The sequence below is a fragment of the Canis lupus genome, chromosome 34 (genome assembly GCF_003254725.2).
Source record: "Canis lupus dingo isolate Sandy chromosome 34, ASM325472v2, whole genome shotgun sequence".
Lineage (NCBI taxonomy): Eukaryota > Metazoa > Chordata > Mammalia > Carnivora > Canidae > Canis > Canis lupus.
The window spans coordinates 12,762,261-12,906,439 of NC_064276.1; the positions used below are offsets into that span (position 1 = coordinate 12,762,261).

General features: G+C 38.3%; 3 protein-coding genes across 10 annotated transcripts; 2 read left to right on the forward strand and 1 right to left on the reverse strand.

Moving 5' to 3' along the window:
* The first annotated feature begins 2,137 nt into the window (after window positions 1-2,137).
* On the forward strand, window positions 2,138-11,415 carry ZNF639 (zinc finger protein 639). Of its 6 annotated transcripts, XM_025451290.3 has the most exons (7): window positions 2,202-2,219; window positions 2,784-2,834; window positions 5,529-5,600; window positions 6,234-6,302; window positions 7,527-7,637; window positions 9,932-10,066; window positions 10,201-11,415. In XM_025451290.3, the coding sequence occupies exons 4-7, from the start codon at window positions 6,245-6,247 to the stop codon at window positions 11,352-11,354; spliced, it is 1,458 nt and encodes a 485-aa protein (XP_025307075.1). In that variant the 5' UTR covers window positions 2,202-2,219; window positions 2,784-2,834; window positions 5,529-5,600; window positions 6,234-6,244; the 3' UTR covers window positions 11,355-11,415. The 6 variants fall into 6 exon arrangements, with proteins under 6 accessions (XP_025307076.1, XP_025307075.1, XP_035566113.1 ...); XM_025451291.3 differs by lacking the exon at window positions 2,784-2,834 and having other exon boundaries at window positions 2,138-2,219; XM_035710220.2 differs by lacking the exon at window positions 2,202-2,219 and having other exon boundaries at window positions 2,567-5,060.
* Window positions 11,416-21,356: 9,941 nt separating this feature from the next.
* Window positions 21,357-53,391, forward strand: MFN1 (mitofusin 1). 3 transcript variants are annotated; one of them, XM_049105765.1, is made up of 19 exons: window positions 21,397-21,512; window positions 22,215-22,476; window positions 22,973-23,089; window positions 24,066-24,201; window positions 25,567-25,729; window positions 28,122-28,246; window positions 29,608-29,716; window positions 31,210-31,317; window positions 33,565-33,718; window positions 33,825-33,892; window positions 40,873-40,994; window positions 42,344-42,470; window positions 42,733-42,837; window positions 43,319-43,421; window positions 43,556-43,785; window positions 45,759-45,911; window positions 46,767-46,963; window positions 49,215-49,349; window positions 51,354-53,391. In XM_049105765.1, exons 3-19 carry the CDS (start codon window positions 22,978-22,980, stop codon window positions 51,433-51,435), a joined length of 2,229 nt encoding a protein of 742 aa, XP_048961722.1. In that variant the 5' UTR covers window positions 21,397-21,512; window positions 22,215-22,476; window positions 22,973-22,977; the 3' UTR covers window positions 51,436-53,391. The 3 variants fall into 3 exon arrangements, with proteins under 3 accessions (XP_035566114.1, XP_048961722.1, XP_025307254.1); XM_035710221.2 differs by lacking the exon at window positions 22,215-22,476 and having other exon boundaries at window positions 21,357-21,512; XM_025451469.3 differs by lacking the exons at window positions 21,397-21,512; window positions 22,215-22,476 and adding an exon at window positions 21,811-21,829.
* Window positions 53,392-53,630: 239 nt separating this feature from the next.
* GNB4 (G protein subunit beta 4) lies at window positions 53,631-114,179 on the reverse strand. The gene is made up of 10 exons (XM_025451470.3): window positions 114,030-114,179; window positions 86,182-86,279; window positions 78,709-78,747; window positions 77,952-78,058; window positions 76,735-76,798; window positions 74,836-74,998; window positions 73,620-73,686; window positions 73,315-73,516; window positions 60,054-60,270; window positions 53,631-57,860 (listed from the first exon to the last, which is right to left on the reverse strand). Exons 2-10 carry the CDS (start codon window positions 86,236-86,238, stop codon window positions 57,754-57,756), a joined length of 1,023 nt encoding a protein of 340 aa, XP_025307255.1. The 5' UTR covers window positions 86,239-86,279; window positions 114,030-114,179; the 3' UTR covers window positions 53,631-57,753.
* Between the last annotated feature and the right edge of the window lie 30,000 nt (window positions 114,180-144,179).

Consider the following 144,179-nt stretch of genomic DNA (forward strand, 5'->3'; position numbering starts at 1 on the left):
TGAATAAATAAATAAAATCTTTTTAAAAATTAAGCTACACTATAAGTGTGGCTTTAAAAAAAAAAGTTGGAGAAAATGATGATTCAAGGGGCACCTGGGTGGCTCAGTTGTTTGAGCGTCCGCCTTTGGCTCAGGTCATGATCCCAGCATCCTGGATTCTGCCCCAGGTGGGGACTCGCTGCTCCTCGGGGAGTCTGCTTCTCCTTCCTCCTGCTCTTGCACTCTTTCTCTCCCTCTCAAATAAATAAATACAATCTTTCTTTAAAAAATGATTCAATACCCCTTTGGCCAAAATTATATTAGAAGATAGCAAACTCTACAACTCCGTACTCTCTTTTGAGATTTTAGGGTTTCATCCGTGCAGCCACCACCGTCCCTTAAAAGGAAGGAAAGGAAGAGACGGATGCAAAAATGAAACTGGGAAATGTACTCCAGCTAATCAAAATAGCCTCTGACCTGTGATTATGCTAAAGGACAAGTAAGCATTGTGATGCTCTTCTCATTTATTTCTCTGGGAAGGGAAGATAGGGTGGGTTGGTTTGTTAATTCAAGTAATGTGCTGGGCTGGGGGAGGGGGCGTGTTTGCTCTTACAGCAGAATGTTTTTAAATAAAACTTCAGCCTAGAATGTAAAGATTTTGGCAGGAGGCTACGGATGAGCAACACAGTAACTCAAAATGATCCCATACCACCCCCTTGTGGCTTCCACTGTGTCACATCGGGGAACAGCCCAACCAGCTAAGCATGCATAGCGTTCTTCATAAATTCAACAAACACGTGTCCATTCCCTACTCGGTGGCAGGTACTAACTATACTAGGATTTTAAAATGCCACTAAATCTCTTGTACTTCATCCAGGCCATGCCAACATTCGTGAATATTCACTTCTTCGGGCTGAGTACACACGCAGAAGTTGAGGTCATAAAGACTGAGCATCGCAAATTGGTGTCTCTTTAAAATGTGGCTTTACCTTCTGGGCTAGAGGTGAAGGTATGGGAGTAAGGTCTGTGATTATTGCTCTCCAGGGTGTGGTTGGTTGGGTAGCATGCGGTGATCAGAAAAGCCACCGCGGATGTGGATGAAAAGACATCGATTGCAGCCCCTACTCTCAAAGTGACCTTGAGCACGTGATAACCCGCATGGGCCTCCTTCATCTACTTAACAATTATTTGAACCCGGGCGCTGAGGGTACAAAGATGAATAAGACCTAGTCGGTTTAGCGCCGCCTTCAGCCCAGGGCGTGATCCTGGAGTCCCAGGATCGAGTCCCACGTCGGGCTCCCCGCATGGAGCCTGCTTCTTCCTCTGCCTGTGTCTCTGCCTCTCTCTTTCTCTGTGTCTCTTGTGGATAAATAAATAAAATCTTAAAAAAAAAAAAAAGATCTAGTCTTTAGACCCTCGCTTTTCTAATGTGTTAACTGGGACTGACAACTTCAATTCACTATCAGAGATCAAACATATGACCACACTTCGACAGGCATCTTCATTTCTGAAACCGTGTTCACAGGTTCCCGTATGCTTGTTCAATTTAATCCTCTCCACCTCTGCTCATAGGAGCTCAAAAATCCGAAAAGGAACGAAATCATCTAACCGAATCCCCTATAAGTTCACATTCATTCCACCGGGATTCGTGGAACCAAGGAAGCCCTAATAATGACTCGCGATCCTCAAGCTTTCCAGCCTCCTGCCCTTGGGCACGGCGCTCGCAGCCCAGCGTCGTTCTTTGGTGGGGCCTCGGGGAAAACCCTGAACCCGCCGTCGCCTTTCCGTGCCCGGCAGGCGGCTGCCACTCTGCGGGCGGAGCTGCCCTCGGCCGGGCCTCCCCGTGCAAGGCCACTGTCGCGCGCCCCCTGGAGGAGCAGCCGGGTGGGAAAGGGGCCGCGAGCTGCAGCGCTATCCCGCTCCTCGGGCGGCGGGGCGGGGGCGGGGGCGGGGGCGGGGGCGAGTTCCGTCCGCGGCCTCGCCCGGAGCGGTTCTAGGAAGTGGAGTCACCCGCCGGGCTCCGGAGGGACGGGACCCCGCCCGGAAGAAGCCCGCGGCGGCGCACAGGTGCCGGCAGGGGGCGCAGGCCGCCGAGCCACCCCCGGGGCTCCCGCCGGTGGTCCCTCCCAGGTCCGCTGTGCAGCGTGGCCGCGCCGCCGCGCCCCGGCCCCCCGCCCCCGGCCCCTCCCCGCGCAGTCGGCGGGCCCCTGAGGTGCGCGGCGCAGGCGCGGAGCGAGGCGGTGAGTGCGGCCGGCGAGCCTGGGCCTGGGGCCTGGCGGGCAGGGCGAGAGGCGCGCGGAGGGACGGGGGCCGCCCGGGAGCGCCCGGGAGCGCGAGGGCCGGCGGCCCCTCCGCCCACGCCCGGGCGCCGCCGCGGCTGGGCGGGCCGGGCGGGCCCCGCGGTCGCAGGGAGCGTGCGGCGCAGCCTCCCGCGGGAGAGGCCGGCGCAGGCCCGACGGCGTCCTTTAAAATGAGACCCTGCCTCGGCTTTCGGGCGGGATGGCGGCGCCCCGCGGGCCGAGGCAGCCGCGACCCGCTCCCCGCACGCGCGCGCACGCGGAGGACGCCTCGGGCCTCCGCCCGCCGCCCTCCTGCTGGCTGCTTTGGGGTCGCCTAGGCGGCCCGTGGGCCCGGCGCGTGGCCGGCGGCTCCTGCACGGACGCCCCTCGGCGGCCCGCGGCGCCTGGGCTCGGGACCGCGGGTGCCCGGCTGGCCCGGCCGGAGCCCTGGGCCCTCCTCGCGGTGCTCAGACGCCCCTTCTGGTTTCTTTCCTTTTTTTTTTTTTTTTTTTTTTTTTTTTTCAGTACAACCTAGGGACGCGAGTAGTTTGAAGCAGTTCATCTCATTGCAGAGAGGTAAAAAACGTGTCCTTTGGCAATGCTGACACTGGAGTCGGACGTACCGTGGGCTCTGGTTCAAGACCTCTCCTGAAACGTTTTTGCGTTTGTTATTTTTTTAAAGATTTTATTTATTTATGCATGAGAATACACAGATTGGAGAGAGAGGAGAGAGGCAGGCTCCATGCGGGGAGCCCGGCGTGGGACTCAACCCGGGGTCTCCAGGGTCACGCCCTGGGCCGAAGGCGGCGCTAAACCGCTGAGCCACCCGGGCTGCCCATGTTTCTGTTATTTTAAACTCTGGAGAGCATATACTTATCTTGAAATGAGGGTGAAAAAGAACTTGCTTTGAAAACCTTATTGGAAAGATGAAGCTTTTGATTGTAAATACTTGGTTTATTTTTGTACCACTTAGAGAATATTTGTATTACGTGAAAGGCTGTTGATCTCTTTGGTGAAGATACTGACTGCCTGTTTTGTGGCATTTTGCACGTTGTTGGGGGGAAAAAAATGACAGGTGGAGAGATGCCAATATGTATTTTGTAAGTTGCTTTTTGAAAAAAAGTAGTACTGCATGTGGCATGGTGTCATTTTTGTAAATGTGAAATATATATGGATACCTTGGCATAGGAAACTGTCTAAATGTCTATCAAAATGTTAGCAGTGGTTTTTCTGCGTGAATAGATTCGAGGTGATTGAATTACTTTCTAACCTCTCTCCTCATTTTCCTGCAGTGACATGTATTCTATGTGTAATTTATTATATGTGCTGCCAAAGCGAGGACTTCTATGTGTAATTCATTAAGTGGGGAAAAGGAAGTGAATGATTAGGTCCATGAGATTCAGAATCTTCCCCATGAGAGGAAGACCAGTGAGCAAAATGTTCATATGACATCTTTTAGTAAAAAGCCAAACTTCTTCATCAGGGCAGTTATGTATACAAAAAGCACGTAAGAATATGTGCTGAAATGAAGGATAGTATTTCTGGTCTTGAGTAGGCATATTAGCATTCATGCTAAAAGGAAGTCTGATAAATATTTGGATATTGTTCGGCCTCACGTCGTAGTCAGAGCTTCCCTGATCAAGGTGATCCTGTCCTGTTCCTCTCATCCGACAGTCTGAATCCAGGCCAGCTTGCAATGTTAATTCTAATGCTATACTTGCTTTCCTTTCCTTACTTTTTCATTCTTCAAGTTGGAAAGAATTTAAAGTGTATTCTGAAATAGCAAGAGGTTACTTTAATGTTTGGCTGACAGTTTTCATTGTTCTCCCTGATAGTTTTAGAACATTTAAAACATGAAGTGTAGCGCTCTGGGCTGTATAAATTCTAGAGGTGTGCAGAAGAGGTATTAGGAATAAGTCTTGAAGTTTTAGTTTATTATATAATAAGAAAATTTTTATTTTCTTAATGCACTTGATTGGGAAGGGTTTAAGGAATGCTATTTGTGTTCAGGTGAGCCTTTATATAGAGAGAGACTATTTCTATAAATCCACTGTTGTTGGTTTCTTTGGGTGATTCCCTTCCCTTTCTCCCAATTGGTGGTGGAATAAGAACTGGAAGATGTAACTTGCTGGTAATAGTGATTAGCAATGAAAATTACACAGAGTTGTTCGAAACTCGAGTCAGAAGACAGGCTTTTTCAGTTCTGTTCTGCCGCTTAGTTGACTGGACTTTCACTGAATCTGCTTCCTCATCTGTGAAATTGGAGTGAGTTTGATAGTAGCCCCTCAATGTACCTCACAGGATTGTTGTGAAGATCAAATAAAATAAGAGGAAAATGCCCAATAAACTAAAAAGCACTATCTTATTACTGCATGATCACATCACCTATAGTGCTAATTAATATAGCCAGAACTTAGTGAAGTAGCAAAAACAGTGTGTGCACCTGAAGTTCCTTACCATTAAAAACAAGATGAGCTCAGTAATGATACCAAGTTATACCTGCCATGTATATTACTTTGACAGTAAGAAAAGCAGCATATAATGCTAGTGGAGAAAACATGTTTCTTTTTCTGACATCCCTTACTTGCCCACTTCTGTGAAAGAACACTAGCCTGAAATGGAAGAGGAGATGTTGATTCTGACACTAAGTTGTTACTTGAATTGGAGTAATCTCTTTATCTCCCTATTTGTTTCCAAAGTATATGCTTTAAAAATAGATCTTTATTCAGTTCTAACCCTACCACTTATTAAGAATTGCCTTGACTTAATTTTACTATGCCTCAGTTTTCTCATCTGTAAAAGGTAAATAATTTTGAGAGGATATTGTATATTTTTCATGTTATAGGATTAAATAAGATAAAGTATGTGCACAGCCTGGCACATGATAGGTGTTAAATAAATGGTCATTGTTCTTATATTGTTAAATAACCTATAAGGACTGAGTATAAAGTCTGATTTGGTTCACTTTCATTGTATTTGCTTTCATTATGGCTGAATAAATGAATCAGATTTATATTCCTATTTTGCTGTTAAATTATAGCTTAAGCTTTACAAAGTAAATTCATTTCAAAGAACAATGACACATGTATACACTCACATAGTTATCAGTTTTTAGTGCTTAATACGGTATATTCAAAAGATTATTTATACTTGAGTTAATTCCGTGTAACTTTCCAGTTAATTAAAGACCTGGTGCCATTGTATTTTTGAGTCTCAGAAGTGAGCTACATTTTTGCTTGTATGACTTCTGTTGTGTTTTTTTTTCTACAGGCATTTTTTACCATCTGTGAAAACTTCCTTGTAATTCATTTCTCCTCCCTACAGTATTAAGAATTATACCATGTAAGTGGAATGTGGAAAACCAATTAGTCAATTTTATAAGAGTCCATGGGAATCTAATCATTTAAAAATTAAACAAAAGTTGTTACCTGCTTTGTCCTAAATAGAATGTTGAATATGACCTTACAAGTAAGAAAAGTATTTTTTTTCTTGGAAATTATATTCTGAGCTTCTACGTGATGAATATATTTTCTGGAAGCCTGGGGATAGATACAGATTTGTGACAATATTTTTTAAGGAAATATATACACTTTTAGCTTGAAAACTGCATCAAAATACTCCCATTTATAAGAAATATACTTGTTTTATTCTTAAAAAGATGCCATAGCAGCAATTTTTTAAAATAAAAAATAAGAGTATAGCTTAGTGTAATTATCCAGTTCTCACAATTACATCAACATCTGAAGTGGACTTCTCAACGTCACCAAGAAAAAAAACAGATTTTGGTGTCCTGCCTTTAAACTTGATCAGAAAAAATAAACCTAAAATATAAATGGAGGCATTTCTCTTACAAAGTAGATTTTCAAGTGGCACACACATTTCTTATTACCAATAAATTCTTTGTTTAGGATGAATTTCTATAAAATATTAACAATATTCATTTGTGGTATTTTTGTTAAATTTTTCCATTTTTAGATTGAAAAGATATGAATGAATATCCTAAAAAAAGAAAAAGGAAGACATTACACCCTTCTCGTTACTCAGGTCAGTGATTATTTTAAAGCTGGACCCTGGATTAATTCCCATGCAATTGCATTTTTATCAATTTTCTCATAAATGATCAGATAACAGTTAAATATCTGGGTCAATTTTTAGGTAAGAGAAAACTTCAAGTTCTCTGAATGTATATTCATCTGTCTACCATGTGCTAGGTACACATCAGAACTTTACAGACATTATTTAATACTTAAAACTTAATGGTTGAAAGATACTTAAAAACAGATATCCAAAGTTCCACACTTACACAGCATAATTGGGATTTGTGTAATTCCAAGCTTGTTCTTAATGTACAGCATTAACCTTGATGGAAGATATTTGGATTATTGGGGAAATTTTTTTTTTTATCCTGTACATTATTTTCAGAAATATGAACTTTATTTTTATTGTGTTCCTTTGGGTCCTCTGGTTGAGGTTGGCCCTGCTATCTTGGCAGTAAGAAAGGTCTTTGACTTCACTCATATGTGGAATTTAAGAAACAAAACAGGAGTATAGGGGAAGAGAGGGAAAAATAAGACGAAATCAGAGATTTAAGAGACTCAATCACAGGAAACAAACAGGGTTGTTGGAGGGGAGGAGGGGCGGGGATGGGGTAACTTGGGTGATATACATTAAGGAGGGCACATGATGTAATGAATACTGGGTGTTATATAAGACTGATGAATCACTGAATTCTTCCTCTGAAACTAATAATATACTATATGTTAATTGATTTTAAATAAATTTTTTAAAAAGAAAATAAAGTATATGTTAGTGAAAAAAAAAGAGGTCTTAGTGGCCACCTATAACTAATCTCACATATATATATATTTAAGACAGTCTCTGGCATACCTGTTAGCCTACCCAAGCTACACATTCTTCGTATCTGAGGAAATCAAGCCTGGTTTACTGTCTGAGAGGGTCTGTATGCCTTTTGCTTTCTCTTCAGTACATGGCAGATCTTCTTGGTAGTCAATTCAATGTTTATAACTTATAGAATTCTGACAGGCAAATCTATCTTTGTGTGCTTCAAGTGCTATTTTGTAAATCGTGTAGTTTGTGGTTTTTTTCAAAGCTCAATGTCAATATCAAATCTGAAATATAGAAGCTTTCAGAAATGAGGGAAATATTAATACTTTATTACAAATTTGAAAGTGTATATGTTAAGGGATGGCTGTTATTAAATGTATATATATTTACTTGAAAGTTTTAAAATTTTGCTCTTATTTTCAGATTCCTCTGGAATAAGCAGGATTGCAGATGGATTCAATGGAATTTTTTCTGATCATTGTTATAGTGTTTGTTCTATGAGACAACCAGACTTAAAATATTTTGACAACAAAGGTATATATAATATTTTCCAAAATATCCTTTAAGTTGTATTTTTATATTCTTGAGAATGTGGGTAAAAGTTATGACTTCTAAATGGGCAAGTATTCAAATTTGTCTAAATGTAGGGAAATGAGGTTTTTATAAGAAAGCAAATATGAATGTTTAATTTTTAACATTATTTTAGACCTATAAATAAAAAAGCACAGTCTCCTAAGTCTATTTTAGGTGGCCAGGAATAAGTAGAAAATCAAGACTGACCTGGAGTTGGGAGCATATTTATGATGAAAGGTTAGGAACAGTGCTATACACAGTTCTTCCACTAAGGTATAGTCCAGAGGGCTAAATGGAAGGAACAAAGGATGAAGGGTTTGATGTTTTTCAGTCTTGCATCTTGTATTGACTCTTTTCAAGAGCATTGAATAAATGATAACAACTTGCATTTATTCTTTCTTTGTGACCATCAAAACTGCCAATTTCCTTGAGCTCCTATCATAGGCACAGAAACACAATTAAAAAAAAAAAACAAGGAGTTGGAGACATTTGCATAAACTCATGTTTGGCTTAATAGAGACACAGATGGTTCCATATAGAGACATTTATAGATGTCTGTGCATACATAGCAATGTATACGCATTTTTACTCTGTTAGCTGAGAAAGCCTAAAAGAAATGACACCCCAGTAGAAGTGAGCCCAGATTTTGATTTCTAAAACCATTCTCCAGTAAAAAGAACTATTACTTAGAGAAGTGGCTGATTCTAATTCTGAGGCAGGAAATATATATAAGATACAGGTATACCAAAGGAACACAGGAGCCAACTAAGAGAGATCCCAGTAGCCAAAGCTGAAACGATTTGAGGGGGATAAAAAAGAATTATCACCCAAAGCATAAAATATATATTCTTGAGTCCATACTGATGTGATTGAATGAATGAATAAACAAGAAAATCTACAGAAGAATTCCAAATTATTTATGTGGGTACTCATCCCTCAAGGAGGTAGAACATAACTCTCCACTCCTTAAATGAGGATTGCATACTGGGACTTCCTTCCCCGTATGCAGGGAATATGGAAAGTAAAAGAGTGACTTTACATCAGAGAAACCTGACTGTTGTGATAAAAATGGCAGTTTGCCTCTCTGGTCTACCTCTATTAATCCATAATCCCAGTCTAATCATGAAAAAAACATTTCATTAATGGGACACCCTGCAAAATACCTGACCTATACTCCTCAAAACTATCATGGTCATCAAAAACAAGGAAAGTCAGAGAAACTGCCACAGCTAACAGTATCCTAGAGGGAGATGATAGCTAAATGTAATGTGGAATTTTAGGATCTTGAAACAGGAAAAGAACATTAGGTAAAAACTAAGGAAATCAGCTTAAGTGTGGACTTGAGTTGATATCACCTTACCAGTATTGGATATTGATTGGAACACATGTACCCTATTGTTATAAGAGAATGGAGAAACTGGGCAGCCTGGGTGGCCTAGCAGTTTAGCGCCACCTTCAGACCAGGGGAGACCCGAGATTGAGTCCCACATTGGGTTCCCAGCGTGGAGCCTGTTTCTCCCTCTGCCTGTGTCTCTGCCTCTCCCTCTCTCTCTGTGTCTCTCATGAATAAATAAATAAAATCTTAAAAGAAAAAAAAAAAAAAGAATGGAGAAACGGAATGCAGGATATATGAGAATTCTCTGTACTATCCAAATTTTTTCTGGGAACTTCTAAAAAATCTTTTTTTTTTTTTTTTTTTTTTAAGATTTTATTTTTTACACAGAGAGGCAGAGACACAGGCAGAGGAAAAAGCAGGCTCCATGCAGGGAACCTGATGTGGGACTCGATACCGGGACTCCAGGATCACGCCCTAGGCTGAAGGCAGGCGCTAAACCACTGAGCCACCCAGGGATTCCCCTAAAAAATGAATCTATTAAAAACAGCAGTGACATGATTTGCAGCCCAGTTTTTTATGACCTGTACTTCAGTTTCCCCATGCTAAATTTAACGTTGGGACTGGGCTGAGGGAATACACTCTTATTCAGACTTAGTAATTTAAACTTAAAATTCCTAAGTAATTTTAAAAAGTATATTCTAGTCCAAATGGGGCATGGAAGCAAAAGCAGTTGATTATTTGGACAGATTTCTTTGTGTGTGACTGTGGAACAAGGATAACATCCATTTTCTGACTAAGTCCTTTAGTTCCTATTGGAGTTCAAAATTATATTTAAAACATTTAGTGCTTTGTTTAATAATAATTAATAGTTAATGCTTTGATATATATAATAAGTATTTTTCCAAATTTCTTTTTACAGATGATGATTCTGATGCAGAAACATCAAATGACTTGCCAAAATTTACAGATGGGATCAAGGCCAGAAGTAGAAATCAGAACTACCTGGTTCCCAGCCCTGTACTTAGAATTCTAGACCACACTGCCTTTTCTACAGGTTAGGGAAACCAGTTAATAGCATTTGCTTATTTTATGTAGATTCATGAAAAAATAATGTATAAAATAAATGTTTTGCCAGTTATTCAATAGGTCTTATTTAGTAATAATAATAGACTTGTTAACATTTTTCAGAAAAATCTGCTGATATTGAAATTTGTGATGATGAGTGTGACTCACCTGAGTCAGTCAACCAACAAGCTCAAGAGGAGAGTCCTATAGAAGTTCACACTGCTGAAGATGTTCCAATTGCTGCAGAAGTGCATGCAATTTCTGAAGATTATGATCTAGAGACCGAAAACAATTCCTCGGAGAGTCTCCAAGACCAAACTGATGAAGAGCCACCAGCTAAACTTTGCAAAATTCTAGATAAGAGCCAGGCTTTGAATGTGACTGCCCAACAGAAATGGCCTTTACTGAGAGCTAATAGCAGTGGCCTCTATAAGTGTGAACTTTGTGAGTTCAACAGCAAATATTTTTCTGATTTAAAGCAGCATATGATCCTGAAGCATAAGCGTACTGATTCAAATGTGTGTCGAGTATGCAAGGAGAGTTTTTCTACTAACATGCTTTTGATCGAACATGCCAAACTGCATGAAGAGGATCCCTACATTTGTAAATACTGTGATTATAAAACAGTAATTTTTGAGAACCTCAGCCAGCACATTGCAGACACCCATTTTAGTGACCACCTCTACTGGTGTGAGCAGTGTGATGTACAGTTCTCATCAAGCAGTGAACTCTACCTACATTTCCAGGAGCACAGCTGTGACGAACAGTACTTGTGTCAGTTTTGTGAACATGAAACGAATGATCCGGAAGACTTGCATAGCCATGTGGTAAATGAACATGCATGTAAATTAATTGAGTTAAGTGATAAGTATAACAATGGAGCACATGGACAGTACAGCCTGTTAAGCAAAATTACCTTTGACAAATGTAAAAACTTCTTTGTGTGTCAAGTATGTGGTTTTCGGAGTAGACTTCATACAAATGTTAACAGGCATGTTGCTATTGAACATACTAAAATTTTTCCTCATGTTTGTGATGACTGTGGGAAAGGCTTTTCAAGTATGCTAGAATATTGCAAACATTTAAATTCACATTTATCTGAAGGGATTTATTTATGTCAATACTGTGAATATTCAACAGGACAAATTGAAGATCTTAAAATTCATCTGGATTTCAAGCATTCAGCTGACTTACCTCATAAATGTAGTGACTGCTTGATGAGGTTTGGAAATGAGAGGGAATTAATAAGTCACCTTCCAGTCCATGAGACAACTTGATTATTTTCTTTAACTGCCACAATGTTAATGTAAAATAATAAAATTTTTTGGATATGTTAAATGGATGATTTTGAACACAACTTATGAGAATTGCTTTTAACAAGATTTTTTTAATTGTCCAATTTTCTTGGCATTGCTACATTTTTTCAGTATACAAGGGTATGTGAATGTGGTATTTTCAGTGTATGGTAGTTTTAACCAGTCTTGGTGTCTGTTGTCTTGTTTCTTACATAAGCTTTGATTTCATGAATTGATGGAAAACATGTACTAAAGAAACTAGACTATATTTTTCCTTCCATAACCATGGGTGCTATTAACTTTTTTAAACTCCAGACAAACTCAGTTTTTCACGTATGAAATCATTACTGCGTGATCAAAACTTAAATGCAACATACCATACAATTAAGTCCTCTGATATTCCTATTAATAAGAACCCAGACGCTCCTCTTGATTCCCCATCAGGAATTACCCCTAAGACTATCGGTGGACTCTCCACCTGCGTAATTCTTTTAATAATACTAGGAGGCAAGTGTTATAGTAGTAGGAAGGGAAGATCCAGTTTTGTTGGCAGTCTTTTTTTTTTTTTTATGTTTTTAATTCTCATTCTATTTTAGCCCCTATCTACAAATTAAATGATTTAAGATGGGAATGAGGAGGAACATGTAAGGGGTTAGACAATAAAAAGTAAAATTTCATAACAACCTTTTCACAATTCATTTTCAGTTATGCAAAGTGAGCCCAAACTGCTGATGTCAAATCATTTATTGACTGAGAAAACCTACTATTAATATAGCATTAGGAAGATATGGGCGATAAAAGGTTCTAGCCTTTCTTTGTCTAGTTGATGGCTGTCTTCATTCACATTGACTCTGTATGCAAGTCTAACTCCCCTTTTTATAAGGTCACCACTCATACTGGATTAGGGCTAATCCAATGACCATATTTTAACCTAGTAAAGACCCTGTCCCCAAATATGGTCATATTTGGAGGTACTGAGGCTCAGGACTTCAACATATATGGATTGGGGGATAGGAGAAACAGACATAATCACAATTCAATAGTAGCTTCTTAAAAAGTATCACAAAGATAAGATTTTGTCTATCGTACTCTAATAAACACTGCTGCTAACAGTATTGTTCAGGAATACTGATTTAGTTGAAGACATCCATTTACAACCTATGGTTTCCCCACTACCAGAACCATGGAAATTTAGTCTATTTTGAGAATGGTGACAGCAACAAGTTTTTTCCGATCATTTTTAGCTCTACTATTGTCATATGTGCATAATTTTATTCCTAGAAACTCATCTGATTGGAACATTCCAGATAGAGCTACCTGATAGAAATGTTTCTGTGGAGACTTAGAGTGGTTTAATCTGGAAGAGAACCTTAGAAATCAACTGGTCTAAACCTTCTAGTCCGCTAAAGTTTCTTGTAGAAATAGGCCAAGGTCACAAAACCAGTTGTAGCAGACAGGAGTGGAATCTAAGTTATTTGGCTTCCAGTCTAATAATGTTTCCATTACATCATGTTACATTAAAATCTAAGCTTTATCCTTAGGGTGTTTTTCATGACTACTTAACCTAGCTGTTCTGCTACCTTCTTGGTAATTCTGTTTTTATGTCTTTTTTATATACATCCACTTTTAAGAATTTTATTTTTAGGAAACTGAATAATGCCTTCGTGGGTTTGTTTTTCAATTCTATATTGCTTTACATTTGATCACATTAGTAATCAAAATGACTAATGAAACCTCAAGATATTAATCCAAGTTTTACAACCATATAATTTTGTACTTTTTGGTAAATCTGCTTCTTGAGGCCATATTCCACAGACAGTTTGTCCAATAAAATCCTTTTTGCTTTGGCTCAACTTTCAAATAAGTCAATGACACCCATAAATTGCTTGGGTAGATAGTTTATATTTTTAGCTTAGAGAACTTTGAAAAAACAACCCTACCTAAAAAGATTTTTCTAACTGCTTCTGGGTTTTTTCCCCTTCAAAAACAAACATTTCCACTGAACTCTTGTGACTTGAACTACAGTTCAAGTCTGAGAATACATAACTGATAGTGATGTTTATTAGCACTACAATAGAATTCTTGGCAGTAGTGTTAGGACTTTCCTTTTTTTATCTTCACCTCACAATAAATTATTACTTACAAAATTCCACATTTCCCCTGTACTCCAAAATTTGAAAGTGGTTGTGCACTACTCAAAAGCCTCTCTTCCTGCTTGTAAATTTTCTAGTTATGCCGTTTAAGTCCTCTAAGATTTCCTGAATGTGTGTCCTCACATATTAACCAGTTTCTCCATTTCACATGGCCCATGGCCTATTATTGTTAGGTGATTGCTGAGTTGTTGGCAGGTGTAGTATATGTAATGTGGTGGGCTTTTTTTTTTCAGTACTAACACTATTCCTAATTTTAGAATCTGATTTGCAAAGCATTGTATTAATTCCGGGCACTTTACCATTAACCTTACCTTGCTTGTTTTGTCAGTATTACTACCTTTTGCAAGAAGTTTAATATATGTTTCCCAAATTACTATGATTCATTTTTAATGGAATTTTAATACCTAAAAAGCACTATGGCTTATACAAATTTGAAAAAGCTAATAAAAATCAAATGACCACAATCCTCTTGGGAAGCAGATTGCTTTACCAAAAAATCAATACTCGTTAAGAATTTAAGTCAAAACAAATAGTTAAGACCAAACATTAATCCCAATGGAGAAACAAATTTGGTTGGTCAGGTTTATCCTATAATTAACACAGTCTCATTCCCTCAAATTGAGATGAAATTTGAGGATACATATTCCTTTGCCTACAACTTTCAGTGTTGATGACTGAAGATAGAGTATCTACAAGAGTTTTTGTTCATGACATTTAGATTATTGATCTACATATAACTCCTTGTATTGGTTTAGCTTTCCATAAATTAATCTTTTAAGAGAACATTCAAATCTAAGAGAAAGAAATGTGTACATTTGGGTTGTAAAATATAAATTCATAAAGCTAAAAGTTGTCATGTAATTTACATTAATTTATATGACAAGCTTCAATTTGTCAAGCTTCAATTTTTAAAAACTAAAAATTTTAAGACAGTTGTTTGAAGCTACTTCATACCAGCAATCAAAAAAATAATTTTCTGGATAAAAACTTCCCGTATTAAAGCATTAATCACCACAACTTCCTTAAGTTCATTCTCCTTAGTAATCTTGGTGTTAAATTGGTAACTACCCAAACCCAAAATAAATCACATTTATGACAAGCTATTTCTTCATCCTAAAAGGGAAATTTTGTGGGGGCTCCTTGCTGTCAATTAGAGCATGAGACTCTTGATCTCAGGGTTGTGAGTTCAAGCCCCATGTTGGATATAAAGATTACTTAAAAATAAGATCCTTTAAAAAATGAAACAATTTTTTCACAATGCTACATAGGAATATTATCTACTAGTAGTATTCCCACAGTTTAAGAAGGGTGATTATTTACAGTGTTTTTTTAAACTTTTTAAGTTTTTTTTTTTTTTAAGATTTTATTTATTCATGAGAGACACAGATTGAGAGGCAGAGACAGAGGCAGAGGAAGAAGCAGGCTCCCTGTGGAGAGTCCAATGTGGGACTGATCCTAGGACCCCGGGATCACCACCTAGAGCAAATGCTCAAACACTGAGCTGCCTAGGTGCCCTATTTAGTTTTTTTCTTTAAAGGAATTTGTTACTTATAAATGTTATTTTTGGTCTTAAAAAGGCAAATAAAACTTGGATAGTCTTTTGTCTTGCTCTAAGTATTGAGCTGAATGACTTAGACTCTGAGAAATGTAATGAAAAGTATGTTTTGAATGAAAACTCAAAGTTCTAGTTTTTTAATCTTACCCAGATAGTGTCCACTATCAAAAAACATAGTTGAAATAACTGATAACTTTGTTTGCCCTTCTTTTCAGAATAACCTGAGAGCAGGAATTGGAATCATATCCATCAAATATAATTTCTGGTGGGTATTTTTTTCCTTATTTAATCCTCTGTTGAAAGGCCATTCACCATTCTGCTCTGAATTTGAATTGACTAAAGTTTGAAAATATTAAATTCTCTTTTCCTGTCTACCCTGTTCATTTTATTTAGGGTTACCTCTTCTTTTTATGGCATTATTCATGTTTCTAAAACATATTCCTCAAACAAAATCTATGGTTGATTACCTTCATCTTTGGAACTCTTCTGCACCTCATTTGAGTCTCCAGAAAGTCTCATAAGATTCAAGTTTTTGCAATTAACAGAGTGAGGGTAAATGTTTTCTTTACTTCTATCCTCCAAACTGTTACGTTACTTCCTTCACACCATATACCACATCACTCGTTCTATGCCCTATAAATATTTTACATGTTCCTGTCTGACAGCAGTTTGGCTGTACTGAATTTATATATTTCAGCGTATCTATCTTGAATTTTAGGAAGCAGAATATCATGGCATAGATCTTAATAAATACTTCTTTATGGTCACAAGATTATAGTGAAGTTCCTTATGTCATTGATTCATTGTCCTTTACTGAATAATTAAAATACTGAGGCAGAGGAATTAACCTAGAATGACAGAATGTTAGTCTGTCTGGGAGGGATCTCAGAGGTCATCTAATCCAGACTCATAAACTGCACAACATATAAAAATAATTGTATGTGGCACAAGTTTTATTTTCATGGTTCATGTTTATAAACTATGTTAATTGTCACATCAAATCTGATTCATGAATATCTTTTCTTAGGCAAAACATTTTTTTAAGAAAATAGCAAATTGATTTGAAGAAAAATATGAAACAAATAATGATACATGCACATGGAAAAAGTTGGGTAGGTGATACATGAAAGACTAAAATTTGAGGATACAGGGATCCCTGGATGGCTCAGTGGTTTCGTGCCTGCCTTTGGTCCAGGGCGTGGTCCTGGAGACCTGGGATGGAGTCCCACATCGGGCTCCCTGCATGGGGCTTGCTTCTTCCTCTGCCTGTGTCTCTGTCTCTCTCTGTGTGTCTCTCATGAATAAATAAATAAAATCTTTTTAAAAAAATGAGGATACAAAATTCTTATCTAAGCTTCAAAATTTTTTCTTTAGAAAAAGTTAAAATGTACTCTATTTTTTTTCCCCACAAAATGTTACACTAGATATCTGAGGAGAGAAAATGACAGGTTGGAGAGTACTGGACCAAATCATGAGTGATTTTTAATCCCTGTTTGCCAGCTAAATTGTGTGACTATAACCATGGACAGTAGATGTAATGTTGCTAAATTTTTCTCAAACAGTCCATGGACTCTGCAACTCCTTAACAATTTCTATTTCACTACTCTTCAATTTAACAAATAGCTATGGAATATCTACTATTAAGCCATGTGCTTAGGAATATGAGGATAAATAAACTATGGTTCTTGTCCTCAAAGACTTTTACCATATAAGGCAGGAAACTGTCACATTTCTGAAGTCAATTCGGTTAAATATCAGAGTGAGTGATTTCTGCATTTCTAAGTATTTGTTTTATGTACAAGGCTACCAGAACATTATTGTACGTGTTGAGGTGTTTTGGGTTTGTTTTGGGTTTCTTTGCGGGTGTTTGGGTGAGTTGAGTTATATATACACATAATACACTTGTGATTAAATACTTCCAAAATATTATACAAAATTGCTAAAGTTTATATTTCCATCAGTAGATCATATTTCCCTACAACAAAAATTAATATCATGGGCAGCCCAGGTGACTCAGTGGTTTAGCGGCGCCTTCAGCCCAGGGCCAGATCCTGGAGACCTGGGATCAAGTCCCGCATGGAACTCCCTGCATGGAGCCTGCTTCTCCCTTTGCCTGTGTCTCTGCCTCTCTCTCTCTCTCTCTCTCTCTCTCTCTGTCTCTCATGAATAAATAAAATCTTAAAAAAAAAAAAAAAAAGCATGTAACTTTGGGATCCCTGGGTGGCTCAGTGGTTTAGAGCCTGCCTTTGGCCCAGGGCCTGATCCTGGAGTCCCAGGATCAAGTCCCACGTCGGGCTCCCTGCATGGAGCCTGTTTCTCCCTCTGCCTGTGTCTCTGCCTCTCTCTGTGTCTCTTGTGAATAAATAAATAAAATCTTAAAAAAAAATTAGTATCATACCACTTTTTAATTTTCTGCAAATCTGAGGGGCATAAAGTAGTACATTATTATTGTTTGAATTTGCATTATCAGATCACTAAAAGGATTTAAAATATCTTAATATGCTTATGAGACATTTTGATTTCTTATTTTGTGAACTGCCTCTCCTGGTTGACTTCCAAAAGTTCTTAGTAAATTTTAAATATCAGTCCTTTCTTTGTTTTCTATATACATTGAAAAAAAATCCCAGATTGTTAGCTCTTACTAATGTCTTTTGTTGAACAGAAATCTTTAATGTAGATAGATCTGTTATATTTTCCCTTTACTAGTTGTGCTTTCTGCATCTTGTCTACAGAACCCTCTCTAACCCCAATATCATAAAATTATTTTCCTATGTTTTCTCCTAATAATTTTCTGGTTATACCTTGCCTGTCCAGATCTGAGTTTCTCTATGTGTTGGTAAGATTCAAGTTGTTGTTGTATCATTCAAATGAACCAATTTCCCTAATACTATTTATTAAGTAATTCATCTTCCCTCAGTATGCATACCAATTTTATCATATATCAAATGCCATGGGCATAATTGGCATATGAGTCTGTGTCTATACTCATTATATTTCTCTGTTCTAGCAACAGTAGCCCAGGATTTAACAGTTACAGTGTGCTTAAAATATTAGGGCTTTGCAACGTATCTTAGTATCAGGTGGTATAAATTTATTCCCTCTATTCTTCTTTGGGAGAATTGTGCTAGTCCTAGGCAGACTTTTTCTTCCTCTGTGTAAATTTAGGATTAGCTCCAGATCATTTTTTTTAAGATTATTTATTTATTTAGTCATAGAGACACAGAGAGAGAGAGGCAGAGAGAGAGAAGCAGGCACCATGCAGAGAGCCTGACATGGGACTCAATCCAGGGTCTCCAGGATCACACCCTTGGCTGCAGGCGGTGCTAAACCGCTACGCCACCGGGGCTGCCCAGATTAGTTCCAGTTCTATCTAAAGTCTGTAATTGCATTTAAATTATAAATCATTTTAGAGAGAATTAACATCTTTACAACATTAAAACCTTTCCTTTTGTTTGTTTTTTTTTAAGATTTTATTTATTTATGATAGTCACACAGAGAGAGAGAGAGAGGCAGAGACACAGGCAGAGGGAGAAGCAGGCTCCATGCAGGGAGCCCGATGTGGGATTCGATCCCGGGTCTCCAGGATCGCGCCCTGGGCCAAAGGCAGGCGCCAAACCGCTGCGCCACCCAGGGATCCCAAAACCTTTCCTTTTGTAAATATTGCATATATCTCCATTTACTCAGGTCTCTTTTTAATGTTCTTTTGAATTTTTTTCATGAAGGTCATATTTAGTTTTTAAGTCAATGCCTTGATTCTTTACAGTTTGGGTTGCTTTAGCATGCTTATTTTCTAATGGGTTATTACGGGTATATAGGAAGGCTTCTGGTTTTTTAAACATTGATTTTGGGGATCCCTGGGTGGCGCAGCGGTTTGGCGCCTGCCTTTGGCCCAGGGCGCGGTCCTGGAGACCCGGGATCGAATCCCACATTGGGCTCCTGGTGCATGGAGCCTGCTTCTCCCTCTGCCTGTGTCTCTGCCTCTCTCTCTCTCTCTCTGTGACTATCATAAACAAATAAAAATTAAAAAAATAAAATCTTAAACATTGATTTTGTATATAGACACCTTTTCAGGTTCTAGTCCTCTTAGTTCTAATAGGTATCTTTGCTCAATTTTTAATGTAAATAATCATATAATCTGCTATGAATGACATAAACTTAAGGAATTAAGTGTCCTTAATAGCTCTTTTATCTTATCACAGAATTTGGTTGTAACTTTATTTAATAATAATAATGAGCACCAAAAAAAAAATAATAATGAGCACCTTTTTTAAAGATTTTATTTATTTATTTATTTATTTGAAAACAAGACAAAATCAGAGACAGAGACAAACCATAAGAGACTCTTAGTCATAGGAAACAAACTGAGGGTCACTGGAGGGAAGGCAGGTAGGAGAATGGGGTACCTGAGTGATGAACATTAAGGAGGGCATGTGATGTAATGAGCACTGGTTATTATGTAAGACTAATGAATCACTGATCTCTACCTCTGAAACCAATAATACATTACCTGTTAATTAATAGAATTTAAATTTAAAATTTTTATTTAATATATTTTTTTTAAATTTAAAAATTTTAAAGATTTTTTCTTATTTGAGACAGAGAGATCAAGAGGGGTGGGGAGGGGCAGAGGGAGGAGAAACTGACTCCCCTCAGAGCAAGGGGAGATTCTAGGAACTTAAGATAATGACCTGAGTCAAAGGCAGATACTTAACTGAGTCATCCAGGTGCCCCAGCAAATCTTTATTGCAAAACAAATTTTGATAGAAGTACAATATAAGGATTCTTAGAATGATTAGCGTACTGTTTGTGTGTATGTGTTTATGGTGTGGAGAAAGGGCGGTGAAACAAGATAAGGGATTAAAAAGCATGTAACACTGAAGTCAAATGATTCCAATTTATTTTGCAATTATGCCTAGGGCTTTAGTAGATTACTAATACTAAAAGGCATTTTTCAAATGAAATGGCTTTATTTCCAGCCAATGGACTGGGCTGTTTAATAAACATTGTGTGGAATCTTGATAGGGTCCAACCAAAGTGACCTTTTAAAATGTCAATCAAACCAGTTCCCAAATTTAAAACAGCTTGCCATTGCACTTACAATAAAATTCAAACTTTTGATCTTGGCTTATATGACTCTACACCTACCTACCTCTCTAATCTTCCCACATTTTCTCTCCCTCCCTGCATCCCAAATACGCTGGCCTTTTTATCATCCACCATACCACTCTCCTTCCTATAGGCCTTTAGACTTCCTGTTCCGTCTGTGTTGGGCATTCTTCCTCCACATAGTCCAAGGATTGGCTTCCTGAGAAAAATCAAAGAAATATCTCCCCAGAAAAGATCACCCTATGTGGTTCAGTTCTCATTTTTCTTCAGATAGTCTGTCCCCATTGTCATTTTTTCCTTTTTAGAGTACAAAGCACATGCGAAACGATCTCTTATTTCTTTTGTTTTCTTGATATTCATCGATTCTAATAGAAAGAACATCAGTATTTCTTTAATGTAGCTCTAACTGTATACCCAACAGTGTTATAAGCACTTCACACGCTATTGACCCGTTTAATTTTCACAACAACCCATAACGTAGGTATCATTAGAATGCCAGTTTGATAGATGAAGGGCCTGAGGGTCAGAAAGATGAAGTGACTTCTCTTGCTAAACTGTATCGCACTTATGAGCTCTGGAATGAAATCTCCAGACTCTCTATTAATTAAGCCACGTACAGAACAGCAGCAGCAGCAGCTCTTCAAGGATGCTAGAAATGCACGCTCTCAGGCCTCATCTCCGACCCAAAGAATCAGAATGCGCAGGTTAGCAAGATTCACAGGTCCTAGAAGTATAAAGTTCGAAGAACACTCAACAATGTATCATTTTCCTAAGTCTCGCTCTAAAGTAATTCAACGAGCGCACACGCGCGCACACACAGGGCTGTACTCCAATCCCAGGAAGCCAATCGCACAACAGAAGATAGTGGAGCGGCCAAAAGGTTCTCCTTTACTGGGGATCGTGGGGCAAACAGAAATCCCTTTTGTCTGGCAGCCCTAACCCCACCTCATCCCACTTCACCCCACCTCCTTTTAAGATCTCTCTCACTAAAGTGGGAGCTAACTATGCCTAAACCAGGCAAACGTCTGGAGACTGTGATGGGCGAAGAGACGGGAGGCAGACGTAAGCGATGGACGCAACCGCATCCCAGTAGCTTTCCCGAGGGTCAACCGGCCTCCTGCCCTTAAGAAAAATGGAGGTCGGCGTAGACGCACTTCCGGCCACGGAGCCAAACAAGCTCGGGGCGGAGAAGAAACCGGAAGTGACCGCCCCCTTGGCGCTCCTCCCACCTCCTCCCTGCTTCCCAGCGTCTCCCGGGAGGATGAGGAGGCCAGAAGGCTGAGGCTGGCCTGCGGTTGCCGGGTGACGGGTCGGAGCCGGGACGGTGTGAGTGCTCGCTGCGTCGGCCGCGGGCCGGTTCGCTTCGCTCGGGGTGACCTTCGTGCGGCCGGGGGCGGGGGCGGGGGGGCAGTCGTGCGCAGGAGTTCTGTGACGAGGCGCCGCCGCGGCGCTCCGGGAAAGGAGCTCCGAGCCGGTGTGCGAGCCCGGCCGGCGGCGGGGTCGAGCCCGCGGAGCCCGCGAGGCCGGAGCCCCGAGGCTGAGGAGCCTGTGCGGCGGGGCTGGCGCAGCCGGGGCGGCGGTGGGTCGGGTCCCTGGCTCTGCGGGGGGGCTCCGGCGCCGGGCGGCAGAGGCCTGTCCCCAAGGTGGGTAGGTGCCCACACTCGGTCCAGCCGGGCCCTTGCCCTCACCCTGCTCTTCCCACCCGGCTCGTTCACCGAGTCCTTTCCTGACACTCCGAAAGGCTCGGCCTTTTTTAATGACCGCTCCGCTCCATGCCACATGCGTACGCACCGGGTGTAGACTGGCGTGTAATCGTTTTTTTTTGGGGGGGGGGGTGTCTTTTCCATGAGAAGTTGCCAGAAAATAATTTTTTCCCCCTAAACTTAACATTCTTTAAAGTTCTTGGCACTTTGGCTGGAAGCGTTAATTCTCGCCTCAAGCCTTGTCTGCTTATTTGTTCGGATGAGAACTACTTTCCTTTTTAAACTTCGGTATTAACATGATGATCCTGGAACTTTATTTCCTCAGTCTCTGTATGCACCTCCACCCACTAGAGCTCCAGGTTGAGAAACTTCTTGGCGAACTTGCTTCTGCTCGCTGACCCAGTTCTTAAGCGTCCTGTGCTGTCGCAGTTTGCCACGATGAGTTTCATCTTCACCAAAGGAAGATAAAGTAGAAATTGCAAACAGGATTTTGTCCAATAGAGTTGACTTATTTTAATGGAGTACCACCGGAAAAGTTGTCTTTAATTGCCCGTCTAAAACACTTCTCAAAAAACAATTATCTGAAAGTATGTTGGCCGTTTAAGTTTATTTCACTGGGGAGTTAATTTGGCAGGCAGCTGTCATTAATTTGCATGTCTTTATCATACAGTCTAACTTGTGCTTTTCTTTTTTCAACTTTTTTTTTTTTTAATTTTAAGGGCAGGGAGAGGAAGAATCTTTTTTTTTTTTTTCTTTTTAAGATTTTATTTATTCATGGGAGACACAGAGACACAGGCAGAAGAAGCAGGCTCCATGCAGGGAGCCCGACGTGGGACTCCACCCTGGGTCTCCAGGATCACGCCCTGGGCGGAAGGCGGCGCTAAACCGCTCAGCCACCTGGGCTGCCCCCAAGAGGAAGAATCTTAAGCAGATTTCCCCCTGAGCATGGAGCCTGACTCCGGGCTGGATTTCAGGACCCTGAAATCAGAACCTGAGTGGGAACCAAGAGTCAGATGCCCAACCATCTGTGCCACCCAGGCACCCCTAATTCGTGCTTTTCTAACTTTAATTTTCTTCCCCCAGTAACAATGGCAGAATCTGCTTCTCCACTGAAGCACTTTGTGCTGGCTAAGAGGGCAATTACTGCAATCTTTGACCAGTTACTGGAGTTTGTTACTGAAGGATCCCATTTTGTTGAAGGTTAGTTTCTCCAAGTCTTAAAAATAATAAGGTTGAAAATATATGCAGGGGCTTTATCCTTTCACCCGTAGTTACTGAACTTATGCATTCAGTGTAACGCGTTCAGTATATAAGGCATTGCAGTATATTCCAGGAGAGATGCCCTAACAAATAAAACCCATTTCTGCCTTCCGACGGAGGAAGACTAAATGGTATTAATAACCTAAGAAATAAATGGTTGTATGAACGATAGCACTAAGCACTTCGTTAATTATGCATGTAATCCTCATATCCACGCTGGGACAGATTTTAATTGCAGTTATTTTAAAGGTGAAACCAAGGCACAGAAAATTTAAGCATCATGCTTGTGATCAGTTAATGCCCGGACTAAAAAATCAGGCAGCCCACATTTAAGCCATTATACATTATCTCCTCCCCGAGTCAGCAGTCAGCTTAGATCGCAGACCTATCTTATCTTCTCAAATGAGGCTGGAATGTGGTGGGGAAAGGGCAAAAGGGAGTGTAACTGCTCAGACTGTGTTGGTGAGGAATATCTTACTGGGGAAATACTACTTTGGAGGCAACTTGAAATCTTTTCTGGTTCTTAATATCACATGACTATTAATGGTACAGTGAAAAGGGAGGGATTCTGTAAACTTCTAAAGTGACAGTGGGGAAACATTCGGTAGGTTAGTAGAGTCAAACATTTTTTCTTGTCCTTCCTAACCGTACCTCACCAGATTTTTAGCTTGAGGATAGCCCCTGTAATTTTTTAATAATTTTGAAATTTTGGGGGCAGGATTCTTACGACCCCCTTATGGAACAAGGCATTCACCTTTTACCAAATATTCAGATAACTGTGGCATTTTTACTTTTCAAATGGCCATGTGAATATAGAGCAAAGCCAAAATACGTGCATAGTCTTAGATATTCTATTGTATAATCAATTTAATACTCATTTTTTATCACTTTTTCTAACACCATTTTAATTTTGTAGCAACATACAGGAATCCAGAACTTGATCAAATAGCTACTGAAGATGATTTGATAGAAATACAGGGTTATAAAAACAAGCTTTCCATCATTGGTGAGGTGCTGTCTCGGAGACATATGAAAGTGGCATTTTTTGGCAGGTAATCCTTTTTTATTTCTCTTAAGGGTAGTTTCCAGTAATCAGCTTTCCTGTCATATCCCCCAACTTTTGTTTCTGATTTTTCAGCAAGTGATGGTCCTCCCCCTCTGCCCCAAGAGTTTCTCCCTTTCTTAAATGCTAAAGCTATTAGCATGAAAAGCATTTGTTCATTTTAGCTCTAGGTATAAAATGAAGGTTTCTAAAGGTCACCCATATTTATACTTTTGAAAGATGCTCATCTCTAAGAATTGGTTTCTTAGCCAGTTCTAAGACTTGAAATATAGATAAATGATATGCATAATTTGTGATTTTTTCAGTTTCTCTTAATTATCAGGTGTCCCTTCCAAAAGGATTCTCAGCCCTGTGATTTCTAGAGGGAGAATAGGAAGTGCCATTTGTTAACATAACTGTCTGGAGTGGTAGAGTGATCTCTGCTACAGCTCATATATTCATTTAAGAATCAATTGTTAACTTCCTGTGTACTCTACACTCTGGTGGGCCCTAGGGATGCAAAGACAGATGACTAGGTCCATGCCTGTTTGCTCAAATATCATGTGCTGTGTATCAACGGAAGCATTTACTTACTAAACTAACGTTATAGGCCTTTTAAGCCCTTCTTATGGGTTTTTTTTTTTTAGCACTTGCAATTTCCTATATTTAGAATTTCCTTTATCTTGTTTTATCTATGTCTGGTTCTTTTTCACTCTTCAGATCTCATTCTAAATGTTAACAATCTCATTAACCTTCCCTGACTGCTTTGTCTAAAGTATTCTTTCTCAGTTACTTTATTCTAAAGTGCCCTGTTTATACCCTTAATTTTTTCCACAAAGCTGGGTGTCATAGGGGTTTTTTTTGGTCTACTTCTCCTGCTTGACCTTACAGGGCCTTACAGAGTCTAGTATGAGGTAGGTGCATAAATAGGCCCTAATAAGATTAGGGTGGAGTGGGAATGAGAAGGAAGAGGCCTCCTGGTGAGATGATGACTCAGTTGTCCTATTTGATAAGGAGAAATAGGTAATTGCTTTGAATGTGAAAAAGATGGAATTAAGATTTAAGGACATGAGGACAGTAGACCACATCTCATCATGGGAAAAATCTGCGGCTGTGATTTCAAATTGCCACAAGAAGCAAGAAAGATAAAAAAGGCAAGAATAGCTTTATGGGGAGGTAGGATTTGTTTTCCTCTATTTTTCAGAAATGTGTACATTCCTGATATTTGTGTAAACCAAGTTGGCAACTTTTGTAAAAAGTGCAATCTGATGAAATGTAAACAAAGTTTGAATTCTAAGAAAGTTGTCCTTAGACCCAGTGAAAGAACAAGGTTTTTACTGTTTTGTCTTTATGATTTTATATATTCATTCTTTAGGACAAGCAGTGGGAAGAGCTCTGTTATCAATGCAATGTTGTGGGATAAAGTTCTTCCTAGTGGGATTGGCCATACAACCAATTGCTTCCTGAGTGTTGAAGGAACTGATGGAGATAAAGCCTATCTTATGACAGAAGGATCAGATGAAAAAAAGAGTGTGAAGGTATAATCTTTGTTAGCCTCATAATGTTCTTGAAATAATGTCCTTGTTCCTTTTAAAAAAGAATTCTGTCAGATGTTTGTATTGCTAGAAGTAGAAGAACCATTAATGTTTCTATTTGTAGCTTTAAAGCCATCACTAATATTTTGAATACTCTAAATTTTTTTTGCTTCAGAGCTAAATTATTAGGATATACTTTAAAGCATACCTTCTTAGAAGGATAAAACTTGTCCTTAGAGTTAAAAGTTTATTACATTTATTTTTATTTTTTTAAAGTTTTTTTTATTTATTCATAGAGATACACAGAGAGAGAGACAGAGGCAGAGGGAGAAGCGGGGTCCATGTAGGGAGCCCGACATGGAACTCAATCCCAGGTCTCCAGGATCACTCCCTGGGCTGCAGGCGGCGCTAAACCGCTGTGCCACTGGGGCTGCCCAGTTTATTACATTTAAAAAATAATGTCCCCAGTGAAAATAACATTGAAGTGCTATTAAACATTGAGTGTTTAATCTCAAATCTAATTTCATTTTTTGAAAGAAAACTTCGCTTAAAAAATTGGGCCCTGGAATGTTTTTGACTTACGTCTGTGCCTTTAGAAACTATTTTATTTTTGGAATATTTAGTGAGGACGTTTTATGAATAAATGAAATAGTTTTATCAGATAAAGGCCAATGACAATTCCCTACCTTTCAAAAATTTCTTTTTTCCTTTCAAAAATTTCTTAAATTTAGTGCCACTAGGTTCCTTTAGCCAAAAGAGGGAAAAAAGGTGTTTCTCAATATCTTCACTTTCTCTTGTCTTTTTTCCCCCACTTTCTCTTAAAATCTCTCCCACAAATGGAAAAATTCGGTGTTTAAATATCCATGCCATTTTAGTTTTTGCAAAACAGTTGAATCCACGAGTCTAATTCCTGTTCTCTGAGTTTGCTGTTTGATTTAGCTCAGGTAACTCAATCTGTAGTAATATCCTTCAGATTAGTTATGAGGAACTAATAAAGGAGATGATGTTTCAAACTACCTGTGGCTTTAGATCCTCAAAGTAAAATGTACTATGATATTTTAAAGTATTCTCTCCTTTTTCTTGGTCGGTGATCTCTACTTCCAGTCCTCTTCCTTCGTGCCTTTTCACTCCTCTCCCCTACTCCAAAATTTAAATTGTTGACCTCAAGTAGTAGTCTGCTTTAAGGTACGGACTTTGAGTCTCGTGCTACACTAGTTTACTTAGTAAAAGAACTGCAACATTAACAGCTAATATTTCATTGTACGCTTTCTAAGTACCAGGCAGTATTCTAAGTGCCTGTAGTAACTCAAACCTCACCACAACTCTGTCAGATAGGTGCTTTTATTACCTTAATGTTATAGACCAGACATCAAGATTTTAGTACAAATTTATAATTCTATCAAAAAGTTTATGAAAGCAAGCAAAAATAAAATCTAGCTAACAGTGTCACTATGGAGATTCACTTCAACCTTAATCAGGACTATCATGCCCATTTGAAAATGGATGTTGCCCTTTAAAAATTGATACCTCTACAGTTCATTTGTATGTGTACTGGTGTCCTTTCCTTGAATATTACTTTTATATTAAGCACTTTGTATTTACTGTATATATAACACATATGTGAAGGTATTAAAGTAATATGTTAATAAATTAGCATATGTCAGAAATTATCTGGAGAAATAGAAATATTTTAGTGAATTCAAATAGAAAGAGAAGGCATAGTCCTTGATGTCTGACAGGCTTATGTGAGTAACTACCTACTGAGAAAAATCTTATTAAAAGAATACGCATTGAGCTCTTCTTGTATTGTTTTCATCTTATTAGTCTGGTATTTTAAAACCTATTTTAGTAAGTGTTTCTTCTGTTTTCACCCCTTACTAAGCGGTAGATTTTAGAAGGAACAGAAAATACAAATGGGCAAAAAGAAACTCCAAATTCACATGCTTCCTAAAACTAGTGGAAACCCTTGTGGTATAGAGTTAAATGTATGTTTCTCTGTATTTTGTAAACAAAATGGCTTCACACGTGCAATTTGATTACCTTCTTTCTCCTAATATAAATTTGTTCTCATACGTACAATATCAATTTCAGGTGTTACTTTGGATTCCATTGCCAGAGTTTATTGGGCATTTAGAATGTTACCAGCTCTGATTATTTTTGCAGAATGGATGAGTAAACTGTTTTAAGGTCCGCCCCCCCCCCCCACACACACACACACTTGGTTTCTAAAACTCAGCTTTTCAAGATTGCTGAGATGGTTTTATTTCAAATTATTTAAAGTTCTGTTTTTTTGTACATGTTTTGCAAAAATAAATGTATTAAATCATAGATTTTTTAATTTTTTACTGAGTTTTAATACAAGCAGAGTTTGTTTTTTCTTTCCCTTCCACTTTAGACAGTCAATCAGCTGGCCCATGCCCTTCATATGGACAAAGACTTGAAAGCTGGCTGCCTTGTACATGTATTTTGGCCAAAGGCAAAATGTGCCCTCTTGAGAGATGACCTGGTTTTAGTAGACAGGTAAAATTACATATGAATTGTATTTTCTCCTCATAAAGGTTTATTTGATAGAATAATACTGCGTGCTTTAGCATATAATACGTAACAGTTGCTGCTTTGTTCTCATTTGCTAGATTAAGGAACAAAAAAGTGTAGGTTTTTGTTTTTTACACTATTACATAAAGTACCAGTTTCTTAGTCTAATTATATTAGAAAAGAACTTTTTTTCCCTCCTCTAGATTGACTGTAGTTTAGATAAATAGGTGTGCCTTGGAGATTGTCTAATTCTAGATAACTAGATAGGTAACACTGATTAGGTAAATTTTTTTAACTAGTGATAAATTTTTTTTTTTTTAAGATTTTATTTGCTAGTGCACAAGTGCACAGGGAGAGGGAGAAAATCTCAAGCCAACTTGGCATTGAATATGGAGTCTGATGGAGGGTTTAAGATCACAACCTGAGCTGAGTCCAACCGAGTCCAACGCTTAATTGACTGAGCCTCCCAGGCTCCCTACTAATAAATTTATGTTTGAGACCAAATTTCCCAAAGTAACTTTACTGGGCAATTTACATAGCCTTTCATTGTTCAAGAATTAATTGGATATTTATTATTACATGTTTTTTTACTACATCAGTGCTAAGTAAAATGATAATGCTAAGCAATGTCCTTAACTAAAAAAGGTAGTTAAATGATTTTTCAAAATTTTGGTATGCTCTTTTGTTTTCTTCAGTTAAAATTTCAGTGTTTTGTGGAAACCATTTTGGTTTTGGTGATGGGCTTTTAATTTTGCTTTATTTCATGGCCAGACTATGTCCTTGACCCTTGCCTCTCATCTTGCCACGTTATCATGGGGTACATTAAGCCAGTGTGTAGACAGCTGCACTATAATTTTATAGTAAGATGGTATATTAAACCTAGGTCTTAGCATAGGGTATTTTATTATTTATGCTCATGAGTACTTAAGTATTTTGAGTTGTACTGGACATAGCTGCTTGCACTTTTGATTTTGGTTATATATTTTCACCCTTCCAAAGCATAAAGATTTAAAAGATCAAATATTGACCATTTCCTTATCAAACATCACAAGATTATTTGTTTTTAGTAAATAAACTTTTTTAGCATTTGTTTTCAAATGGATAGGCTCTGGGAGTTCTTTGTCAGCAGAATAAATATAGAAGTATGTAAAACAGACTCAGCTTGACACAAGTACTCTTATAGGTGAGAAGATAAATCTCATAGGCTTTGTGCTGAAAACCAGTAGAAATCCTGTCCTTTAGACTTCAGTTCATAAAAGTTACACATTTTTTCTACAATGAAAATTTTAAAAAACTATTATAAAATACATTTTAAAAAAAATATAATTTTATCTTATTTCCATTAGTCCAGGTACAGATGTCACTACAGAGCTGGATAGCTGGATTGACAAGTTTTGCTTAGATGCTGATGTCTTCGTTTTGGTTGCAAACTCTGAATCAACACTAATGAACACGGTAGGATTTAATCATATTGTTATGTTTGGTAGGAAATGAGATAGTGTCTGTTAACTCTGAAAAGTGAGGAAAGTCCAAATCATGGATTAGAAAGAACCTCTAATATCAAGGGTGAACAAAGGAGTTTGTGTTTCAGTCGGACCAGAAGAGCTGATTCTGGTGTCTTAAGTATTATTGGGAATCTAGGGTTTGATGGCTCTAGCTTCTAGTGAATCTTTAACTTCAGGGTGTGATACGTGTGTGTTGTTGACATTGATTGTGGTTATTTGCCAGTTTCAGAAGGAATGGGCACCAGAATTGTTAGGATGATGATTTAAGTCTTTTGAATAAAGTTTAACACTCCCCCCCTCCTACCCTTCCCCTACCCCTCACATCTGGCAGACAAAGCTTTTCATACTTCTAGTTTTGTCAACCTTTCCCAGCTTTACTTTTGTACATTCTAGGTTCCACCTTACTTGTGTGCATTCTAAGCTGCTGTCAAACTTAATAGATTAGATTTATGTGTCTAGAGCCAGACTCATCCTAAATAAACTCCAGAATTTATAGATCTCCAATATGCAAAACTATGGTATGATTTTTTAAAGTTGTTATCCCTCATAAACATATAAATGGCTAAACACCATTATAACCTAGGTGTTACCAGCAAGAGCTCTGTTTTGTCACTGTGTTACTAGTTTTTGTACAGTAAGATCTATATCACATGGACCAGGCTGCTGCAACAACACAGACAGTTGTTTATGTCAGATTATACAAGAAACATAAATGTTTAAAATCTTAAGAAAAAAAAATCTTTGTTAGAATAATGCCCATTATTTTGATAATGATAAACAAGCTTTGATGTACATTCTGATTTCTGAGTCTTTGTTGATGCTATTCTTTGCCCACAATTCTTCCCTCACTCCCAACTTCTCATCTTTCAGAAGGCCATTACCAGTACTTTTAAGCATATCTTTATCACCACTTCTTTCTTTTTTTTTTTTTTTTTAAATCACCACTTCTTTCTTTATGGAGCTTTTCCTAATTCCAAATAGATACAGTGTCTCTTTCCTTTGAATAAGCACAGCATGTATCTATAGCATTTAGGGCACATAGCTTTCTCTGTTATTATGATATATATAGGTCTTACATTGTTATTAATTTACTTAGTCTAAATCTTAAAGATTTGAGGTAGCTTTTTGAAAATATGGACTACTGTCATATCCAGTAGTATCTATTGTGTTCTGCCAAAAGTAGAGACATAAATATTTGTTAAACTGAATTTCAGAAAAAACTCATGGCAGGATCAGGAAAATCTTCAGTTTTGCCTTCTTGTAATTTAATTTTCACATCTTTGAGAAGCCAAATGTTCAGAGTGCTTTGGGATTCTTTATCAATGGGGATTAATCACTATTGTCTAAATGGTTCAGACTTTTAGGTTAGATCTTCAATTATAAATGTAAATATAAAATAGCTGTTTAAAGTGAACATACTCTTGGGTATTTGATGTTTTTTAGGAAAAGCAGTTTTTTCACAAGGTAAATGAGCGACTTTCCAAGCCTAATATTTTCATTTTGAATAATCGTTGGGATGCCTCTGCATCAGAGCCAGAATATATGGAAGACGTAAGTTATTATTTTTTTTCTTTTAAGTTGTGAAAGAGTCATGTACATTGTTATCTGAGAAAACAGTGTATCTTATGGAACATCACAAGTAGCTGTTCTTTTACTTTGGAAAAGACTAATTAAAACCTGAAGTGGGGGATCCCTGGGTGGCGCAGCGGTTTAGCGCCTGCCTTTGGCCCAGGGCGTGATCCTGGAGACCGGGGATCGAATCCCACGTCGGGCTCCCGGTGCATGGAGCCTGCTTCTCCCTCTGCCTGTGTCTCTGCCTCTCTCACTCTCTCTCTCTCTGACTATCATAAAAAAACAAACAAACAAACAAAAAAAAACCTGAAGTGGATATGTGATAGAGACTAGAATATTAAGCTGCTTCGGAAAATGGTTACAGATGTGCTATCTAATCATTTATTTATTTAATCATTTAGATCTTGAAACTGTTGTAATTTTTTATTGAAGTATAACAGGAAGTGTGCAAATCATAAGTGTGAGTTTTACAAACTGAACGAACCTCTGTTAAGATCCAGTCAAGAAGCAGAACATTCCCAGCTCCCCGTTCCAGTCTGTCCTCCCTCACGGGGATGAGCGCTTACCATGACTTCTAACACCCTTGATTAATTTTTTGGTTGTTCAACTTTATGTAATGGAATCCTGTAGTATCTACTTTTATGTCAGATTTCTTTTGCTCAACGTTACATTTGTGATATGCATCCATACCCTTGTGCATTGTTGAAGTGCGTTGTCATTACTGTGTAGTATTTTAGCTTATATGAGTAAGTATATTTCACTTATTCATTCTGCCAGTGTTGGGCATTTGGGTAAACTTCCTATATTTAGCTGTTATTCAGGTGCTGCTGTACATATTCTTACATATGTCTCTTTGGTGCACATGGGTATGTATTTCTGTTGGGTGTGGTGTATATCAGTGGTTTTTCAACATGAGGGATTGGGCAGATTTGATCCCCAGGAGTATTTGGCAATGTCTGAAGATACTTTTAGTCATCACAACTCTTAAGAGTATGCCGCTGGCATCTGTTGGGTAGAGGCTAGGGGTGCTATTAAAAGTCCCATAACACAGAACATCCCTCCCAACCAAAGATTTATCTGACTCAAAATGTCAGTACTGCAGAGATCAGTAATCTGTGAGTATATATCTAGCAGTAGAATTGCTGGATTATAGGTAAAGAATATGTTGTTTTAGTAAACACAGCCAAAGAGTTTCTAAAGTGCTTGTACCAGTTTATACTCCCAAACAGATTGAGATTATCCTCTTTCAAATTGAAGTCTCATTTAATCATCAGAATTAGGAAATATCATCCACAGATTGTTTTATTTTCCATTCCTGCTTAGCTTAAATATTTTTTTTTTTTTTTTTTTTTAGTTTTTTATTTATTCATGAGAGACACACACAAGCAGAGGGAGAAGCAGGCTCCCTGCAGTAAGCCTGATGCGGGACTTGATCCTAGGTCCCCGGGATAACACCCTGAACTGAAGGCACTCAGTCACTGAGCCACTAAGGTGTCCCCAGCTTAATTTTTTATTAAGTCTTAAGATAAAGATCTCACCACAGCCACAATGCTAAAGTCTAGTACTAAACCCTAACTAGTTTCTAATGCTTAGTCCTAATTTTCTTTTTAATTTTTATTTTTTTTAAAGTTTTATTTAATCTCTATACCCACGTGGGGCTTGGACTCACAACCCTGAGATTAAGAGTCACATACCCCCCTGAGCCAGCCAGGCTCCCCTCTTTTTTTTTTTAATTATTTTTTTAGGCTCCCCTCTTAGTCCTAACATTAATACCAAAGTGCTGATCTTAAACCTAACGTTGCAACTCTAATCCCAAATCAGGATTAAGCCCTAATCAGGGCATGATCCTGGGGTCCCGAGATTGAGTCTCACATCAGGTTTCCTGCATGGAGCCTGCTTCTCCCTCTGCCTATGTCTTTGCCTCTCTCTCTGTGTCTCTCATGAATGAATGAATGAATAAATGAATAAATAAATAATTTGGTAAATAAGCATAAGGAAATGCCACCCAGTCTGATTGTTACTTGCATGCTACCTTTTTGGTCAAATAGTCATGTAAGTCAGTATCCTGTCAACAAGTATCAGACTTCATTTATTAGAATTTTTGGACTTAAGTATATGGAAACTACTACTTATGATATCACTATAAATGGCGTTTAGTATAAGTCTGTAGCTATCAGTTATAATTGTTTAATTACTAGAATTATTTCAGTACACTGTTTTCTCTAGGTACGCAGACAGCACATGGAGAGATGTCTGCATTTCTTGGTGGAGGAACTTAAAGTTGTGGATCCGTTAGAGGCACAGAATCGTATTTTCTTTGTTTCAGCAAAGGAAGTTCTTAGTGCTAGAAAGCAGAAAGCACAGGGGATGCCAGAAGGTGGTATGTATTATTATAGATTGGATTGTCTTTTGAAATACAAGTACAATTGTAGAAATAATGTGCTAGAAATCTTATCTTGTATAAACTCTTGACCTAAATATTACAGGTGGGGCACTTGCCGAAGGATTCCAGGCAAGATTACAGGAGTTTCAGAATTTTGAACAAATCTTTGAGGTAGGAATTTTGTGAATGCATTGAGTAATATAAAACCCTAGCATTGGTTGGAGAATGATGATAATCTTCTGTTTCCATTATTTCTTTTGTCAAATAACCTTTGCTTGCTGTTATTTAGTGTAGTTACTGCCACAGCAAGTGAAACAAGTTTGAAGAAAGGAAGTCCCTGCAAAATGGATGATCTGTAAGAATTGAGAATTAAAGATTGTAATTTCTTATTTTTTCTTACGTAGTTGTATTTAAATGAGAAACTATTTTCTAATATTGCATGTGTTGTGCAATGAGTGGAATTCTCTTCAGTAATATGAGGTAAGATTAAATAAATGTAATTGCTATTAGAATGGGTAATAAATTGCTTCTCTGCCTTTTGGCTAAGATCAAGTGTAGATTTGGGTAATAGAGCAAAGTGAAGATGATTGTCTTTTTCTTTTGTACCATACTATTTATAGATATGGAATGTAGTTAATGTCATTTGACAGAAGTTTATTACATTTTAAACTGTATTGTCACCTGTTTATTCTCTACATTTTATGTCAAATATCCTAAACAAATGAATACAAATTAATTAGGATATAGGGTATCCTGTGCTTTAGGAATCCCGTAGGTACTGTTAGGGCACATAAATAGCTCATGTATTTGCAGCATTGGGAAGGAAGCATACTTCCTTATATTTTGGTGTAGGTATTTCATTCAGAGACATTAAAACTCATCCTATGTTTGAAGAGTTCTTTATATGTTAATTTACAAACTCTTATTTAGCCCAGTTTAATCTAGCTCTGCTTATATTGCATATTCCCTCTTCACCCATGAATGAACACGAAGACTTCAAAACTGAAAACATTTCTTTCTGTAATTATTCTTCCTTAGAAGTCAGAATAGCTTTAGTAATAAGGACATAAATGTTGAATGTACTTGGCAGAATTTTTTAAATTAAACATTTGCTCACTATCCCCTATCTTTAATTTGGAGAGTTGGAGATAGACTATTAAGTAGGTGATGACAAAGTATTTAAAGAAGGGAAGCCCGTTAGAGGCTATCTTGGTAAGATCACTCTAAAGTCAGAGGCCCCTGGGATATTAGCATATGCTGTCCCAAGCTAAACCATAGATTACGTGAAGTGCCAGTCAGACTATTGTTTATATTCTTTCCCTTTTGCCTATACAAAGAGATGCAGTGCCCTCCTCATTCTTTATCAATTATTTCATCCATGGAGAAAATATTGGGAGAGGATCTATTGTTCTGTCTCCCTTTGTCTTATTTATTGACCTTTTCTTTCTTTCGTTCTTTCTATGTGTGTGTTTAGATATTTGTCATTGATTTCTCCTACCAAATCATACTGTTCTGTTACACATTTATAACCTGTTTCATATTGGTTCCTGCTACCCAGACAGAATATCTCCTTGAAGAAGTGGGAATGAGAAGAAATAGAAGCTGTGCTGTAGAGCACTGGCTCCTAAACCTTGGCTGATCATGAGAATCACATGAGGTGCTTTAGAGAACTGCAGACTACTGAATTATCCCAGAGACTGATCCAATGGGGCTAGATTGAACCTAGCAATCCGTATATACGTGTATATATACAAAGCTCCCCATGTGATTGCACTAATCAGATCTAGGAATTACTGTTTTTAATGTTTTTAGAAGAAACTTGGCAGTTTTTTATTGTAATAGTTCTTTGGGAGTCTAAAAATTATGTATGGAAAAAACTGTGCAAGAGCTTTTACATAAAGTTATGGAGAATGTCAGACTTTATATAGAGTTTGAAATTTTGAATTAAAAGTATGATAGATTTAATAAGAGAATCAGCTAGAAATTAATTTGAACTTACCTAAAGATGTAATCAGATAGGCAAAAAAAAAAGCCTTGTCTTGGTTGCCAAAGCATTTTTTGATGATTACATTGACAACTCTATTCAGCTTTTTTCCAGAGCTGAAATTTGTTACTTCTTAAATCAATTTCGATAATTTATGACTTCCTGTAATTTTGTTGGATAAAACTGTTCATTTTTATTTTATGTATTTTTTTTAAAGATTTTCATTTATTTATTCATCAGACAGAGAGAAGCAGAGACATAGGCAGAAGGAAAAGCAGGCTCCATGCAGGGAGCCCGATGTGGGACTCGATCCCGGGACTCTAGGATCATACCCTGAGCCAAAGGCATACGCTTATCTCCTGAGCCACCCAGGCATCCCCAAACTGTTCATTTTTTAAAGTTCTATATTCTTTTTCACTTCTATATAAACATACACTCTTATATATATATACACATTTAATTTCTGTTCTTATTTGGATTTGCCAGTGATTTAACTGCTCTGCTTTATCCTCCAAACATGTAGCTCTAGCCCTTGGTTACTTTTTCCATTCATAAATAGCATTTTTTAGTTTTTAATTTTTTTTATTTATTTTTATTTTATTTTATTTATGATAGGCACACAGTGAGAGAGAGAGGCAGAGACACAGGCAGAGGGAGAAGCAGGCTCCATGCACCGGGAGCCCGACGTGGGATTTGATCCCGGGTCTCCAGGATCGCGCCCTGGGCCAAAGGCAGGCGCTAAACCGCTGCGCCACCCAGGGATCCCCAATTTTTTAGTTTTTATTCACTAAAATCTATGTTAATCTTTAAACATAGTTTCTTTTGCTTTTTGTATTCCTTTTTTTTTTTTTTTTTTTTTAAGTGGAATTGTGTTTTGCTTTTTATTCTTTTGGAAAAAAATTAGGGCTGTGAATTTGTGATGTAACTTTGGACATATTCCAGGGTTCCGGTATCCAGTTTGGTTTTTATTGTTTAATAGTTTTTAATTATAGTTGTTGGCATATCCTATTCAATATAGGAGTTGTTAAGAATCAGGTGTTTTGATTCTCTTCATCTAACTTTTGGTTATTTCTTGGTTTCTTTGTATTGTGATCAGAGAATGTGCCCTTTATAAACATTTTGTCTTTGTTATTAGAATTCATCTTTTTTTGAGTCTTAGAAAATGATTTTTGTGAAAAGTTGTACCAAGGTTAGCATTTTAGTAGTCTACTCTTTGCCATAAACTTTGAGATTCATTTGGTTCCAAAGGAACAAAACACTGTGAGAACATTTGGAGTACCAAGTTAAATAAGGCTTCAAAATTAAATCTTAAAATCAATCAAGAAAATCAGCGTTAATCCTGTCAATATGTTTCTTAATGTTTTAAATCTGTATTTGAACAAGTGTATAATGTAAAGATAATTTAGAAATCTAAATTTCTTTGCTCAAATATTTGGCCATTAGCTATTCTTAATCGTTTTGGTTATAAGATGAAAAAAGAGGTAAAATAATTCTCTAAAATGTCAGTGAATTTGTTGTAAAGGACATTCTGGGACAACTGGTAAAATTTGAAAATGGATTGTATGTTACATTAATAGTATTGCTCCAGTGAATGCAGTAATTTTTTTTTTATTGGATAGGAAAATGACCCCATTTCTAGGGACCCACATTAATATATTTATTAGTACAGTTGTGATGGTGGCAAAGAACTGTCAAATTGTTCAGGAAAAAAATATGTATAAAAATATATGTACATTTCTAAATATAGACATACGTGTATGGCGAGGGAGAAGGAAAGGTAAACAAATGGGGAAGTTCTATTGTACGTTAATGGGTTTTTTTGCACTTGTCCTGTCAGTTTAAAATCTATCAAAATAATAAGTTAGGAATGATGAATATCATGTTATTGGGTGTTTGAGGTCTGTTAAGAGGATTTGACAAAGCCATTTTATGTCTTAATTACACATAAATGCTAGTATCTATAAATCTATAACTATAATTAACTACCAGCAGGCTTCTTTAGATATTATTAGTAAGTTAGAAAACTATCTTAACTGAGATGTGATTATTGCTTTGGTTCTACATCCTTAATAAGTTTTAAGATAGTTTATAGGATATTCTGGCAAGATGACATTTAAATTGATTTGGCATAGTACTTTAACCTCCTTGGAAAATTAGAGGGTTGTTTTTTTTTTTTTTTTTTCTATTTTTTCCCCAAAGATTGTATTTATTCATGAAATATTCATGAAAGAGAGAGAGGCAGACACACAAGCAGAGAGAGAAGCAAGAAGCAGGCTCCATGCAGGGAGCCTGATGTGGGACTCCATCCCAGGACCACGGAATCATGCTCAGGCCAAAGGCAGGCACTTAAATAAAAACAAATGAAAAGAGACGCCTGGTGGCTCAGTGGTTAAGTGCCTGCATAATACTTTTTTTATAATTTGCCAGCATATAACACCCAGTGCTCGTCCTATCAAGTGCCTTCCTCAGTGCCCATCACCCAACCCCCACTCCTACCTCCCCTTCCACAACCCTTTGTTGTTTCCCAGAGTTAGGAGTCTCACGGTTTGTCTCCCTAAGGAAAATTAGAGTTCTGATAAAGTAAGTCTGGAAACTGCTGCTCACTATTTTGTTCATAAACATTAATATTAGTGTAGTAAGGGTTCTGAGAAATAATTCAGTTTTAAAAACCTGTATTTAAATTAAAGTTTCCCACGCTTCAGAATTGAGTATTTCTTTTATAGGTTGACTTGATATTTTTTGACCAGTGGGAACATCAGTGTGGGATACTTCTTGACTAGAAGATTGCTTATTTTCTTTATATTTATTCATGATAGTATATTTTTAAATCAAGGAATAACTCCTACATTGCCTAATAACTTGTGAAAATATTTTCTTTCTGGTCTAGCTCTAATACTGTGCTATTATCTACAAATTTTGGGTCTTCATTGCTGATACCTAGATCTGCTTCATCGAGGAACATAGAATTTCTTTTACCTCTTTTCTTTTAAAAATATTTTTATGCTTTTATTATTGTTTTTATGGAGATTAATTTGTCAGTTTATGAGATAAAGTTATTTAAAGAAAATCAGAGCTTGCTTTTGGTTAAAAATAAGCAGTTTATACTTTAATATTGTGTAGTTATTGGTGGTTTTTTTGTAGGCAAATACAGAACAGGGAATTACTGTATTTTTCTACAACTGATCTTTTCAGGATTATTGATGTTGAGTGATGTATAAATAAGTTTAACCATGAAAAAAAGTTAAGCTACACAGTGAAAGAAAATAATGGGCTAAAGTTAAGGCTTTATGAACTGTTGACTAAATGAATTACTCTCATAATGTCCTATAGCTAAAGAAGCAAACCTGCTTTATTTTTTATACCTCAAAGTACTGCAGAGGACAGCTAAAATGGCAAAAGAAATTTTAAAAGTTTTTTTCTAACTTAACTAAATTGAACAGATAATCATTTTAGAGTTGTGAAGGCTAAGCATAGGTTATATATAAGTAGTGTATTGAATATGTAACATACTAACGATTTCAAGATAATAAATACTATAGTATTAAATGAATACCTTTTAAAGTTTGAAAGCCATTTATTGTGACAAAGGATAGTTACCACAGTTTATACTGGTTACAGTGAAAAGAGGTTCAAGAAGATAAATTCATGGAAATCATGGAAAGTTGGGATACATCCCTAATTTTTTTTTTTAATTTTTATTTATTTATTTATGATAGGCACACAGTGCGAGAGAGAGAGGCAGAGACATAGGCAGAGGGAGAAGCAGGCTCCATGCACCGGGAGCCCAATGTGGGATTCGATCCTGGGTCTCCAGGATCGCGCCCTGGGCCAAAGGCAGGAGCTAAACCGCTGCGCCACCCAGGGATCCCTACCATCCCTAATTTTTAAAAATTCATCACAGGGAATAAATGTGGCTTCCTACAAAACACCTCTTATAGTTATTGCTGCTGTGGCCCAGAGAAGCATTTTTTGATTGTTCAAAGACCAGATAGCCCTTCCTGTTTATGAACACTTGTACTTGTTTTTAGATGTCATATCAGTGCAGAATTTAACTTAATACAAAGAGGGAAAGGACAGTTTTATTTATTTATTTATTTTTGAAAGGACAGTTTTAATGTAATAATTCTGTGAACTTTCAGCTATGAATTCACAGTCTATTTTATTTTATTTTTTTAACTTTTATTTATTTATGATAGTCATACAGAGAGAGAGAGAGGCAGAGACAGAGGCAGAGGGAGAAGCAGGCTCCATGCACTGGGAGCCCGACGTGGGACTCGATCCCGGGTCTCCAGGATCGTGCCCTGGGCCAAAGGCAGGCGCTAAACCGCTGTGCCACCCAGGGATCCCCACAGTCAATATTTTAAATAAGTTGTATGGACATGTATTGAAACAAATAATTTATAAATATCCATTACTATATGTGATGCATTATAATGTATTCTTTTGTATTAAAAACACTGGTTATGAAACTGATTTGTACAGCTGTGAATGGTTTATGAGCTACAATTAGCTTGAAGGTGAAACAAATGAGATAGGGCATCATTCAGACCTGTATGCAGACTGTAGACCAAGGACCAATAACAGGATTATCTTTTAAATAGCTGTAGATATTTTTCTAAACTAAAATATTATTTAGGTTGTTCATTGCTAAAGAGTGTTTTTCAAGTTCAAGTTTTAACTTGTACAAGTCTTTAACCTTATGTGAATCCTATCATTCAGCTAATTTCTTAAAACTGGGATTCTAATGTATAACTCAGTCAAGAACTTCATTAGGTTATCTGTTTTGTAAGCATGAGAAAAATCAAGACAGACCAGAAGTAACTTAAAGGCAGTCCAGATAAAATTAGTAATTTTAGCAGAGAAACCTTTAACATGAAAACAGTACCCTCTGTATCTATTTGTTTTTAAAAATAATAGTCAAACAACCATTGCACATTACTGTGTAAAATTACACAAAAGATACGAACTTGCTGTTAAGGCCCTTTTTACTTTTGATTTCTTGTAGTTTTTTTTGTTGACCTTTATTTTAAGTTGTGTTTATCATGCATTTATTTTCTGTCCTTATTTATGTTTTGGTTATCATTACAAACAGCAAGTTTTTGTGTTTAAATTCCTGAAAATGTTGGATGGAATTACAGTAATGTGTTATGGCTTGGGCCCCTCGCAGGAGTGTATCTCGCAGTCAGCAGTGAAAACAAAGTTTGAACAGCACACTATCAGAGCTAAACAGATACTAGATACTGTGAAAAGCATAATGGATTCAATAAACGTGGCAGCAGCAGAGAAAAGGTATGAATTCATTTTATTGCAAAATAAAAATGTCAGTTTGTGTCAGTATAAATTCCTTAGACTAAGGTTTTAAATTGTTATTTTTAAAATACTTTCACACTAAAGTCAACAACCTTGCGTGTTTTTAAGTGACTATTTGAAATTATAAATCTTTATTCTACAACCTTAAATACATCATTTACATTCCTTGGATCTCAGTATTCTGAGCTGTGATTTTAATATGTTTTGTAGTTTTAAAATATCTTTAAAGCAGTGGAAGGACCATTTCTTCAAGTGGAATTTTTTTGAAGAGGTCTGAAAAAGAGGTGACCCTCTTTTTTGTTCAATTTAACCTATGACCCATTTTTCATATATTTATACATTGATACCTTAAAATCTCTCTTTGATGCCAGTTGTATTTGTTTTTTGTCAACTGGTAAACAAACAAGGTGGTATTACCTGCAAGTTAGAAAGTCAGTTTGGTAAGCACTATCCCATGTGTCATTGTCCTGCACTCTTATTCCATTTATTGCCTTATAAAGATGAAAATAAATACATGAATTTGCTAACGTTGAAGAAAAGGGTAGTTTTCACAGATTTGGTACACTTAAAGATGAGAATGTTACTAGATATGACACATGTAATGATGTTAAGCCTTAATTGAACTGTTAGTGGGCTTAAGCCAATCAAGGGAAAGATATAAAGCATCAGAGATTGAGCTTAAGAGGACATTAAATTGGAAATTTTAAATGCATTAAAATCTTACTGGGAACAAATACCTAAATCTGTGGGCAACAAAATTAGGCAATTTTGATACTTTTGCTGGAATGCATCATATACAAAATGAGAACATTTCCAATATATGAAACACAAGAGTGATAACTCAGTCTGATCTCAGGCCCAATCCACTATTTCTGTATGAGATTGTGTTGTCATTTATACCTCCTCCAGTTCAGTTGCTTTATTATAGTAGCCAAAGTGAGTTTTTGGTCCACCCATTGACCTTAATATTACTGAATTTAAAAATACGGGACATTGGAACTAAACACAGCACAAAGAAGATGTGATAAATGAAGCCAATATTTTTATTGTGACAATTCATATCTGTGTTTGGAGAATCCTTTTAATTCTTTGGGGGATTCAGAGTCACATGGGCAGAGAGACAAAGTAGTTTATATCTGATCATCTATGAAATATTTTATAAAAGAAATATTATTTGAATACTTTTAGATGTTGAAATACAAGATTCATTTTTTTCTTTTCCCTGTATCATGCTAACAGATGATTCAATACATAAGTGAGTGCCCTAGCTTAATTGCTTTGGGACTTTAATATATCCTGAGAATTAATTCCTCTGCATACTACAATAGGGTTTATTCATTGGAAGAGAGGGAAGATCAAATTGATAGACTGGACTTTATCCGAAACCAGATGAACCTTTTAACACTGGATGTTAAGAAAAAAATCAGGGCGGTTACAGAAGAGGTGGCAAACAAGGTGGGTTGGTGACCGTATGATTAAAATTTCTGGGAATTGAGGGGCTGGCTCGGTCAGAGCATGCCACTCCTGATCTTGGGTTGTGAATTGAGCCCCACATTGGGTGTAGAATTACTGAAAAATAAAATCTTTAAATAAATTTCTGAGAATGAAAATATTTTTCATAATCCTAAAAATGTCATCCCTGTTACCCACATTTTGTTAAGTTTTTTACAATTTGGTTGAGTAGTAATCTTAATTTTTTTTGACTTCATATTTTCAGGTTTCATGTGCAATGACAGATGAAATTTGTCGACTGTCTGTTTTGGTTGATGAATTTTGTTCTGAGTTTCATCCCACTCCAAGCGTATTGAAAGTATATAAAAATGTAAGTTAAATTGTCATTAAAAGTGACTCAGATAGTTTCCTCACTTTTTCTACATTTTTATTTAGTGATTTAGCCATTTTAGTGTCTTCATGGCAACCAGTACATGATTGAACTGTTAAATCTCCTATGCACTCTTGTGATAAATGTAAATTATCTTGTATGTAAAGTACACAGAAAAGTGATCCTCTTAGAATAAGGTTTTATTTTTTATTTTTTTTTAAGATTTTATTTATTCATGAGAGACAGGCAGAGACAGAGACACAGGCAGAGGGAGAAGCAGGCTGCCTGCAGGGAGCTCAATGCAGGACTTGATCCCAGAACCCCGGGATCACACCTTGAGCCACAGGCAGATGCTCAACCACTTGAGCCACCCAGGCATCCCAGAATAAGATCGTTTAGTGTTTACTACATTTTTAAAGTTTTCATAAAATTTGTACATGTTCTAGAGAAAAAGTAATGGATACATGTACCATGTTAACAGGAATTAAATAAGCATATAGAAGATGGTATGGGAAGAAATTTGGCTGATCGGTGCACCAATGAAGTCAACGCTTCAATGCTTCAATCCCAGCAAGAAATCATTGGTAATGTTTATGCCTACCAGTTCATGTGTAGTTTCTTATTTATTTCCTTGGGAAATGATTTATTTTCCTTTAGGTGTTTTATAAAATGTAAAATATTTACTGTTTCTTAACTATCATAATTTCGTTTTGTTTAGAAAATTTGAAGCCATTACTTCCAACTGGTATACAAAATAAGCTACATACACTGATTCCTTGCAAGAAATTTGATCTCAGCTATGACCTAAATTGTCACAAGTTATGTTCAGATTTTCAAGAGGATATTGTATTTCGCTTTTCCTTGGGCTGGTCTTCCCTTGTTCATCGTTTCTTAGGCCCAACGAATGCTCAGAGGGTGCTGCTAGGATTATCAGAGCCTATCTTCCAGGTATTTTTTTTTTTTTTTTTTTGGAATAAGCTTTTTATTTTGATACTAGTATTGCTCTACTGCTCAGTTATGCATCTTTGATTCTACCAGTTGAGATTCTTTTTATCTTGCTTATTAGGTGATTTCTCTAATAGAACTAGTTGTGTCCAATTTGCATATATATGAGCTAAAACCTATTGAGGAGAGCCATTTCTGAATTAGGTATAAATGCAAAGGGAAAGGTAATCCCAGTGTTTTCATTTAGTACTGTCTCTGTAGGTGGTTCTACATTCAGTTTTGAACCTTTTTTTTTTTCTTAAAAGTTTTTTTTTTTTTAATATTTTACTTATTCATGAGAGAGAGAGGCAGAGACCTAGGCAGAGGGAGAAGCAGGTTCCCTGCAGGGAGCCTGAAGTGTAGGACTCAATCCCAGGACCCTGGGATCATACCCTGAGCCAAAGGCAGACACTCAACCACTGAGCCACCCAGGTGTTCCATTTCCTTAAAAGCTTTTGTTTTCAAATAAAATTGAAGTTTTGACTCTAGAGGAAATGTAAGCATTTAGAAAAAACTTGAATTTCTCAAATCAGCAATTTTTCAGAAAATCTATGGAGTTATAAAGCCATCACCACAATCCAGTTAGAACCTGTCACCCCAAAATGGTACCCTTGTGGCCATTTGCAGTCAATCATCATTCTACCTCCAGCCCTCTGCTGGTCAGCTTTCTGTAACTGCCATATTTTGCCCTTTTTGGACTTTTCCTATAAAAGGAATAGTAAAAATATGTGGCCTTTTGTGACTGGCGTCTTTCACTTAGCATAGTATGTTCAAGGTTCATCATCATGGTACATGAATGTTGTAATATATATCAATACTCCCATTTTTGATAGGTGAATAATATTCCATTATAGATATCATACATTTTATTCATCAGTTGATGGACACTGGAGTTATTTTTACTCTTTGGCTATTATGAATAATGCTGCTATTTTCTTTTCTTTTTAAAGATTTTATTTATTCATAGAGACACGAGAAAGAGAGAGGCAGAGACACAGGCAGAGGGAGAAGCAGGCACCATGCAGAGAGCCTGATGTGGGACTCGATTCAGGGTCTCCAGGAGCACGCCCAGGCAGTGCTAAACTGCTGCGCCACCGGGGCTGCCCTGCTATGAACTCATGTACTATTTTTATGTGGACGTCTGTTTTAATTTCTCTTGAGTATATGCCTAGGAATGAAATTGCTGGCCCACACTATAACTACATGTTAACTTTCTGAGGAACTGCCAAACTGTTTTCCAAAGCAGCTACCTCATTTTACATTCCCACCAGCAGTATATTAAGGTTCTGTTTCTCAACATTCTCATCAAGACTTGTTTTTGTCCTTTTTATTTAGTGGACGTGATGAGCTACCTCATATAGTTTCAATTTGTGTTTCCCTAATGACTAATGATTTTGAACATCTTTACATGTGCTTGTATTGGCCATTTATGTATTTTATGAAATGTCTTCAGATCATTTGCCCATTTTTTAATTGGGTATTTGGCTTCTTATTGTAGGAGTTCTTTATGTATTCTCTAGATACAAATCCTTTGTCAGATACATGATTTCCAGATATGTTTTCTAGTTTATGGCTTGTCTCAATTTTCTTATAGTGTATTTTGAAGTGTAGATTTTAATTTTTAATTTAAAAAAATTTTGTAAGGATGTGTCTGAGATTTTTAAGATACAGTTTCAATTGCTCTTGAGAGTTGAGGGCCTACAGTTATAGGTGGAATCATATAGTATGAAAATTCATTATTCATCATATCACTGGTCTAGTATTGTAGAAAATAATTTTCAGACCGTTTTTTTTTTTCATATATTTATGGTAAACTCATTGGAGTCATTCTTATGGATTTACTACTGTAATTATAGAAGAAATACAATAGAACTTTATAAATGTAACTATTCCATTTGTAGTTTAATTGTAATAATATTTTCCCCCAACCTTATCAGCTCCCCAGATCTTTAGCCTCTACTCCCACTGCTCCGACCAATCCAGCAACACCAGACAGTGCCTCACAGGAAGAACTCATGGTTACCTTAATAACAGGATTGGCTTCTCTCACATCTAGAACTTCTATGGGCATCATTGTTGTTGGAGGAGTGGTAAGAAGTCCTTCTTAGTATAATTAAAATTGGAATTTTTGCAAAGCTGTCTGCTAGATCATGAAAAGAAAGGTGTATTTTACTTTTATATCCAGGATAGTCTGTAAAATGACATGAAAAGTTGTTGGTTAAAATTAGTGAATAAAGATGAGTTGCACCGGTCTAATCTTAAGCTTTTAAAAATATAAATTTATTTTAAAATTGAAATATAATTGACATAACGTTGTATTAGTTCCAGGCATGCAAGATAATGATTTGATATACGTATATTGCAAAGTGATTGCCATAGTATAAATTTTTAACGAATGCTTTAGAAAAAAAAAATACCACCAATTAGCTACACCTTAAAACAATGTTCCCTTCTTTCACTTCACAGCCTATAAAGAAATGATATTTGTACTTTGGAGTAACAAGGATGATTCAAGTCCCTTATCTAGCCTTCTCTGAATACAAAGGGATCTGCCTTAAAACATTAAAGATTATTTTTTAGTAGTAGTTCTTTTTAACTGCTAATTTTTTTTGTTTTCACCTCATTAACAACGTAGGGTTATCTAGTTTGGTTTTTAAAATCTCTGACCTAAAAAAAAAATTCACATCTCTTTTTGAGATATATCAACTTAGCAAATGTCTGGCAGGTTATGAAAGTTCCTGCCTGATATTTATGTACTCCTTTTTCATCTTGGTTGATTTCTAGTAACTTCACATTTTCTCATGGAGAAAGAATATCTTTTTTAAAAAAAAAATGGATTTGACTCAGATCTGTAGGGAGCTGATAAGTTTGTTAAAATGCCTTAACATACAATCTCCCTAGTGGTGTTATTCTTTCTTGAAGTAACCTGTGAATTTATCTTACAGATCTGGAAAACTGTAGGGTGGAAACTCATATCTGTTTCATTAAGTATGTATGGAGCTCTGTATCTTTATGAGAGGCTGACCTGGACCACACGTGCTAAAGAGAGAGCCTTTAAACAGCAGTTTGTGAACTATGCAACTGAGAAACTGCAGATGATTGTTAGCTTCACAAGTGCAAATTGTAGCCATCAAGTACAACAGTAAGTTGAAAGATGTGTCTTTGTTGATTTTTTTTAAGCATTATTGAAGTATGACATATATGTAAAAAAATGCACAAATGAGCATAGCTCAAAAGAATTATCACAATATTCTTGTGATATGAACACATTTTGTGATCACCACCAAGGTGAAAAAAGAGTAAAACCAAACAAGGCTCAAAAATGCATCATGGCAAGTGTAGTTTATTTTTACTGTCACAGCCCAGATTTACAAGCCTAAGGCTTTTTTTGTTTTTGAGAGCGAGAGCAGTAGCAGAGAGGCCTAGAGGTAGAGGGTGAAACAGACTCCTTCCTGAGCAGGGAGCCTGATGCAGGGCTCAATCCTAGGACCCTGGGATCATGACCTGAGCTGAATGCAGATGCTTAACCAACTGAGCCACCCAGGTGCTCCCACCACATTTACAAGTTTAAAGGCATAATTATTTTAGAACTTAAGAGGATTTTATTATAATGAATACTGGAGTACACTAGTTTCTTTAATGTATCTTAAAATTTGTTTCATTAATAAAAATATTAGATTTCAGTTAAGGCAATGCATAATAATCTATATTTGGTTGCTGCTGAGAGCTGAATTTAAAAAGTTTCCTGAGCTGAAGATGATTGTTGTGATTTAATGGAAGAGATAACATGTACATAATTACAATAAAAGGTGAAGAGTGGATGCGCCTGGGTGGCTCAATGGTTGAGCATCCTGCCTTTGTCTCAGGTCATGATCCTGGGGTCCTGGGATTGAGTCCCACATCGGGCTCTCTATGTCTCTGCCTCTCTCTCTCTCTCTCTCATGAATAAATCTTAAGTGAAAAGAAGTAATATAAGTGGTAAGTAAGCCTCATAACATGAAGCTCTAGAATCTTAAATCATGAAAGATAGTGGGTCAAAAAAAAGATTTCTTCCAAGGAAGAGTAGCCGAATGGGTTTTGAGTGTGCAGAATTTGAAGATGTAGGCAGAGAAAACACACCAAAAGAAGGGAAGTAGGGGGGAAAAGAAATGTGTTCAGAAATAGAGAATTTCAGTGTGGCAGATTTGTATATTGGGTGTGGGGGGGTAAATTAAAATATAAACCTAAAACTAAGACAGGACCTTGGATGATGGGGAGTCCTGCTCTAGAACAAATAACTGCAGTGGTGTAGTGTATAGGATGGTTTAGGCTAAGGAGACAAGAATTGCAGGGAGATTCAGCTTTCAGTCACAAGATCAACATGGTTAGAGTTGTAGGGAATGGAAACAATGAGGGCACAGATTGGAGAATATTTGCCAAATACTTATTAAGCTCCTGCCTTAAATAGTTTTCATTTATTTATGTTAAGAAAGATGTTTTCTCTAATGGAGGTACCTAGACATCCCAAAGAAATCAGCTGAGGTCACATAGGTAAAACAAGGTTAATGAAGCTTTGCATTCATTTGATTATTTGTTAACTGTCTACCATTTGCCAATAACTATGCTAGAGATGATTGTAGGAAACTAAAAATAGATAATGAGATCTCTTTCTTAGAGGACTTTACATCCTAATGGCAGCAGCCTAAATTATTGCTCAGTTAAAATAATAGCTAAATATTGATTTAATGAAATACGAAAATAATAAAAGATGCTTAATTTGTGTAATACTGATATTTGGTGGAATGGGTTGAGCGTGGAAAGAAAAAGAGACCATGGGAAAGATGAGTATGCACAGGAGAATAGTTACAAAAAAAATTTCAGTTAATCATAAATATTCCAGAGGTAAACATCTATATCAGGCATGCTCCCAGTTGCAAAAATAAAATGTTGACCAAAGCAAATATATTAACTGGCACACAAATTGGTTTGGTTGTAGAAACATGGTTCAGTATTACTATGATTTAAAGTATTTTTTGTCTGAGTCACATAAGCTCATGAAGTTTTCTCACCTGTTCTCAGTAATTGTTATTTCTATAGGCAAGGGACACGTAAGGCTTACTGTGCTTCTGAAGAAATATTCCCAACTTCTGCCTTTTTATAGCTTAGTCATATTCACAACCATATTCTAGAGGTTGATACTGCCTGTTGAGCATTTGTCTTAAGGCCAGATGAAATTAAGCCCAAAGTGATGTTAAGCCTACAAGTGCCGTACCCTCCTTAATAGTAATATTCTTTGATATCTTGTTTTAGGTATACTTTAAACTTGCAGTCTTTCTATATAAGCTTTAAATTAAAGCTTCATTTATTTTAAAAGACATTCATGACTGCTGAAAAAAATAATTTTTTATTTTAAGGGAAATGGCAACCACTTTCGCTCGCCTGTGCCAACAAGTTGATATTACACAAAGACATCTGGAAGAAGAAATTGCTAGATTATCCAAAGAAATAGATCAACTGGAGAAAATACAAAACAATTCAAAGTTCTTAAGGTATTTGAACCTTTTTTCTCAATAATATGAATATTTATTGGTCTCATTACCTGAATATAATTATGTAACATTACTTGTGAATTTGTATTAAAACTTTCTGCATCAGCTTAATTATTTTTCGTATTTAATTCTGAATGTTTTTCATTTTCAATGAAAGCTAATTTCAACAAATAAAAGCAAATCTAAAAGAGTAAAAGGAATCTTTCAGATCTTTATCTAAAACTCTATTAAGCCATATTAGTTCCTTTTCAGAGCAGAAGTTTTTAATTAAAAGTGTGAGGTTTTTTTTTTTGTTTTTTTTTTTGTTTTTTTTTAGATTTATTTTAGAGGGCATGCGTTTGCACACTTATGTGAGTTGAGGAAAGGGCAGAGAGCAAGAATCTTCAAGCAGAGTCCACCGAGCACAGAGCCTGATGTGGGGCTCAGTCCCAGGACCCAGGAGGTCACCTGAGTCAAAACCAAGAGTCAGACACTCAACCAACTGAGCCACTTTTGGGGGCAAAAGTGCAAGTTTTTAGTCCCCTGAATTCAAGACCCTTAACTTCCATTTTCACTGAGGGACTGTTGGGTATGCTTATATTTAAAGCAATGCAAGTAAAACAAGATATCCTAATACATGCAGTTCTGGTATAGTAGAATTTATCATGGATTCTGTGGGGTCTAAGTAAAGTTTGCCTTTGGGGACCTGACCAGAAGTGTCACCATGACGTGACTACTTCGGTAGGTCCTAACTCAGCTTTTGCCCCATTAGCTGGCTCACCTACCAGTACCATTAAGCATCATTTAATTCCTGCTGCTACTTACCCCAGGGTATGTGCTACATGCAGTTGCCCATGTGAGAGCAGCTTGCAGTGTCTTCAAATTGTAGAGGCTATCCTTGTGAGCTGAATTTGGGGACATCTAAAACAACTGAAGTGGTGTCTACCATGGTATCTTAATCTGATCTGCAGTGACATTGTCATCACTCCTCAATTTCATAATGTCTGGAAAAGACGACTGCCTGTTGTTTAGACCCCGACTTCCTTATCCATACAAACACACCCAAGTAAATTTCACTTATTCTATCATGTTTTAAGTTAAATCATCTCAAATACAGCCTTTCAAATATATTGAAATTATACCTAGTAGAATTATTTACTTAGATTGTTTTTAGTAGTGTTTTGTCTTGTTGGAGTAAAATGTAAATGATATTATTGGCACTTTAGCCTTTTGATTTTGGCAGGACTGACTTGAGTATGAATAGTTTTGAGCTGCTAATCCTTTGTCTAACAGGAATAATAAATACCATAATTTTTAGAAACTCCATTGTTAACTAGATTAGGCTCAGCAATTCAGGTAAAACACTTACTTAATCCTTCAGGAGAGTTGCCTGAAGAAGCATACAGAGGAGTCTGTATGTACATTAACTTATATGACCCCTGCCATGTGTACCCAGCAACAGTACAAGACCAAGAGAAAAGAGAGAAGCTCATTCAAGTATGTGTGTGTACCCTGGCATGGTAGGAGAATGGGAGACATGATCTTTGTTCCTGTTTTCCTCTTGTTAGGGTATTTGGCTTTGTCAAGTATTCTGGTGTTAAAAAACTCTTGGAATACCATGGTCCTTTGACATCTGACAGCTGCTTTATATATACACAAAACCAGTTGTTCTATACTTTATGCTTAAACTTAAAAGGGAATTCAAGGACAATTATGACTGTGTGTGACATAGGATATAACTCCCAAGAAGGTAATAGGATTCCATTGTCTGTTACGATTTTCATTTTTAAGGTTTTGGTTTTATCCCCATGTACCTTTTTAAAGTTCTGGACATTGGGTTCTGTGTTTACAGCAGAGTATAATAGCATATATACATATTCTTAGAAGGTTGATAATAGCTTAATCTCATTTCAAATAAATGCAGCACCAGCTGACTAATGATTTTAAGATTGGATGGAATGCATTTTTTTTCTGATTGGCCTTTATGATAATCAGATTGGTATTTTATTCATTTTTTTAAATTAGAAATAAAGCCGTTCAACTTGAAAATGAGCTGGAGAATTTTACTAAGCAGTTTCTACATTCAAGCAATGAAGAAAAATCTTAACAGAGATTGCTTTGGTGATCATCATAGGAGAAAATGGAACTTGGAAGACTGGGACAGTTTTTGTCTTTTTTTTTTTTCATGAAATGACTTTAAATGTGAATTATACTAACTGTATCTAAATAGCAAATCCTTGTATAGATTCTGGTAATGATCTATCTCAGGGTGTTTGCATTTCTGAAGAGTGTTATGATATCTTCTTAGTTTTAAATTTGGGCAAAGGCTAAATTGTGTTAAAAATGATGAATTAGTTAAAAGCAACAGAACCAACTATGTGACCCCTGAGGGGTGGGGCCTCGTTCTTAATTAGGGCTCTCTTTGTTTTTGATTCTGAAAAACTCTGCTTCCTGGCATCCAGGAGTTAGAGAATGCTTTCATCTTTTTTCTCAAAACTAATTTTTGATGCCTACCTTAATGGGTATAGTCATTTGTTTTTGTTTCATAAACTTCATTTGCTCTATCGAGGAGTGTGGTGGAATGTTCTTGAGCGTATTGTTTATGCAAGTTGCAATCACTTTTGCCATCCTGGCTGGTAAGTAAACCACTAATTAATATACTGTTTTTACTCCCTCTTTTTTCCCATTAAAACTGATGTAAAAGTAGTGTAAGGATTTGTTATTATAAAGTCTCTTATAAAAAAGTATCTGGGTCTGAATAAATAGTTGCTTGATCTGTTTCTAAAGAAACATTTTCTGCTTCAGCAATGATTACAGCAAGGAAACCTTTCTAGCTCAGTTTTAGGAATAAAGTTTGAACTGACAAAAATAGCCAAAGATATGGGTGCTCTGAATTGTTGGTGGTTATGGTCTTGTACAAATGCTATTCTTCAGAAGATATTCGCCAAGGATACTGCTGGATTGTCCCCCCAGGTGGCTTTTACTTTTATGTAATTGTATGAATTTGCCAGGGCACTGTTAATATTGTATTTCTTAACTTAATGAAATGTTCATGAGTTCAAGTACTGTGTCTGTTTCTGTGTAAAAACTAATTGAAATATATATGGAAACACCAAAAAATGGCATTCTAGAGCTTTGCTACACAAAATGTAGTCTTGAGGATCACCAGAGTAACAGCATCTAGGTGGTTGTTAGATGCATGACAACAGTGCATTTGGCCAAGCATAGTGTCTGCTTTTCCATAGAGGGATAATACGTTAGGCTCTTTTATCCTTAATACTGTTTCCTTTTTTTGTGCCTTAATTTAAGGCTACTGGATGCTACTCAGTCTTTTCACAGCAGGTGCAGCACTTTTTTCAGGATATTTTGAGAAAACATTTAAGTCACAGAAGCCTTTCAAAAATATATTTTTATGCAGATCAGATACTAGGATGCAGTATCAAAATCCATCTACTAGTTTGTAGCTTTTGTTGCTTTATAACCAAAATATAGTGCAAGCTGCCAACAACCGGGATTAGGTAGCAACTGCCACGTGAAACTAATGTCTGAGACTGGGTACTGCTAACTTAGAAGTTCAAGACCTTAATCTTTACATGAAAGCACTTGAACTTTTGAAATAGTGGTTTGGTATCACCTCATTAGTAATAGTACAGTGGCTGTCAAAGTCTGGTCCCTGGATTAACTGTACATCACTTGTGAACTTCTGACAAGTGCATATTGCAGGTTCTTACCAAGACCCACTGCATCCAGGAGTGTCTGGGAACCAACCATCTGAATTTAACAAGCCCTCCAGGTGATCCTCATGCTTGCTAAAGTGTGGACTGCTGGAATAGTGGTTCCTAGTAAATCTCTAGGAAGTTTTTTCCATCACCAGTTGAATGCAGTTCCACCACCTTGATCAAGTTTGAAAATGCATGAATGTTGAACACTAAAATAAGGACACCCAGCCTTGATGCCTGGAGATTAAGTTTGCAGGACTATAACTTTGTATAACCTTTTTACAAAACTACGTTTTTATAAGTATGCAAGGTGAAAATAAAATGTTTGCCTGATAGTTGATAAATGTAGCATTTATACTGACAGTGAGTTTTAATATTTGTGGTAGGTATCTTGGGTAGACTGGCTGACACATCTGGCCAAGAGAAGTTTCCTCATTCTCCAAGGATGTGGTGATGAAACGAAAGCAGTAAATAATGTTGTAGCCTTTTAACAGTAGATAGCATTCACAGGGGTAAAGAATATGTTTACTTCTGAGGCTTAATTTTTAATGTGATTTTAAAAATTAAAGCCTGCTACATGAAATCTGGTTAAAAGCACTTTATTGATTACAATATCAATTCACAGCAACATTTCACAGAGCTACTGTACAAATAGAGGAATGAATCATTGTGCAAGAAAGAACCAATACTATTAAGTCACGGTACAAGTCCATAGTTTGCTTTAAAGCTTTTATAAGAGCTTTAATCTATGTTCACCTTTCCCATAGTCACACTACTGACATTCAGAGTCAATTGGCTACAAGTTTATAGAAACCACTGTAGGTGAAGAAAAACATTTTAATCAGCTTTAAAAACCCACTTCTGTGAATGCTTTTGGATAAGAATATGCAAATCTAAGTGTTCAGATGCTTCTTCGAAAACAACAGAATAGAGCACCATTGTATAAAAGACAAAAGGCTTGAAATATCTACCAAGTATCACTGAAGTTCCATTAATTAAAAAATAAATATGTAAGATTTTGTTGAACACTTAACACCAGTTGAAACACGAAACCAATTTTTTCATGATGCTGCATTATTAACTTTTATAGGATCAGTAATTGGATTTAAGAAAAAAGACTCAGGAAATTTTATCATCATGCAAACAAATCTGCTAAATACAAGGTGTACCATCAATCTGTGACCAAAATGTTTTAAAAGTACACTGCTAGCTTAGACATTTAGCTACAAACCATTTTAAGGAGTGCCTATTATAACCAATATTTTTAGAATATACCACAAAATTTAAGGCAACCCTAACAGGAAGAAAAACTAGTAAATTTGAAACAATTCACCTACTTAATCTAATTTAAAATGCCAGTTTTCTTCACTGTGCTACTCTTTCTCACGAGAAAGATGGTCTAACCTTGAGGGTGTTTAAAAACTTTAACAGGTAAGAGTTTAAAATTTTGCTTTTCATAAGGGCAAAAGGGAAATTTGAAGCTGAATATAGTACTTGATTTAAAAGCAACTATTTTTAAGCATGACTTCTACCCTAAAGATTCTAGAGAATATTGTGAAAATGATAGGCCCATTTAGAAGATTGCTTAATCAGTTTCCTTAAGTTTAAACATCAACTGCCTTGTAATTTAAAATGTGAAACATTCAACAGTAATCAAAGCATAAAATTTCCCTGAATGTTTTCACTTTAAAAAGGTTAAAGTTATTAAATCTAAGACCGCAACAGTGTTGGAGAAAGTCAGTTATAATATTGGCACAGTATGTTTTAGCAATAAAAATTCCATTGTCACCTGGAGAAGTCAAGATCCATTTCTCTTAACAGATTAATTAACACATTCCAGAAGCACCTACATCTATATGTCTAGACTAGTTTACTATCCCTCGTGCAGTATCCGTTTAGCTGAGTCTACATTAAAATAAGGAAAATGGCCTATTAGACTCTTGAAATAGTAAACCCAAATTTTTGCCTCTGTGAAGATGGAACTCAATGTGGTGCTAGGAACCATGGCATCACAACTAGAAAAATCTGAGTAGGTAGGGAGGGACCTTCGATATTCAGTCTAACCCTTAATACAGCTGCCAAAAATGAGGCCTGCCTCAAGGTGGAGAGGTCCTTGCTATCAGCTTTTGGGATGAAGAGCTGAACCACATGGCAGTCACTACCACTTTTTAGAGAAGAATATGTTCTCTTATTCTTGCCAGATCTGGGAAAAGGAAAAACCACCCCACTCTTTATGAAGTGACTGATGAATCTATAAACAAACATGCTGAGGCATATAGTATGTTTAAATGTTTCTTATAAGGTAAAAGCAAATAGGCACCAGATAAATGCAACAATCTTGATACACATTCTTTAAAACTAGTACTACTACATTACTCTTACTGGTTACAAGTCTTATGCACAATACTTAAGACTATCAGCTGAACTCAAACAGCAATAAATATATTTAGCAATTGGAGCCTGTTATTACTAGAGAGCAAAGGTTTAGCTAGTAAGTTAATGTGGTAATGAGGTCACCATTTGGTCATAATGTGTCAACAGCCACCATAGTGGTTGGTTCATAGTTGTCCAGTCCATACTGAATTACAGGAACTGCTCTGAAACTTCTCTATAAAGACTTTTAACATTAACTCATTCTATCAACATGCTGAAGACCAGAGAATTCCTGTAGTCCCAGCCTCTCAAAAGTATCTTGTGATTAGGTAACTTTCAAAGCAGAGGAGATATTCTCATACAGTGTGTGTGTGTGTGTGTGTGTACACACACACACACATATATATATGGCTGTTTTGCACATGGCAGAGGTGCTGCTTCAACAGGACTGTGGAACTGTGGAAGGAACTACTGAACTATACGGCAAACCCTCACCTTTTTGGGAAATGAATACTTTGAATTTAATGAATATTAAAGTTTCTTTAAAATAGTCTTGCCTTACCTCAAAGAGCTCTTCTTTATGACAGTCCACAAACATTAATTGCAAAAAAAAGTTCATAGAAATCTTATGTGTTTATAAATATACATTCATGCCTGCCATCTATAATAGTCTTTTTTTTTTTTTTTTGGTCCTTTATCTTAGTATTCGTTTATTATCAGCTGATCTTAAAAACGGGTACAGAGTTCATTATAGTTGATGCACTTACTAGCACATTCACAATATAAAAATGAAAATTCACAAGTAAAATCTGGGGAGTATTTAGAGTTATATGTGATCAAAAGTTGAGACCTATCTCAACAGTAACAGACACAGTTCACTAAATTACAAAAACAATGCACTTCTATATATGAGAGTAACCAATGACTTCATCATCAAGCAAGACTAACAATCTTCTATTGTCAATCATTTAGCTTTAGTTAACAGGAGAAAATCCAACAGGAAAAGTATCTTTATTTGGGGGGAGGGGCATTCTAGTAATAGATACATTATTATCACTGACAAACAGGAATTGCTTAGTATTTTCCTCTGACTCCTTCGAGGACTGCTCCTGGAATTTTTCTTTTGGCTTTAAAGAGGAATCACTTGGATCTAAGCATTCTTTGAGGCAAAATCACTTAGAAATCATATTATGCCAAGGGAAGAAACATTACAGAAAAACACAAAGTCTGAATGCTTCCTTTTTAAAATTTAAGTTGCAGATAATACAAAATGTGAACTGATGTAAACTATGAACAAATTCATAAAGCTACCTTGCTACACAATTATAACTAGTCAAGTCTAGTGACTGGTTAGATTTTACCCTTCTTTCAACAGCATAATGGCATCACCATTATATTTCCTATCTACATGTATATCGAGAACACTGGAGAAAATTCTTCAGATGCAAGGATAATCCAAATGTTAATGTGAAATAATGAGTGGACCCTGTGAACTCATGTCTAGAACATGAAATCACTAGGAAAGCTTATCATTTACAGAGAGCTACTCAAAGCGTCACTTGATCATAACCACATTTTCTGAATGTCAACCATTTTTATGCAATTACTGCTAACAATACAAGAGTTTCTTATCTAGGTCTAAAATTTCAGAATGAAATCTCGATTCCCTAGCCTTCAGATTAGCTCTTCCTCCAAGGACTGAAAACGAGCACTTATTTAAATTCATAGGATGGCAAAGGATGCACCAGAAACGAAGGATACTCAACAGGGGACTCCCCTCAGAGGTACTGAGGCCTGCTAGCATTCTTAAACATTGACCAGCCAGAAGCTCTTTTAGATTTTTAAAAGGAAGATCAGAAATCAAGGAGACTTTCTTCAAACGGAAGTACACACACATAAAGGATCACTTCCATCTATTACTGTGCTTACTTCCTCCATTACAAAACTGAAAAATGTTATTTCTTATGTATAGAAAGTTAAAAATGTAGTTCTTAAAAAATGCAAACACAATCAAACATGATAACCGGCTATAATGTGTACATTCTGTCCTATACAAAGAAAATAAAGAATTTGAGTACAAGCAAGAATTTATCAAGGTTAAATTAGCTCAATTCCTCAAATTAATGCACTGGTCCTTTTGATGTCAGCAAGCACCCCTTGCTGCCACGCCCCCCTCCCCAATTTTGTAGTTTACTGAAATCTTTTTGTATATAATAATCTCAATAGAAAAATCTTCACCTGCAAATATAAGGTAGAATTTTCTTCTCACAGCAATAGGCTGTAGCACTGATTTCTCCAGATAGCAATGGAGAACAGAAAACCTGCATGTACTATTAATTCCAGATTCTAAGAAAACTGTCCCAAGAGCCTGTTGCCACAGCCATGCCATCATCTGTTACACCTAAACAGCTGACACGGTTGTCATGACCAGCAAGAACACCTGAAAAACAAAAGTTTAGGAAAAAGAAAAAGTTAACAGCAGGCAACTTTCAGAATTGAATAGTTATAGGCATAAAAGATCTAGAAGAGTATTTAAAACCTAAAAAGGGAAACTGGGTTCCAGGGGTAAGCTGGATGTGTGCACAAATACAATTATTTGCATTACATGAATCACTGACATGGACATCAGCTCATGCTTATCACTTGAAATATTTTATAGTCATCTTATATCTAGGAAAACAGATGCATGTATACTTTATATAAGTTCATGATCCACCAGATGTTGCCATTGTGCTCTATGCTGTTTTCAAAACAAAATTTCGAGTGATAAGTAGCCTTTCATCACAACAATAAGAATGTAGGAATGAAGTTGCCTGATATCACTACTTGCCTTGCAGAAATACCAACATAACTTACGTGCTTTGTTAAACTGCAAATACTAAATGTTTTGGATTTAACTTATGAAACCATCCAACTCATCTAGTTTTAGTTTTGTATATTAAATTCGTTTGATATTCAGATCACTACACGGGATAAAAACGAGCATTCCCAAATAATTGCAAGGAAAATGAGAAATGTAAAGATGTACAAGAAAAATATATCAAATTCAAGAATTTTTTCTTTAATAAACTGTGTCTGAGTTTTCAGTAGCTGTACATAATGAAGCAAAATCATTTTCACCCAACCTCAGAAATAAAAGTTCATCGTGTCTAAAACTATTAATATTCTCTGTAGTGTCTCCAGCACAGCAATGTTTGGCAATAGGCAAATGTACAATTACGGGTTGAAATAAAAAATGAGCACTGTGACTAAATACTCTAAGTCACACTGGAAAGGAAAGTGAATTAGCAATTCACAAAGTCGTCATTCAATTTTACTGTGAAACTATCAAGTTGAGCCAACTTGAAACCAAGCAGCTGTAGGGAGAGCAAAACTAACTCAAGCACATGCTAAAATATGGAAAACAAACACATTTTGTTATGGATGCTAAGTGATTCAATCCAGGCAAAACACCTAATACTGATTTTAAAAAGTCTTTTTTTTTTTTTTTTTTTTTTTTTTTTTTAAATTTTTATTTATTTATGATAGTCACAGAGAGAGAGAGAGAGGCAGAGACATAGGCAGAGGGAGAAGCAGGCTCCATGCACCGGGAGCCTGATGTGGGATTCGATCCTGGGTCTCCAGGATCGCGCCCTGGGCCAAAGGCAGGCGCCAAACCGCTGCGCCACCCAGGGATCCCTAAAAAGTCTTAATTATGTAAACACTGACTGAGTTCTAAATAAAATCCGTTCCACATGGGAGACATTAAAAGATAGGAAGGATGTGGCTGTGGTGGGAAGACAGATGTTAAAGCTGAGCCCTCAAAAGAGAACGCCAAGAAGTAAAAAATAATAATAAAATTTTAAAAAATGACTCATTCGAATTGTTTTAAAACTAGGCATTCTCTGTTGAGGGTTCAGCTTTAACACCACTCCTCCCAGAGCACCCCAGTGTGAATACTAAAAACCGTGTTGGAGTGTGCATACGTGCATGTATGTGTGCGTGCATACACACACACACACACACACACACACAAATCAAGCAACAGCAACACAGGGTATTATTTAAAGATACGGAATAAATACTTAGGAGCTACCTTTGGGCACAGAAAACATGAGCTGGGGCCAGAGGACTGCTGTTTTGGTACAAGCCATGTACCTGTTTGATTCTCATATGTATAATATTGATTCTAACAATACTTAAAATGACTGTATGTAAGTTGTTATTGATGGCAGTAACCAGTGTGACTTGATGCATTCACTAACATTCTGGAAGCTACACGGGAGAACTGAGCTTGGCTCTGAGGCGACCGTGGGTCTACAGACCGTCCAGGCAAGATCTCCAGAAGGAAGAGGATTCACAGCAATTACAGTGTTTCTGGTCAGGTTAGAAGAAACTGTAACTTGGAAAAGACCACGCTGAATTTGATTCACTGTTCGTCTTTAGAGCAAAACTTACCAAACACGAGGACACGACAGAGCTTGAGGTTACTGTTTGCAAAGTGGGGAAGTCCACAGGGAGCATGAAGGAGCCCGGCCAGGGTGCTGGGCCCACAGCGCTAAGGCCCCGGAGGCCACACGCTGCCAGAACCTCCTCCTGCTTGCCCCCCAGCGCACCCCCACGCAGTGCACCCACGGCCGACTTCCTCACCGACCTGCACGATCTCCCTTCAGCGTGTCCCACACGTTACAGTTGAAGTCGTCGTAGCCAGCCAGGAGCAGGCGGCCGCTTTTGGAGAAAGCTACGGACGTGATCCCGCAGATGATGTTGTCGTGGGAGTAGAGCAGCAGCTCCTGGTCGGCGCGGAGGTCGAAGAGGCGGCACGTGGCATCGTCCGAGCCGGTGGCGAAGGCATATCCGTTGGGGAAAAACTGGAAAGCAAAGGCGCGGGCCGTGACCACCGGGGCGCACGGGCCGTGGGCGGGCGCGAGGACAGGGCAGGCTCGGGCAGGGCAGGGCAGGGCAGGGCAGGGCAGGGCAGGGCAGGGCGCCAGCGAGCGGGTGGGACCCGGCCGGGCCGGGCTCGGGCGCTGCTTAGGAGGGACGCGCGGCTGCAGGCTCACGGCTCGGCCCGCTCCCCCACACGGTTCATCAGCGGGTTTAAATCAAACATTACCCTTTACAGAATTTCTAGATGTGCGGTCTTAAACCCCCCAGAACCCCATCATGAGAAATAAAGATTCTACAAAAGAGCATGAGCCACCCCAGGCAGGCTCGCGGTAAAGCACGCCGCAGTGGTGGGCAGTCGCCTTCTCTCAGAATCTGCCACTACTACTCAACGGGGATTTTTTAAAACACTTTTTGTCCCCCTTGTACCTACTGGCCATCTGTATTTTGTGAAGTTATTCTTCGTGACCTTTATTGATTTTTTACTATGCTGTTAGTACTTGATTTGTAGAAATAAGAGGACTATAAAAATTTTTTTTTCAAATTTTACTGTTTTTGTTTCCTTTTTAAAAAATATAAAGCAGTATGTCATTTTATGTAATCAAATTTATCTTTCATTTGAGATTTCTTCCATTGTTTTTATGAATAAAGTCCTTTCTCAAGCTTATTGACTGATGCTCAATATCTTTTTCTAATTTCATTTTTTATGTCTTAATTTTTATCTATCTGGGATATATTTGATATACAGCATTCAGTATAAAGATCTAACTTAATTTTCTTAGTAGTCAACAGCTGTCCCAGCTGTTGATCAAATAATCATTTTACAGATTTTGTCGTTAAATCTTTAATTCACTAAACTCTTGTATGCACAAAAATGTTTTGTCTATCCTTTCTTGTACCTGTACCACACTTTTTAAAAATCACAACCTGATAGTAAATTTTTTCTATCTCACATGGCAAAACACTCATGGTACGCGGATTCAGATCAATCTGTTTTCTCCTCCCCCACTCAGACCCCCGCTTGAATTTCACAGACATCTGATCAAGTTTCTTCATATTCTTGTCTCAAAAAAAAACAAAAAACAAAAAAAACACAAAAATTTAAATAATCCACTTTTTTTTTTGAGGGAGAGAATCCCAGCAGATTCTCTGCAGATGCACGGTTCCATCTCACGACTCTGAGATCACAACCTGAGCCAAAACCAAGAGTTGGGGACGCTGAATGGACTATGCCACCCAGCTACCCATCCATTTGGGTTTTGATTAAAATTTGTATTAATCCTAAAAATTAGGGACGCCTGGGTGGCTCAGTGGTTGAACATCGGCCTTCAGCTCAGGTCGTGATCCCAAGGTCCTGGGATCAAGTTCCACATTGGGCTTCCCGCAGGGAGCCTGCTTCTCCCTCTGCCTGTGTCTCTGCCTCTCTCTGTGTCTCTCATGAATAAATAAACAAAACCTTTTTTTCTATTTGTTTTCATTTAAGTTTGATTTGACAATTAAATAAAACCATTAAAAAAAAGCCTAAAAATTCACCTGAGGATAAATGTATTGGCTTATAATATGCAGTCTTCTCATTCAGCACTGTAGTATTTTTTTAAAGATTTTATTTATTTTTTAATTTAGAGAAAGAGAGTGCAAGAGTTGGGGGGTAGAAGGAAGAGAATCTATGCCCAACAAGGAGCCGAGGTGGGGGGCTCCATTTCATGACCCATGCTGAAATCAAGAGTTGACACTTATCTGACTAAACCACCCAGGTATCCCAAGATTATCTTTAAGTCATCTCTACACCCAACATAGGGCTTGAACTCACAATCCCGAAACCAAGAAGTGTCATGCTCCACTGACTGAGCCAGCCAGGTGCCTCAGGTATACGGAATTTAAAAAATGTTTCAACAAAAATTTTTTTAATTTATTTATTCATGAGACACAGAGGGGTGGGGGGCACAGAGACACAGGCAGAGGGAGAAGCAGGCTCCACGCAGGGAGCCCAATGCGGGACTTGATCCAGGGTCTCCAGGATCAGGCTCTGGGCCAAAGGCGGTGCTACAGTGCTGAGACACCTGGGCTGCCCTCGAAACAATTTTTTATAAAGAGTCTGTGTGTTTCTTGCTAAATGTATTCCTTGTCTCTTTCCTAATTTCTGTTGCTATTTCCAAGAGGATTTTCTTCCTGTTTTCTACCTGGTTATTATTGGTGTATATAAAAGAGTTATTGATTTTAAAGTAATTTCTGTAACCCAGAAAATACACCAAACTCTTTATGGTATCTAGATAGCCAGATTATATCACCTGCAAGTAATATTTTTTCTACTTTCTAATTCAGCTTTTATTTCAGTTTTGGGTCCAACTATACCAGCTGAAGTTTCACAACAATTTAAACAATGGTAATGGTATTATCATCTCGTTACCTAATATAATGAGAATGCCTCCAGTGTTTTCACTGTTAAGAAGTGCCCCTACACTCAGGATGATAGTGGAGGGAGGCAGTGATAACAGGCTAACAGGTTCTCAGAGATACAGGTACTTTAATGCTTTTAGGGATGGTTCAAGCCCAGTGGAGATGCTTTTTCCGCATCAAAAACAAGGAACTGCTTTTCCTTTTCAAATTCCCAAAGGAAATAGGGAACTTCTATCCATAATTTCCTTTATCTACCAAGCATCCAATCATTGGTCATCCCAGGCTACAGTAAAGTTTGTAAAGGTGGCCCTTCTCTTAAGCAAGTGAGAGGCTTCACCAAACCCTCACTGACTACTTAGAGACTACTGATTCTGACCAAGATCCTCCATTCTAACAGCCAGCAAGATACTCCGCTGTTTATTTGCAGGAAGTCCAGCAATACCGTTTACATACTCTATCAGCATGTGTGGGTTAAACCTGTTCTCTAACATGGACCGAAACAGAACTGTGCAGTAAAGGACTCCCAGCTCAGAACACCCAATCATCAAGAGCACCCCTTTTGCTCACTCTACGGGGCATGGCATGCCAACAGTCTATGTTCAAGAGACAGGAAGACCAGACCTCCCATTTTGCATAGGATCCTCCCCGTTTATGCCCTTCTCCTTGGCAAAATTAGTAACAGCATTCTTTCACTCTCAAAGTTTCACATTTCCTAGTTTGTATGATATATGCTCAGTTTATCCATATGATGAACCAGTTTTAATTGCCTGGGAGCTTAAGATGGCCCCCAGAACTAGAGGAAATATTTAAATGCATCTGGCAGATTTAACATACAAAGGAAAGTGTGTGTGATGTTGGCAGTTGATTTAAGTTGCATTTCTTTTTAATAACAGAGAAGAGCTTTCTAGTACCAAAAATTTTTCATTTTTTAAAAATGGTTGTTTGCTTTTTATCAGATATCTTTTAGTATCCAAAATACTGACAAAATGATTTGGTAAAATTTATTAATAGATTTCCTAATATTAAATCATTCTTCCATTCCTAGAATTTTTACTTGATTTTTTTTTACTTTGATACGTTGTTGATTTGATTTGTAATTAGTCCAAAGATGTTTTTAAAAGATTTTTTAAAAATTTTTATTTATTTTAAAAGATTTTATTTATTCATGAGACACACAGAAAGAAAGGCAGAGACACAGGCAGAGGGAGAAGCAGGCTCCCTGCAAGGAGCCCGATGCAGGACTTGATCCCAGGACCACAACCTGAGCCAAAGGTAGACACTCAACCACTGAACCAACCAGGGGCCCTATAAGATGCTTTTATCTAGTTTGGAGAGAGACCCTTTCTTGTTTTTTGGTGTAACGGTTAATGCTAGTTTGAGACACTAAACTGGGCAACTCTTAATCTTTTCCTTTGTTCAGGAACAGTTTTAATAGTGCTGAAATTTCTGTTCCTTCAAAGTAGTAGTTATTTGCCAATAAACTATATAATTCTGAAATTTTAATTAAAAAATAGTTTTAAAAAAACTATCAAGCTATTCAAGTTTTCACTTACTGAATCAGTTTTGGAAAACAGAATTACCATAAGTTACATATTTCTTATGATTTTTTAAATCTTTAATAAAAATCTTTTGTAAGTAATATAACCCCTACTCTTAATTTTGTGTATCTACAACATTTATCCTTCTTAAGTTTACCGGAGATTTAATCAAGTCTCAGAAAATTTAAAAATTCAAGTACTCTAATAGTTCTCTATTATAAAATCTATATTTGTTCACTAAACAAATATTCATTAAGCACCTACTGTATCTATCATGCACAGTTCTAAATGCTGGTCTGGTTATACAAGAGAAGTCAACAAAACTGACAAAAATTCTTGTCTCCATGGAGCTTATATTCTTGTGAAGCAGACCATAAACATGAAAAGCAAAGAAAAAATAAGCATGTTAGATCATGGTAAGTACTAAGGAGAGGAAAAAAAAATAAGTCTGGTAAAAGGGCAAAGGGAGCATGGGTAAAAGCTCAGGGTGTCCAGGGAAGGCTTCACAGACAAGTAGTTACTAAAGAACACTCCCCCACACCCCTTCCCTGCCACCCTGGAAGTGAAGCAATGGGCTTCTGGGGGGTGGGGAGGGGCAGTAAGGGTGATAGCTTCCTTGGTAGAAAACGTGCCATTGGGGGGGTGGCCAAGGAGGCCAATGTGACTGAGGTGGAGTGAGGACTGGGGAGATCAGAGAAAGAGGCAGCGTGGATCATGGGTGACCACAGGTCCACAGTCCCCAAGAGGCCAATATGAACCCTTCAGAATTGTGGTTTTTCAGAACTTACAGTCATTCAGATTTTAGAAAAGGAATATGCTGTGTGTTAACTACAACTCCACTGGGCCTGGAGCGGCATGCTGTGATAAACACAGCAGTGCAAGGTCAGTGACAGTCATACCAAGTGGGCTAAGTAAGGACTACAAACAGCTCCCTGCCACAGAGTATGTCTATGCTATTCTTAGGGGAGAAGACGTTTTTCACAACTTACTGGATGTCAGAACTGCAGCTCAAGAGCTGGACAGACTACAGGTAAGGGGCAGAAGGTAGATGGTAGAGGACCTGCTGGTTCAGGTAAAGGCTCTCACTTCAATCCATATTTCTGCTTTGCTCCTTACTAGCTCCCTCCTCTCTCTCCCAGTGTGAACTGTTCTTTCCTCCAAAGTCCTGAGCTATTCACTTCAGATTAATGATTTCTTTTTTTTTTTTTTTAGATTAATGATTTCTTTAGTGGCCTGCTGTGCAATTGGTTTTTATGTTTCAGAACATTTGTACAGTGCAGAATGCAATGTTTATTCCATCAACATCATTAAACTACATTTTTCAAATCCTTAATCTTTTTTCTTGCCTACTTAGGATATCAATACCTCAAAGGTGTATATGAAAGTCTCCTCCTTGATGGCTTTTGGTACTTCGTCTCATAGAAATATAGTAATATTACTATAGATTTCTTTTAGTTTATCGTTTGCCCATTCTTTCATTTTTACTGTTAGCTTTCCTGGGCCATTTAGTTTGAGATGAAGCTCTTGTAAACAACATACAGTTTGACTAATGGTGTAACTTTTAATAGTGGCGACCATTTACATTTATTGTCTTGAGTTATTATATGTGGTCTTAATCTCTTATCCTATGTTTTTTTTTTTTTATTTTTTTTTATTTTTATTTTTTTTTTTTATTTTTTTTTTTATTGGTGTTCAATTTACTAACATACAGAATAACACCCAGTGCCCGTCACCCATTCACTCCCACCCCCCGCCCTCCTCCCCTTCTACCACCCCTAGTTCGTTTCCCAGAGTTAGCAGTCTTTATGTTCTGTCTCCCTTTCTGATATTTCCCACACATTTCTTCTCCCTTCCCTTATTTTCCCTTTCACTATTATTTATATTCCCCAAATGAATGAGAACATATAATGTTTGTCCTTCTCCGACTGACTTACTTCACTCAGCATAATACCCTCCAGTTCCATCCACGTTGAAGCAAATGGTGGGTATTTGTCATTTCTAATAGCTGAGTAATATTCCATTGTATACATAAACCACATCTTCTTTATCCATTCATCTTTCGTTGGACACCGAGGCTCCTTCCACAGTTTGGCTATCGTGGCCATTGCTGCTAGAAACATCGGGGTGCAGGTGTCCCAGCGTTTCATTGCATTTGTATCTTTGGGGTAAATCCCCAACAGTGCAATTGCTGGGTCGTAGGGCAGGTATATTTTTAACTGTTTGAGGAACCTCCACACAGTTTTCCACAGTGGCTGCACCAGTTCACATTCCCACCAACAGTGTAAGAGGGTTCCCTTTTCTCCACATCCTCTCCAACATTTGTTGTTTCCTGCCTTGTTAATTTTTCCCATTCTCACTGGTGTGAGGTGGTATCTCATTGTGGTTTTGATTTGTATTTCCCTGATGGCAAGTGATGCAGAGCATTTTCTCATGTGCATGTTGGCCATGTCTATGTCTTCTTCTGTGAGATTTCTGTTCATGTCTTTTGCCCATTTCATGATTGGATTGTTTGTTTCTTTGGTGTTGAGTTTAATAAGTTCTTTATAGATCTTGGAAACTAGCCCTTTATCTGATATGTCATCTTATCCTATGTTATACTTACTGGAATTTTCCCTCCCCATCAAAAAATATGACCTCTGATAATTAAAATTCTTGGGTCACAGTATTTCTCCCTCAACACTAAGTGGGTATTGTTCAGAAGCTTTCCAGCCCTGTCTATTATGCAAAAGTGTGAGGCTAGCCTTTTTTTTTTAATCTTTTGTATCTAGGTAACCTACTTTTCATTTTGAATATTTCTAGAATTGTTTTTCCTTATGTTTTGATATCTTAAATTCAAAAGGATGTCTGTTGGTCTTCTTAAATTACTTTTAAATACTGGGGAAGCAAAAAAAAAAAAATACTGGGGAAGCCCTTTTGTTTTCACTCTTCAGTTCTTTTTAAAAAAATTATTTCTTTGATATCCTTCTGCTTTCAGCCAAAAGGGAGTAAACAGTGATTACATTTACCCCATGCTGATAAATTAATTAATTAGATAAAATATCTGAAACATGGTTCTAAAGACGACTGGTCCCTGAGAGACAAGGCACAAATGAGGTAAACCGCGTAACTGCCACCACCTTCCTGCCTGGACCTTTACAGGTCACGGTGCTGGGAAGGGCAACCCAGATGGAATCCATTGGTATCTCAGAGTTGAGGAGACAGCTAAGAATCCAGGGAGTCCAAGGCAGCTAGAGTTCACCAGAGAGCACCAGAGAGGACAACACTTAGTAGACAGAAAAGTCAGGAGATGATAAGGGGCCAGTCAAGTATTCAGATGAGTACTGATCACAGGTGTTTAAGGAAACTATTCAAGCAGAATAATTTCCCATTAAAGATAACAGGAAACAAACCTGATGTTCACCCAGGGCCAGGAATAATGCCTGTGCCTTGTGGCAAGGAGGAGAACCTCACAATTCACTGGGAAGAGAGATCATAAGGTTTTCCCTCACTGGTGGGACAAATTTAAGCATACACAAAGTGCTGCTCTGGTCCCACCTAACAAAATTGAAATGTGGGCAGCCCGAGTGGCTCAGTGGTTTAGCGCCACCTTCAGTCCAGGGCATGATCCTGGAGACCGGGGATCGAGTCCCACATCAGACTCCCTGCCTGGAGCCTGCTTCTCCCTCTGCCTGTATCTCTCTCTCACGCTCTCACTCTCACTCTGTGTCTCTCATGAATAAATAAATAAAATCTTAAAAAAAAAAACTGAAATGTAAGACCTAATAGGATCAAATTATTTCCAAATAACTATGCCCTAGAACAAAGCTAAATAGTATTTATCTAAATACAAAATTATCCAGCACCCAACAAGGTAAAATTTACAATGTCTGGCATCACATCTAATGAAAATCAGACATGCAAAAGCAAGAAAATATGACCCATAATTAGGTGGGGAAAAAAAATCACTCACCTGACACAAACCCCAGCAATGTCACAGATAACAGAATTAACAGAAGAAAAACAGCAATGTCTGAGATTAAAATGTACACTCTATGGGTTTAATGGTAGATCAGACATTGCAGAAGAAGTGTAGTGAGCTGGAAGACATATCAACAGAAACTACCTAGAGTGAAATACAGTGAGAAAACAAAACTGGAAAATAAAATGAACACAGCATGAGTGAACTGTGGGAACACTTCAAGCATCTTAATATACATGCATTTGGAATACCCACAAGAGAACAGACACAAATATACTTTACTGATAATGGCTGAAAATTTTCCAAATGGGATGAAAGCTATAATCCACAGATCCAGACACAAGAAATATGAAGAAAATTATACAAAGATATCATAATCAAGTTGCTTAAAAACAAAGAGAGCACCTGGGTGGCTCAGTCAGTTCAGCTGCCCCTCTCAATTTCAGCTCAGATCATTGTCTTGGGGTTGTGGGATCGAGCCCCACATCAGGCTCTGCACCCAGCCCAGAGTCTGCTTGAGATTCTCTCCCTCCCTCTCTGCTCCTCTCCCATCCCCCTGGGTCAACCTGTATTCTCTCTGAAATAAATGAATAAGATCTTTAAGAAAAAAAAAAGAAGGAGGAGGAAATCTGAGCATTCCTTTTAAAAACAAACAACAAAAAAAAAAACAGAAAATATTTAAAGTAGCCAGAGGAAAACAAAGGGCCTACTGTATAGAGAACAAATATAAGCATGACAGCACATTTCCCATCAGTACCAACATAAAGCAGAAGACATTGGAATAACATCTTTAAAGTATCAACAGAAGAAAAAGAAGTGAACATTTTTTTCAAAACTGAAGGCAAAATTTTCAAAATTTTGCATACAGAAAAGCTGAAGGACCTTAACAGATTTGCACTCTAAGAAACACTAAAGGAAGCCCTTCAAGAAGAAAAATGGATGAAAATCTGAATCTATAAACAAAAGAATGAGAAGCACAGAAAATGGTAAGTAACTATGTTAGTAAACAAAAAGACTTTATTTTTTAAATCTCCCTAAAAGGCATCAGCTCCTTTTTAAAAAAATTTTGAGAGAGAGAAAGAATGAACCAGCAGGAGGGGTGGAGAAAGAATACTTCCTACTGAGCAGGGAGCAACCCATGGAGCTTGATCCCAGGACCTTGGGATCATGACCTGAGCCAGAGGCAGATGCTTAACTGACTAAGCCAGCCAGGCATCCCAGAGCATCCGCTCTTGAAAGCAAAAATAATACCAATGTGTTGTAGGGTTTAAGACATATAAAAGTAAAATGTATGACAATAATTGCCTAAAGGCTGGGACAGGAGAAATGGGAGAATCCAGGTAAAAGGTCTTATATATACGTAAAACTGGTATAAGATCACTTAAAAGTAGACTGCCATAAACTATAGATGTATACTACAAATTCTCTGCAACCACAAACAAAACAAACCCCCAAAACCAACAAAAATCGTGCTAAAAACTAAGAAGGAAATTAAAAAATTCTTTTTTTTATTTTTATTTTTTTTAAAGATTTTATTTATTTATTCATGAGAAACACAGAGAGATAGAGAGAGGCAGAGACACAGACAGAGGGAGAAGCAGGCTCCACGCAGGGAGCCTGATGTGGGACTCGATCCCAGGATGCTGGGATCACACCCTGAGCCAAAGGCAGATGCTCAACCACTGAGCCACTCAGGCATCCCCCTTTTTATTTATTTTTTTTAAACTCAAAAGAAGGCATAAAAAGAAAAACAAAGAACAGGACAAAAGGCAAAGAGCGAGATGGTAGATTTAAACCTAATCATGTCGATACAATAATCACATAAAATGTAAATGATCTAAACAAAAAGCAGAAATAGGATTCTATTTATTTAAGATTTATTTGTTTGAGAGAGTGAGTGAGGGGCAGCCTGGGTGGCTCAGCAGTTTAGTGCTGCCTTCAGCCCAGGGCATGATCCTGGAGACCCAGGATCGAGTCCCACATAGGGCTCTCTGCATGGAGCCTGCTTCTCCCTCGGCCTGTATCTCTGCCTCTATCTCTTATGAATAAATAAATAAAATCTTTAAAAAAAAGAGAGTGAGCAAGCAAGCACATGCCAGAGGGGTGGGGGCAGAGGGTGAAACAGACTCTGCAGAGCAGGGAGCCTGACCTGAGCCCAACACAGATGCTTAACTGACCAAGCCACAGAAGTGCCCTGAAATAGGATTCTTTAGACCCAACTACTGCTCTATAAGAAAATCACTTTGAATATAAAAATATAAATAGCAAGTAAAAGCAAGGAAAAAGAGAACACCCATGCTTAGACTAATGAAAGGAAACTGGGGTAGTTCTATCAATATCAGACAAAAATTTCAGAGCAAATACCAGCGATAAAGAGGGACATTTTGTAATGATAATGAAATCAACTGACCATGAGAACAGAACAATCCTAAAGGTTTATGCTTTCAAATACTCACTGAGGCAAAAACTAATAAATTGCAAGGAAAACTGCACTACACAATTAGAGATTTCAAAAGCCCTTTCTCAAGAACAGAACTGACAAGTATCAGTAAGGATCCAGAAGAGCTGAATAATACTATTAACCAACCTGAGATAACTGTTATCTGTGGAACTCTCCATCCAGTAACAGCAGAATAGATTCTTTTCAAGTGCAGAAAATGACCAGGTCAGACTGTATTATGGACCATAAAACAAGTCTCAAGAACTTTAGAATCCTATAAATCATACAAAGTATATCCTTGGACCATAATAAAATGAAATTAAAAACTAACAAAAATAAAAATATCTAGAAAATCTCCAAATATTTGAGAACTATATAACACCCTTCTAAAAAAAACACAAGGGCAGCCTGGGTGGCTCAGCGGTCTGGCACCGCCTTCAGCCCAGGGTGTGATCCTGGAGACCCAGGATCGAGTCCCGCGTCGGACTCCCCGCATGGAGCCCGCTTCTCCCTCTGCCTGTGTCTCTGCCTCTCTCTCTGTGTCTCTCATGAATAAATTAAGAAAATCTTTAAAAAATAAATAAATAATAATAATAATAATAAAATAAACTCAAGGGTCAAAGAGATAAAAAAAAATTATTTTTTAAAAGATTTTATTTATTCATGAGAAATAGAGAAAGAGAGAGAGAGGCAGAGACACAGGCAGAGGAAGAAGCAGGCTCCACGCGGGGAGCCCAACGTGGGACTCGATTCTGGGTCTCCAGGATCACACCCTGGGCTGAAGGCGGTGCCAAACCGCTGAGCAACCCAGGCTGCCCAAGATCAAAAATATTTTTAAAGAATTTTTAACTAAATGAAAATGAAAACACAGTGCATTCAAATCTGTGGAATGCACCAAAAGCAATGTTTAGAAATGAATCACTTTAAGCTTCAATATTAAAAAAGAAAAAAATTGTTTTCAAATCAGTGGGATCAACTTCTGCCTTCCATACCTAGAAAAAGAAAATGAGGGGATCCCTGGGTGGCTCAGCGGTTTGGCACCTGCCTTTAGCACAGGGTGCGATCCTGGAGTCCCAGGATCGAGTTCCACGTCGGGCTCCTGGCATGGAGCCTGCTTCTCCCTCTGCCTGTGTCTCTGCCTCTCTCTCTCTCTGTCTATCATGAATGAATAAATAAATAAATCTTTAAAAAAAAATAAAAAAAACAACTGAAGTTATTTGTTCATCATGAGAAGATGAACAACTATTAAAAAAAAAAGAAAAAAAAGAAAATGAAACCAAACTACACAGCAAAGAAATAATCGCAGTAAAAAATCAACTAAATAAAACAGAAAAATAGAGCAAATTGTCCCAACCAAAAGATGGTTGAGAAGATAAACAGATAAACCTCTACCAAATGTAAATGCCATCTATCTAACAAAGCACCACAAACTGGATGGTTTACACAGCAGAGATTTAAGGTCACACAATTCTGGAGGCTGGAAGCTTGAAGTCAAGGTGTCTAAGAGCTGTATATATCAGTCTTCTCCCTGTGACTCTTCACACTGCTTACCTCCTCTGCCTGTTGGTTTGTAGATATCCCCCTTTTCTAAGGATACTAGTCATATGACGGATCTCCAATCTGGGTATGACACAGCTGATGACATCTCCAACGATCCTATTTTCAAATAAGGTCACATGCTGACATAGTGGGGGGTTAGGACTCAATGGATAATCTAAACAGGCCTATATCTAAATAAGACATTAAATCTGTAGATAAATCTCTTCTCACAAAGAAAACTCCTTGGCTAAAGAGCTTTCACAGAGAAGTCCAACCAAACATTTAAGGAAGAAATAATACCAATCCTACACAAACTGTCCCAGAAAACAGAAGAGGAGGGATGCTCCCCAACTTTGCCTACAAGGCCAGCATTGGTCTAAATAACAAACCAGAAAAATCATTTCAAGAAAGGAAAAATATAACAACTTTTATGAACACGGTTGCAAAACTTTTATAAATCAAATGAACTAATATTTACAAACAATTATGCAAGATGACCAAGTGTGGTTTGTCCCAGAAATACAGGGTTGGGGTAATATTTGGGGAAAAAGAAATCAATGTGAATTCACCATTTAACAGACTAAAAAAACAAATCACATGATCATCTCAATAGATGAAGAGAAAAAAGCATTTAACTCCACTCATCCCTGACAAAATGTAAGCAAATTAGGAAAAGAGAATACCACCAACCTGATAAAGGTGATAAAATGAGAGATGGAAAAGACAAGGTTAACCTGCTTTAAATCTCTATTCTTCTAACCAGGCTGGTCTGATAATAGGCGGGGGCAGGCGGTAACAGTATTTACTTTCTCAGATGTTCAACAAAATTATAAAAAATGGCTTTCAATATGTGAATAAAGAGTAACCAATTTTTTCCTCAAACACACTTCTCACAAAATTAGGAGTGTCTGATACACATAAGCACTTGCATTCACAGTACTTTTGGAAATCCTAGTTGTTCCTGTACAGTTTAGCACTTGATCTACATGGGACAATTATACTTCATACAACCAGTTCATTCTCATATACGCTGAGTACTTACTTGGCTTAATCTATTTGCGGTTACCTGTTTGGAGTTTTTGGGGTTAAAATCAGGTTATAGATCTCAACAGTTTGTATGCATAATAAATTTTCCTTAGAAATGCGATTTACTTACACTGACAGCATTAATATCTGACACGTGTCCAGTGAAAGACTGTCTGCACATTCCATCTCGAATATCCCATAATTTTGAAGAGGCATCACAAGCACCAGAAACAAATGTCCTCATGTCAGGACTCAGAGAGAGACTCATCACATCTCCAGAATGCCCAGTGAATGTGGTGGTCTGCTGGGCAGTTTCGATGTCCCATAAAGCACTATAATTAAACATATATTAAAATGATGACTGTATCGTCTTTTATGTTAGTTCCTACTACCACCCTCAATCCCCAAATCAGTGTTCCTGTGGGCCACACTTACCAAGTTGTGTCTCCTGAACTGGTAACAATTTGGCTGTCATCTAAAAAACGACAGCAGGACAAGTAGCCTGCAGCACAGAGCAACACATTTTAGGTTATCACTGACTGAGTACCTCCATTACCATGTGAAATAGTAATATGCATTTTTAACAGCACAATACGTGGCAACAAAGTTTTGTTACTATAACGTCTAGCTCTACTTCTAATTACTTCAAGTTCTATGCTGTCTGCAACTAAATTTTATCAACTCTCAGGTATTTACTGTCAACGGTGTCGTGTTGGACACCCTGAAAATGACAAACTTAAGACACAGTCCCTTCTACCTGCTACAGGTAGCAGGACCTGAAACAGATTCCATTACACAAATCTCTATCATCTATGGCAGACTGGGCTCAGTACACTGGGAATCCTTTAATAATACTGTGAGAAATTACAACCACCTTGGTGAAGGCTTCATAGAAAAGGTGTTCCCTGAAAGCTCAGAATTCACCAGTGTCTCAAAATACGGAAATGGCAGGACAAGGACATTAGAGATTTTTGTAAAAAAGCATGATCAAATAGTACTACCAAGAATTCAGAGAGTTAGAAACTTGATGAGTGGCAATAAATTCCTTACTAACACTGCCAACCAAATACTATACTATTGTGTACACACTATGGTGGCATACTGGCAAATCAAGCAATGCACTACCACATTTATGAAGTGTTTCCTACTATGAACCTAATACATACTTTCAATTACTAAGTACAGATGCCAAAATCCCATATTGTTATACGGTTACAGAGAAAACAGAAAATTCTATTTGCTTTCTTTTTAAAGTAGGCTTCATGCTGGGCATGGAGCCCAACATGGGGCCTGAACTCATGATCCCAAGATAGAGACCTGAACTGAAATCAAGAGTCAGACACTTAACTGACTGAGCCACCCAGGTGCTTCTGTATTTGCTTTTTAAAATTATTATTATTGTTTGAATATTTTGTAATCAATCTGTCATTTTTTTTTACAAAACAGTGCTATTTTTTAAATAAAAATAAAGTTACAGTCATCATTTGTAGAACTACAAAGTTGGTGCATCCCAGATTCATAGCCATTTCTACTCACTTGATTAATATTCAAGCTTTAACAGTTGAGCACAGTTCATCCCTTGCTCTCATTGGTTGGCTCACTCAGGAGTCCTCATATTTAGTTAGAAAGGACAGTATTTTGTGGAGCTCACCTGTGTGACCTGGTAACTCCCGACTCACTCTCACGTTTCCCTCTCTGGTTTTTAAGTTATATATAGAGCAGATGTTGTCCAGCCCTCCACATGCCACGTAATTACCGGAGGGAGCATAGGCACAGGTCATTACCCAGGAAGACCTCAAAGGAATAGCATGCATCTGTACAACAAATAACATGCAAAAACTATTACTAATATTGTAAAAAACAGTCCATTTTTCAAATCTTTTTTTTTCATTTTTCAAATCGATTTACAATGAAGCAAGCATTACTAAAAATTAAATGCATCTAACTAAAAATAAGCTAAATTAAAAATGTAACGGTTTAAGTGAACAATGAAAAATAAAATACTTATAATTACACAGAAAAAATAATAGGCATGTTAGCATGTGTCACCAATTCATTTGGATTTAAGTTTTCCTTTTCAGAAATTATTTTAGGAGAAGGATGTAGGATGTTTCAATGCTAATATATCCATTCAAAATATTAAGTGCAAAATGTTTAAGAATTTAATAAAATCCTTTGTTTTGGTAATAGCATTCAAAGGAGGAATTTCCTCTAATACCAAACAAGGCAAGTGTCAGAGCCAATTAAAATGGTTCTTCCATAAAAATAAAAAAATAAAATGGTTCTTCCATGAAGAGATGGCACTGTGTCCCTCTAATAGGATATATACTCTGCACTCAAATTTTAAAAATGGTCATAGTTTGTGCTGATCTGCCCACACCACTCTGTGCCTTACTCAATACCAATCAATACCAATCATTTGCTAGTAGGTAGAAAAGTCAAGGCTGAATGGTCCAGAGAATCAACATATACGTTGTTACTATTATGCTCTCACTTAAACCTAAAATATAATTTTTGAAGATTTTATTTATTTATTCATGAGAGACACAGAGAGAGAGGCAGAGACATAGGCAGAGGGAGAAGCAGGCTCCATGCAGGGAGCCCGATGTGGGACTCGATCCCCGGACTGGGATCACACCCTGAGCCAAAGGTGGAGGATCAACTGCTGAGCCACTCAAGTGTCCCTAAACCTAAAATATTTTTAAAACTATTTTTGTTCTAGGAAAATATGTTTGAAAACCAATTAATATAAAAACTGTTATAAATAAATCTCAACCAGGTTGAAGTTATTGTTTAATTCACAAAACAGTACTTTTAAATCTTTAATAAAAAGTGATATAAGTACACACAGAACCTAAAAGGTATTTGATGTGTGTAAGTTTTCTTGAAGCTTTTCTGCTACCACTCAACACCTTTACATCAAGGATTCTTTGCAGTAGACACATTAGGAGAACCCAATGGGTTTCTCCAAGAGATGGGGAAAAAGCTGGAATTTGCCTCCAATCTACTGCATCTCCTAAGCAATCCAGAAACCCAAATCAATGCCTAGAGTGGACCAGAGAAAAGCCTTAGAGAAGCTTTCAGGCTTAGTTACAACAGAAATAAAAATCTCAGGGTTGCTGCCACATTAGCACATGGGAAATTTAAGAAAAGTCATTTATAGGGGCGCCTTGCTGACTCAGTCAGAAGAGCATGTGACTCATGATCTCAAGATCATGAGTTGGAGCCCCACATTGAGTGTAGAAATTAAATAAAACTTTAAAAAATAATAAATCATGAGTATGTAAAACTGGTGCACTTTTCTAATATTAGAATACAATATATAAGACAACTAAAACACACTGAATAATAGTCCTACATCTGTTCTTGAGAACATAAAAGGGGTTAATATTAAAAGCAAACACTAAGCCCTAAGAGACAATCTAGATTAAAATAAATGGAATCAGTTTATCTGTGAAGGAAATTAAAGTTTGAAATAATAGAATAAAGGAAAGAACTGTTGGACCCTAGACCAAATAAAAGGTTAAGGAGAAAAATTAAGAAATCCTACCTTATTTGTTGTATAGCTATCCCAAATAATTAATTTTCCATCTTGGGAAGCACTGACTAGTAGCCTAGAAGAACAAACACAAAAATAATTTGACAGAGGAAAAAAGTAGCTTCAATTAGTCATGCACTGCATTAATGTAGAACAGTTCCAAAAATATAATTTTCCTAATTAAAAACTTAACACCAGAAAATATCCTCCCAATTTAATAAAATTTATTCTGCATGCCAAAGTTTCCAATAGGACACAGAGTTTAGCAAAATTCCAACATTTTACTAAAAATGCTTCTGGTTATGATTCAACTTTTTAAAGGATTCAACTTTTTTATGGTGACAACATTCTTATTCAAGATTCTGATAGATTATTATTTATTGACTTGTCCAACAATCATATTTCACTCCATCTAAATCGAGAGCCTGTGAATGCAAGGCCGTGTGATGGGTATGACGCAGGACACGCCTCCTGCCTCTGAGGCCTCTACCATCAGGCAGAGAGAAGGTATTCACACGTTTACAAGATGTTAGATAAGTGAAAACTGTCAGGAGGGGGGGTATAAAATCAATGTCACAGGAAAGTAATAGGGGAAAGATACCTGTTTGTTGAGTGAATCAGTCTTCCCAAAAAGAATGCATATTGAAAAATGGAATTTTGTAAGCTAAAGGTAAAGAGAAGTCTATTCTGTGAGGAAGGTATGTTCATTGACAAGGGGAGGAAAAACACAGTGAGTGTATCAGGAACTGTGAATTTTCCAGTTGCATCAAGTGTGTGAGAAATGGGCATAATGGCTGAGTAAACCGGACTGGGCTTGAACAGCAGAAAGCTTGGTTTGCTGGCTAAATGGGAACTCCTAACTAAACAACTATTAGTTACTGAACTTTGTTTCGCTTTGGACATTTTCACTATCGTATGAAATTCGAAAGATACAAAAAAAGCTACCTGGGGGGAAAAGTCACCTTCCTGTCCCTGTCACCAAGCTGCGCAGATCCCTTCCCTGCAGGTAAATGACATTAGCAGGGATTCAGGTAGCAGTTGTCCCCAACTTTTTATGAAAGGAAAAGTTAACAGTAAGGTATGTGGCAGAACCTGAATTTCTTTTTTTTTTTTTTAAGTAGACTCCACACCTGCTTGAACTCACAACCCTGAGATCAAAGTCAGATGCTTAACTGACTGAGCCACCCAGGGGCCTCTGAAATAAATTCTTTAAATAGGCAGGTACAAACCTTGAATCGTATCCCCAATGCATAGCGTAGATCTTAGCTAGATGACCCCTCAGCGTCCGTCTCGTTCTCATTTGTATTCGGCCCACGGAATCCATATTTGATGTGATCTTCAGAAAGCACCAAGAATGTTATTCTTTACCTTAGACATAGCTCAGACAATAAAGTAGAAACAACAGGCATAAAACAGAAGACAAATTTACAGCAACTGAAGGTAGTTTAAATAATTCCAGAGCCATTATAGGATCAGTAAGTTGAAGGAAAGGTATGATTTAAAATGATCCTATTTGCACTTTCCATTGAGAATATCTATTACAGATTAACTTTTAAGAGACATACCTCCCAACTTTAGTTTTCAAAAAGCTACAAGTAAAAATCAAAAAGTAGATGATCAAAGAGTAAAAGCTTTCATTCAGCGCATAAAATTTTCCTTAATAAAAATTATCAATATTAAACTAATGCAATCTAAGAGTTTAAGGAAAAAAAGCATAATTGGCACATATCAAAAAGAATCAGAAGTTACTTAAAAATACATATGAATCTACATATTTTTACAGTATTTGCTTTTCCACAGGCTTCTATTTTAACAAGTATGCTTTAAAAAGCACATGTACAGCATCTGGCAAAGTGTTTTTAAATACAGATCTCACTTTCAATTAAATACTAATAAAAACCATCTGAATGTCATTTGCATCCGTGTCAAGCTCTTTCATGTGACTTACTAAAATGGATTAAAAAAAAAAAAAAAAAACCACTTTACCTGAATAAGGGTTGCATCGTTACACGCTTTCCTAGCATCCTGAAGTAAAGAAAGATGATTATAATACATTTAAACATGGAAATCTCTGGATAGGACCTAAAATACTATTTTTGTTGAAAATGTGGACTTACAAATATATCTTTCACTGGGCCACACAATCTATTTAAAATTTTAGTGGTTAGTACATTTACAACACTGTACAACTACCACCACCAATTTCAGAACATTTATCATTAAGAAAAAAAAGAAGAAGAAGAAACAAAGAAACAAACAAAAAATAATCCCCATGCCTCCCAACTTCCTCATTCCTTGGTAATCACTAGGTTATTTTCTATCTCTATGGGTTTACCCATTCTGGACATTTCATATAAATAGAATCTTATAATACAACCTTTTGTCTCTGGCTTCTTTCACTTAATGTAGGTTTTCAGGGACCATCCATGTTATAGCATGTGTCAGTACTCTTATTTCTTTTTATGGCTGAGTAATATTCCACTATATGGATAGATCAGACTGTTTACCTATTAACTGATGGACATTAAGTTGTTTCCAATTTTTGTTTTTCTGTGAATAATGAGGCTGTGAACCTCATGTGTAAGTTGTGTATACATTTCTTCAATTCTCCTGGGTATATACCTAGGAGTGGTGGGTGATGTGGTAACTCTGATTAATTTTTTTTAATTAAGTGTCAAATTGTTTTCTTCATAGCAGCTGTACCATTTTACATTCCCATCAGCAATGTATTATGAACTTTCCAACTTCTTTGCATCCTCACTCATACTGTTGTCCTTTTTAAAATTATTACTATAGCCACTTTAATGGTTATGAAGTAGTATCTCATTATAGTTTTCATTTGCATTTCCCTAACGATTAGCGATGGTGAGCATCTTTTTCATGTGGAGTATCTGTACATGTGCTTATTGGCCATCTGTACCTCTTCTTTGGAGATAGGTCTATTCAAATCCTTTGCCCATTTTAAATTGCATTATTGTTGAATTGTGGGGGCTCTTTATATATTCTGGCCACTAGATCCTTACCAGTTGTATGACTTGCAAATATTTTCTCCCATTTTGTAGACTGTCTCTTCATTTTCTTGACCAGTGTCCTTACACAAGTTTTTAATTTTAATGTAGTCTGATTTATCTATTCTGTTGTTTGGGCTTTCAGTGTCATATTGAACTGCCACCTAATCCAAGGTCACAAAGATTAACAGCTTATGTTTAGTTCTAAAATTTTTACACTTTTAGCATTTATATTTAGGTACCACTTTCAGTTAATTTTTATAAATGGTATGAGCTGGGAGTACAAATTCATTCTTTTGCATGTGGATATCCAGTTGTCCTAGCAGCATCTGTTGAAAAAAATCTTTCTTTCCCTCTTAAATGGTCTTGTTATCCTTGATGAAAAATCAATCGGCCCTAGATATATGGGTTCATTTAGGGACTCTCAATTCTATTCCATTGTGTAAATATATTTCTGGTTTATGATTAAAAAATTTTTAATTGCATCCTCATGAGTAAAAATGAACTAGGTTGATTTAATAAGACCATGGTATTCAGAGTTATATTTGTTACTAAGCTTCAGCAAAAATGTTCAGAGTTCCCTTTTGGTTTGTTCTGGTATACAGAAGTTGAGATGATAGGAAGGATATTTATAGCATACTCAGGTCATTTCAGAAAACTTTTAAAAATACATAGCACTGGGATTCCTGGGTGGCTCAGTGGTTCAGCATCTGCCTTCAGCTCAGGTTGTGATCCCAGTGTCCTGGGATCGAGTCCCGCATCAGGATCCCTATAGGGACCCTGCTTCTCCCTCTGCCTGTGTCTCTGCCTCTGTGTCTCTCATGAGTAAATAAATGAAATCTTTAAAAAACAAAACAATAAAACAAAACAAAACAAAAAAAGGTCAGGGTAGTATCCTCTTCAACTTATTCCCTACTGTTTTTAACATACTCCTGTGCAAAGAGGAAGCACACAGTATTTGTTGAATAAATGCCCCAAATGGACAACTTGTCCCAGTCAGCCAAGGGAAAAATGCCTGCCTCTGCTCGTAGCAGAGACTAGATGGAACACACAACCTTTTTAGCTGCGCTTTCCACCTATTTATAACACTTAGAATATTTCTATGTAAGGATGTTCATAAGTAGTTACACAAACATATGATTTGATTCTTTAATTCTCAGTCAAATTGTGGGTTGAGAAACCTCATTTGGCAAGGAATAATTTAAGTCCACCTTTCCTACAATGAAAAGAATTTCCAGAAAGGATAGTGATAGCCTGAGCCAAGTTCCAAAAATGGTAGAGTTAAAGACTAAATTCTAAAAACAGGGTTTTCTGGTTTTAAACTTTATGAATATGAACTATCATTGTTTAGGTCATCTTATTTAATTCAATCACTCAATTAAAAAAAAATCTGTTGAACACTGTGTCAGGTACTAATCTGGGCACCACAGTTTAACAGCAGACAAACCAGAAATCCCAGCCCTCATAGAGGGCTTGTAATATTAACAGTGTAATTAAACTGTAAGTGAAAATTACTATTGCAAATAGGTAAAAATTTAAAACACTGGAATATAAGCATTCTACTAATAGCAGTTACTTGCAAGTCATGCAAAGATTCTACTCACATTCAGAAGAATTTACCCTTATGAACACTCATCCATTATAAAACTGAATAAAAAATTATTTCCAATTAAAGGTTCAACTCCACATTGTCCACCATAATACAAGACATCTTTGTGCAAGAGAAAAGTGACATATTTTTCACTCCAAGAAACAATTACAAAAGATAAATACGGTTTTCTCTATTGCTGTTTTTTTAATTTAAAATAAATCATATTGGGATGACTGGGTAGCTCATCAATTGAGCATCTGACTTTCACTGAGGGCGTGGTCCCGGGGTCCCAGGTCCTGGGATCAAGTCCCAGATCCGGCTCTCTGCAGGGAGCCTGCTTCTCCGTCTGCTTGTGCCTCTGCCTCTCTGTCTCTACCTTTAAAAAAATAAATCATATTGCATACATTTCTATTATGTCATGTGTTTATACCAGTGACATATACAGTTAGGTTAAATTCTAGGGGACAGCCCTGGTGGCTCAGCGGTTTAGCACAGCCTTCAGCCCAGGGTGGGATCCTGGAGACCTGGGATCGAGTCCCATGTCAGGCTCCCTGCATGGAGCCTGCTTCTCCCTCTGCCTGTGCCTGTTCCTCTCTCTCTCTCTCTCTCTGTCTCTCATGAATAAATAAATAAGATCTTAAAAAAAAAAAGAGCAAATTCAAGAAGTGAGGGGGAAAGAGAGGGTCTTTAAATATAGCATGACATGATTAAACTGAGAAGTACATGGCACCTTACATACAGATGCAAGCTCTATCAAAATTCAAATGGCATGGGCAACCCGGGTGACTCAGCGGTTTAGCACTGCCGTCAGCCCAGGGTGGGATCCTGGAGACCTGGGATTGAGTCCCACGTCTGGCTCCCTCTAGGGAGCCTGCTTCTCCCTCTGCCTGTCTCTCTCTCTCTCTCTCTCTCTCTCTCTCTCTCATGAATACATTAAAAAAAAACAACAAATGGCATTTTTCACAAAAATACAAGTAATCCTAAAATCTGTATGAAACCACCAAAGATCCTGCATAGCCAAAGAAGTTGAGACTAAAGAACAAAACGGGAGGCATCATGTTCTCTGATTTCAAACTACATTACAAAGTCATAGTAATCAACCAGTATGGTATTAGCATAAAAATGGGACATATGGATCAATGGAACAGAGAAGCCAGAATGTTCCTATGCATATATGGTCAATTAATTTATGACAATAAGGGAAAAACAGTCTCTTCAACAAATGGTGTTGGGAAAACTGGAGAGCCACAAGCAAAAGAATGAAACTGGGCCACTATCTTACACCATACACAAAAATAAACGCAAGATGGATTAATGCCTTGAATCTAACACCTGAAACCATAATACTCCTAGAAGAAAACATAAGTGGTAAATCCCGACATCTGTCTTGGTGATTATTTTCTGGATTTGACACCAAAAGACAATGAAAGAATAAGCAAGAATAACCAACTAAAAAGCTTCTGCACAGCAAAGGAAATAAACCATCAAGAAGATGAAAAAGCAACTATTTAATGGGAGAGAATATTTGTAAACTGTATCTGATAGGGAGAATATCCAAAATAAAGAACTCAGACAACTCAAAAGCAAAACAATTTTAAAAAACAGAAAATATGCCATGCCCATGGATTGAAAGAATACTATTAAAATGTACCCCCTTACCCAAAGCAATCTACAGATTCAATGCAATCTCTATCAAAACACCAAGTATTTGACACAGAATCAGAATAATCCTAAAACTTGCATGGAACCAAAAAAGACGCTGAATAGCCAAATCAATCTGAGAAAGAAGAACACAGCTGGAGGTATCAAAATTCCAGATTTCAAGATATACTGCAAAGCCATAATAATCAAAACAGTATGGAACTGACACAAAGACAGACACATAGATCAATGGAACAGTATAGAGCCCAGAAATAAATTCATGTATAAACCTGACCAATTAATCAAAAGATGCAATGGTGGGGGAAAAAAGACAGTCCTTCAATAAATGGTATTGGGAAAACTGGACATCTAACATTCTAAAGAATGACACTGGACCATTTTCTTATACCACACAAAAACTCAAAACAGAGTAAAGACCTAAATGTGAAGACCTTAAACCATAAAACTCCGACAAAAAACATAGGCAATAACCTCTTGGATGTCAGCCTTAGCAACATATTTATGGATAGGTGTCCTCAGGCGAGGGAAACAAAAGCAAAATAAACTACTGAGACTACACCAAAATAAAAAGCTTTTGCAAAGAAACCAACGAAACAGGAACACAGGGATCCCTGGGTGGCGCAGCGGTTTAGCGCCTGCCTTTGGCCCAGGGCGCGATCCTGGAGACCCGGGATCGAGTCCCACGTCGGGCTCCCGGTGCATGGAGCCTGCTTCTCCCTCTGCCTGTGTCTCTGCCTCTCTCTCTCTTTCTCTCTGTGACTATCATAAATAAATAAATAATTTAAAAAAAAAAAAAGTCTGTTTAAAAAAAAAAAAAAAAGAAACAGGAACACAACCTACTAACAAAGAGAAGATATTTGCAAAAGATTTATCCCTTAAGGGGTTAATGTTCAAAATATATAAAAAATTTAAATAACTCAACAACACCTGAAAAACAATCTGATCAAAAAATTTCAGTCAAAGGATGTGAACAGACATTTTTCCAGAGAAGACATACGGAGGGCCAACAGACACATGAAAAGACACTCAACATCACTCAGTATCAGGGAAGCAAATCAAAACCCCGATGAGAGGGAAGCCTGGGTGGCTGAGTTGGTTCAGCATCTGCCTTCAGCTCTGGTCATGATCCCGGAGTCCTGGGATTGAGCCCCAAACCAGGCTCCCTGCTCAGTGGAGAACCTACTTCTCCCTCTCTTTCTTCTGCTTGTATTCTTTTGTGTGCATGTGTGCGCGCTCTCGCTCTCTCAAATAAAGTCTTTAAAAAAATAATAAAATAAAACAACCCCAATGAGATATCACCTCACACCTGGTAGAATGGCTATAACCAAGAAGACAAGAAATTACAAGTGTTAGCGAGGATGTGGAGAAAAAGGAGCCCTCCTACACTGCTGGTAGGAATGTAAACTGGTGCAGCCACTGCAGAAATCAATACGGAGGTTCCTCAAAAAATTATGAAATTACTATGTCATCCAGCAATTCCATTTCTCAATATTTATTAGAAGAAAACAAAAATACTCACTCAAAAAGATATATGCACACTTACTGTCATTGCAGCACTATTTAAATGGCTAAGCTATGGAAGCAACCTAAGTGTCCACCAATAGATGAATGAAGACAATGTGGTATGTACACATGCACAGGATTATTATTCAGCCATTAAAAAAAAAAACCCAAGATCTTGCTATAAAAGACAACATGGATGGACCTTGTGGGCATTAAAAGAAGTCAAAAACAAATACTGTATGATCTCATTTCTGTAGAATTTAAAAAAAAAAAAAAGCCAAGCTCATAGTTACAAAGACCAATTCTTTTCTTTTCTTTTCTTTTCTTTTTTTTAAGACCAATTCTTTTTCAATGACACCACCACGTGGCCATGTGCTTGGCCAATCAGCCTGTCCTGTTTAGCTTCTGGAGCAAGTGACACAACATGGAGATCACAGAGAATCCAACCTGGTGTTGGTGAAGCATCTACTTCGGAGATTGTTTTAGGAAGCCTTCTTCATCCCAGGCAAAACATATCCCTCCTTCATTCTGACAGCTTGGTTCAGACACCTAAACTATCCAACCCAGAGCTCCTATGCACATCTACATCATTCACTTCCTTGAATTCCTGGTAGTGAGATTTGGTTAGGGTTTCAATCCAATCAGAATCAACAGTTCCTTGGTGTTCTTCAGCCGTCCCTGTTCTCGCTCCTCTCCTCTCTGCCTGTAGTAATGCCCTCGTATAGATCCTGTGCCTCATCCTTTCTTCTTCTTCTTCACTTACCGCATCAGAGGGGTTCCGAAACAGCTACTGCAGGAGGGGGAGGGGGAGGGGAGGGGCAGGCAGTGCTGCAAGCTACTAGGGCTCCTCCTGGCTTTCTGCTGAAGTTCTCCAATTGTATCTCTTACTAGTTCAGCCCTTGCTGTCCCTGCAGTAAGCAGCCAGAGCCAGGCTACAGCTCAGTCTCTTTCCTCTACCCTGTGCACCAAAGAGGCTCCCTAAGCATAAAGGTTTACAGACGTGCCATCTTTCATCTCTACCTTCCTTGATATTCCTCCATCCAGGGAAACTTCTGTTTCCACCGTTTCAGAGGATTACCGGTATTTTTGCGGAGGGAATGCTACCCACTTTGCAGAAACCCTCCCTCTGAGCCTTTCCATACCCTGATGCATCACTCTGATTCTGGGTGTGAAGTTCTAAATGTCTTTTAATTTTGTTGCCAGATGGAACTTGTATTTACTTCTTAAGATCTTTGCTGTTTTGAGTTGATTTCCAAGAGTAAAAGATGACAGACATGTCTTTATTATGCCATTAATAACTTTTAATGCTTTTCTGCAATCTAATATTTTAGAGATTCATATTTTTTTCTAGTGTTTTACAATGTGATAATATCTGCCTCATTACATTGCACCAAACATCAAACTACAATTCCAGGTGTGTGACTAAGAGAATTATGTTTGTCTTTCAGCAGGAATTACATCTAGAATATTAACTTCTTAGGGACACAGAGCCTATAAGCACACACACAGATTTCTTAGGAATGATTTTTAGAGAGGACCCTAGAGGTACGATAAAAACAAACTGACCATTTCAAGACTTATAAATTTAATATACGTAAACTGGTCCAAAAATGAACACATTTTATTCATTGGTGGTACTAAAAAAAAAAAAAAAAAAAAAGTGTTAAATTTAAAAACGAGAAACTTTGCTCTTACCTGGATCTGATTCCGCAGCTGTTCGGCTTCCTGCCTCAACTGCTCCAGTTCACTCATCTTTTAACTTGTTTGCCTTCGAAATTAGCAAGTGAAAGCAACTGTCAAAACAAAAATAAAAACAAAACAAGCTGGTTTCAGTTCTCCATTTATGTATTAATCTATGTTTTAAACTACTGACAGAACTTTTTGATCCTTCTGAAACTCAAGTGAGCTAGCAATTCCAAGTTGTAGATCTAGATTACTCACCAAAGAGTCTAATAGAGAACATAACTGGAGGATGGAAGAGAAATCTTGAGCTGTAGTATTCAAGACTCAATTATAGACTGTTAGTACTAGAACACAGTCCACAGTGAGAAATACTTTACCATACTTTAGAGAGCACCCATAATACCTATTTATCTCCACTTAGATGTCTAATAGGCACCTGAGAGTTCATACTTCAAAGGTGAACCCCCGCCCCCATTCTTGTCTGGGTATATGGAAATTCAGTCCTGTCAACCCTTTAAGCCAGGATACCTGGGAGTCATCCTTGTTTCTTTTACACCCTACATGTACTCCCATCAGCAAAACATGCCAGTTCTTCCTTCAGAAAAAATACCTAGGATCTGATCAATTCTGATCACTTTGCCACTTTGCCTACCTTGGTCTAAGCCACCACCTTCTCTCACCTGTCTCCTTTCTAATGCCCTGAACCACAGCCCCATCTATCCTAAATTTAGCAATGGAGTCATCCTTTTAAAACCCCAGTCTTTCTTCTGCTTTAAATCCTACAAGGTTTTCCACTCAGAGGAAAACATAACCCTTTATCTTGACCTATAGAGCCTACCCAATCTCTTACACACACCCTTCTCTGACCTTATCAATCACACTGTCCCTCACTCTGCTCCAGCCATTTCTTGAAGTCCTTTGAACACACTAAGTAGGATCTAGCCCCAGTGTCTTTATACTTGCTCTTTCCTCAGCCTGAAATGCTTTTACTCCTGATATTTTCATTGCTTGCTGACTTTTGCTCAAATGTTACATCCTCAGCAGGACCTTTGCTGATAGCACACAGGCATCGGCCTTATCCTGTAAGGCCACTAGACATTTCAACACCATCTGGCATATTTTTGTTTATTTGTTGTCAGTTTCCTCCTGGAAGAATGTAAGCTCCTTGAGGGAGGGGCTCTGTTCAATTTACTTTTGTTACATCCCTAGCACTGAAGACACTTCAGTAAATAATCTGAAATAGCTTAATAAATAAAGGAAATTTTTTCCCTGAGGATTTAGGATGAATCACAGAACCAAAAGGCAGGAATATTACTACTTCAGGAAGAAACTAGAGGCTGAAAACTGGTAGTATTCTTTCTCTACCTGTCCCATTTTTCTCTTCCTATTTATTTTTCTTCTACAAAATAACTTTCTCTTTCTCTAAGCAGAAGACTCGGTTTGTATTTCCTCAGGTCAAAATTAGAGACCCGAATGCTTACCACAACTAAGAATCCCCATGAAACACTTTGATTCCCTGAAAAATTTGTTTCTGGTGTCTACCCTTCATTCACTTCAACTGCAGTACAAGTATCTTTTTATTCTTTCAGTTAACTTTGAATTTATTTTGTCAAATTAACACATCAATCTATTGGGGTTGCTTGCAATGGCATTAAGCTATAAAATAAGAACTGACATCATTCTAATATTCCATGTCCCAAAAAAAACAACATTCCATGTCCAACTTACTGTTATAATACAGCTCTCCACTTATCTGAATTTTCAGCAATTTTTGATAATTTTCTTTAAAAGGCTTAACCATTTCTTGATGAAGTTCTATTTAACAAATTATGTTCCTCAGAGAGTACCAGGCTGGTTAGATTACAGCCAATCTGGAATAACACTCCACCTAACTGAAGATAGTAGCATTTAGGTTCTGTATTTTTATTTATTCTTTTTTTTTTTTTTTTAGATTTATTTATTCATAAGAGACACACAGAGAGAGACGCAGAGACATAGGCAAAGGGAGAAGCAGGCTCCTCACAGAGAGCCTGATGCGGGACTCAATCCCCAGACCCAGGATCACACCCTGAGCCACAGACAGACACTCAACCACTGAGCCACCAAGGTGTCCCTATTTTAATTTTTTGTAAAGATTTTATTTATTCATGAGACACACAGAGAGAGGCAGAGACACAGACAGAGGGAGAAGCAGGTTCACCGCAGAGAGCCTGATGCAGGACTCAATCCCAAGACCCCGGGATCACGACCTGAGCCAAAGGCAGACACTCAACCACTGACCTACCCGGGTGCCCCAGATTCAATTCAGGTCCTTTATATTCACAACCTTAATTACCCTTGCTGGACTGTACTGAAGACATCACTGTTCCCACATCCTAAGAACTCTGGTTCTGATGCTTCCTTTTCTGAGTTCCAAAAAAATCCTAAGTAAAACTGGTATAAACCTCTGAGTTGCTAATGTACTAAAAAGGAGTATCAAGGGGCCCTAACAGACCTTATTAGTTTCAGGGTGTTCAAAACCACCATTTACCTACCCACTACTGCCTTTCCACCCTATGAACCACCCACGTAACAACTGACTCTCTAAAGTGGAGCTGATCTGCAGCTGTAAGCAGAAAGAATAAGGGGTCCCCCCAAAAGACCAACAGACATAGCTTTCTTAAAAAGTTGTTTTAGGTCCCCAGACATCTTGTGAAAGAATGTGAGAACAAACAGCCACTATCAGGCCAGCTGACTGACCAGACCCACACTCTTGAGTTATCTTTGCAGGATCTAAATCCCTTTGAGCGCTCAGATACCAGTCCAACTAGAGCCAGAGAACTGATGATGCTGACCTCTGCTTTTGCCAATCCTCGCTCCTTGTGACTTTGACCTGGACTCCATCACCTCAAGAGGACTTTTGCCTCAACTCCATGCTGCATTCCACACTGCCCAAGCCCTTTCGTCAACATGTACCCTTAGCTTAGAAAGTTCCCAATTTTATCCTTCTGGGAGCCAATGCTCTGGGGAAGGAAAAAACAAAAAAACAGTATTCTCCTTTACTTGCTGGAAGTAAAACCTTTCCATTTTCCTTTTCTTTGGCTTGGTCGTTGTCTTTTGGCTCAACACTCACCAAGAGGCAAATCCAGTTTCAGGCAACACGGCTACTCAGGATATATACTATGATCTGTACCAAATGGAGGAGATTTTCCAGCCTGGCTGCCCAAAAGGATTGAGTACCATGAATAGAAATGGCAAACAAAAAGCAGTTCCTTCATCACCACCACTCTATGAATCAGTTACTTTTGGGAGAGGCCATGGGCCCTGAATATCACTATATTTTTCCTGGGCGTGTCAAAATAGAAGGCCCTAATCACTTTCACTTTTCACTCAGGGGTGCATGTGGAGCAAGCAACCCTGAGGGATGAGACAATGTCTCCCCTCTAAGATGGAGCAGGCTTGCTCCCACTTACTATAAAAGTGGTAAATTCCCCAAGCTCAGTGTTTCTGGGTTGTGACACAAATTTAATGTGCGTGTGGTATCTATCTAGGCCCACCTGTGTTCACCCCATAGGAATTGAGGAACATGAGGGAATTAACACAAACCGACATCAGGAGAGGTTACTCGCTGTGCTGTAAGGAATAAACTCCTTGTTCTCTGACCAGGGAGTCTCATGTCAATTTTGAGCATCCGTGAGCCAGTAACAGGCTGACTTACCTGGCTGGTAAGTAGTTAAAATCCCAGACATTTTGAAGTCCTTGAGGGAGAAGGTTCATAAGAGATAAGAGGAGTTCAATGTGAAATGTAGTGAGTTTGTGGTACCTTTCTTCTTTCTTTTTATGGAGATATAACTGACATAGAACATTGGGTAGATTATTGTATAAGTTTTAGTTACAGAATGTGATTTGACATTTATGTTGCAATATGATTACCAAAGAGTTAACTATCCTATCACATAATTACTGTTCTTTGTAGAGACAACATTTAAGCTCTAGTCTTTTTTGCAACTTTGAAGTATATAATACAGTGTGGTTGACTACAGTCACTGTGCTGTACATTAGATCTCCAGAACTCCATCCTTTCTCTGCTTGCAAGCTGCACTTCCCTTCTTAAACAGATTACATTCCAGGCCCAGTACTTCATCCACAATTTTGCCAGCATCCTACTTGCCTTACCTTTTAATGTTGTCATACTCAATAGATAAAAAATCACAATCTTGTATGAACCCAACTACCTACTTTTTCTTTGGCCAGAACTCAAGCGACCATTGATCAAAAATCAAACTAAAGGGTGTATTATTTATACTACAAATTCATTTCATCCATCTCAAGTGGACCCTCAAAACCATCTCTCAACCCTATGCAGCATTTTGTTCATCACTTCTACTCTATCAACTATTTCAGTTCCTTTGAACTCTTTAAGCTTCTGACCTTTCACACTCCCTCCTACAAATGACCTTGCTTTCTGCATCACAGAAAAAGCAGAAGCCATCAGACATGAATGCTTTTCTATTTTTTTCTATTACTTGATATATAAAACTATACAAACTTAAATGACTCACCAACATTCTCTTATCAGAAGAGAGGAAGAGACCTTTCTTTCATTTGGTCCAATTCCTCCACCTATGATTTAAATCCTATCTCTTATCTTTTCAGTAATCTTATACTTCTGATTGTCTCTTCTAGAACATTCAAGCTCTCATTTTTCCTCCATTGCTTTAGTCTTTTAGGAAAAATTCCAAACACAGAGAAAGGTGGAGAAATCAGTATAACGAACCCCCATAATACCCACCATGTGATTTACAAATTGTTAATGTTATATTTACTTCTTGTTTTTCATAAAGTATTTTGAAAGTTTTATTTGAGAAAGAGAAAACATGGGTTAGCACAAGCAGGGGGAGGGGTGGAAGGGAGAGGAAGAAACATACTCCATGCTGAGCAGGGAGCCTGAAAAGGGGCTCCATCCCAGGACTCTGAGATCATGACCTGAGCCCAAGGCAGACACTGAGCCACCCAAGCACCCCATTTGCTCAAGTATTTTAAAGTCAGTCACGGACATCAAGACATTCCACTCTGAAATATGTCAGCATACATCTCCAAAAATATCAGGACATTTTTCTATTAAATCGTAATGGTAATTAATGGTAATTAATAGATCTACCAAAATTAACAGTAATTATTCAGGAGCTAATATACCTAGTCTATTTTCTTTTTTTTTTTTTAAGATTTTTATTTATTTATTCATAGAGACACAGAGAGAGAATGAGAGGCAGAGACACAGGCAGAGGGAGAAGCAGGCTCCACACAGGGAGCCCACGTGGGACTCGATCCAGGGTCTCCAAGATCATGCCCCGGGGCTGCAGGCAGCACCAAACCGCTGCGCCACCAGGGCTGCCCTATATCTAGTCTATTTTCAAATTTCCCCAATTATTCCACCAATGTCTTTTTACATCTGATTTATTCAAATGAAGATCCAATTAAAGACTACATAATATATTTGGTTAGATCTCCTAAGTCTGTCCATCTAGAAGTTATCCACTGCCTGCTTTGTTACCCCTAGAATACTGACTGGATAGAATGAGCTACTTGTCCTAGAGGATGCCCTACATTCTGTTCACTTCCTTAGGGTATTAACTTGTTTATCCTCTAGATTGCCAATAAATAAGTTAGATCTACAGGCTAGATGATAGCAATGTGTCTGGCAGGAATACTTTCAGGTAACAGGGCAGACTTCGTATTATAATAAATCAGAACAAACTTAAGGTTTGTTTAGGCACTATTTGTAAAGCTGAAAGTGGTCAGTGTATTCAGGTGTTAACAGTTTAGTCCATTCTAAGGTTGTAATTCCTCACTTCTCATCTAGCAAACCACCACCTGTGGGTAACCTTTCACTTTGAATTGGATCCTTTCTATCAGGGTTAAACATGCCCAAGTTTGAAAGAAAAGAAAGAAGGGAGGAAGGGAAGAAAAAGAAAGAAAAGAAAAGAAGAGAACAGAACAGAAAAGCAAAGAGAACGAACAAACAGAAGTCCTTGATTTTACTATCACGGACCCTCCTTTTTCAATCCTTCATTATGAACTCTCAGAGCTGCCTGTACATGACCCCATTTCTTCACATGGATTTCTGAATTCTCAGGCCCTACTCATGTCCAGCCGACTTCAGCTAAGTTGAATCAGGCACCAAGGAAAAGGAGGGGGCAGTCAGAAGGCAGGGCTGTCTGAGAAAAGTTTCTAAGCAGCAAAATTAGAACCCTTGAGATGCTTGGAGCAAATGAAAGGTGAATCTGCCACCCCAAACATGGCCTTAGGAGGCGGCAAAGGATCATTCAGAGACAAAGCAGACGCGGGAGACGCTGAAAACAAGAGAAGTCCCTCCTCCAACGTGGAAATTTACATTTATAAAGAAAACCTCCATTTGTAAGGGTGTCTGTCTCCCTCTCCATACTAGGAAGTGAAGGACACTAAATCACCAGAGAATCTTAACCGACGGAGAAGGCACCGATTGAAATCACCACAACAAACCTTACCCCGGTGACCCTTGCCTTTTCCGATAACCTCGGGACGGCCCCGCCCGCCCCCCCTCAGAGGCACACTTTCTTCCGTCTTTGGCTGAAGACCGCATTTTGGCTGGTGCCTTGGGCAACCTTAGGGAGCAACGCACTCTTCCCCGCTGGGAATCGCCCAAGTATACCCGAGCAATACATACACGTTCATAAACTTGTTTTTCCCAATTATCTTTTATTGCAGGGGGTCTCAGCCAAGAACTCAGAAGGGTAAAAGGGAAAATCATTTTCCTCCCTACAGAGACTATTGCAAACTTTCTCCAGATGCCTGAAAAGAAATGTTGAAACTGCCTTCCCCCACCTTCCATTACCTGCAGCTAAAGGGAGGAACTAGTTTTTCACTTTTTAAGGAACTTATTGGTTCTGTCACTAAGGAAAAGAAAAACATATATTTTAAAAGATTTTATTTATTCATGAGAGACACAGAGGCAGAGACACAGGCAGAGGCAGAAGCAGGCCCCACGCAGGGAGCCCAACGTGGGACTTGATCTGGGGTCTCCAGAATCAGGCCCTGGGCTGAAGGTGGTGCTAAACCGCTGAGCCACCCGGGCTGCCCAGAAAAAGAATATTTTGATGACACAAACTGTTGACCTCTTCTACCCGCCTGACAATTGCTACATTCCTGAGACTATTAATGAGGAACACATCTAGCACAGACTAGATTATAAACTACTTCTGTATGAGCCTAGAGGCTGATTAGGCTAAAATGAGGCTATAAGATACCCCCAGGTGAAACCTAGTAAAATAAATTCTAATTATGTTTTAAGGTCCAAAAAGTGGCCAATCTGTGTACTGACATGGTCTGTGTATGCAATATAGCTATAAAAGTTCTGAATTCTTGAAAATGAGACTGTTGCATGACGTACAGTTTAGTAAGTTTCTCCCTCAAACCATGTATCTAACACATACTCAAATTTAGCGAAGTGAGATCCTCCAGGGGCATGTATTTGACTAGAGCAAAGTCATTCAACTACTAAGCCTTCCTGCAGTTCCTTTACATCCAGTTTAGAATGAAAACCAGGGAAATGGCAAAATAGTTTATAGAAGCAGCCCGGGTGGCTCAGCGGTTTAGCGCCACCTTCAGCCCAGGGCCTGATTCTGGAGACCCCAGATCAAGTCCCACGTTGGGCTCCCTGCATGGAGCCTGCTTCTCGCTCTGCCTGTGTCTCTGCCTGCCTCTCTCTTTTTCTTCTGTCTCTCATGAATAAACAAAATATTTTTTAAAAAAGGGGGCAGCCCGGGGTGGCTCAGCGGTTTAGCGCTGCCTTCAGCCCGGGGCGTGATCCTGGAGACCCGGGATCGAGTCCCACGTCGGGCTCCCTGCCTGGAGCCTGCTTCTCCCTCTGCCTGTGTCTCTGCCTCTCTCTCTGTGTATTCTCATGAATAAATAAATAAAATCTTTAAAAAAAACACAACACAACAACTTTGCGAATTTAGTGTGGAGGGGAAACATGAAAAGTAATGTCAGGAGAAAGAAAGCCAGCAAGATAAATGGTCACCCACCACTAAAAGTCTCTATTGGGTATAGCCAGGCGAACTGCCACATAAAGTAACTCCAAATCTTCCTTAAAGTTTAAAATAATCAAGAACCCGACCTGAGAAGGGAGTAAACCAAAACATATTCTCTTACTGATCAGACTTTACCTGAATTAATGTCCAAAAAGGGAAACAATTATATACAGAAATTAAGGTTTCGGTGTACACTGGTCATACATCTAACAGAAAATGGAGTAGGATTCCTGAAAATTCAGACAGAGTGAGCAGCCCCAAAGCTGAAGGCAGAGAGGCATCAATTACACTACCCCCCCCCTTTTTTTAAGAGCTTCCAATATATGGGAGCAGAATTAACCTCAATGCCAACTAAATAGCCTAATGGGGGAAACCCTGGTGGCTCAGCGGTTTAGCACCTGCCTTCAGTCCAGGGTCTGATCCTGGAGTCCCAGGAATCGAGTCCCACGTCAGGCTCCCTGCATGGAGCCTGCTTCTCCCTCTGCCTGTGTCTCTGCCTCTATCTGTGTGTGTTTCTCATGAATAAATAAAATCTTTAAAAAAAAAATAGCCCAATGGACTGCTATACAACCCCCCAACCCCAACAACAACTGTTGACAATGATTCTTACAATTATCCCTCTATACCAGAAGGCTGAGAAAAGGTCCGCTAGAAGAGCTAGCTAGCATCTTCGGTTGTGTAAAGACAGTGTATTAACGAAGAGAGTTTCTTTTCTATGGGGGAGGAGGGACAGGGGAACCAAGACACAGATAGGGAAAAGACAGTTGCAAGCTAAAGTTAAGATAAAGGATCAGCATCCAGAGTTGTGTGACTTTTTTTTTTTAAGAAATTTTCATTTTTTTAAAATTTTATTTATTCATGAGAGAGAGAGGCAGAGACACATGCAGAGGGAGAAGGAGGCTCTCTCGGGACTCAACTCAGGACCCTGGGATTGGGGCCTGAGCTGAAGGCAGACGTTCAACCACTGAGTCACCCAGGCGTCCCAGCATCCAGTGTTTAAAAGCGATTACTCCAAACTAATAAAAAAGACCAATGATCGAATTGAAAAATGTGCAAAGATATGAATCAGCAAATCACAGCAGGAAAAATTGTGGAAGCCAATATACAAATGAAAAGATACTCAACCTCAGTAATCAAGGCAATGAAAATTAAAAAAACAATTTCATATCTATCAGATTGATAAAATTATATCTCAACCAAGAATTAGCAAGGTTGGGGCAGTCAGTAGAGTGTGGGACTCTTGATCTCCAGTCACGAGTTCAAGTCCCACATTGGGCATAGAGATTGATTAAATAAATTAAAAAGGAAAAAAAAAAAAGAATTGGCAAGGTCAGGGGTGAAATGGTATAACTCATTCTGGTAGAAAAACTCTTGGAAAGCAACGTGGCTAATATCTAACAATGGGATGGTATCTCTTTCAATATGACAATTCCATTTCTGGGGGTGCCTGGCTGGCTCAGGTGGTAAAATATACCACTCTTGATGTTGCAGTCATGAGTTCCAGTCCCATGTGGGATGGACTTGACTTAAATAAAACTTTAAAAGTTTATTTAAAAAAAAAAAAAAAAAGATTTAACTCTATTTCTGGGTATATAAGCCCTAAAAGAAACTCAAGTACATGTGCTAAAGAGTTGGATTCATATAGTACTACTTGTAAGAGCAATAAACTAAAAATGCTAATGCCCATCAACAGAATGGATAATTGTAATGTTTTCATGTTGAATTATTATATTGCAAGGAAAACAAATGAACTACAAGTACATACAATGTAGATTAATTTGAACAATAATATGGGGGAGGTGGAGCAAGTTCCAGACTCCTCTGGAACATACTAGCATAATACTCTTTTTATAAAACTCAAAAAACAAAACTGTTTAGGAATGCACACATATGTAATATAATGCTTTTGAAGGGAACAATAAAACAGTACAAGGAAGAAGAACACAAGTACAATAGTTGCAAGTAATTGTTAATTTTAAAATTCCTGTTAATTTTCAAATTTTCAAACTCCTTGAAAGAGTTCAAATTGAACTCTTTTATTGGAGTTCAATTTGCCAACATACAGCATAACACCCAGTGCTCATCCCATCAAGTGCCCCCTCCCAGTGCCCTTTACCCAGTCACCCCCACGCCCCACCCACCTCCCTTTCCACCACCCCTTGTTCGTTTCTCAGACTTAGGAGTCTCTCATGTTCTGTCTCCCTTTCTGATATTTCTGATTTAGGTATTTACTTCAGTGTTTATGTTACCAATAGGCAAGCAAATATAAGCATATAAAAGTGAGTCCTACATGGATCCACAATAAATAATCTACGTCTTGCACTAAATTAAACAAGAAGACCATTAGACTAAGGTGGTTCTAATACCTTAGCAAACTGTGTAAGCAAAACCAAACCTAAGTCTGTAAAACCCAAGGACAACCAACCACAGCCAAGTAGGCTTTCCAAATAAGGCAACCACACAGCTATAGCTAATCACATAATTTCCCTGCTTTGCTTCCTTCTTTATAAAAATCTTTGTTATATATATTTTTATTAAAGTTCAATTTGGCAATATATAGTATAACAATAACAATATATAGTGTGTATATATATATATATATATATATATATATATATAGTATAACAATTTGGCAATATATAGTATAACACCGGGATCCCTGGGTGGCGCAGCGGTTTAGCGCCTGCCTTTGGCCCAGGGCGCGATCCTGGAGATCCAGGATCGAATCCCACGTCGGGCTCCCGGTGCATGGAGCCTGCTTCTCCCTCTGCCTGTGTCTCTGCCTCTCTCTCTCTCTGTGTGCCTATCATAAATAAATAATAAAAAAAAAAATTTTTTTATAGTATAACACCCAGTCCTCATCCCATCACGTGCCCGTCACCCAGTCACCCCATAAAAATCTTGCCCCTACCTATGCCAAATCCAAATGGACTTTTGCTTAAAAAAAAGACAAAAAACAAACAAAAAACTTAAACTGTTTAATATACTTCATTTTATCTCTTAACACACCTGAAGTCCACTGGGAACCATGAAATAAGTAGAATGAGAAAGGGAGACAGAACGTAAAGACTGCTAACTCTGGGAAACGAACTAGGGGTGGTAGAAGGGGAGGAGGGCGGGGGGTGGGAGTGAATGGGTGACGGGCACTGGGGGTTATTCTGTATGTTAGTAAATTGAACACCAATAAAAAAAAAAAATAAGTAGAATGAGATAAAAATAAAGACAAAAAGAAACAGAGGCTCAGACAGATTAAATAACTTGCCTAAGATTAGAAGCACAGTTGGGAAGTGAATCCAAGTGTGTATGGGACTCTGGAACCCAGAATCTCAACTACCCTGCCACACTGCCTCTTTTCAAAGAGCAGCTCATCGGGGTGCCTGGGTGGCTCAGTTGGTGGGGCATCTGCCTTCCCCTGGGGTCAAGATCTGAGAGTCCTGGGATGGAGCCCTGCATTGGGCTCCTGGCTCAAGGGGCAGTCTGCTTCTCCTTCTGTTCCTCCCCCTGCCCAAATGAATAAATAAAATCTTTCAAAAAAGGGGGAGGGGCAGCTCTGACTTCTCTGCTGAATCTGACAATACTGCCTTCCTTATTCACTTTATTACAGTGGCTTTCATGACCTCAACTTCTTAGATTCTCCTTGTACTTCATGGACTATTGTTTCACTGTATTTCTGCAGTCTCCTCCCACCCCCATTCACTTCTTAAACACCTATATTTCTCAGGGTCTATCTTCAGCCAGCTACTTAAGCAACTTTCCTACTGGGAGGAGGGAAAGGTAGAGGAATAGGAGATATATATGAGCCATCTCCATTCTTTTACAAGAAAAGAAAAGAAGAAAAGGGAAAGGAAAGAAAGGGAAAGGGAAAGGGATCCAACCACAGGGGTGCCTGGCTGGCTTAGGTAGTGGCACAGGTGACTCTTGGATCTCAGGGTCATGAGTTCAAGCCCCATGTTGCGTGTAGAGATTACTTAAAAATAAAATCTTAAAATTGCTTTTTAAAAATCATATACATGAAAAACCACAACCAAGAACAAAACACACAAAAAACTTCATAAGGGTACAGTATAGTTAAGAAGTTTCACAAAAAAAATAGTAATAAGAAGAAGAAGAAGAAGTTTCACCAATGGTGATTTTTACTCTAGGTCAAATTGGAGCTGTTCATCATAATCTCTGAAGTGATATTGAAACTGCAGACTAAAGAAATTTAAACTAATAATTTAACAGAAATTAGCTTAATATAAACACAGTGGGGATCCCTGGGTGGCGCAGCGGTTTGGCGCCTGCCTTTGGCCCAGGGCGCGATCCTGGAGACCCGGGATCGAATCCCACATTGGGCTCCCGGTGCATGGAGCCTGCTTCTCCCTCTGCCTGTGTCTCTGCCTCTCTCTCTCTCTCTCTCTCTCTCTCTGTGACTATCATAAATAAATAAAAATTTAAAAAAAAAAAAAAACACAGTGGCTTTCAGTCACCATAACTTCTTGACTAAGTTTTCTTTCCAACATGAATTGATTCATTTAACACAATTGAAATTATTATATAGTGAAAGCATTGTAAGTTGAGAAGAAAGCAGCATATTAGTTATCTTTTAAAAAGTTCAGCTGTGCCAGTTACACATATCAAAAAATATCAATGAACCACTGTATTCATACCAATTAAAAAAATACAGTTGCATAATTCAAACAGCCTTCTCTCTCCACTTCTTAAAATGTCTACAGAATTTTTACTAAGCAACGCATTATGTAGCCTGTACAATTATACTGCTGTGTTAGTGAACAGCCATTTTCATCTATATGCAACAAGGAAATATGAATATTTCTTAGCTAATAATTTTCATACTGATCATGAAAGTTTGCAAGCCATGAAAGAATATTTTAAGGGGCGCCTGGGTGGCTTGGTAGTTGAGCGTGTCTTTGGCACAGGTCGTGATCCTGGGGTCCTGGGATCAAGTCCCACATCGGGCTCCCTACAGGGAGCCGGCTTCTCCTTCTGCCTGTGTCTCTGCCTCTCTGTGTGTGTGTCATGAATAAATAAAATATTTTTTAAAGAAAGAATATTTTAAGTTGTAAATTTAAAAACAAAAATAGACTTTTCCTTTAAGTCTATTCATCAGAAAAATTCAAGTTATTATAATCTCTAATGTCTTGCTTTTCTGTAATCTTTGTCAATTCCTGTACTTTGTAAAAAATTTTTAAAAACCTAACTTCAAACTCATAATGAGTTATTTAAAGCTTTCGCGATCATTCTTAGCATGGAATTTAAAAGCACACTTGCCTATCCACCCCAAGTATTCCATATACAGACATCCCCATGTGGCTTTCATAAGAAGTTAGCGAAAAGCCTGGGGCTACATGGGGCGTGTGGACAGGACAGAAAAATGGACGCTAGAGCTGCTGAAACTGTAGCATAGATTTAAGTTTTTATTTTTCATCACACTGAGCACTTAAATGCCCCCAAAGTAAAAAAAATTCCACTTCTTGTGAACTGCAAGCAGTCTGTTTTGTCTGTGTTCCAGAAAAATAAATAAGGCGCTGCTCTTTAGTCTGGTTCCCTTCACCTAACTGGTATGTCGTGGCACGGTTTGTTCTTTCACCAAACATTTACTGAATGCCTATCATGTCACAGACCTGAGGCTACACACGACTAGGACAGGCCCAGCTCCCCTGGAGTTCACAGTTTAAGCAAGAAAACAGACATTTAAGTGTATTCTCACATAGGTATTTGAAGCCCTCAGACCACGTGTATTTCAGATTTGGGAAGTTTCCAGACTTTAAAAAGGAGTGGACCCTGGAGCAGCACCCCATATAATCAAGGAGTATTTCCGCCACAGAGCATAAGCCATATATACACAACTAGGTGGGAAAAAATAGGCTAGCAAGTTTCATGTCAGGCCAGGTTGTGGCATGAAAGGAGTCCAAATCACATACAGTTCTGCCACTAAGTGATGTGTGAAAAAAACTGCAGTTTTCATAGCATTCTAGATCTTCAAATTCTGGGAGACCATTGACCTGTAATAGCTAAGAGGAAGATTATGTGGCATAAAGTCAGGATGACCCCAGAACTGAGAAGTTAGTAGGAGTTAGCCAACCAAGAGATGGCATTTATTGAGCACTTATTATGTGTCAAAACTCTTCACAGTAACTCATTTAACAACCTCAAATCGACCTCAGAAGATAGGGGCTAATATCATCCTCATCCCATAGGTGAGGAAACTAAATGTTATGGAGGTGACCACGCTTACCTGAGCTCATACAACCTAATAGCTCGCTGACTCACTCGCAGTATACTTACTGCGTGATCCTAGAAACGGTTTACTTGCTCTGCATCTCAATTTCCTCATCAATAGAGTGGAAATATCCTATGGGATTGTTTGGGGAACTGAACATACACATTCACAAAATGTCCTTGGCACTTAAGTGAGGGCTAATTTGGCCCAGCAAGGGATATACAAAAGCACTCTAACCAGAAACACTACTCAGACTGGTATCTTGGTCTGGGTCAAAGATATAATATAAAATACTTTAAACAAAAAAGAAGGGATCCCTGGGTGGTGCAGCGGTTTGGCGCCTGCCTTTGGCCCCAGGGCGCGATCCTGGAGACCCGGGATCGAATCCCACGTCGGGCTCCCGGTGCATGGAGCCTGCTTCTCCCTATGTCTCTGCCTCTCTCTCTCTCTCCCTCTCTGTGACTATCATATATAAATTAAAAAAAAAAAATTAAAAAAAACAAAAACAAAAAAGAAAAATACAATTATTACCAGAATTTTTTTCATGGCCTCAGCATCCCAGTTATGCTGCAATGTAGCCCCTCTGCTCTCTCTGTAACCCCTTGAGGAGCGCTGAAGCTCCCTTCCTGGGAACTCTGGAGACCATCTTCTTCTGTCTGCCAGGAGAGGACCTTATGCCAATTCCCTATGATATAGACCAGGACTCTCTAATTAATGACTGGGGAGGAGAGAAGAGAGATTCAAAGGGGCAAAGAGCGTAGGAGAGAAAACATCCAATCATGTGAAGGCCTTTCTCAAGCTATACCCACCTCATGAAGATATCAGTACCTGGCCCACCCAGCATACTGCCCACCTCCACTCCAATGCCTTGACTCCTAGATTGAAGCAGTTACTGTTATATCTCCAGATGTGTAAGGGAAGAAGTATGTTTGATAATCACTGATCCAACTAAGTAGCCTCATCAGTGGTTCTCAAAGTGTGGGGACGAGCAGCAGCACTGAGGAACTTGCTAGAAATGCACATTTTTAGGCCCTTTTCCAGGCTTAAAGAACAAATGGGGTGAAACCCAGTGATCAGTGCTTAACGAGCACTCCAGGTGATTCTGGTGCCTCCCAGAGTTTAAGAACCACAGGTCTAAACTCTCGTTTACATAGGAAACAAAACTAAAACCATCTGATTGAAGGAAGGCTCAAGAATCTGTGTTCATTTAGGAATACCTGGGTGGCTCAGTCAAACCTCTGCCTTCGGCTCAGGTCATGGTCCCAGGGTCCTGGGATCGTGCCCCACAACGGGCTCCCTGCTCAGTGAAGAGCCTGCTTCTCCCTCTGCCCCTCCCCACCCTCCTCTCTCAAATAAATAAAACCTTAAAAAAAAAAAAAAAAAAAGAATGTGTGTTCATGGGGTATCTGGATGGCTCAGGCGGTAGAGCATGCAACTGATGATCCTGAGGTTCTGAGCTCAAGGGCCACATAGAGTGTAGTGATTACTTAAAAAAAAAAAAAAAAAAAAGGTGTGTATTCACATATTAAGAAGTTCCTAAAAAAAACTGGGGCACCTGGGTGACTTGGTTAAGTGTCCAACTCATGATTTCGGCTCAGGTCATGATCTTGGGGTTGTGGGACTGAGCACTGAATGGGGCTCTGCACTCAATATGGTGTCTGCTTGAGATTCTCTCCCTCTTCCTCTGCTCCCCTTCCCCCATGTTCTTTCTCTCTAAATAAATCCTAGAAAAAAAAGTTCCTAAAAAAAAAAAAATACTAAATGGCATTTATATTATCTTCCTGGTGAAACATAACATCTAAATACTTTTTAAAAAATAAAGATATTAGTTGGAATACATAGTTAGAAAAAAATTATTCCCATTCTTATCAGTTTTTAAATAGGGCAGAATTATTTCCCATATCTGAATTGTGAAAATTTTTTGAATTTTTTCCTGAGGAATGCCTGTAGAATGGGAAGAGAGAAAAGAGAAAGACTCTCCCCATATAAATTTCCTACTTCTCAAACATTCACAACTTAAAAAATGTTTTTACAAAGAAATCATTAACAATTCCTTGACATATATCAGGTGTTATTTTCCCTTTCCTCAAGGGAAACAACGCATCTGGCAAAAACTTGAATTTTTTTTGGCAGCCATTACCTTCTTTAAAATAATCTACTTGTAGATTGCTTGCTTTTACTCTTAAATGTAAGAATGAAATAAACTCAAGAATTGAAGGGAGAGCTTAGGAAACACAGCTATCTTCTATCAGGATATACCCATGACACCCGAAAAGAGAGATACTCAAAAAAAGTTTTTAAGGCTTAAATGCATTAATCTTTTTTAAAGTAGCAAAGTGTGTGAGAAAATTCCCAATAGTGTTTCAGGTTAACTAAAAAAAGGAACTTAGATTCTCAACTGCCAAAAGTAGCTCTTATTACATTGTTTTTTGTTTTTTTGTTTTTGTTTTTTTTTTTAAAGAACTTGTGATTAAGTTTTGTTAACAAGTCACAACATGATCCATCCACACACTCATAAATCAACCAAGAAAACAAACTCTTAAAAAAAAAAAAAAAAAAAAAGAAAACAAACTCTTTATCCAGGTATCATAAACTGATCCATTGGGAGTAAACACTTTGGATAAGAATTAGGAGATCTCTTATTGAACAGGATTTGTCATCTTGGCAGAAATCTAAACCAAGGTGGTAAATTCCACAACCTAATAAAACATCATGCATAGGGCAGCCTGGGTGGCTCAGCGGTTTAGTGCCGCCTTCAGCCCAGGGCCTGATCCTGGAGACCCAGAATCGAGTCCCACCTTGGGCTCCCTGCATGGAGTCTGCTTCTCCCTCTGCCTGTGTCTCTGCCTCTCTCTGTGTGTCTGTCATGAATAAACAAATAAAATCTTTAAAAAAATAAAATAAAATGTCATGCATAAAAATAAATAAAAAAAGAAATTAAAAGCAAATGGTTTTTGTTGCTTCATTCCTACACATTTTTACATTTGTGTGTTATAAATAAAACATTTATAAAAAAAAAATTTGTGACAACTGCAGTGTTTTAGGCTATTTGCCAGTTATAAAAGCTGAGTGTCAATCATAAATTCCTTAGGTTTGATTTTTATTTTATTTTTATTTTTAGGTTTGATTTTTAAATTGCAAATTATAAAAGTATCCTTTAAATCAAGGATAAGAAGGGAGGAACTCTTGGAGGCAAAAGTAGTAACAAAACCTAAAATTATAGTAATATCAGATACTACATGAAAACCTCATGCAGTGATTCTTTTAAATACAGAGTGCATGTGTTTCCATTCTTTTAGTGTATACTACATACAGAATTGGAGAGAAAACGGAAGCTTTAAGTGAAGAGGGTTAGCTTTTTTTCTAGTCAACATTTAGGAAAGCTTTCAAAAAGATTTTTCTTCCTGTACTATTCCTAGCTGTAGTCCTAAACTATATAAGAAATGAACACTATCCCAACCTACTGGCAATCCAAATCATCACGTGATTCATCCTTCCACTCAACAAACACGTGTTTAGCGCTTACCCTGCCCTAGGCACCCACACAGATCCACCCCAATCAGAAAAGTTCATCTTCTCAGGAGAAACTGATAATAAAATTCTATCAGGATGTAAGGGCCGCAATAGAGCCCATATTTAAAATGCTGTCAGCAAAACCAAATATTTCCTGAGAATATGGCTGAACTTTCCATATTTAGGATTTCCCTTAAACTGAAACCGTTTCTAGTATGCTTATATTTTTAGCTGCACCTCTTAAAGCAACAAGTTCTATGAATTCACTGACAGCTCTGTAAAATGGCAGAGAATTTCTTTTTCCTTAGCCCTAAAACTACCTTCTCTAAGTTGAAAAGCCTCTAGCTTCAGTATTTCTAAGACGCTGTGACCCAGACGTTAGGAAGATTATGATTATGTAAATTACAAATCATAACTTTCTCAGACTCTTTTTTTCTCAGGTGATTTCACTCAAGTATTATTACCTCTTGGATTTTTTTATAGAACCATGTATGGTTCATCTTTGTATTACTAAGTCACACATTCTTAGATCACTTTAAAGTCACATAATTTAGGGGGTTTTTTTTTAGCCAAAAATAACCCTTTAAATTTGCCAGAATTGGTTACATATTACTCTTGATTATATCTAAAAAATGCTTAAATGAACACCACCACTAAAGGATGAGAATATGACAACTGTAGCTATCAGAATTTCATTCAACAAAGGTCTATAAATGCCCAACAGGGGCAGCCCAGGTGGCTCAGCGGTTTAGCGCCGCCTTCAGCCCAGGGTGTGATCCTGGAGGCCTGGGATCCAGTCCTGCGTTGGGCTCCCTGCATGGAGCCTGCTTCTCCCTCTGCCTGTGTCTCTGCCACTCTCTCTGTGTCTCTCATGAATAAATGAATAAAATCTTTAAAATAAATAAATAAATGCCCAACAGGCATCATGATCTAGCTTATTTGCTAATTTGGCTTTGCAGGACAAAATGTGACATGCAATTAACATATTCATGGAGAGGTAGCTACAATTTTGTGTTCACAGCTTTAATGAAAGCAAATTGTCTTTAAAAAAAAAAAAAAAGGAAAATTATCTTAAAGTTACCAATAATAAGTAGAAATAGAGTGCAGCACCCAGTGTCTTTCCCCCAGTACAGATCTCCTTCTCCCTAACATAAAGTCATAATACTGAAGCAGAAGGTAAAACTTCGGAGATTTTACTAATTAGAAGGCAAACTCACCACTGCAGTATTGGTCTGAGAGGAACAGATCTTCACCAATGCTACTTTAGGATCACACTTGATTTACCAAAATATCATATAATTGTTTTCTTGGGTTCAGACTAACAGCTAATAACCCACACTAGCTATTTGTGATTCCACTCCATCCTCAACTCCTTCCTCCACCACTAATGTTCTCAAAATCCATCAATCCAAAGGGTCTTCTCTCTCCCAGGTGGCTTAAACAGGGTTTCAGCAACACTCACTATCCCATACACCAATATCACTCTTCAGCACTGCTGAGGAAACACACATTACTCCTGATGCTTCACTCCCTTTTCCACGTGTCCCACCATCACCTCTAAAAACTGTACAAAGATGTTTCCTCACTGAAAATTAGCACATAACCACAGGTGAAATTTAGATAGCAACATTTCTCCCCTTCTTTATATCCTAAATCATGCAGGAGTATTTCTGGGTGTGTTTTTAAATATTTTTCTGCCAAAATCTTCCCTAGTAGCGTATTAATAATTAAATAATGAAATCCCATGGTAAATTTTAGTTCCCATAAAGGTAAACATATAACCATGAAAACTAAAATCTATGTTTAAAAATTTTTAGATATCAACTGCTTTTGCTTTTTATATCATATGACAAGAAAAATCACATTTTTCTTTTTTTTTCAATGTTAATTTATTTAAGTAATCTCTATACCCAACGTGGAGCTGAAACTCATGACCTCAAAATCAGGAGTCACATGTTCTTCTGACTAAGCCAGACAGGTGCCCTAAGGACACATTTTTCAAAAAGTTTATTCCTTCTTCCACTACAGCTTCTCCAGAGACCTATTTCACGAGTAATGCACATAATGAAGATCCCTTGTTGACCAATTTCAGTTTCCTTAATTAGCTGTCCATTTTTCTACTAAGTACATAATTTAATTTACAGAAGTCTAAAAAAAAATTTTTTTTAAGTTTAAATTACTTCTTTATTAGAACCTGGTCACTATAAGCCTTGTTAACTAACTTTTTAAAAATATTTTATTTATTTATTTATTTTTATTTATGATAGTCACACAGAGAGAGAGGCAGAGACACAGGCAGAGGGAGAAGCAGGCTCCATGCACCCGGAGCCCGACGTGGGATTCGATCCTGGGAGCCCGATGTGGAATTCGATCCCGGGTCTCCAGGATCGTGCCCTGGGCCAAAGGCAGGCGCCAAACCGCTGCGCCACCTAGGGATCCCCCTTCTTAACTATCTTAAATACAATGTATAATCTATGTTGCACGCCAGTTAAACAAAGTCTCATTTCAGCTTAAGGTGTATTACTGAGTTTTTAATTTCACATTACCAAATAGTTAAAGCCCAATTTTCACTCTTTAAACAATTTCAGGGTAATGGTGTGTAGGTGGGGAACTCATAAAAATTGAAGGAAAAAAAATGAGTCAAGTGATTGCTAAATGTTACCATAACAAATATATCAAACATCCTTACATACAAGCCCAGGGACTAATAGCTCTTTGAACACAGGGACCACTGTCCTCATCTTTGTCTATTCCAAAGTAGTATTCTCTCTCTACTGTATTAATTCTATCCATTTCTCGGTAGCTAAAAATGTATTACAAGTTACATGATGAAGAAGAAACAGTAAGACTTCTGAAAACAGTATTTTTTAATAAGAATGAATGTTTAAGGATAGTCACTATTCAATTGTTTATGTAACAAAAAATTAGAAACATAAATCAACAGGAGAGAAGATACGGTACATCCATACAACAAAATATTATGTAGCTGTAAAGATGACAACCGCAGAGCTCTAAATACCTGCAAAGATGCCAGCACTAATGACACCCCTACAAATGCTCCCTTTGGGGTTCCAACTATAAAATACGCATTTTGGTGGAAGTATGACCTTACCCAGCAAGGTATATACTAAGTTTCCTTGGTAATAACCAAACAGCACAGGAAACAACCCTGTTAAGGCCAAAACTAGATGGGAGAAGGGGCTAATTTAAGCTGTATACTGCTAATTTAAGCTTTAAATATTAAAGGTGGGCATTAAGAGAAACTTTAAGTTTATATCATTTTACCAAGTCAGTAGCACATGAGTGTTAAAACCATTTAATGTGATGGCTACTTCAAAACAATTTAAATGAGACATAATGTTCAGTAATTCTAGAAGGCTCTCTATATTGCATACTGGAAAAATGGTATTGAGGAACATGTATCTGAAATTTATCAAGCATTTTTTGTTCATCATTATGGCACCAAAGGAAATTCTCTGGTACCTCTACCATCCCTAGGACAGTAGCAAGGCTGTAGTGTAGCATAATAATTAAGAGTGCTGCCTCTACTACCCAATTGCTGGGGTTTGGATACTGGCTTCTACACTGGCATATGTTAACTGACATATTGAAAAGTCAAAAGATTAAATGAAATTAATATTACAGTTGAGGAAAAAGTGTCTATAAACTAAAAATGGAAAAATATTAAAATATTTTAAGAGAAAGAAGTATACTTAAGCAGGAATTATTTTAAATAATCAAAACATTTTGGAGCGAAGTAGGGTTTTTTCCATCCTAAACCAGATCTCTTTAAATCTAAATATTGTCCTTTTTCTTGTCATTCTTTCCAATATTAATATGGTTAATTTAGAAGCTTACCAAAAATTAAAATTTTTAATCTTTGTAATTTTAAAATTAATTTTCCAGTTTGTGATCAATGTTCTTTTTGTTTCTTCCTAGTGACCTACTGTATTCATCTGCTGCTCGGTAGTATTACCTCCACCAGAGGGCAGACAAAAGGAAGACGAAGCTGGGAAACAAAATTAACAACTTTGTTAGCTTCCAGAGAAGCATTAGCAATATCACCAAGAAACTTTAAACAGGACTATCATTAAAGGATTCTCTGAGACAGTCTTCTCCATTGGAAATAGTATTAGATAAAATACAGCAAAAAAGCTGGCAACCATTAATTCATGCACTTATTCATTCCTTCAACAAATACCTAAGTTACGACCACATGCCATGCACATTCCAGGCTCTAGGGATTTAGCAGTAAACAAAACAAACAAAAGGCCCTGTTGTCATGGAGCTTTACTCTATATATCTGTCTAGGAGACAGATAATAAAGCACATAAATAAACAACAGTTTCAAGTACAGATAAGTACTATGCAGGAGAAAAAACCTGCAAGAAGTCAGCAGCAAGGAAGACTTTTTTTTTTTTACTCTTTATTTATTTATTCATGAGAGACACACAGAGAGAGAGAGGCAGAGACACAGGCAGAGGGAGAAGCAGGCTCCATGCAGGGAGCCCGACATGGGACTCGATCCCAGGCCTCCAGGATCACACCCTGGGCTGAAGGCGGCGCTAAACCGCTGAGCCACCGGGGCTGCCCCAGGAAGACTATTTTTAAATAAATTAATCTGTAAAGCCTGAATGAAATGATCGAATGATCCATGCCTTAAATGGGAAAAGAGCATTCCAGGAAGAATAAACAGTAATGCAAAAGTCCTGAGGCAGAAACTCTAACCTGGCATGATGAATCAACAGCAGAGAGGATAGTGAGGCTAGAGGGGAATGAGCAAAACAGAAGAGATTAGAGGGGGTAGGAAGGAGCCCAACCACATAATCAAGAGGGCCTCCTGACCACAGTAAAAACTTCAGATTTTATCTAACAGTAATGAGTTCTATTGCCTGAGACTGGAAGCTGAAAGACCAGTTAGGAGCTACTGCTGTAGTCCAGGCCCAGGAAGATGGTGGTTTGATGCAGGGGTAGTGTCAATAGAAATAAAAAATAGCCAAATTTGGAAAAATAATGTTAGAATCCATTACAGTTGCCAATGGGGGAATGGATGTAGGGTGAGTGAAACAGAATTAAAGATAACTCTCAGGATTTTTAGCTTGAGCAACCGGATGGATGATAACACCATCTACTGAGGAGAAGCAGCAGCTATAGCCAGTGAAGTAGGATGAAAATCAGAGTCCCAGAAACCAAGGAAAAATGTTTCAATACAAAGGAGTTATCTATCACCTGTGTGAAATGTGGCTAAGAGAAATCTAATGTGACAAGACTGATGTCACTGGCGATCTTGAGAACAGTTTTTTTCATACCACAGGAAGAATAAAGTCTCTCTGGAGTGGGTTCAGAAGAGGGGAGATTGGGAGTTGAGAAGTAGATGTAGCCTACACAGACTCTTGCAAGGATTTTTGCTGTTGTTTATGGACACAAAGTAGCTTTATTATTTTTTGAAGTTTTAACATTTCATTTTTTAAAAATTCAAACTTAAAGTTGAAAAAAGTAGAACAGTGAATAAATACTCTCAGATTCACTAATTGTTAATATTTGCCAGGTTTGCTCTATCAGTCTCTCTTCATATGTCATAATTATTATTGTTTGCCCATTTGAGGGCAAGTTGAAGATATTTTGACCATTTACTCCTAAATAATTCACTGTGTATATTCTAACAAGGGTATTGTCTTAAATAACCATAGTACAGTGATCAATTTCAGGAAACCTAACACTGATGCAATATTATTATTCAATATTTTCAGTGCATATTCATATTTTGCTAGTGTCCGGATAAATGTCTTAGGTCAGTAAGATTTTCCAATCAGGATCTGTGTTGCATTTTGTCAGGTATTTTAAACTCCCTTTAATGTAAAACACTTCCTTTGCCTTTGTCTTTCACGATGTTAACGTACTGGAAAAGAACAAACCAATTACTTTGTAGAACAATCCTCAGTTAAGGTCCCTCAATTGTTTCCTCTATGTAGATTTTGTTTATGCATTTTAGAAAAACCACAGAAAAGCAATGATGTGCCCAGTTCAAGCACATCAAGAGGAACCTGTTTATCCTGCTATTGCTGATGTTAACTTTGATCACTTGGTTGAGATGGTGTCTGCTAGATTTCTGCACTGTGAAGTTATTCCTTTTCCCTGTGGTCAGTAATCTCTGGAAAGACCATTGGAACCTATATTAGTACTCTGTTCCCCACCAAAGTTTCTCCATTAGCAACACTTGCATCGATCAACATGACCATAATGGTGGCAAGCTAGTCACTTTTCTAACTCTACTGCTCCTTCTACATTTTTATTGGCAATCTACTAGAGAATTCATTCTCCTTTTTCATTATGAACTTGTGGATTCTTATTTTATTCAATGGGTTATAATCCATTACTATCATTATTCATTCGAGGCTCAAATTTTCCCAGATTTGGCTGTTCAGGTTAGTTCCTACATCTTTTGGATGTGCTATCACTATTTTGGATAACACTTACCTTGCGTTCTAGGCTAATCTACTTTCCTTGCCCTCCAGACATTTAGATCTGGGCATTACCTGTGCTCACTGCCCCGAGGGGTGTCATCGCTTCTAGAATTTTCCATCAGACAAAGCTAGGAAATATATAACTCTCATTCTAATCCAACACCAGAGAGTGCCTTCTTCCATTTCATATCTTTATTTCCCTTCTCCACAGTGAAAACCTTATCTCAAAAAATATCAATGAATTTACTCATGCTCATTCCTATGATACATACAAAACGGTTCAAGAATTGCTTTATCTCTAGGACTATAAAAAACCAGTTTACTACAAGGGTTCAAGGTTTTTTTTGGGGGGGGGTGGATTTGCAGTCCTTTCTATCTTTAGATTAAAGGTAGATAGCCAAAGTACTGTGTTAAAAACTTACTTGGATATTTCTTTTCTTCAGAGAGTTCATGTTATTCACTGAAATACAGTTGGCTCATTTGCTGCTGTTTGCATTCAGTTTTGCAGGGTTTTTCTTTCAACCTTGTTAGTTTTATTTTTGAACATATAAAACAAACAAGTTTTCAAAACTCAAAACTATAAAAAAGATATAATCACAGCAGTGCCGTTTCCTCCACTATGCCTTCCCTGTAGGTAACTAATGAGTTTCTGGTTATCCTCTCTTGTATTTATTTTTTATTCTATCAAAAAAGTATGTTTTCTCAAAAAAAGTCTTAATGTGGAGAGAAGTGGCGCAGGATACTAGATCAAGAAAATAATTTTAAGATGGGAGACATAATAGAATGTATAATAATGTAGATGATTCTGTAGAAACTGAATTGAAATTATAGTAGAGACAGGATAATCTATCCTTAGAGTAGGGAAAATATCAAAATATCTTCTACTTTTTTTTTTTTAATTTATGATAGTCACTCAGAGAGAGAGAGAGAGAGAGAGAGAGAGGCAGAGACACAGGCAGAGGGAGAAGCAGGCTCCATACACCGGGAGCCCGACGTGGGATTCGATCCCGGGTCTCCAGGATCGCGCCCTGGGCCAAAGGCAGGCGCCAAACCGCTGCGCCACCCAGGGATCCCTCAAAATATCTTCTGATTTAATTTGAGGAATATCAGAGGGTTCCCATATTCCAAAGTAAGACTGCCATTCCAAAATAGTTGTATCTATATGGTTCCAGAAAACCCACATTAAAATGGGGTTATTATTTTGGAAGGATAATCATACTTTCACTACCTATTAATGTCAACAGAAGAAAATCTGCCCTCCTAAGAGGGCGATCTTAAACTTGGGGCCAGACATTGAACCAGGAACAGAGAGGTAAGACGAGAGTGGCTGGCATAAGGATCTGTACAATAACATAGATGGACAGTAACGATCATGCTGGAAAAATAAATCCACATCTCTGGCACGTCTTGGAAAATTTACAAGAAATAGAGGGTCATTCCTCAGGTCCTGGCCCAAAGTCAATGCCGCACAGAGGAGAGAAAGTGGACTTCAGATTCAGAGAGGTCTGGCCTTGAATCCCCGCTGAATGACTGAACAGCTACATGATCATAGGCAAGTTATTTAAGATCTCAGGGGCACAGTTTCCTTACCTATAGAACTGGATAATGTCTCCTTTGCCAAGGATATAAATAGAATAACATATAGCATCACCCTTGGCCCAGAACAAATGTCTAATAATTAGTTCCTATAACAGATTCAGGGTAAACCAGTCAGCAAGGTAAAGAACTAGTAACAAAGTGTACTTTAGTAACACGCCTGAAAAAAAATCAGAGAAATCACACCATCTCAGGCAGTACTTGGTAAGGGCAGAAAAATGTCCGATACTTTGTTCCAATTCTCAATTTTCAAAATGTCCCAGAATCTATTTTTAAAGTGTAAAAATATGTGCTGACATACTAAAGCACCAATGACTTAAAAGAAACAATTCTGGGGAGATGCTGATCAAATGGTGCAAACTTCTGGTTATAAGAGAGTAAGTAAGCTCCAGGGATGTCAAGTACAGCACGGTTACTACGATTAGTATCCTACACTTGAAAGTTGCTAAATACACGCACACACATGCCCGCACATGCACAGGTAATTATGTGAGGTGATGAATGTGTTAACCAACCTTACCACGGTCATCATTCTGCAATATATGTGAATATCAAGTCATCACGTTGTTGTATACTTTACATTTCTATCATGTTATTTTGTCAATTACATCTCACTAAAGCAGTGATGCTACAGGTTAACGCAAAAGACCAATGACTCAGAACAACCTCCTAACCGGTGCCGATGGCTCAGAGATTACCTTGAATGTATTAAAAGCCTGCAAGCCACATTAACTAATTTTATAAACATGTATACACAAGAACAGTCAACCTCGTTCAATAAAACGGTATTTTAAAAGTTTCTATTTCAGTTTCAAATTCATCTACAAACCAAAATGCAACATGGAAAATCCTAAAATGATCTCTGGCCAAATGCCTGAAATGCACAATAAACTTTCGGAGCCTCAGATCAGTAATAACCGAAAAGCCCCACACCTTAGAGTCTTAAAACGTACAATGGCAAAGAGACTCCAAGCATACAATTTTAGGTCTCCAAACCGTTCTTTTCCTGCAGGACTAGAAAAGACCTCCCTTTCATCTTAAATAAGCAGTGTGTGCCCTGTGTTCTAGAAGATGTACTCAAAGGTCACAATCTCAGTTTGCAACACTAAGAAGGAATGATCATAAAGCGTCCTGATCAACCATTAAATCTCCAACGTCTCAAGAAAACTTCCCCGCAGGGAGCTAATCCGCTCGCCGAGCCTATTCCGCCGGCGGCCGAAAGAGAGAAAGATGCATCCACGTCCCCTACCAGGAAAGAAAGGGGAGGAGGGCGAGAAAAGGGAAGAGACACACACACACACAGGGAGAGATGCAAAGTAACAAAGCACCGCTTCTATAAACAAACGAGGGTCTGGTTCGTGAAGTTTTGGAGATTCAGTCCTCCCTTACCGTAGAGCGACAAGTATCAAAACAGAAGGAAATCATTTGCTTTGAAGCAGAAAAAGGAGGCGGGGAGACGTGGAAAACATTTTACCATGTACCGAATTTACAAGAATTCGTAATCCATTACCACCCCCCACCCCCAACAGTGGGCATATCGTTTCCAAAGCAAATTTCACACGAAACCACTAGTCTGGTTTTTAGCGCTCAGCGGAAAACTTTTACGAGGCTTCCCAGAGCTCCCCTCCCAGGAACCCCGCTGGGCGGCCCCGCAGGACCGCGCTTTTCGGGGCAACCGCGAGCGCCAGCCCCGAGTGCCCCCGCGAGGCCTCGGGGCGCAGGCACCGGCCGGGGGCCCGCAGGCCGCCCCCGCGCCCCCCGGGGCCAGCGCTCCGAGCCGCCCAGGGAGCGCCCAGCCGCGCCCGCCCCGCGCCCGCCCCGCGCCCGCCCCGTCCACCGAGCCTCCGGGCAGGCTCCGCAGCCCAGGGCGCCCGGCCCGGCCGTCCCCACGCCGCCGCCGGGCGGGTTCCGGCGGGGCGGCCCCGAGGCGCCCCCCACGCCCCCCACGCCCCGCAGCGGGGAGCCCCGGCGCCCCCCACGCCCCGCGGGGCGCCCCGACGAGCCGCCGCCCACCTGGAGGAGCCGGGCCCGCGTCGACCGGCCGCGGCGCGAGTCGGCGGAGAGCTCAGCAGCCCCCGGAGCGCAGCGCCCCGCCGAGACCAGCGCCGCCGACAGCCGCCGGCCACACCCAGGCCCGCGCCGCCCAGCAGCCGACTCCGCGGCGCGCCGGGCCCGGGGCGGGGACGTGGCTCGAGGCGCGAGGCGCGAGGCACGAGGCGCGCGGGCCCGGCCGGGGACGCGCCGCGGACACGCGCGCAGCCTGGAGCGCGCGCCGCCAGGGCGCGGGGCGGGGGGCGGGGGGCGCGCGCCGCTTCTGCTTCCTATTTTCTCTCTCGTTTCCTGCTAGAAGGAGAAGAAAAACACGAATTCCCAGGCAGTTTCGTTTTCTTGTCGTTGCGGCGCCTGGACGCCGGAGCACACACTTCTGAGTTGCGCCCCAGTGGTGTGGCCGGTTTCCTTCCTGGCCCCGCGGAAGCCTCGGTTTGCTCGCGGGCAAGGAGGAGGGGTGGGGTGGGGTGGGGTGGGGGAGGGGAGGCTGGTGGGGGAGACCCCGGGGTCCCGCGTAGGTTGAACAGTCCGGAATTCTACGTGTCAGAAAGTAAACCGGAGGCAGCCCAGAGTCCCGCGGAATCGCCTTGCAATCCCAGCTCTGCTAGCGTCGCTTGCTTGGGTGACCGCGTACGTCTCAGGGACTGCGCTTGGTCACGGGCAAAACAGGGACGACGACACCTGCCTCCCAGAGGTGCTAAAGTGTGAGCCGAGACGCCGTTTGCACAGAGCCTGCCTGCCTGGGAAGAAATGACCTCCACTTGGAAGTCCTTGTTACTGTCTTCGCCTCTCAGATAACCCTGGCAAGTCGCTCATCTCTGCAGGAGTTAAAACATCATACACGTCTCAACAGACTTTTTTTTTTTTTCTTCTCCTTTCTCCACATTTCTCAGGGTGTTTTATGTTTTTAAATGTCATAAAATGAATGCAACTACCCAATTTGCTTCCTCTGAAGTCGGTGCCGCCCGGGAGCAGTTTTCCTTCCTCTCCCCACCCCCATCTTTCTTCTGAGTTAATTCCAGTTTGACAGACTGTTGCTATAGCATTCCTCCTCTGACGTCAAACAATTTAAAGAAACCGCCCTGGGTAATGAACGCTGCAGAGGAGTTCTTTGTGGAGTTCTGTGCTGGAGAAAGGTTTGAACAATGTAAGAGAACTTTAACACCTCCGCAGCGCTGCATTCCTTCCTCTTCGGCAGCTTCCCACTATCACCTGGAATAAATTTCCTAGTCCCTTAAAAGAGATGATGCCATGCGAAGCACGGTCTGATTGCGACTGTGCAGGAAATGTGGCCGTTTTGTGTAAAAGCCAGACTGTGACAAAAATGGAAACTATCCTAGCGCTAGGAGGGTAAAATTGTAGGCGTTCTACCCCCCCCCAAAAAAAATTTTTTTTTTTCATTTTCCCTTATGTGGGGTGCTTTTTCCATTAGGAAGAAAGAGAAGAAATGTCAAATGTTCGACATCCCAAAAGTGTCAGAAAAGTTGACTGAGACTTGACTGGTTTGCGTCTGTCCCTGTGTGTTTTAATGATTAAATCCTGAACGTTTGCACTGTCATTTTTTAAAAGGAATCAAAGGGAAATGATTATTTAAGGAACTCCTGTTAGACACCAGGCTTTCTGCTTTCTTGTATTGTCCTCAGTTCTCATAATGACCTTGCGATGTGCGCTTTACCCCCATTTTACAGATAAGAAAACTGAAGTTCCGTGAGATTAAGGAATTTGCCTCAAGTCACACAGGGAATAGCAGAGCCTGCATGGAACCCAGATTAGATGGACTTCAAAACCCACTCTCTTTAGATATTTTCTTTGTTCTTGTGCACTGGATCTTAATAGATATTATAGGCCTTTAAGAAGTCATCGGGTTAAGTTTATTAGTTGAAAAACAAGATGCTGGTATTTATGAAAACCTGGTGGAGAGTACTGAGATATTCTATTCCAGAAAAGAATGGAGGAATATAAATCAACAGTTCCTTACTACAAAAATCTGAAAAGCTATAACAAGACTTTTACTGACCTTTGCTTGGAGATTTGAGAATAAGTTACACAAAAGGATGACTTCGACCTTTCTGAAAATGTGATGTGGACAGAGAAATTACCGGAAGAATAAAGTCCAAATATGAAAGTTTAATTGTTATCCAATCTAGCCCACTTCCAAGAATATTATATTTCTGTTTTGCCACATCTGCTGCATGTTTTTCTGAAAAGAACACTTACTTGTTAAGGACAAGCCTGTGTTGCAAATCTGAAAGTGGAACTGATGAAAAGAATTTCATTACCAGGAATAATTTCCTAAGAACACAGTAATGCATCTAAGTGATCCAGCAATTAGTAATATTGCAAATGATAATGTAATCCATGTTGAAAGAGACAGAAAGGGAAAGAGAGGAAGGAAAGAAAGAAAAAGAAAAGAAAGACAGAAAGAAAGAAACAAAGAAAAAAAGGGTTAATATTTTTGAAGCCTGCTAATTTGTATAGACAATTGTAGTGATGTATCCCGCTTCTAAGCTTAAACCCAGTTTTCTTATGTTTGGGTGCTACTGGCTGATGCTTAGATTTCTAATTCATTAGGCTCATGTTCTCAAATCTTACTCTATTAAAAGAGGAGGATGGGGTCCCGGCTAGAAAACCTTTGAAGATAAAGCCCGTTTCATCCTTGTATTCCAAGTAGTGTTTAACAGAATACCTTGCACGTAGTAGGTACTCAGTGAACAAATGAATTAATGAAGGAACTTGGCCATTTTGGTTTACTCAAATAATCTCCGTACCTAACCCCACCCCCATGCCCTACTCAGAATCACAGAAAGGGAGAGAGTGATCATTATTTTTCTGGGAGTTTGGTTGCAGTTGCTTCTGCAGGGTGTTTTGTTTTCTTATGATCCAGTTCAGCGAAGCTCTGCTCTTGGTCCTATGTTGAATGAATCTGAGAATCTGGTCCTCAGTGAGCTATCCTAAAATTCTCAGTACCCTGTCTTTATAACCTCTGCTTTTAGATTGTACCCTAGAAATCATATATTTTTTTCTGAGCCTGCTTTGTTCTCAATGACAAGTGCATTATGAAGAACAGAATCATCAATGTGTACAATACACTCATACTGCTCTGTTGAATGTGTTGTATGCACTCCAGTTCTATTGTATTCAGATGAGGCCAGATTTTATATATACAATATACTTGATAGAATAAAGTAACAGGTTTTCTTCCAACAACAAATTAAGTATTTTTTTTAAGATTTATTTATTTTAGAGTGGGGGTGCAGGAGGAGAGGGAGAGAATCCCAAGCAGACTCCCCACTGAGCATGGAGCCTGACTCAGGGCTGGGTCCCATTACCTTGAGATCATGACCTGAGCTGAAATCAAGAGTCAGACACTCAACCAACTGAGCCACCCAGACACCCTACAAAATAAGTTTTAAAATATTAAATGAAAATTGTCTAATAAAATCTACCACAGTTTCCTCAAGGATGGATGTAGGAAGTGATTCCTTAGTCAAATCTGTAAGAAGCTTATGTGTCATTTCAAACATCCTTGATCCCAAGTGGTTATGTCTAAATACTTTTCTTTTTCTCATTCATGATGCATTTCCATATCAGATCATTTTACAGCTTAAATTTTGTGATTGCATTTACTGTATTCTTCTGACACTCTTGATACAAATCAGTTATAACTCCTGCATCTTTGTACTCAGGTTCTCTAATGGCAATTTGAGTCTATAATCTCCACACTCATCAGTGACCTTAGGAGAGCGCTGTACTTAACTAACAGGCATGAAAAGGGTAAGGAGAAGCACCTGGCATATATTATTGCCCTAGATCCTGTGGTTCAGGCCTCTGGAATCTGTTATTGGGAAGGGACAGGGAGAATGAAAAGAACACTAAACTGCATGTCAGAAGACTTGATTCAGAGTTTTGGCTCTGGTACAAAATGTCTGTGTGATTTTGAGCAGATCACAACTGACCTGCACTCTGTCTTTAATTTCAAATATAAAATGAGAGTGCTGGATCTGACAGGACAGGCACATAGCACTGGTGCCAGCATCAGTACTGTGCCCAATGTACAACCTCACTGATCAGTCATGTATTTTCTCCTCTAAGCTCACCTATCCCAGGAATGCCAGGAAGGTGTCATCTATTGGTGTTGATGGTAAAAATATTCTATTAGCTATCTACTGCTGTGTAAAAAGCTGTCCCAAAATATGGTGGATTAGAACAACAACAATCATTTACTTTGCTCATGAGTAGCCAATTTAGGCAGGACTTGGCTCTGCTTTAGGCAGTTCACCTAGTTTAACTTTCAAGATGGCTTTCATATGGCTGGCAGTTGGTGCTGGCTTTTGGTTGGAAGATGAGCCAGGGCTGTGGACAAATATCTCCATTTCTCTTCACGTAAGTCTTTCCGTGGGCTCCTTGGAACTCCTCACAATACACTGGCTGGGTTCTAAGAGCAGGTGTTCTAAGGGAACAAGGAGGAAGTGCATGGCATTTTTATGACTTAGCCTTAGGAAGCACATACGGCAGCTTTCACCATACTCTCTTGGTGTATGCAATCTCAAATCAAATGATAGGAACACAGACTTCTTGATGGAGGAATAGCAAGGTAGCCTGACACATAATGTTACAGGCTTTTTTTGAAATACAGACTTCCACAAACAAGCGTATTTGCTAACCCTGGATCAATCTATGAGTCTCACAATCTAAGAATCTATTTCTCCATTCCTTCCTCCCATTTAGCATTGACTTTGCTTACTTATGCTAATGTGCTCTACCCAATAGATATTTCAAACAAAGGAAAATAGCTTGCTTTCCTTGCTAATTTGTTTGGCTTTGCTTTCTTTTCTTAATTTTTGAAATTAACATAATGCAAAATTGACCTCATTCTCTTGGTATATGGTTCTATGATTTTTTTTATGGTTCTATGATTTTAAACACCACTGCAGATTCATGTAACCACCTCTACAATCAGTATACAAAATAGTTTCATCACCCCCAAAAAACCTCCTCATGTTATCCCGTTATTATTATTGTCGTTATTGTTATTACTAGCTCACCTCCCTCCTCTAACCCCCAGCAATCGTTGATCTGTCCTCCATCCCTATAGTTTTGTTTTCTCAAGAATATTATGTGAATGGAGTCATGCTGTATGAAAACTTTCAAGACTGACTTTTTTTTTTAAGATTTTATTTATTCATTCATGACAGACACAGAGAGAGAAAGAGACAGAGAGAGAGAGGCAGAGACACAGGCAGAGGGAGAAGCAGACTCCATGCAGGGAGCCCATGGCGGAACTGGATCCCAGGTCTCCAGGATCACACCCTGGGCTGAAGGCGGCAGCTAAACCGCTGGTCCACCGGGGCTGCCTGACTGACTTCTTTCATTCACTATAATGCCCTGTTCCTTCTTGTTGCCGAGTTCATTCCATGGTATGAAGCTATGACAGTTTATTTATTCATTCACCTACTCAAGAATATTCAGGACATTTTCCATCTTGAGGGATTCATAATGCTTATTTCATAATTATGAATAGTTTCTATAAACACTCATGTACAGGTTTTTATATTAACACATGTTTTCATTTCTCTAGGGTAGATAACCATGAGTGGGATTATTGGGTATATGGTTAGTATATGTTTAACCTTATGAGAAATTGCAAAATCATTTTCCCAAGTGGATGGTTCATTCTTCATTCTTACCAGCTATGTATGGGAGTTCCAGATGCTCTTGAGTCCTTGCTAGCACTTGATATTATCAGTTTATATTTTTTAAAATTTTGCCACTCAAATAACTATGTAGCAATATCTCATAGCAGTGCTTTATTTTTGTATCTTCTTCAGCATCACATATGCATGTTATTTCCTGCCTTTTCCTGCCCAGCTCCATTCCATGCATTTCTGTCAAATTAATTTTCCTGAATCAGAGCACTGATTAGATCCCTTTGGCTCAAAGAACGTGCAATGGTTTCCAATTATTTACTGAACTGAATATACCTTCCTTGCCCTGGCATGCAAGGTCTTACTTATTTGGCTCCAAACTACCTCTCCAAGCCCATATTTTTACTACTCTGCTCGATTGTTCAGTCCACTCCGCAGTTTTACTCTTCAGAGAATAGGTTCTTTGCTTTTTGATCTTGCTCAGTGCTATTCCCCAAACTGGCTTTTCCATTCTTCCTTCTGTTATCTTTCAAGAACCAAGAATGTAAGAAAACTGTCCTGCCCTTTCTGTGCCTGGAATACCACTATGCAATGCCATGCGGTCTCTCTCCACAGTCTGCCCAGGCTCTTAGAGGACCCTCTTGGGCAAATGAGCAAATCCAGGACTGGGCAGGCATCCAGCTAGGGAATGGGGCTCCTTTGCTTATAGAGACCAATAACTTTCCAAGTGATTCTATTGGGCACCTCTCCCGTGGAGAGGGGAGAAAAAACAAGGTTGGTGGTTAATCTCTCTTCCTGATGCTGTATTCACCTTAAGACATTTCCTTCCCCAAACCCATTCTCCCCTTTTACCTATGTCTGAACATTAGAAGGCAAAGAGTGAATATATAGTAATGATATGATGTCTGTCTTAGAAGTTCTCGGAGAGATTTTTGAAATATTTTTGAGATTTGAGTTTAATGATATGGTAATTTTTCAAGTGACTTTCCAATAAAGTATGAAGAGTTCTGATAGCTGTCAACAATTATGTCACTTCCCTTTGCACTGGAAGCTGAGAAAGAATAACTTAATAACATTAATAATTTTCTACTGGAAACAGTTGCTTTGGTCTGATACCAAGTCACTTTGCCTGGACTTCAGACTTTGCTTAGGAGGTTAAAAAAAAATGAGAAGGAGATAAGTGGGGGTACCCGAGTAGCTCAGTTGGTTAAGCATCTGCCTTTGGTATAGGTCATGATCCTAGGGTCCCGGGATCACGCCCTGCATTGGGCTGCTTGCTCAGCAGGTAGTCTGCTTCTCCCTCTGCTGAGCTCTTTCTGTCTCTGACAAGTAAATAAATAAAATATTTTAAAAAGGAGATATATAAATCAAGTTTTGCTCTGAACATTTTTATTTCATGGTACAAACATCATTTTCAGTATCTGTAACAACAATCATTAATGAACCTGTTCTTTAGAACAAATCTCTAAGATTGAGGGAATGACTCTGAACTTGCTCTGCTTAAAATGGAGTTATTAATTCCAGCTTCCTTAACTATCCTAAGTGGACCAGAGTATCCAAATCATGTTTCGACCAGCCTATATAAATTCTAAGGAAATCAAGTGAAATTGTTAATGATAGGAAATTCAGTTCAGGTCAAGTGTATGATGTGTTCAAGTTACATTTACATAGCTTCCTCCTTGTATAATTATTATGCCCATAATTACACCAACTGGAGCATAATATATTCTTTTGTATGATCTAGAGGTTTGCAATTGCATGACTATTTTATGCCAAAATCTTGTTCCTGGAGGATTCCTATCTTTTTTTTTTTTTTTTTAAGATCTTATTTATTCATGAGAGACACACCCAGAGAGAGAGGCAGAGACATAGGCAGAGGGAGAAGCAGGCTCCATGCAGGGAGTCTGATGTGGGACTTGATCCCAGAACCCCGAGATCACACCCTTAACTGAAGGCAGATGCTCAACCTCTGAGCCACCCAGGCATCCCTGGAGGATTCCTATCTTACCATGATATCCCTAGTCTTAGCATAGCATCTGCACATCTCCTTGATCAATGAATGAAGGAATGAATCAAAGTGCTAAGGAGAGGTCACTGGAAAGGTCATTCACTCATTTGTAAGTATTCAATGATGAATACTTTCATTCAGATGAAAAGGTATCTTCATAGCTCTTAAGGGATGAATAGAATCAGGCTAACAAAAAGCTTGATTTGACATTAATGCTTCTAGGAGCTGGAGTCTTCTCCTGACAGGTGAGGTGGTCAAGTTGGGGTGGAAGTAAGAAACAAGTTCTAGGGCTTGGAACCGTTTACACTTTTCCTTCACTCTGAGGTCACATATGAGCATGAAGCTACCTTCACAGCTTACATGTCTTTTTGGTGTCATTATAGTTCATAACGTGATGTAGGGAGGGGCAGGAGGGCTGCTCTAATACTTTGCCATCCTAATGACAGTAGCTAATAAGGGTTTCTGGAGCAATTCACTCTCCTCAGGGACCAAGCATGGGAGAAAACTACTGGACAGAAGCCAGCTTCTGTTCTCATGGCCTGTGCTGAGTGCACTAATGGGTGTGATATCATCACCTGATTTTAAGTGCTGTGTGGGAAAGCCAAGCCCTTTGATTTAAGCCAAAATATTAGCAGGGTATTGATGGTTCAAACAAAATTGCTTTTCTCTTCTTTAAAGTACCTTGCAGGGGCAAATCAACAACTGGAGCAGAATATTGAAAATAAATGTCTAAAATGCTCTAGGAACAAGGCAGGGTGAAGACTTTTCCTAATAGAAACAATGGTCTTTGGAACAGATATCATAATCCATCATTTCTCCTTTGATATCTTTTAGGTTTATACACATTTAGTGAGTATTCAGGAGGCAACACGTCACATTATTTACCTCATTGACTAATGACGACTGATTTGTGAGGAAATACTGTTATTCTCATTCTGCAAAGGAGGCTCAGAGAGGGTGGACTCTTGCGGAAGGTCCTGAAGGCTTGGGCATGCTTCTTCTCCCTCCCTCAACCCCATCTCCAATAGCCCTTAAAGCTACCCCAGTAACTGTGCAATCTAAAACAAAAGGTTTATGCAGATATTATACAAATATAGCTTCTAAACATGTCCCTCCTGCAAAACCCCAGCCTCTGAGACCCTCCTATATATCAATCAAACATCCAATTAATGGCAGCACTGACATATGGAGTCAGAATTTTCTGACTTAATTCTTAGGTATGTTCCTGTCCATGCTTTTAGGAGCCTACCCTCAAGCAGTAATGCAACTGCTTTCATTTTGAATATTCTATTTCCTTCTAAATAAATCAGGGCAAAACTTCTGCTAATGAATGCTTCAGAAGTTTTTCTTCTTTTCAATTGTAGCACATAAATAAAAACCTGGCAGGTGGAGAATTTAACCACTCCACCCTCATCCAACTTGTTCCAACACTTACCCAAATCTCAGAGACTTCACAAATTCTTTTGATTTGGGAACATCAACTTCTTTGCTACTCCTTTTTGGCCCTCCCTTATCAGGATTAGCTACTTATTGCTCTTCCTGTTTTGCTTTAACTGAAATAAACTTGAGCTCTTATCCCTTCTGTCAGATAGATTTCCTAGCTTAAAAGCTTTGAATAAGAATGACATTAATCCTACCTTTGCTGCAAAGTGACATTATTGCTCATTACGGATATTTATACTGCTCCATCTTACTTTCTGAGAATTTCATGGACTTTCTCATTGCAAATGAGTCACTGTTTTGGAATTTGCATCTTCTCAAGTAACAAGATTGATTGCCTCATTTTTTAAAATCTCATTTTTTTTCAAAGAAAATTCTAGTCTAACTTATCAATTTTTTAGAAAATCTAATTTAGTTACAATCAAACCCAGAATTCAATTAACTAGTATTTACATTATTAGCATTACTTGAAAATAAGTATATTTTCTGTAGAGAATGACCATGGGGCAGCCGCACAAGTCTCTGCAAGAAGGTTCCTCTTCTTTGGGGACAATGAGTCAGATTTGTATTAGCTCAGAAATGAATTTAAGGAGAAAAAAAGAACTTTGTCATCTAATGAGTAACTGTTTAATCTTGGTTTAGTTGATAAAGCAGTAGCTCTAAAATAAAACTTTCTGTAAATTTGTTCTTTTTTTTTTTATGTTAAAAACCAAACTCTTAACTTTGTCTTTTTGCAGACCTAATTAATATATAATTTTTATTTTTATTTTTTTTATTTTTATTTATTTATGATAGTCATACAGAGAGAGAGAGAGAGGCAGAGACACAGGCAGAGGGAGAAGCAGGCTCCATGCACCGGGAGCCCGACGTGGGATTCGATCCCGGGTCTCCAGGATCGTGCCCTGGGCCAAAGGCAGGCGCCAAACCGCTGCGCCACCCAGGGATCCCAATATATAATTTTTAAAAAGGACTTTGAGTATTAATATTTGGAAGTAATTGCTTGGTTTGGGGATGGTGTGCTAATTGGTTGGGTCCACATGTGAGCTGAAATATAAATTTCAAGGAAGTTAAATGTCCTCAATTGAAATGTTTTCCATGAAATCTGAGTAGTTTTTTTTTAATCCTTACTGACAATGATTGTCTAAAAATCCAAGACCAACTAAAAATATAATAGCTTCCCAGATCTTCTTTTCCTCAACCTACAATTACCATGGCATTTTGTATATTTCAATACCATTATTAAATTCTGCCTCTTATTGAAATTTGTGTAATTCTGTAAAAAGTGATTGTGTAAGAAGAGTTGTAAGGATAATAAACCAAGTCTGAACCATCTTTGTATCCTTCATGGCACCAAAAAGAGTTTTCTGACTTTTACTGCCCCAATCTATCCAATATACTACTATCAAATTTATTTTCCTAAAGTCTAGCTCTGCTTAAGTAACTTCTTGGATAAGAATCTATAACAATTTCAAGTTATTTACTGAACTATACACTCCTGCATCACTGGTATGTGTAACCTTATCTCCTTGGTATTTTCCATTGAAACTGGGCTCTTCCTACTTCTAAGAAAAGGTCCTGGGATTTCCCATTTTTCTTGTGCTTTCTCACCAACTGAAGTACCTCACCTCACACAGAGGCCCATCCACAAAGCCACACCTTATCTTACCAATTGAAAAAAAAAAAAAATTCCCTTATTTCTGATCTTTGCAGGACCTGGTTTATACCATTTTTTAAAAATATTTTATTTAATTATTTAATTATTTGACAGAGAGAAAGCACACAAGCAGGGGGGAGAGGCAGGCAGAAAAAGAGGAAGAAGCAGGCTCCCCGCTGAGCAGGAAGCCTGACATAGGGCTAGATCTCAGGATTCTGGGATCATGACCTGAGCTGAGGGGAGATGCCCAACTAAAACTGACTGAGCCACCCAGGTGTTCCAGTTTATACCATTCTTTTTTTTTTTTTTCTTTTAAAGATTTTATTTATTTATTCATGAGAGGCAGAGAAAGAGAGAGGCAGAGACACAGCCAGAGGGAGAAGCAGGCTCCACGCAGGGAGTCCGATGTGGGACTCGATCCCGGGACTCCAGGATCACACCCTGAGCTGAAAGCAGGTTCTAAACTGCTGAGCCAGCCAGGCGTCCGTCCCAGTTTATACCACTCTTGTGTACTTATATCACTACTACTCACTTTGGCTTAAATTATAATAATCTGTGTGTGTTTCTTTTATCTTTCTGATGTGAGATTTAGCATGGCATGCTTGAAAGAACATGAGTTTAAGTATGAGGTTGGAAAACTAAGTTCAGATAGTGCCTCTCACTTATGAGCTGTGTGAGTTTCGTACCTTTCTGAGTTTTTTTTTTTCTCCCAAATCTATGTAAAAGAAATTGATTCACTTCCTCTCTCTTGTACATTGAACTATTGTAAATAAAAAGAAGACTCCTACCAAACCCAATCCCACTTGTAAATACTGAAAAAAAAAAAGATCAAGATGGAATTAAACAGGGATCCCTGGGTGGCGCAGCGGTTTGGCGCCTGCCTTTGGCCCAGGGCGCGATCCTGGAGACCCGGGATGGAATCCCACATTGGGCTCCGGGTGCATGGAGCCTGCTTCTCCCTCTGCCTGTGTCTCTGCCTCTCTCTCTCTCTCTGTGACTATCATAAATAAATAAAAATTAAAAAAAAAGATGGAATTAAACAGAGACCAATGAATGAAAAGAGACAGAAAGCTTGTACTGAAATTCTAAGGTTTGCAGAAAAATGACGAGTTAATGGTATTTAACTGAATGGAAGAACAGATCTTTTTTTTTTTTTTTTTAATTTCTTGAAGGAGTTTTATTAGTGGATAGTACATTCACAGAGTCCGGGAGCAATGCCTGTAGTCATTCAAAACAATGACATCCCTGGAAATCAAATAGAAGCCAAGCTCACTTCTTTCTGAATCTGTCCATCCTGTGCTGTCTTTTGGAAATAAGACAGTGAAAAGAAACAATGCCATCCAGCATATGGTGGGATATTACTCTTCTAAACAGAGGAAATTTTTCATATTTTTCAAGGACAATTTCCTAAAATAAATTTGCCATTGCTTCTGCAGGAGAGGGAAAGAATTAATGTGCCCATTAGTAATAACAATGAAAATAACCGTAGCCATTTGTCACGTGGTTACTATAAACTTAAATAATTGATACCCAAACATATGATCTTTTTTTGTTTTAAGATTTTATTTATTTAAGAGAGAGAGAGTGTGAGGGGGCAGGGCAGGAGCAGGGCAGAAAGTGAAGAAGGGGGAAAGAATCTCAAGCAGACTCCATGCTGAATGCCAAGCCTAATGTGGGACTGGATCCCAGGCCCCTAAGATCATAACCTGAGCCAAAACCAAGAGTCAGTCGCTTAACTGACTGAGCCACCCAGGTGCCCCAAATATTTAATAGCCAAATAACTTTGTACTCAGAGTGGTCCATGGAGTTTGTTACACATTCAGGGTTGTAGTCCTTGTCCCCTAAACCTACAATATAGGATCTACATTTTAGAAGGATACCTAGAAGGGGTATCTGACTGGCTCAGTCAGAACCAAAAGGCAGAAATACTACTACCTCAGGAAGAAACCAGAAGCTGAAAATTGGTAGTATTCTTTCTCTATCTGTCTGGTTTTTCTCTTTCTATTTGTTTTTATTCCTTCTACAAAATAGTTTTTTATGCTTCTCCAAGCACAAGACCAAGTTTGTATTTCCTCAGGTCAAAATTAGAGACCCAAATGACTATCCCAACTCTTGATCTCAGGGTCATGAGTTTGAACCCCACACTGGGTGTAGAGATTACCTAAAAATAAAATCTTTTTTAAAAAAGAAAATATTACAAAAAAATTGTTTAAAGATACCTAGGAAATCATCCACAAAATGAAAAGGTAACTTACTGAATAGGATAAAATATTTGCAAATCATATATCTGATAAGGATTAGTATACAAAATACATAAAGAAATCATATAACACAATAGGAAAAATACTCCAAACTATCTGATTGAAACATGGGCAGCAGATCGAAATATACACTTTTCCATAGAAGATGTCCAAATGGCCAATAGGTATATGAAAATGTGCTCCACATCACTAATCATCGGGGAAATGCAAATCAAAACCACAAGAAATCACCTTGCATCTGTTAGAATGACTACTATCAAAAAGACAAGAAATAATAAATGTTGGCAAAGATATGAAAGAAAAGGAAACACTTGTGTGCTGTCAGTAAGAATGTAAATTGGTACAGCCACAATGGAAAACACTAAGTAAGTTTCTCAAAAAATTAAAAATAGAAATACCAGCAATTCCATTTCTCAGTATTTATTGGAAGAAAATGAAAACACTAACTCAAAAAGATACATGCACTGCCATGTTTACTGCAGCATTATTTACAGTAGCCAAGATACGGAAACAACCTAAGTGTCCATCAGTAGATGAACAGATAAAGAAGATATGGTGCATATATATACATTGCAATATTATTTAGCCATAAAAAAGAGTGAGATCTCACATCTCACCATTTGCAACAACATGAATGGAACTTGAGGACCTTATGCTAAATGAAAGAAGTCAGATAGAGAAAGACAAATACTTTATAATCTCACTTATATGTAGAACCTTCAAAGACAAGCAAACAAACCAAGCCCGTAAATAGAGCAAATTGGCAGAAACAGGGAAGAGGGGGCTGGCGAAATGGGTGAGATAATACAAACTTCCAGTTATAAAATAAATAAATCATGCAGATGCAATGTACAGTATGGCAACTATAGCCAATAATACTATGTTGCATATTTGAAGGTTGCTAAGAGACTAGATCTTAAAAGTTCTCATCACAAGAAAAAATTTCTGTGTATGGTGATGGATGGTAACTAAACTTATTGTGGTGATCATTTCACAATATATACAAATATTGAATCACTATGTTATACATCTAATTTAATGTATGTCACCTAGGGAACCCTGGGGGGCGCAGTGGTTTGGCGCCTGCCTTTGGCCCGGGGTGCGATCCTGGAGACCCGGGATCAAATCCCACGTCGGGCTCCCTGCATGGAGCCTGCTTCTCCCTCTGCCTGTGTCTCTGCCTCTCTGTCTCTCTCTGTGTGACTATCATGAATAAATAAGTAAAATCTTAAAAAAATATATATGTCACCTATACCTCAGTTAAGAAAATGATCCCAGGTATTTCACAAGTACGTTAAAATTTGAGAAGCATTGATCAATAAAGTCCTTTCCCTGAGGATTCTAAGATCCTTAACATTAGGAAATCATTTTTCCTTCTCTCTTTCCACCTCAGTCTTCATCATTTGAGATTCTTTAGTATCCAGTAATAATTTGGACTAACATGGGGTTTGAAAAATGCAAAAACATACTAATGTGATATGGTTGTAAGAAGGTTCTGGAAATGATGGCATATTTCCCACTTGCACTGTACTGAGGATGAGGAATGTCAGCCTATAATTAAAAGTTCTTTCCTGGTCACTATAGCTGACTTTTATTTAGGGTGAATTGGTATTAGTCCCATATGAAAAAGCTGTGGATTGGACAGGTAAAATAAACTTTGAGGAGGTCAAAGGGAGAGGCCATTGCTAGCAGAATTTCAAGTTCATGTAGGTATTTGTTACTATAGCCTTTCTGTAGGAGAATTTGGCAATATGTTTAAGAACACTAAACTCTTTGACCTGTTGATACCAATTCTAAGAATTTATGTAAAATGCACAAAGATGCACAGAAAGATTGATGAGTAAAAAATTTTATATGCTATTTATATTAGTGAGAAATTATAAATAAATATTCAATATAATAAATGATAAACTAGATTATGATTTAGCCACATAGTAGCATAATATGCAGCCAATAAAAATACTTATTTTTGATTCGGGAAAAGTTCATAATATGCCAAATGTAAAGGTAAACTCACCAAATAAAAATGGAGAATGACCCAAATTTTATACAGAACTATTTACATGAAAAAAAAATCAAAATATCAGTAGTAATTACTGTCCATTTTTAAGTTGTGGGAAATTTTAATCAATTTATTTATGACTTTCAATATTTGCCATATTTTTGTAATGAACATGTATTATTTCTATCATTAGGGGAAATTTTTAAATAAAAACAAAATATATAGTTGGTACTCCTTGAAATCTGCTTCTGATTTCAAGCTTTGAGTTGGAAAAGGAAGGAGTATTTTTTTGATGGAATATTCTATTGCTTTTTTCTATGTGCTGCCTCTCATTTGAAGAAGGGACCCTCCATGGACAGACACAAATATACTTACTGAAAATGACAAAGGTCTGAATGCAGACATCCCTCTCCTTATTCTTCTGCTAAATTCAACAATGTAACAGCAATTTTCCAAGGTTAAAAGTCCATTTCCCATACTGAAGGAACTTTTAAAAATTTATTTTGGAGTAATTATAGATTTATAGGAAGTTGCAAAGATAATACAGAGAGATCCGTTGTGCCCTTCACCCAATTTCTTCTTGATGCAACTTTTAAACATGAATTATCTGGGGGATTTAATTTCTTTATTCTAACAGTATGAGTGAGATTCATGCTGAGCAGCAGTGTTGTAAGTTGTAAAGGCAAATCCAGTCCCTTTGGTTTCTGTATTTTGAAAACAGGGCAATAATTTTTTTTCCTAATTACCCACCATTGCCAGTGAGTCAGATGCTTGAAAGGAAATCTCAGCCTGTTATATTGTATGCTTTGTTTTACCATATGAAAGCGTAATGTAACCACTTAGTTGCAGTTTCAGTTCAAGAGTGCATCTTGCAAGGAGTGTCTGCCTTTGTACAGAATGACCAGGTACTGGTACATCCTCTGCTCAGCATAGCTGATGAAAGGGTGAGGAGAAAGAGGGCGGAAAAGAGCCTCTTGATTGATATAAATTTCTCTGTTGTTTTTAATGTGCTGAGGTTTCAACATAAACTTAAAACATTGAGAATTGAAAAAATAATACTCTTCAATGATATCTGCTTGATTATGAGATTAAAACAAAACAAAAAGACAAAACCTGACTGTTTCTCTTGCCAAATTGCTGATGGTAAAAGCACCACAGTACAGAGGTGTCACTCTGGAGTCACATTGCCTAGATTTAAATCGTGGTTGTGCCACTTATGAGCTGTGTGGCTCTGGGCAACATTTTTTTAAAAGATTTTATTTATTTATTCATGAGAGACACACAGAGAGAGAGACACAGGCAGAGGAAGAAGCAGGCTTCCAGTGGGGAGCCTGATGCAGGACTTGATCCCAGGACTCTGGGATCATGAGCTGAGCCAAAGGCAGATGCTCAAGCACTGAATCATCCAGGGTAGCCACCCAGGCATCCTTCTGGACAACTTCCCATTCCTCAATTTATCTGCCTGGTCCTTAGCAGGCACTCAAGAGGTATTGTTTCTGTTGCAGAAATCATAAGCAGCTAACTTACATTCTTTGAGATTCCTAACCATCTTACTCACATAATTCAGGATACAATTTTTTTTTAAAGAGTTTGAGAAGGATTGTATTAATTCTTTAAATGTTTGGTAAAATTCACCAGTGAAGCCCCATGATCCTGGACGTTTTTGGGGGGAGGTGTTTGATTATTGATTCAATCTACTTATTAGTAATCAATCTGTTCAAAATTTCTATTTCTTCATGATTTGGTCTTGGTAGTTTGTATGTTTCTAGGAATAAAGAAATCTTTAAAACTATTATAAAGTTGGATATGTACCATGATACTGTCAATTTATGAGACATCAAGATACACTTCAATTTTATATTTTATTTTTTAAGATTTTATTTATTTATTCATGAGAGACACACACACACACACACAGAGAGAGAGAGAGAAAGGTAGAGACACAGGCAGAGGGAGAAGCAGGCTCCATGCAGGGAGCCCGACACGGGACTTGATCCCGGACTCCAGAATCATGCTCTGGGCCAAAGGCAGGCGCTAAATTGCTGAGCCACCCGGGGATCCCCAACACTTCAGTTTTAGATTCTAGCAAATGATTCTATACAATCTCTGGTGTCAACTTGTTTTTAGATGGCTGGAGTTCTCTCAACACACATGTCCAAGTGCCTAGCTGGCCCGATTTCTGGTCTAAGACTTGTGTTTGTGTCACATAACTACTCAGACTTTTTAATCTTTTTATGTTCACTTCATGTAGATGCTGAGAAGTTACTTGGGAGAAAATCAAATGAGATTATTGACCATAGGGCCACAGCTTTCCAGGTCAAGAGCCCGAAACAGAGATAATTTAGCTTTGGCTATCTGATGGAAGGAGTGCCTATGTTGCAAAAAAATTCCTGTCATTTTTGCCAAGCTAATGGAGGAGCATTTTCCTAATCCACATAAAGGCATCTTGTGAGTTAATCAGTTCAATTAAAAGTAGAAGAAACAGTTAAATGCCAAATGTATGAGTACACACTAGAAAAAAAACCCAGTTACAATCTCTTCTTAAATAGAAAGTATCAAGATTATTATAGTTTTCAAATGTTCTGACGTGCTCTAGCATCCCTTAGAAATACTGCATATTCTTAGGTCATAGAATTACAGAATTTGGCACAATAAGAAATCCTAAGGATTATGTAGCCCAACTCTTCATTTCACAAAAGAATAATAGGGGTCCCCTATGGAAATGACTCACTTAAAGGTACTGGATACATCTGGTAGCTGAACCCAGATATCCTGTTATCCTGTAATAACAGCAATAACGATTTTCGGGTCCATAGCTCTGAGCACCTTTTCACATGCTGTCTCTCTTTCACTCTCACTGTCTTTATTTTTCTTTCTTTCCATCATAGACCAGTCATTCTCAAGGTCTCCACTTCCTCTAGGAGGAGCCTGGGAAACAATTTGCCTCCTGCATAGCTCTTATTTCATAGCATGCACATCCCCACTCACTACTTGAACTGTCATCAACTACAGAAGCGTTTGTGTTTATTATCCATGGCCAAACAGATAAGATACTGTATAAAGAAGCAAAATCTATTATTACATGAAAATATTCGCTAATGAAATGACTGCTCGAACTCTCACATAGTTAATGCTATGGCCTTGCCTTGTCCATGGCCTCTACAACTTGGTCTGTCATTTCTACCTGATTTTTAGATATAGGAACCATCTGCTAAAATAATGGGAATACAATGCAAACTGTTTAAAAACTGAAGTTGTAAATCATGGTAGAAATGCCTGAATTCCATGAGGCCTGTTTTTGTGAAACTAGTCCTGAGAAATAAAGATTATTACTTTCCCCTCTAATTTTTCAAACATAACCAATGTTAATGATAATGAGGATCTGACAACGTTTAAGAAGAGTAAGTTTGTTAAAGAAAAGAAATGAGAATCATAACACAATGGACATTTTAAAAAGAATGCTTTAAATTGAACACCAATAAAAAATAAATAAATAATAAAAAATAAAATAAAAAGAATGCTTTAATTAATGAATTAATGAGTCATCTTGTTAATCATGCTACAAGTATTGAGAATATTTTGTTTCATTGATTACTCCAAAACCAAGTTAAGGCTCAGTTCATTCTAAGACTTCATGCACAGTTTCAATCACAACATAAGTTTTGTTCAAAATAAGATAAAGTGAACTTACTTTCATAAGCTGTTTCTTTAAAGGATCAAGTTTCAGCCAAACATCTATTTATCATTTACTGTAAAATTATGGTTCCCTCTTTAAATGATCTTTTTGTAAAGCCATAGATCCTCAGAGAGGGATTATGTATATAAATAAACACAGATCAGAAGACTAGAAGGACAGAGAGTAAAATGTTAGTATAGGTTCTCTTGACTGGTACTGTGACCAGTAATCATTTTTTCTCTTCTGTGTACTTTTCTAAACTTTTCAAAATCTTCTTTTTTTAATATTTTATTTATTTATTGGGAGACAGTGCACAAGTGGAAGGGAAAGGCAGAGAGTCAGAGGGAGAAGATTTCCTGCTGAGCAGGGAGCCCAATGTGGGATTTGATCCCAGGACCCCTGATTACGACCTGAGCCAAAGGCAGATGCTCAACTGACTGAGCTACCAGGTGCCCCGCAAAAATTTCTAAAAATAAGTATATATCACTTTTGAAATATGAAAATATTTTTAAAAGACATAATTCTCTTTCTATTTCATCTCTTCATAATCCCTACTCCCACCAAAGAACCCAGCCTGAGACATTCAGGCTGCGGTTTTCTCTCTCTACTAAGACATTAATTATTCCTATTGTTTGATACTTATTAATAATTTTGGCCTTGTTCTGACTCTTTTCAGGACCCTTATTTTTGAGGAAGGGGGTTGGTGTGGATAACACCCAACAGGTAGAAAGCATAGGCTGGAATTTGACTTTCCTGGCCTCAGTGTATGAAGTCAGTCCTGAGAAATAGAGCATCTTACCTTCCTCCCCCTAAAAAATGGTGAGCCTTTTTATGATTCCTATTCTTTATCATGTCAAGTATAAGAAATTATTGGTGTGAAGCTCTTTTTCTAGAGATAATCAGCTAGTGAACCTGTGATTTCTTTTTTCTTTTTTTCGAGAGAGAGTGAGAGTGTGAGTGAGGGTACAAGGAAGGAGCGGGGGAAGCAGGCTCCACATTCAGCATGGAGCCCAATGCCGGGCTGGATCTCACCACCCCGAGATCATGACCTGAGCTGAAATCAAGAGTTGACGTTTAACCAACTCAGCCACCAGGCCTCCCATGAGCCAGTTATCTATTAAGGCCGCCTCTGGTTCATGATAACAAAACCATGATGCCGACATATAGAAGAAGTTATAGATAGCCGCCTGCAGGAAAACAATGGCTCCTTTTCTTTCTCTCCAAAAGACAATTTAACATCTTCCTTTATTTATTTATTTATTTATTTTTCTGTGTACATTCTGCCTCCTTCCACAAAAAAGATGTTTTCCCTTCTAATTTCAGAATTACATGGCTAACAACAAAACACATGCAAAATGAAAGAGCAAAATAGAAATAGGAGTTAAAAAGTCAGGATTGAGAAAATTATAAATAAATAGTAGTAATTTTATAATTAATAAATGTTATGCTACATTGCAAATACATTTATGTTAGTCGATTTTTAAGAGAGTTATATAAATTTTCAGTAAGATTAGGAAGAGGAAAAGGCTCAAAAAGGTAGAGGTCTTGAAGACTATATAGTTGTTAGAGTTGAGCTTCAAATTTCACTCTAAGCTGCTAGTAATTAAAGCTAAAAGAAACAATCAACGTCATTTCACTTTCCTTCATTAATTCAGTGGAGAACTATATAGTAGATTTATATGATGAAGTAATCATTAAAATCACAAATGGCAGAAAACCTATGACAAGCAGACTATTGTTTCACATGCTACCAAATATAACCTCTATTATGAAGATTGAAAAAGTGTTACCTTTTACCAGACAATGGTTTAACTTACCTTTTCCTACTCTCTGTAGATTAGATGGCTTATTTCCATTTTGATTTGAAGAGAATTATTTTCTTTTCTGAGGGTGTCCTCCTCAAGATTGGGGTTAGAGGGCAGCCCGGGTGGCTCAGCGGTTTAGCATCGCCTTCAGCCCAAGGTGTGATCCTGGAGACCCAGGACTGAGTCCCACGTCAGGCTCCCTGCATGGAGCCTGCTTTTCCCTCTGCGTCTCTCTCTCTGTGTGTCTCTCATGAATAAATAAATAAATAATCTTAAAAAAAAAAAAAAAGATTGGGGTTAGAAAATGTTGACTAAAGTGAAAATATTTAACAAATCTTATTGCAATCAATATGGTTTAAATAGGTTTTTATTTTTAAAATATTTTATTTATTTATTCACAAAAGACACACACGGGGGGCGGAGAGAGAGAGAGAGGCAGACACATAGGCAGAGGGAGAAGCAGGCTCCATGCAGGAAGCCCAATGTGGGACTTGATCCCAGGACTCCAGGATAAGGCCCCAAGCCAAAGACAGATCTGAGCCACACAGGTGTCCCTGGTTTAAGTAGTTCTGAATTATTCCTCACCTGTTCCTTCTCAAAGCTGTTTAGTCCCTTAAAATTGCAGCATTTAGACCTGAAAGTAAGGACCTTAGAACTCTTATAGTTCAATCTCCTCGTTTAGTAGTTAAGAGCATATTTTCTCAATGTCTTAGTTTCTGAAAATTGGTATAGTACAATTTCCAAATTGTAAAAAAAAAAAAAAAAAAAAAGACTCAGATAAAGAAGAAAATGAACCCATGTCAAAAATCTTTATTTAACTTCATTTTTAAAAGATTTATTTATTTGAGAGAGAGAGAGAGAGAGAGAGAGAGAGAGAATGTACGGGTAGTGGGAGGGGCAGAGGAAGAGAATCATCAAGCAGATTCCCCACTGAGCTCAGAGCCCTGTGCGGGGCTGTATCTCAGGACCCATAGGATCATGACCTGAGCCCAAACCAAGAGTGGGTTGCTAAACAGACTAAGCCGCCCAGGTGCCCCTATTTAACTTGTTAACTAGTTAGGGAACCGGTAGGTTACTAAATCCAGTTCGAAAGCAATTGAGAAACTAGATTTATATTGGCAATTGACCTGATTTTTGCCTTAAGTATAAAATTGACTCCCGCGGGTCCGCATACCATAATCTATAGGGTTCTGTTCTATTGGATAGAAATTATTCTCCTCTCTACAAGACAAAAAGTCAATCTTCATTATTTGCAGATTCCATATCTGCAAATTCGCCTACTCATTAAAATTTATTTGGATTTCCAAAATCAATACTCACAATGCTTTCATGGTCATTCAAGGACATGCACAGAGCAGCAAAAAAATGTGAGTTGTCTGACATGCACATTCTCAGCTGAGGTCAAGCAAAGTGACAGACACTCTGCTTTCTTGTTTCAGCTCTCACATTGTGAATAAGTGTCCTTTTGTGGCCTATTTAGTGCCATTTTTTTCATTTTTGTGGGTTTTTTTGTTGGTGACTTTTCTGTTTACAATGGTCTTCAAGCATAGTGCTGAAGTGCTGTTGAGTGCTTCTCATGCAAGAAAGCTATGATATGCCTTATGTATGTGTTAGGTAAGTTTGATTCAGACGTGAGTTATGGTGATGTTGGCCAAGAGTTTAATGCTAATAAATTAACTATATTATATATAGTTAATGGCAACTTTACAGAATATCACTACTGGGAATAATAAGATTTGATCGTATCCATAATCGATCTACAAGTTAATTTCTGCCCCTGCAAAGTTATAAGATAAACCTGTAAAGAGAAAGTCAAGCCTAGCTCCACACTACAAGAACACCTGGCATTTCTTCTGTGTATTTCCAAATTTCAGGTATTTCTAGTAATATTTAGTTAGCTTTGTAAAATACCTTGACCCCACTAAAGTTCTCTGCTTTTTCCTAACGTTGTGAAACATAAAGCAGGATATATTTCTCTGCTCGCATTTTGACCAATATTATGTAGAGTGCATTCTTCCCTCATCCTAACTCCAGAATTACATTCCAACATATATAACTCAGTTTCCTGTGCTTTTAAACATCATCACTTTAAATACATATGAAGCTGTTACTTTGAAATCTCTTCCTCTTATCTCTACTCTGAAAAACTTATATTTCAGTTACATAGTTATGATACCATTATTTTGCTCCTAACCCAGATATAAACTGGTGATTCAAACTATGATAATCCCCTTAGATTAGTTTGTTTTTAGAAGTTTCTAGGACCTTATTATGAAGCACTATTAATGAGAAGGGCCATTTGGCTAATTTCAAAGACTTGCTGTAGAAGCAGCAGAAGATGTTTCATGGAGTCCTGTCACTGTAGTAGTTGTGTGATCCTGGGTAAATCATTGGATTGCTCTGGGCCTCAGTGTCCTCTTCTCGCTCAAATGAGGTTAATAAATAGCCTGCCTACCTCCCACCATTGTTTTACTGGCCAACTAGAAATGCCTAAAGCAAACAACATCCAATCTAGTCACAGGGGTCACGAGGTAATGTTTAAGCTGAGACTTGAAGAAGAGGAGAGAAAGAGTAGCTGGTGAGAAGGTTCTTCTGGAAGGCAATCTGTCAGGTCTGGGGAACTGCATGCAAACCCAGTGTGACTGGATGGCCCACGAGACCAATGGTGATGCTGGATTGAGGTGTGAGTTCTGTAACCCCCTTATTTCTACTAACTGTGATTATTCTTCAGTCTATTCTTCTGTTGAACAATTTAAAACAATCACATGTTTATTTACTTAGTAAATCCCCCTATTGTGTGAACTGTCCCTGCTTCTTTTGCATTGTTTTCCATCTTAAAATTGTGATATTAATTTGAGGAATGTTTAATTTAGCTTTTCTAATTCCCAGCTATAGTCACCCATCTTTGCCTAAAGTTGAAGAGTATTTGTATTTTTCAGCCAAACAAGAGTAAGAAAACATAAAAAGAAAACAAGTAGATCCCTGACATCTGCAATAAATCAATGAGCTGTCATAGGATCCTAACTGAATTTCAAGAATTCTCTGTGGCATAGGAAAGGTTTTGATCCTATTTTACTTGATGTGGCAAATTACAAGCACATTTAAGTCCAAAAGAGATCTGAGCAGGTTGAAGCTGGCCAACCTATCCATCCATTCATCCATTCACTTACTCATTTATTTCTTTTGTACATCTTAACTTCCTTCACCTCTTTCACTCACCCACCACAACGCTCCCCTCTCACAATCACCAGTTTGTTTTCTGTATTTATGAATCTGTTTTGTTTTGTTTGTTTTGTTTAAATGGCCAACTCATTTTATTTTTTAAATATTTTATTTATTTATTCATGAGAGACACAGAGAGAGAGACAGAGACATAGGCAGAGGGAGCAGGTTCCCTGTGGGGAGCCTAATGTGGGACTGGATCCCAGGACCCGGGGATCACGACCTGAGCCAAAGGCAGACACTCAACCACTGAGCCAGCCAGGTGCACCCCATGACCAACTCATTTTAAAAGGCAAAGTTTTGTCTCAAATTCAGTAAGGTAGATGTATAAGCATACTGCTGCACTGCCATGAACTGAATTACTAGGGAAATTCTAAGCATGCAGAAAGAGCCCTTGATCAGTAATTAGGAAGTTGTATTGCCTTGTGAAAGGTGAGCGTACAAATTAAAAACAAGACTGTTTAAACATCTGGCCTCACAACATAATCATACAACTCTTTTAAGAACATATTGGCATAGATCAAGCTGGAGACACTGGGCCTGAAATTAGAAAACACTGTTTAAAAATGGTTCCTTCTAAGGAAAATCTGAAAGAAAAAAGAAAAAGCTTTCATTAGAAGCATGAGATACTCCACTGTTTCAGAATCTAACCAAACCCATTTTAAATGAGAGTCATTTATTACAACATGTGCTTACTGTGAATGTCTTTAGATGATAAACCAATTCCTACAGTGTTTAACAAAGAAAGGCATACTGTTAACTGTGATGAATATGCTAATGACATTTGAAAGAAGATTATTCAACTGCATCTTATCACATTATCTTATTTGGTTAGAAAAGTACCCTTCACATGTTATCAGTATCTTATATGAAATGTTTTAAAAATGGGTCATATATAGGAACAATGCCAGTTTTGAGATCTAAAACAATAGGTCTAATGGTAAGACATGAATTTCGGTTACAAGATGTGATTATTCTGTGACGAAGTGTTCATGACTCTAAAATATATTTTATTTATTTGTTTTTTTAAATTTTTATTTATTATTTATGATAGTCACAGAGAGAGAGAGAGGCAGAGACATAGGCAGAGGGAGAAGCAGGCTCCATGCACTGGGAGCCCGACGTGGGATTCGATCCTGGGTCTCCAGGATCGCGCCCTGGGCCAAAGGCAGGCGCCAAACCGCTGCGCCACCCAGGGATCCCTCTAAAATATATTTTAATTCAAAGTGATTTATTTTATAAGGAAACAACTGCAAACTTTCAATTAAGGGATATAAAACATTTCGTCATACATGTAAGTTAAAAGGCAAGGAACAGGGCAGTCCCAGTGGCCCAGGGGTTTAGCGCCTGCCTTTGGCGCAGGGTGTGGTCCTGGAGACTCGGGATCGAGTCCCACGTTGGGTTCCCAGCATAGAACCTGCTTCTCCCTCTGCCTGTGTCTCTGCCTCTGTGTCTGTCATGAATAAATAAATAAGATATTAAAAAAAAAAAAAGGGCAAGGAACAGTATACACCAGCTTTTTTTTTTTTTTTTTAAGATTTTATTTATTTATTTATGACAGACACAGAGAGAGAAAGAGGCAGAGACATAGGCAGAGGGAGAAGCAGGCTCCACACTGGGAGCCCAATGTGGGACTTGATACCAGGACTCTAGGATCACGCCCTGGGCCAAAGGCAGGCGCTAAAGCGCTGCGCCACCCAGGCGTCCCACACTAGCTTTTTTATGGCTATGTTTTATCTACATCCAAAAAGCTTAATATATTTTACCATAAAAGTCACATATACAACTTGGCTATTGCAATAAAAAATGAAAAATAAAATGCCATGTTATTGTACATTGAATATACTAACCCACAAATGAACATACTGATTGCTTATTACACTTAGCTCTGAGTCTCCTATCAGCTAAAGAATAAAGGAAAAGGCCAGTTATATAATTCTTACCACATGACCAAAATTTCTTTAGGCAATCTTTTCTTGATACTAAATTCCAAAAGGAAGTAGAATTAGTGTTTATTATTTTATTTTATCTATGCAGGGGAATTTACATACATGATATGACTTAATCACCTCAGTGAGCATTATATTAATCTATTTTTCATTTTATGAGATATAGATTCAGATATAGGACTGCTTAATTTCATGGTTTATGCTTTTTCCACATTTCCCAGCCACTTTGTACAGAGCACTTAATTAATTCAGTATGTACATATGTATATATGTATGTATTGTACAGAGCATCTAAAACCCTATAAACCCTATTAAGGGTCAGGATACATCTTAGGGACTTTACTGGAAACTCAGAACTGTTCTCAGAAACATTCTTATTATAACTTCTTGTATTTAACCTCTGTAGAAATCGAGGACACATATTTTTTTAAGTGACTTAGTAAGGTTCTGTCCTGGGTAAGATAGTAAACACAATTCCCTTCGTTTCACCCACTGAATATAACTATAAAATCTAGATAGAACGCAACAGGTATTTTAGCACTTTGAAAAAGCAAGGAGTAGAAGATCTATTAGAAAGAAATTCAGATTTTGAAGTACGACTGAACTGGCAGGGACTTTCCAATTTTACCCTCCAATATTCCCTTGTCTGAACTGAAGGTAGCCTCAAACCCAGAAATGTGGTCAAAATTTGTAGCCTGAACCTGACCAGGTCAATTACCTGCTAAAACAAAAATATCAATGTCTTCCCTAAGATTTCAATAAGATACCAGGCTTTATAATATTCAAAGTGCCCAGGACACAATCTAAAGTTACTCAGCATTGAAAGAACCAGTAAAGTCTCAACTCAGGTGGGAAAATATTGTCATTAGATGCCAATACCAAAATGACATATAATTAGAATCTGATGATAGAGTATTTAAAACAGCTATTATAAAAATGCTGTAAGAAGTAAGGGTAAACACTCTTGAAACAAATCTACAGATGGAAATTCTCAGCAAAGAAATAGAAAATATAAAGAAGAATCAAATGGAAATTTTACAAAGATGGATAAGAAGAGGTCCCTGCATTTAAAGTCTATGAAATCTAATTGGAAGGATAAGATAATTTAAAATTACAATAATACATAAGAGAATAAAGATCCAAATCAACAGATTGAAATCCATTTATAGATTTCAATAAACATAGATCATCTACTAAAACACCTAAATCATAATAAGAGTATTATGGAAAGTGCTGTGACAGCGGCATGAACAAAGCAGCAGGGCCAGAAAGCGAGAGTGGTCAACCTGGTGGGTGAAGGGATAGAGAAGGATTAGGGTAGGAATATTGTTTAGGATTAGGTTAGCCCAAAAGTGAAAGAGATTCAAAAAAATAATTAATTTTTGCTCTTATAAAAGGTCTGGATGGAAGCGTTGCAGAGTTGGGTGTAGAGGTTCTGCTATCACTGGATCCTCGACTGACTGCCACCTTCTGTTCTGCCATTCCTAAATATGGCCCTTTTTGTCTCTGTCCAGAATGGAATTGTAGCCATCCCGCACAGAGGCCAAGCAACAGGAAGGAAGGGACAGGGAAGGGCAAAGATTTTGCTCAGTTGGTCTGTTTTTTGTCTGTTTAATGAGGAAGTTTCCCTGAAGCAGCCACGTGTCTGTGACATATCATTGGCCAGAACTTAATCACATCATCACACCTAGCTTTAAGGGCAATGCTGAAATTTTATTTTGGACAGCCCTGTGCCCATCTGAAAGCTGGGAGTTGCAAAATGGAGAAAGAAGAACAGATATTGAGGGACACCCAGAGATCTCTGATACAGTCAGCTTCATAGAAAAATCAATTGAATTTTCCTGGCTTCTAAGCTACTACTTTTTCTTGGTTATTCTCCTGCTTCAAAAGCCTCTCTTATCTGGCCTCTCTTTGTTTTTCTGTTCTAGGTTTAGTTTTCTGGAGACAGATACTGAGTTTAGTGTGTTAAGATGTATCATTGAGATCAATATCTATGAAAGGAAGGAAGAGAAAGCAGAAATGGGCACAGAGAGTTGAACTTCAATGCAGGCCCAACAAAGCTGTGGTCTACCCAGTGGGGTGCCTAGAATAAATATTACTAGTTGGAGTTGTCCTACAATTGGACAAAAATGGTTGAGCTTTCATGGATTTAGGCTGCCTGAGAAAGCATGAGACTTGGGCTGAAGTGGCTCTCTCTGCTGAGGAACCTCCTGAAGGAGCTAACAGCTGAGGTTTCCTGCTGACTACCCTCCCTACAGTGGGGTCAGGTCACAAGTCTTTCACTGAAGGGAAATCTGGGCAATAGCTGTCTTTGTCTCCCAAGCTCTTGGTACTCAGATCCCCCCTCTTCTTCCTTGACAGTCACTCCCTAGGTGATCTTATCTCATATTTACAACTCTAGGCTGGACATGGGCTTCACTCCTGAACTCCAGACCTAAATATCCATTGCCTACTTCATGTTTCCTCTTGGATGTATAATGGACATCTAAAACTTAGCATCAAAAACTGAAAATTAAACTTCTGATTCCCTCCTTCTCTAATATTTGCTAAGATGGCTTCCTCATTTCCAAAAATAACTCACACAAAAAACTAGGCATTCCCCTTTAGTTCCTTCCTTCCTTCCTTCCTTCCTTCCTTCCTTCCTTCCTTCCTTCTATGAGATATAGATTCAGATATAGGACTGCTTAATTTCATGGTTTATGCTTTTTCCACATTTTCCAGCCACTTGGAATCTTCCTCTTTCCTCCTTCCTTCCTACTCTTCCTTCCTCTTTCCCTCTCTCTCTCCCTTTCTCTATCTTTCCCTCTCTTTCTTTATACCTGGGAGTTTGTATCTTTTTAAAAAATATTTTATTTATTTATTCATGAGAGATACAAGAGGCAGAGACATAGGCAGAGGGAGAAGCAGGCTTCCTGTGGGGAGCCTGAGCGGGACTCGATCTCAGGACCCTGGGGTAATAACCTGAGCTGAAAGCAGATGCTCAACCACTGAGCCACCCAGGCGTCCTAGTTTGTACCTTTTTTTAAAAAAAAAGATTTCCTTATTTATTTTAGGGAGAAAGAGTTCACAGTGGGGAGGAACAGAGGGAGAGAGAGGGAGAATCCCAAGCAGACTCCGTGCTTAGCATGGAAGTCCACACAGGGCTCTGTCTCACAACCATGAAATCAGGATCTGAGCCAAAATCAAGAGTTGGACACTTAAACGGCTGAGCCACCCAGGTGCCTTTGAAGTTTGTATCTTTTAATCCCCCTCACTGAGTTTTTTCTTTTTCTCATGCTGTATATTCATCATCAAATTCTGTTTTCTCTACCTTTAAAATGTCCAGAATCTGACCACTTCTTACCACTTCTATTTTTTTAAAGATATTATTTATTTATTCATGAGAGAAACTGAGAGAGGCAGAGACACAAGCAGAGGGAGAAGCAGGCTCCATGTAGGGAGCCCAGTGTGACACTCGATCCTGGAACTCTGTGATCACTCACGCTCTGGGCCAAAGGCAGGCGCTCAACCACTGAGCCACCCAGGGGTCCCTTACCATTTCTATTATTACCTTTTCATTTCAAGCATCATCATCTTCTGCTGTCAGTATAGCACATGCGGCTAATAGGATTAGGTACCCTCTTAATCCTTCATTTTAAACTATTCAGTCATAAATTTCTTCTTCTTCTTCTTTTTTTTTTTTTTTTTTTTTTTTTTAGCATTTGTTAAGTGTTTATGATGGGCCAGGCAGTATTCTGAGTACTTTACATTGATTATCTTATCCAGTCTTGTGTGTGTGTGTGTGTGTGTGTGTGTGTGTTTTCAATGGTTTTGTTTTGTTTTTCTTTTATATTTGTTTTTATTGAAATTCAATTGGCCAGCATATAGTATAACACCCAGCGCTCATCCCATCAAGTGCCCTCCTCAGGCCATCACCCAGTTACCCCTTCTCCCCACCCACCTCCCCTTCCACTACCCCTTGTTTGTCTCTCAGAGTTAGGAGCCTCTCATGGTTTGTCTCCCTCTCTAATTTTTCACACTCACTTCCTCTCCTTTCCCTTATAATCCCTTTCACTATTTCTTATATTCCATGTATGACTGAAACCATATGATGATTGTCCTTCTCTGATTGACTTATTTCTCTCAGCATAATACCTCTAGTTCCATCCACGACAAGGCAAATGGTGGCTATTCATCCTTTCTGATGGCTGAGTACTATTCCATTGTATATATAAACCACATCTTCTTTATGCATTCATCTGTCAAAGGACATCGAGGCTCCTTCCACAGTTTGGCTATTGTGGACATTGCTGCTAGAAACATTGGGGTGGGGATCCCTGGGTGGCGCAGCGGTTTGGCGCCTGCCTTTGACCCGGGGCGCGATCCTGGAAAACCGGGATGGAATCCCACGTCGGGCTCCCGGTGCATGGAGCCTGCTTCTCCCTCTGCCTGTGTCTCTGCCTCTCTCTCTCT

Bases quoted from the DNA above. Each gene is read 5' to 3' on its own strand.
- ZNF639 (XM_025451291.3), top strand. From the start codon at position 6,245: ATGAATGAATATCCTAAAAAAAGAAAAAGGAAGACATTACACCCTTCT. The intron at 6,303-7,526 runs GTCAGTGATTAT...TCTTATTTTCAG, and splicing joins ACACCCTTCTCGTTACTCAG to ATTCCTCTGGAATAAGCAGG. The intron at 10,067-10,200 runs GTTAGGGAAACC...AACATTTTTCAG, and splicing joins CCACACTGCCTTTTCTACAG to AAAAATCTGCTGATATTGAA.
- GNB4 (XM_025451470.3), bottom strand. From the start codon at position 86,238: ATGAGTGAACTGGAGCAGTTGAGGCAGGAAGCCGAACAGCTGCGGAAT. The intron at 73,517-73,619 runs GTAAGTGTGGCC...GTTTAATTATAG, and splicing joins AGTTCAGGAGACACAACTTG to TGCTTTATGGGACATCGAAA. The intron at 60,271-73,314 runs GTAAGTAAATCG...TTTGCTTTCCAG, and splicing joins CAGATATTAATGCTGTCAGT to TTTTTCCCCAACGGATATGC.
- MFN1 (XM_035710221.2), top strand. From the start codon at position 22,978: ATGGCAGAATCTGCTTCTCCACTGAAGCACTTTGTGCTGGCTAAGAGG. The intron at 42,471-42,732 runs GTGGGTTGGTGA...TCATATTTTCAG, and splicing joins CAGAAGAGGTGGCAAACAAG to GTTTCATGTGCAATGACAGA. The intron at 43,786-45,758 runs GTATTTTTTTTT...CAACCTTATCAG, and splicing joins TATCAGAGCCTATCTTCCAG to CTCCCCAGATCTTTAGCCTC.